The 144179-nt window shown below is 41.3% G+C and overlaps 1 protein-coding gene across 1 annotated transcript; it reads left to right on the plus strand.

Annotated features, from left to right (window-relative positions):
• Positions 1–15718: 15718 nt before the first annotated feature.
• mtss1lb (MTSS I-BAR domain containing 2b) lies at positions 15719–90508 on the plus strand. The gene is made up of 15 exons (XM_083999084.1): positions 15719–15911; positions 37793–37854; positions 38066–38139; positions 74572–74656; positions 75386–75477; positions 76493–76567; positions 80447–80604; positions 80964–81071; positions 81166–81263; positions 83586–83841; positions 83966–84040; positions 86754–86909; positions 87371–87553; positions 88411–88576; positions 89124–90508. Exons 1-15 carry the CDS (start codon positions 15825–15827, stop codon positions 90005–90007), a joined length of 2559 nt encoding a protein of 852 aa, XP_083855210.1. The 5' UTR covers positions 15719–15824; the 3' UTR covers positions 90008–90508.
• The last annotated feature ends 53671 nt before the right edge of the window (positions 90509–144179 follow it).

The raw sequence follows: 144179 nt of genomic DNA on the forward strand, positions 1-144179 counted from the left end.
TGATGGTCCGGGTGTCAGAGACATTCTTCCCCAGCCTCACAAACTACCGTCTGTCAGTCAGGAAGTCCGTAATCCACCTGCACATGGAGTCAGGCACATTAAGCTGGGAGAGCTTGTCACGGAGCAGAGCTGGGATGATCGTATTGAAGGCAGAGCTGAAGTCCACAAACTGTATCCTGGCGTAGGATCCTGGGAAGTCCAGGTGCTAGTGGAGGGCCATGTTTACAGCATCATCTACAAATCTGTTCTGCAGCTCTGTAGGTGAACTGTAATGTCCTTAAGGTGGGTCAAGACGAGGCACTCAAAAGTCTTCATGACCACAGAAGTCAGAGCAACGGGTCTGTAGTCATTAAGGCCTGTGAGCCTTGTCTTTTTGGGAACTGGAACAATGGCTGAGGCCTTGAAGCAAGCTGGCACATGACAGTTCTCCAGTGAGGTGTTAAAAATGTGTGTGAACACCGAAGACAGCTGATTGGCTCAGTGCTTCAGGGTGGAGGGGGAGACTTATACCCCTTTCCCACTGGCCAAAAAACCTGTTTAAACCCACAAACGCACCGACCCGCGTCAACCCGGGACGTCTGTCTGACTACCCATTTCTCCGACCATACATTTCTTTATTTTTGAGTCCATTAGTCCGACCTCCCATTTCTCCGACTTAAGTAGCCCTAACCCTCAACCTTACCCTAAACCTAACCTTAACACTGTAGAATGGGTAGTCGGAGAAATGAGCTGTCGGACTTTTCAGTCGGACTGATGTATGCCCCCCCGTCGACCTGCGTCAAATGACTCGGCAAGCGACGCGGGTTAAAATCGCCTTCAATCGGCTCGGTTCTGATCGGCTTGCAGTGGGAACACCAGACCCGCCTCAACCCGCTAATTTATGTGATGACATTGGGTGTTACGTGATGCCACATCATCGCACCAGTCGCGTCTCACGTAGGCTACCAAAACAAAGCTCTGCTTGCATTCAAGACTGGGATTTGAAGATCAAAGAACACTGACCAAAAAAGATTGAAAAAAAAAGAAGCGACAGTCTGTTTAACTGACATGTTGTGCCGCGGACGTCCATCATAAGGCGGCCGCGGCAGACTCGCTGTCCTCCGTGGCGGGTGGCTGGGGCATGACACGGTGTTTCTTGCACTGCGAATGAAAGCGGGGCGACTGGTTTATGCGGGGGTTAGACAGACAGACCCGGCTCATTTTGGTCAATGGGAAAGGAGCCAAATGCCGATTGTTAGCGGGTCGACCCGCATTTAAAAAACCTGCGTCGACCCGCTGATGTTAGTAGGAAAACGGCTAGAGTTTGGGCCTGCAGCTTTGCACGGGTTCAGCCGTTTAAACAGTCTCTTCACCTCCTTCTTTGATTTGATTTGATTTCTATGATGGAGAGAGGTGTGAGAGGTGTGGGGGAGGGTGACACTTGGGTGTAGGTGATCCAGGTTTGGAGGAGCTGTTGCTGATCGATGGCTGGTGGTTGGAGGTGTGGGGGCTATCAGGTCTGTTCCATTGTCTTTCTAAGCGGCAGTAGAACTCGTTCAGGCTGTTGGCCAGGCGTAGGTCATTGACAGAGGGACACTTGAAATACTGTAGTGGCAGTATGCTCCACATTATTTGTGACAGAAGGAGCAAGCTCTTTAGTTGATTTTAATTGTGTAAAAAAATATTTGTTTGTTCTTGTTATTGCATGAAAAGTAAAACACTCTAAAAACGTTGGCTATTTCATGTGTATGTTCTAATTTTTATCACATTTTCATTCACATATTCCTGAGGTGAGTCTATTATTATTACACTAGGGTCTTGATAAAAGGGAAAAACATCCTTGAAGTGATTTAGGCACTGAGTGGTCAACAAACAGCATAATACCGAACAAGCACTATACACAGTTTTCAAGTTTCCACTCTACCGGTCCACCTATTCAACACATGATAACCACCACTAAGCTACCTGTTTGCAATGGTTATCATGCCAAACTGTTCACTAGAGATGTCTACCAAGTCAAAAAAACAAACTAGAAATTGCCCACCCGTTCGATTGCGGGAGGCCAATTTTGGGGTCTTGGCTCATGGACTATAATGCCTACAATTTGAATTTAAAATATACTGTATCTAAAAACCTTAATATAAAAATATTTGCAATTTCAGTCAGATTAAAAATGATCCCACATGTTGTCAACAAAAAAACATTCTTCACATCTCAACAGTTATTAACAGCTGGTAAGAAAATACAGCTGTGCTACCAGACTGGTATGTGTTCGTGCAAGTGTGTACATCTGCATCAGAGATAAATACTGTACTAGTATTTTTTTAATTAGCATTAAGAATAGTAAAATGTCCTCTCCATGTTAATGTGTGAAACATGATCATCGTCAGATGTTTGCAGAAGTGTGTACAGGCATGTTGCAGATCTTGCCTCTGTCTGCCTGCGTGTGTGTTTGTTCTGAGGCTGTTCTGAGTGTGCGTGTTTCTGTTAGCATATTGTGCGTCAGTTTCTGTGTGCATATGTGTGTGTAGTTTTGCCTGTTGTGACGTATGTGTGTGTGTGTGTGTGTGTGTGTGTGTGTGTGTGTGTGTGTGTGTGTGTGTGTTTAGTCTGTGAGATGCGTCAGTAACTGGGGCAGAACTGATTGTTGCTGATGGCTGTAGGCAAGCACAGACCTACATTTTGCTCCGCCATACAGAGGAAGAGGAGGAAGGGGGTGTGGGGGTGCAGGGCACGGGAGAGTAATAAAAATTGGGGTTTCTCCTTTTCTCCTCTCCTCCTCTCTATGGCAACCTCCCACACTCAGCTGTCCAATCTTTGTTTCCTCTGCCTGTCCTTTATTATGTCTGATGTGATGCTTGACAGGCAAAGGGACTTACTCAGCACACAGACAGGAAGTGACTCTGGAAACAAGTGAGAGGGAAGAGAGAGAAAATCGTGACTGAATAAAGAAAGAAGAGGAGAGAACAAATGTGACAGGATAAATGAGTGACACTGATGGAGAGGCAAAGAAAGAAAAGAATTACACCAGTGTCAGTGTGTGCTTGCTAAGTCTGACGCCATATGCGACGTAATATCCATTTATGGGTCCACAACGCAAATCTGTGGCAGCGGAACCTGATCCCTTTGTTCTTTAGCAGGGCACCATTAAGAGTAAATTCTGTCAACTCCAATGAAGTGGATTGTGCCTCAGTGTAGATTAAGGCATACATGAAAGTAGTAGTAGTTACTGTAGCGGTAAACTGGCTGGATGAGGTCTGGGTGACATGCAGGATCTGGTATGCTAAAATTTAGGCCAGTTGACATGACCTGCTATCCCCTTATTGGATTCAGAAGTAGATTTTGTCCACTACCGCAGGATAATGGGGGGAGACTGCATGCTATATTTCTTGAAGTGTAGAGTTTGCTACATCATTTATTCGGCATCAGATCTAATGTTAAAACATACAAACTTTTAGGTGTAGAGGGGGAGGGGGGTTAAAGTTTCCTTTTCAGATATTTTTTGAATAGTGTAAAGATACCCTGCTATGATTTATTTATTTTAACTGGCAGCAGATGCACCAACAAGCTGTGCTGAGTGAGGGTAAAGGAAAGGGTAAGATAATAGTTACAGCGAATAAGAAATAATTTGAGAAACTGTTGTGAAAACAAAATCATGACTATTCAGTAATCAGTCAAAGTCATATACAAAAATCTAGACTCTATAACTATGGGAGATTAAATGTGTTTTTCACTGAAACAGTCTTATGTTCTATGACCATATCTAAAATCGACTTCCTGTATTTATTGCTGACAAATGCTGCAGTATCAAAAGGTCACTGCTGGTCGTAGTTCCTCTGTATGGCCAAAACAAAACCAAAAGTTAGCTCTCAAATCATTTTCTTGAAAGAGCAACTCACCAGACAACAAAAAACAAAAGTTCACACTTTGTGGGGCACTGCCGTGTTGAAAACAGCTGAAATCGGCTTTCAGTAGCCAACATCAGTTACTCAAGTTCTGCTGCTTCCTCTCAAAAGATCAGCTGATGTCTGACCCCTGACCCCACTGCAGGTTCTGTTTTTTCTGTGTGTGTGTGTGTGTGTGTGTGTGTGTGTGTGTGTGTGTGTGTGTGTGTGTGTGTGTGTGTGTGTGTGCGTGTGCGTGTGTGTGTGTGTGTGTGTGTGTGTGTGTGTGTGTGTGTGTGTGTGTGTGTGTGTGTGTGTGTCCACAACAACATACATATGAAACTTGATTACTTGCTTTCATGTCAATATAAATAAGAAATATTTGAAAAGTTGTAGTTATTATTTATATTTTCACAGTATAGAAAAATATTATATCTGACAGGAGCCTGTGATTCAAAATGGAAGCGAGAGGCACTGTAGACTGAAGCTTTCTCTTCACTGAATTTGACTCAGCCTCTTTTATTAGACGTTTTTTGACACAGAAAGATGTTCATTTCAAACAGCACTGCTTCCTACGTACACTGACTCCACACAGGCTCAGCTTTGTCACACTGTATGTGATTCACTGCAGCATGTGAATCATCTTATTATGCTAACTCTTTTTTTAGGGCATATAAAAAATATGATTTTAAACCCATCGACTAATCTACTGCTCAGCTGTTATTCCACATACAACACAAGAAATATTAAGGAATGACAAAAAATTAATCTAAAAATATTCCTGTTCCTCATTGTTTCATGTTTACTTCACTATTGTGCCTGTGGTCAGTCATCCAGTGTAATTATCAGCAGGTGCACATTGGCACCAGTCCCCCTGCTTATGTGAAAGAGTGGAAAAAACAGGTGAGAGCAGCAAGATATTGTGTGTTTATGCCAACCAATGAAATTGTAAAATAGAAACATGTTTAATGTCTGCACTCACTGACAATGGATGTGATTCTAAAATATATTTAAAGTTAAAGAAGAACTATGCAAGATTTGTACCTTAATTTGACAGCTTCAGAGTAATTGTGATGGTTAAATGACTTGGTATGAGGAGAATGGAGGCTCTTGGCCTTCCACCTAGGGACGCTTGGCACCACGACACCACGGTAATCTGGAATCTCTTGTTAGCGGTGAGATTTTATGACAGTGAAAATATGCACTCCGAAACTGTAGGGGGAGCTCCGTAGAGTAAAGGAGCCAAACAGTGAAAAAGCTACAGATTTGCTTGGACTTTGATAGTTCCCAAGAATGCAGGTGTATGAGTATTTTGTTTTCTTCTTTCAGCCATTGCAGAGAAACAAATATAGATGGAGTTGCATGATCGTGAATTGATATCTAAGGGAGGGATGTGGATCATTTAGATTTTGAATGATATACAGATTCAGAGCCTCTAACTTACTAAAAAATACTTGGTGATTGACAGAAAGACTGGCTAAATAAATGATAAATTGATTTGTATTTCACCGTATGCTGGAGCAGAGAGTAGAGACATGGAACAGGGCCTCAGTAGCCTAGTGTTGAATTCATAAAATGTTCAGCCTCCTTCAGGAAGTAACAAGAACTCCATCAAAGAGAAACTTAAAGATAAAGCTCCCTCTGAAACATCTGCAAAGAGCTGCCCCTAAAAGTGAAAACAGGCTATATGTGAACCAAACCCAGGATTCTTCAACTTTCCTGAGTAAATTGGCTTCTGTTAAGATATTATTCATTATCTCCCAGCATCACTACATCACAGAGCAGTGATCCAGGCAGTTTCATCAGCTGATACACAACTACTGTATAAGCCTCAATGATCTAGCATGTGCTAGTGCTTCAAAAGTTAAAAAAGAACTATGCAAGATTTTTTATACAGCTTTGGAGTAATTGTGATGGTTAAATTACTTGTTATGGTGAGAATTGATGCTTTCTGCCTTCCCACGAGGGTATCTTGACTGAAAACCAAACTTGCAAGATCACTGCCTCCGACCCGGTGTCCCAGAGCTCGTCTCTCGGGAAACATGGACTGCTTTACGGCACTAGAACACAAACATGGCCGGTAATCTGTAATCTCTTGTTGATGTTACCCACCTCGGTAGACATCGGTCCACGGATTGCCTTCTTGCCGGCTTTGTTGAAAACAAATGCACATGGCTAGCAACTCCTCTATTCATCTCATCATGTTCCCAGATTTCAGTGATTAACATCATTTAAGGTGTGCCAGTATGTAAATAGTAAGTCTGAAATCTATTTGAAAATGCGTAAACTATTAAACTACTTTTACAACTACTTTGCTGTATGTGCAACAGACACCTAGTCAAATTATCAACTTGTTATTTCCGCAGATCTATTTCCCATATCCCATTTTCAAGACGAAATGACAGGATGTAGATGTAAAATGTGCAGAAAAGGACATTCCTATTACAAATAGTGAAAATTGGTCACTGATGCCAGAGGGTGAAATCATACTGAGAATGTTTGGATACTTTCCCATGACAGTGACGACAACAAAATGTACAGTCGCTGTTAGGTTGTTGTTTTTTTTGCGTCCAAAACCAACAGGATGACAGATGAGGAAAACATAATCAGGGCTTTCATTTGTATGACAAATGAACAAGACTGTCTGCACCACTGGTAGCTTTGTTGAGACACCTATAAATAGAAAACCACAGATCCACGCTTAGGAATGCAGTAAAAGCTTGTCAAATTGATTTAACCTGGCTGGATTCTGTCACTTTACCATACACAGCTGTTAATACACCGACACCGTTTCCATGACTCTTTGAAGTATGTTTACTTTCGACACTGATCTGATCGTTTTCAGGAAAGGGCTTTGTGGGAGATAATGAGAACCAAAGATGAATTTTGCTGCGCCTGAACACGTGCTAAACGGTTTTCTGCCATGTCCATCTGAAGCAGTAAATTTTACTGGATAGAGACAGAGAGCATGTGGGAGAGCGCTACGCAGGAATGAGAAGACAACACATGACTTTCAGGACAAACATAAGCACAGACAAGAATGCACTGGCTGTGTGATATCTATTGCATCCTTACTTTTGTCAAGGTCACCATAGAGGTCTATTGTAACCATGTGAATGCACGAACATGTACACATAGAGAGGGCATGGGCATGCGCTCTCCTCTTCCCATCTGTCTCAGGATGCTGACAATTTGGCATGAGCTTAAGTGTGTGTGTATGTGTGTACATGAGCCTGTCCTTATACAGATAACAGTGTGTCACATGCTTGTTGTCACCTGCTCTCTGAAGCCTGAGGCATTCATTTGGAAGGAACTAAGGGCAAAAAATGTAATGTAGATCAGATCTTCAAGTTGGAATTTCATATTTGGAATTCATTTTGAGTTGAGGTTGTGACCTCTGTGCTACTTGACACAAAAGCTGTTTCAATAAAAATGTAATTTCCAGGCGCCATGTTCAGAGATGAGGTTATCATGTGACAATAACATCTTAATGCCTGAAACCGATACAAGAAAAAGATCCCGTACTGCTCCCTGTGCCTGTCCGGTTTCCAAGCGCTTCTCTCTTTCAAGATCCATCTGTGGTCACAAGAATATCCTGGGCACTGTGACCCTTTGACCTTTTAAACATCATTCTGGTTGTTCACCCTATCAAGTTACTTAAATACTATGACAGTACAGCAGTTTGTCCACAGACACTTGCTCTCTTTCCTTTCTGCAGAAATACAACTGTATAGTTCCTCTTTCACTCTGTTATTTACTTCTATATTACAATACAACAACAACTGAATATCAACCAAGGTACTGTATATTTTTAAGTGATACTGTCATGGACACCAACACAGATCCAAATTTAACAACAAACACAAACTAAAAGGAGTTTTACCCCTGCAAGAATAATCTTCAGTAGTTACGGAACGTGAAGGTAGAGAATTCAGCGAGCGTAAAGTGCATCCCAGGGGCCAGAGCGGGCGACGTTGAGGCTAATCTGAAGCTGCTGGCATGTAAACGTAAGGTTAAATACAGTAAGATTGTAATCCATGTCGGCGCTAATGACACCCGGCTTCGCCAGTCGGAGTTAACTAAGGTTAATATGGCTTCGGTGTGCAACTTTGCAAAGACAATGTCGGACTCCGTAATTTTCTCTGGCCCGCTGCCCAACTTAGTGAGTGACGATATGTTTAGTCGCATGCGTTCATTCCATCGCTGGATGTCTAGGTGGTGCTTAGATAACGACGTGGCTTACATAGATAACTGGACCTCCTTTTGGGGAAAGACTGGTCTGATTCGGAGAGATGGCGTCCATCCTACTCTGGATGGCGCATCCCTCCTATCTAGTAACATAGGGAACTTTATTAGCCGTGCTAATCCCTGACAAGCACCCAGAGTTCAGACCAGCAGGCAGAGCCGCAGTTTAACACGCCCCTCTGCTGGGTCCCTCTTGTTGTCACCCACCCAGCCTATAGAAACTGTGTCTGCCTCGAGGCTGTCTAAGCCTAAACCCCAATCTAGAGGAGTTGTTTATAGCAACTTAGTTAAAATCAAAAACACTGCTCCAGCAAGCCAACCTAATAGAACTATTAAATGTGGTTTGCTCAACATTCGTTCTCTCCCATCCAAGTCTCTCCTAGTGAATGACTTAATTACAAGTCACCATATTGACATATTAACACTCACTGAGACCTGGTTGCAGCAAGATGAATATGTTAGTTTGAATGAATCTACCCCTCCTAGTTACATTAACTGTCATGTGCCTCGTAACACAGGCCGAGGAGGAGGAGTGGCTGCTATTTATCAGTCAAATCTGATTATCAACCCTAGACATAATAGTTCATATAATAAATTTGAAAGCCTTACTGTCAGCCTCTCTCACCCAGACTGGAAAGCAGAAAAACCACTCTTACTTGCTGTAGTGTATCGTCCTCCTGCACCTTATTCTGAGTTTCTAGAAGAATTCCCTGACTTTCTGTCAAATTTAGCAATGAGCTCAGACAAAGTCATTATAGTAGGTGACTTTAACATTCATGTGGACGTCGATGATGATTGTCTGGCTACTGCGTTCAAGTCACTTTTGGATTCAGTCGGCTTCTCTCAGAGGGTAAACAAACCCACTCACACTTTTAATCATATCCTTGACTTAGTACTTACTTATGGAATAGAAGCTGACCATGTCACAGTTCTTCCTCAGAACCCCGTCTTGTCTGACCATTCTTTAATAACATTTGAATTTACTTTAACAAATTATATCCTACCTGGGAAAAAATCCCGCTACAGTAGATGTCTATCTGACACAGCTGTTTCTAGATTTAAAGAGCTTATTCCAGCAGAGCTTGGTGCCACATCCTGTAACCATATTATGGGCAGTTATGCTGGTTTCACCCCCACACAGGTGGACTATCTTGTGGATAGCACTGCAGCAGCACTCCTTGGGACACTTGATGCTGTAGCCCCCCTGAAAAAGAAAGTTATCAACCAGAAAAGAATAGCTCCCTGGTACAGCCCAAACCTGCGCGCTCTGAAACAGAAGACCAGACAGCTGGAAAGGAAAACACATTCCAGCCAACATGAGGAAGACCGTCAAGCCTGGAAGGATAGTTTATTAATATATAAAAAAGAACTCCGTAATACTAGAAGCAATTACTATTCATCTTTAATAGAAAAGAATAAGAACAACCCCAGGTTCCTTTTCAACACTGTGGCCAGGCTGACCAAGAACCATAGTGTCGTTGAGCCATCCATCCCTCCAACTCTCAGCAGTAACGACTTCCTAACTTTCTTTACCGAAAAGATAGTTAATATTAGAACAAAAATTGCTAGTAATGGACCACAGATTACAGTACCCATAGAAGCACCTCCCAGACTTGGTACACACTTGGACAGCTTCTCTCCCATCGACCTGTCAGACTTAACTTCTGCAATTACTTCTTCCAAGTCAGCCACATGTCTGCTGGATCCAGTCCCGACAAGACTACTTAAGGATGTCTTTCCCTTAATTAACATTTCTTTTCTGAACCAAATCAATCTTTCCTTAGCCACAGGCTACGTGCCACAGGCCTTCAAGGTGGCTGTCATTAACCCTTTACTTAAAAAACCTTCTCTTGACCCAGATGTCCTCGCCAACTATCGGCCTATATCCAACCTTCCTTACATCTCTAAGATCCTTGAGAAGATTGTCCTGGAGCAGCTACATGAACATCTGCACAGCAACGAGCTCTTTGAAGCTTTCCAATCTGGATTCAGAGAACACCATAGCACTGAAACAGCACTTGTCAAAGTCTCTAATGATCTTCTTATAGCTTCAGACAGAGGTCTTGTCTCTGTTCTTGTACTTTTGGACCTCAGTGCTGCATTCGACACCATCGACCACAGCATCCTGCTGCAGAGACTAGATCATGAAATAGGGATTAAAGGACCTGCCCTGAAATGGTTTAAGTCATACTTATCTGACAGGTTTCAATTTGTTAATGTTAATAACGACCATTCAGAGTATAGCAGAGTTACGTATGGTGTACCGCAGGGTTCAGTCTTAGGGCCAATCCTCTTCATTCTTTACATGCTCCCATTAGGTGGCATCATCCGGAAGCATTCAATCAATTTTCACTGTTATGCGGATGATACGCAACTCTACTTGTCCATGGAGCCAGATGACAGAAACCGGCTCATCAATCTGCAAGACTGTCTGAAAGACATTAGATCCTGGATGTCCTCTAACTTCTTGCTACTGAATTCAGATAAAACTGAGGTCATTGTGTTTGGACCTAAACATCTCAGGGACACTTTCTCTGATCAGATCGCTACTCTAGATGGCATCACCCTGACCCCGAGTACAACCGCGCGGAACCTTGGAGTCATTTTTGACCAGGACCTTTCCTTCAGCTCCCACATAAAACACGTGACTAGGACCGCCTTCTTCCATCTGCGCAGTATCACTAAGATTAGGAATATTCTCTCCCAGAGTGATGCTGAGAAACTAGTGCATGCATTTATCACTTCTAGGCTAGACTACTGCAACTCTCTCCTGTCAGGATGTCCGAAAAACTCTCTAAAGAGTCTCCAGCTAGTCCAGAATGCCGCAGCGAGAGTTTTGACAGGAGTTAGGAAGAGAGAGCACATCTCTCCCACTTTAGCTTCTCTCCACTGGCTTCCTGTAGGATTTAGAATAGACTTCAAAATCCTTCTGCTGACTTATAAGGCTCTTAATGATAAAGCTCCAACCTATCTGAAAGAACTAATCATTCCTTACTGTCCTACCAGAGCACTCCGCTCCCAGAATGCAGGTCTGTTAGTGACTCCCAGTATCTCTAAAAACAGACTGGGAGGTAGAGCCTTCAGTTACCGGGCTCCTTTACTGTGGAACCAGCTCTCTCCATGGGTCAAAGAGGCAGACACTCTAACTACATTTAAGTCCAGACTTAAGACCTTCCTTTATGACAGGGCTTTTAGTTAGGGCTGGTTCAGGTAGCTCTGAACCATTTCATAGCTACGCTGCTATAGGCTTAGACTGCTGGGAACACATCTGGATACACAGAGCCCTCTCCTCTCCTCCTCTCTCCTCCTCTCCCCTCCTCTCCCCTCCTCTCCTCTCCTCTCCTCTCCTCCCCTCTCCTCAGTATATTTTTGAACTGTCATTTTCTGTTGTACTTTGTAGTTTGGCCTTGGTGTCTCGCACTCTCTCTGTGTTTCCGCAGATCCACCGGAGCTCCATCTCTCTGCACCAGCCGCCGCCTGCATCGCCCCCCTCCCACCCCTTCCCCTGCTGTTAGACCGGCCTCCCCTCCCTTCCCATGGACCAGTCTGCCACCCAGTCCTCCCATCGAGCTGACCGGCTCTCCCTGCCCCCCCCCCCCCTAGAGACTGCCCTCATCAACCCCTGCTAACATTTCCATATTCCGCACATTCTGTGACAAACTGTAAACTGTTTTCTTGTCTGTAACAACATCTATTGCACGTCTGTCCGTCCTGGGTGAGGGATCCCTCCTCTGTTGCTCACCCTGAGGTTTCTCCTGTTTTTCCCTGTTAAAAGGGTTTCCATGGAGTTTTTCCTCAGTCGATGTGAGGGTCTAAGGACAGAGGATGTTGCTACGATGCCATGTAAAGCCCTTTGAGACAAACTGTTTGTAAAAACGGGCTATACAAATAAAATTGCCTTGCCTTGCCTTGCCTTGCCTTAATCGTATAAACAATTACCTAATCTGTATTGCAGATTTTGAAACACATGACCATCAAACTAGAAGATTGAAAATTATTGAAATGTAACACTTTCTGACACTGATCAGTGTTGTAACACCTGTTTAGTTTTAAATCACACATGATACAGATTGATACAATAGACAGTGAGCATTGTAAACTAGGCTGAAAGAAAGATAATCCAATTTTTGCAACAGCTGGGCCAAGCCCCATTAACAGTTCTGTCACTGACTGACTGAAGGTCAACAAGCAACATTGCTTAACTTACAGGGGGGGGGGACCAAAAGCAAAAGCAAAACATGGACAGGAACATGCAGGTACACAGGAACACTGACCTCAAAGACAGTGGGTAAGCACTGAGGTTAAAATGGCAAAACACAAGGTCCGCACACCAGAAGCAGCTCCAAAGTTTTTCTTTATTATCACCTTAATGTGACATTTCAGGGACATACAGTATCCCTTCTGCAGATATGAACCAGGTGAACAAACCCACCACACCCAAATGGGAGGTCACCTGACAAATCATGTGATACAATGTTTATCAGAACATAAGCACATACAGTGTTCAAAAAGATATATAAACAATACAAAAATATATACACGTCTATCAGTAATAAATTAGTTACACACACAAAAAGAAAGAAACATGTGCACTTGCATGCTCACATAAACATGCTGTAAAAATCACATGACAAACATCAGGAAAAACCTGTCATAGGATCATGTAATATAAGGCAAGCCTCTGGAAGAGACATAGGGTGATGAACAGCTATGTGAAAAAGGTCCAGACAAGTCACCGAAGTAACAGGAAGATACGAATGTAACCACTGAGGTTAAACACGAGGAAACAAGACACAGGTGATGCAATCAAACACAGGTGAGACACATGAGGTAATCACAGGAAGACAAGACAGGAACTTCAATATAAAACAGGAAATACACAGTGAACAGGACAAACAGTGGATTATGTATTGTGACTGACCCCTGAGCAGGGTCCATGCAGCTCTGAGCACCATGAAGGCCGAGAAAGGGCAGAGTGAATCAATGCGCTATACAGTACACACAGCTTTACAAAGGAGCAACAGCACTAGTTACTCTGTTTGACATCTTTTATGTCATGTTGTGAGAGAGCTTTTCTGCAGAGCCTCATTTCTGTCCAAGAGACTTATGATGCATGATAATCTGACACAACACACAACATTACACAAAGAAGCTCCAACCTTATGAGGCTGTTTTGTAATTTTCTACCTGACTTATCCCAACATCTGAAGCACATTTTCATCTTACTCTACTTGAGTAACAGGCAGAGTGTGAGTGAAGATGCACCTGCAGGAGAATATAACTAATGCACTCTTAAAATAACAGTGAAACACTGCACCATGGGCTAAGACCAGTTTTTGTTGGTCAGTCATACAATTGCTTTCCACTGCCTCAAGACGGAAATGCACCAACAATGCACCTAACACACTTCCTTGGAAGAAAACCTCAGATAGTGCAGGTGTTGCTTGATGTAATGCAGTGTATATTTATATTTTGATATGTAAATTACAACAGATTTACTTGGAATTTTACTGAATTATAATACACTGTGTCAGTGTGAGCACAGAGTGGGAGTGGGATCATTGTGATCAACAAATACCGGGCTGAAACAAATACAGAGTCCAGCCATATAGTTTTGACATTTGTAGTTATACAAACAAGCAATAAATCATGCAACCCATACTTTACCATGGCCTGCAACACATGCAGACTTTTACTGTAAGTCAAGTACACCACAACTTTAGTAAGAGATTTAAACTGAAAACAAAAAAACATCATCTCAGTATGTAAAGGTACTGTGGATACACTTCTGTGGGGCAATGCAGATACAGTCATGAAGATGCCAATTCATATAGACAAGTGAGGGTTAAAACTCAAGTTGAAACTCACAGATAGCACTACACCTTACATTACTTCTTATGGATTGTATAGCTGTGCAAACGGCTACTATCTAGATAACAATTTTACATTGCAAAAGCAGAAGTAAGCGATCCGGTCATTTTGGCTAACTTCTTGTCAGCCGATGGAGTTAGCAGTCCCCGCCCTCGTCCCTACGTCACCACATTCACGCGCATCCCTTGGCTGCACACACAGAGAGGACCGCCCCTTTATGCCGTTCTCTCTCCTCATTGGATAAAGGTTGTAGGATACAAGGAAAGTTTTCTCCTCGGCTTACAGCAGAGCAGAGTGACTGACAGACCCGTGTTTCGGACCAAATACTCTCAGTGATTGCCGTCAGAAGATATAACTATTTAAGACTTATATTAACACAAACATTCCGCTTACTTCTGCTTTAAGCAATCTGTTGAATTTACTGCACTGTGCGCCATACTGAGCCTCAGTCAGCGCGCCATTTGCATTTAAGACAAATAACATACAGTTAGCTCTCTGATGGCATGTTAATATGGGACAATTCTGTATTTAAAGAGGTTATATTATATTTATGCATTGGTTAAATTAAGTTGAGAGGTTTTGTTCCGTGCAAACTGATTCAGAGGATAAGAAGACACATCATGTTTGTATAATTTCAATATCAAAATACCCCTTGTAGAAATCAACAATTTTGCTTCTAGATTTTGTTATTGCATAAAGTTTTTAAAACTCTAAATATTCATAGGCTATTTAACGTGTGGAATTATTTTTAAAATAAATGATGCCCCTTTATACCGTGGGACCCCACACTACAAGGACCCCTGTTGTGAGCACTGTCACACAATTTATCTGTATCAAAATGTATAGCCTGCTCACAAGACATGTTTCCTGATCAAAGTAACGTAAAACTGATCGAAAGTCATCATGATAGATGTTTAGAGATTATCGCCAGTGAGCTTTATATATTCTTCAAATAGATCAGATAGGCTATATGAGTCATGTAAGAATCAATGCCAGGACATAGGCTACATGCCATGCAGTCGTTGCAGGTCACCAGACATATGAAAGCCATATTAAAAATATAATAGCTAAGTGATTAATAACAGTCATCGGGTGCAAATTCCTCTCGTCTCTGGTAGCTAAATCTATTTGACATCTACCCCCTGCTGATTTTGTTTGGTGGTCCACTGTGTGCCTGTGCGTGCGTGTGGCCATGTGACAGGCAGTCCAGAGTTGTCCAGCCTCCTTTTTTCACTCCCTTGCAGTTGCATGGATCGTGTTACTGGCTGCTCTCCCCGCACCGCTGAGCCCACCGCCTCTGCGCCAATCACAGTCTGCCTTTACCTCTGTGCACAAGCATGCACCAACGCACAGACACGGACCCTGACATACACACTCGCACGCATTGTGATCCATCACCGCTCAGCTTCTCCACAGCTTTCACATGCGTCCCCGCCGAGTCCGCGTAGCGCTGGCTGCGCCAAGGTGAGCATGGTCGTTCCGATACCTTGTGAACGTCTCACCGCCTGACTGACCCAGAGTCGGGAACAGAGAGAGAGAGAGAGAGAGAGAGAGAGAGAGAGAGAGAGACCATCGTTCCTTTCTCACAACCCATCTTCCCATCGCTTGGAGGAGACCGCAGCGCAAGCCGTCTGTTTCGGCATCATCTTTTTTTCCACCCCTCTCTCCTCCTCCTGCTGTTCTTTCTACACCCCCTCCCCGTTATTGCTGGTCCCTCGGTTTGAAGGAAGAACCGGGGAGTCCGGTCGTGATTTTGTGGAAATAGCGTACATTTCCCCCCTCCCCATTTTCCCTGCTGAGTGTTGGTAGCGCGCAGTTGGTGCGCGCTTCTGCAAATTCCGGTGAATGGTGGATTTGGCAAACATGGAGACCGTGGAGAAGGAATGCGGGGCCCTCGGGGGTCTATTCCAGGCGATTGTCAACGACATGAAGGTAAATAAAAGCCCCTTTCTTTTAACGTTTCCGTGATTGCGGTTAAACCCATGTGCTACTTCCCTCAGAATAATCCCACAGGCTATTCATAATGGATCCGGTGCCTCAGTGTCAAGTCTGCATTTAATTAAAATGTGTGGATTTCTGCCTTAACTGATGAAATGATGGTCATGTCTGTTGTATGTAACCGATAGCATCGTTTTACTGATAGTGATGCGGCGGCCAACTGGGGTTGTTGGTGCGAAACCCGCTCCGCCACCTCCACCCCCTCCCCAGAACACTGCCTGCGCATGTAGACGTGAATGCATCCATTATCGGGCACGTTTAACGCGAGGTTTAAATCCTCTCCCGTGGCACAAACAGGATCACCACACCCGCAAAACCCTTCAGTCCTCTGGTTTCACCAAGGCTCATCAAACGCGTCTGGCAAAAATTTTGCGACGGTGCGCACATAATATGAATTGCAGGTGTGAGTAACCCACGGGTTTCCTATAGAAATGCTGTGTGAGTGGTTGAACGGGGACTCCATTCATATCGATGCTTTTTATGGGGTCAAATTGAAATCTTAGAGAGGCCTCACAAAATCGGACCAAATTTGTGTCTATACGTCGGGAAAGCAACAATGGCTCTGACACATTCCGTTACATACACGTGTGAACCAGGGTGGATGGCTGCTTGGGATGTTGCATCCTCACCCCCACAACCATCACGGTTTTTCCCAGTTTAACAGAAAGTCTAGTACAGACCACTGCATTTTCACTCTGCCCGTGTCGTTCTCGCCTTTTTTCGAGGCTACTGTGCGTCTCCATGAGAGTGCAGCGTCATTGATTTTCTGTCAGGCTGATCTAGCAGCAAAACATGAAGGCGTGAGAACCCGCGCAGCCGTCAGACACCCAACCCTCTTGCATCCTTGCCGTTTCTGTCCTGTGTGTCTGTCTGTTTCCCTCCACCCGCCTGCCTGTCTGTCTGCCTGCCTGTCTGACTGGCCTGTCTGTCAGTGATTCTGCAGCTTGATGGCCACAGCATGGCACTAACAGCAGCTACTGCCAGGCTTCAGAGGGGGTTCAGTACCCACCCATGCTCACTAAAGATGCTGTGGATGAAAGCGTCCATCAAATGGGTTATGATCCAGTCTCTGTCAATATATCTGCCTGCTAGATGCCCATGCAGCTCTGCCTGGCTATCATGTCCTCCCTCACTCTTTGTCCCTACACTATTTATGCATTAAAACCCTAATAGGGGGTACTGCAACATAAGAGCCGTTTCTTTTGTCCTTTAGAGATGAAATGTAGACAGACATTTTTTTAAGGTGATGGTTTTTCCTGTCACCTTTTATTTCCACTTTGATTGACCCTACGGTAGAGGTCACAGCCAATGCTACACTCCTACTGTGCACTAAGGAGAGATTATTGACTTTCTGTTGTTGTAGTGAGACATGTGGGAGTAGGAGAAAGGGATTCACACAGATTTGATCCTGGATACTAACTCAGCACAGGTTACACAGAACAAAAGACTCTTACCAGTCGTAAATATCCAGTAGAATTTCACATTATGCAATTAATGATTACCTCGATAAAGAATATTTAAGGAGGTATTAACACTGTGCTGGGGCATTGTGGACAATTTGAACTGATATACCAGTGATTTACAAAAAAAATGTTTCTTTAATAAAGGTTGAAGCAGAACATGCAGAAATATCCAGGGTTCTTGACCCTGGGTCAAGCCCTAAAACCTCCTACATTTCCCATAATGCATGAGAGGGTATGGTCATTCATTTGTATTCAATAAAGATGGAGGAGAGTCTTCTGAGAGCTGTGTAATGCGATGCATCCCCCTATGCAGGTCATAAACCAAGGCAGTTCTGAGGATTTTGTGCAAATGGAAAATCATTATTCTGCCAAATTCAACCATTTTGAGATGATAAGAGACCTGTGAAAATGTTCGTCCCTCTGAAAAACCATTCAGGCTGGTTGCATAGCAACATCAGCACCTATGACACAGCATCTGTACTGCTGAGTTCATGATTGAGAGCAGGTGGTACACAGAGGTACTGCGGTACTGCAAGATCAAATCGGGTTGTTTTTGTTGTAGTTCATTTTGCAGAAAATTATATTTTAACAGTTTCTCGTCAAATGACCCCATGACCGATTGGCATTGTCTTTAATAGGAATGATTTTGCGTTGAAATACTGTTAAAGGCCTACAGGAGTCACATGGTGTCACATTAAAGGGGGGGCCATGTTGTCAATATTTTTGAATAAAATCACAATTCACAATTTGAATGTGAATTTGTGGAGAATGGAAGTGGTTGACTGAAAGTTGTGATACGTATCTTTTGACACCTTTGAATGTTTGTCTGCTCGCTGCTGTTCTATACACACAATGCTGACGTCTGATTACAAATCAAAGGTGTGACTTATCACAACCAATCGCAACTTATACATAGTTCATATGGGTTATTAATTTGGACAGTTCTGCTATTTATTGACGTCCTATATGTGAGTATTTTCATTTGAAACTTCAGTCATCACTAACCTGCTAGCCCCAGCCCATTTCGCCTTAGGTTGTCCAACAAGCAGGCAGATTTCTCATCTTACAGGCAGACCATAACTCTATCAGCTGGTGGTGACAGTAGTTACCTCAAACTCATCAAGGCTGCAGTACAGAACAAGGACTGCTTAACCGCCAACAACAGGCTGGTTAGTAACAATTAGCAAATAACATTAAACATCTCAACACAGATATTTTTAAAGACTTAATCTGTAAGATTGAGTTGGAAAGTAAAACTAAAAGTCCTAAATCCTAAAAAGTCCTTGCTCTAAGACAGTCAGATCACTCAGCTTTACGTCACATTGTAGTTTCAGCTCATACTGATATGTTCCATGAGCACAAATGTCAAGGATAATATCAAGCAAAGCCTCAAGACGTTCACGCTTTGTAATAAACATTTACCTCCATCTTACTTCTCTGAAGCTCCAACACAAACACACTGTACAGACCAAAACTGAGCGATCAGCGTTCAAAGCTACCACTTAAAAAGCGTCTCCCCGCTCACTGTTCTCTTACTCTGTCTCTGTTTTCATTTATTATTCATCCTGTTTCTAATGGTCCTCCTGTTTATGTTATCCAGCACACTGAAATATATGGGTCACCTCAATCCCCATGCAGTGATGAATGAATGTCAGTGAGTGGGTGAGAATCATTGTGTCGTCAGCCCTGAAACACTCTCTGATGGGAAACAATGTGGCTTTAATCAGTGTTTATGGCTCACCAAAGAAGAAGACATTTGTCAGAGGAAAGAAATGGATTAATACTTTTCCTTAATTGGTTCTTTGGAACAGGCTGGTTATGACAGCTGGGTTTATGAAGTGGATGCAATCAAACAGTCAGTGCAGAGCAGACATCTTAAAAATCCCATCATGTGCATGATTAGAGCGCTGCACACTGTCTGTACAGTTTGGCTGTCATGTATCAGAAGGAGGAAGAGAGTGCAGCGCAACGCACACTGCAGATTAACTTTTGGAAGTGCTGGTGATGGAGCTGGCAACTTAGAAAAAAGGGAGAAAAAAAACACCTATCAATAACAAAGTAGTGATGTGACTGATTAAATATTCAATGTTGTTTACGGTTTATACCTTTGTTGTATTTAAATGCAGGAAGTGACTTTGGGATTTGGGAAACTGTTTTATTAAATTATTTTTATAAATGAGCAGACAGAGAAAATAATCTACAAATTAACTGATGTGAAAACAATTGTTTCAGTCCTAAAATGAACAAAATGGCTTGATGTGAACCATAGGGCTGAATGGTATGCAGAAAAAGCGATTATTTTGGCAGTTATCGTGATATCTTGAGTCATGATTGCAGTGTGCATGGTCATTTAAACACGATGATAACCTGATTTTTGTTGGGTCTTTTACCAAACAATATCATTTATCAGAACTGCTGCCTCTGGGTTTGCATATTGCATTTGGCCATATTTTGATAATATTTCTGATGTTGTTTCGCCCCAGCTTTGCTGACCCCGCACTTGTTTTTTAAATGTTTTTTTGTTTTTTGAATGCACTTACTGTACATTTGACATTAAAGCAAGTCTACTCCATAGAACTAATGTTTTAGCACGGTAGTATAATAGCCTATGTCCTTATTTCACACAACTGACATACAAGTTCCATCAGGAATTATAAATGAACTCAAATAAAATGTATTTTTTCCTTTTCAAGAGATGGAAGTTCAGATACTTGCAGCATATAAAGGCAAAGCTTTGGTTATAGTTCCCCCAGTTTGTAAACTGTATCCTACCTCAGTTTCGTAAGTTTATTTTACGTGTTCATGTTTGCAAGTAGACGTGGTGATTGCATGACTTTGAGTTCACAACAGCTAAATGTTGCTGCCAGCAGATCCGTACTGTTTGGAAAGCACTTTTTCTTCCTCTTTCTCCATCATCTTCCTCTGCCTCATCCTGCCCCTCCTCAGGTCCTCCCTTCCTCTTTCTCTCCTCAGCAGATCCCCCACCCAAGGCCTTGTGTGTCTGTTCTGTGTCATCTGTGCTTGTATGATGTAGCTATGGTTGGCAATGGTCTACTGTGTGTTGCACAGAAATGTATAAAAATGAGGATGTCTGGTATTTGAAATATACGTATGAAACCTTTACATATGCTCACATGGTAAATTGTGTTTATGTCTGTATGTGCCTTTGTGTGTGTGGGTGCCATTATGTAGTTGTCTGCCAGTGTGTGTTTAGCCTGGAGGCTATGTCTCGTTACTTTCTAGTGAATTGCACATACAAAGCAACGGACACACACAGGTCACCAGGGGCTAATATGATGAGACACAGAGGTCATGTTCACGCTCAGCTGGCTGTGGACCAGTGGATACTGGTAATATCTTGTTGACAGCAGCAGCAGGATGGAATAAATAAGAATATGACTGAAATAGATAGGCTGAAGGAAATCAAAGGCATAGCATTGTATTGGTTACACAAACTTTCTTTAGGCATGGATAATACAGAGTCTGTTTTGAATCAATGCCCGTGTCTTGGCAATATTAAAACAAACAAACATACAAAACATTTTTAGCCACTGTCCAGGTAGAATTTCAGTAGAACATAAATGTATGTTCATAAACTGAATCTTATATTCAGTATGCTACTTCGTTTCATTATCCTAAAAAAGTCAAGTCTTCCCCCATTGGTTTGGCCCAACCTGGCATGTGCCACATGGCATCACCTGTCAATCAAACAATGCAGTGGTGGTTGAAGCGTAGCAGCAACAGTTTCATGAATTCATTTCGAGAACAGAAAGGTATTACAATTCCAAAAGAGGCTGTTTTAAGTTAATCTATATCTTTTTATTTCCAAATAGTTCAAAAGAGGCCACTACAAATTAACAATGTTTTGCACAGTTATAGTGTAAGTTTGTTGTGTTTATATCTTTTTTTTAAACCAAAAATGCTTTGCACTGTAGATATTTCACAGAGGGTACATCACTGATGTATTAACACTGTAGTGCAGACATGCTCAATAGCGATACAAAACTAGATGAGCAATTCTAAGCAGAAGAGTAAAATACAATAACAGTATAGCTTCTATATTCCTCACCTGCACAAATCATATCAGTGGATAAGCTATATCAATAATGGAAGAGTATGATTTCCTCACCCAGGAAGCCCCTGAAAAACCAGTCTGTTTTCAACACATAGTTCTCTTCCTTCTCTCCCTTCCTTCCATGAAATATCAATAGACAGAGTTTGATATAGACCACAGTTAATAGATGCACATTAAATATTCTGTGCTGTAGATATGTTAAAATACACCTTTCAGCGTCGCTATTTTTGATGTTTTTGTTGCCCCTTTAACACATTCAACAAAACACCAATAACTGAGATGCTTAGACTACAATAGTAGCATGTCTTTGACACAGAGATCATGACCTGTTTTGCTAACCACTATCCTCTGGTGCCACCCTCATTAACTGTGGAGTGAAATCATTTTTATAGTGTATCATTAAATATTATGGCTGTTATACAGAAGACCCAGTTTGATTTGAAATAGTTTAATTAGTCCTATGTTTTCCATTGGTAATAACCTTGTAATGTAACTTACTGAGGTCTTATGTCATGGAAATAATCTTCATATTTTCCATTTTCAGTTAGAATACACACAAGATAGTGAAAAACTCATCCTTGTCTAATGGACTCTGAGTCAAAATATCTTAGAGTACAAGGGAAAATATCAGCTGAAATCAGTGTAACAGTGACATACAGTACAGTACATGTGGAAACAGTGTCTTTCACTGATTGATTCACACTGTGCAATAAAACTATGGAAGATAAGCATTTAAATTGTTCCATGAACAAACATCAGACATAATTTAAGATCCTTTTTCTTTTCTTCTAAGATGCTTTTTCTTCATCTGAGTAGAGACAGCTTTCAGACGCTGGATAGCAGGAGGAGACTGTGGCTTTTGTTGGCCGTACATCTGCTTTACTTATGTTCTCTGGCTATGACCTACTAACCCACACACAAGCTCACATGTATGTGGGTTAGTAGGCTGTCCCTCAAGTTCCACTACGATTGTGAGAAAATTTGAGGCTTGCATTTTCATGTCTTAAAGATCCAAAAGGTTTGTAATCAGACAACAAAACCCATACAGGGATGCTTCTCAAAGCTTTATAGCTTTCTCAGTAGCTAGAGGAAGTCCTGCAGATGTGCAGTTAAGATTGTGGTTGGCGGATTTCTTGGTGCAGTCATGAGCCAATGATTAAATTTATGTTTACGTTAAGTGTTATCTGCACAAAAGTGAAGAGAACCTCGCACAGTGCAATTTAGTGATGACGTTTCGAGCTACCACTCTTCCTCAGGTCAAGATCTGATGATCTAGCTGCATTCACAGACTGTAAATAAAGATGGACCAGGTAGCCATAGGCTTTTGAGGAGTGCCTTTGAAATTGGCCACTTTGTCACCATCATCTTGGCAACACATAACGTTTGACTAATCAAAAACCGTGTAATTTGGTAGGGCATGTGTGGAGCAAGCTGTAAGTGCATTCCTCTCTGAAAACTGTAGCAAGGATATACAGTAGCCTGTGCTGTCTTTAGCATCATTAACACAGCTAAGAATTTTGGTTTTGCTCCAAGGCTAACTGAAGTGAAATATTTACTAACAAATTAGTCATTTAATGAGCTAAGCTAACAAACAATGACTGCTAAATATTGTACAAGCCACAATTCAAATGTCTACCTGGTTAGCAAACATCTGTGTTTGGGCAGTTTTGTTTCTTGCGCATTTTCTTAAACATTGTCAGACATAATTGCTGCATCTGTGCATTAGTTGTGATATAAATTATTATTTTAGTTTTTGATTACAGTACCTCTTGTTTCCCTTACTACACCATACTGCTACCAAGACAAGAGACAAGAACTTGGTGATGTGGATGTTTAGAGATTAACTAAAGCACTGGGAATGCAAGCCACAAGATCCATTTGTTTTCATTTGAGAAGATATTAAGCGTGACCCCCTCAGATACCTTCACACACAGTGAGTTATCCATGGCTGCAGAGTCACATTGGGTTTTCAAAGGAAATTGAGAGAGCTCAAGGGATGCTGTGCTCTGAGGCTGGTCTTCCACCTCATTAAAGTAGTACACTGGAAAAGCAACAACATCAGCAAACCATGAGAACTGGAAATAAACTGGTCAGTATCCTCACAGAGACAGCTCATTGTTAGGGTCCGGGCAGCGCAGCTGACAGGACACTATTGTATTCCTAGGAATTCTTCTTCTTCTTCTTCTTCTTCTTCTTCTTTCTTTCTTTCTTCTTCCAAGGAAGTCATACTTCCCATGGGCGAAAACTCACCAAACTTTGCACAAAGGTTCAGTCCCATGCCAGATTCACTCAACTCCAAGGATATGTGCCCCCCCCTCCTAGGGGGGGCACAATAAGCGTTTAAACTTAAAAACTTTAAAAATTCCTACCAAACCAACGGTAGATGCTACAGTGTTGAAACTTCACCACAATGTCGCCTCAATACTGCTGAAACTTTTGTCCACTTAAACTTATTACAAATTATTAAGTCCATCACTCTGTTTTTTTCAATAACTGTAAAACTTTTAAAATGTATCTCCTCCCACAATTTTTGCTCAATTGACACCAAACTTGCTACAGAGCATCTCCAGACTGTCCTCCACAAAACTTGTTTCTCGGATTTTTGATTAAGCAAAAATTGAGCCTACAGTACATGAAAACGTTTGACTGCAAACAGTACTGTAAACATATACCATCAAATTCTTGCTAAATACATTTTCAATCTTCCTGAAAAAAAATGACAATATTCTGGAGTCATGGTTGATGAAGTTTGGCAAATATCAGAATTTTAACTCAAAAACTGAATTTTTGAGAACATTTTGAATTCTGCTCTCATGGGAACAACTGCAGTCAATGTGAGTGTGGAATTTTTAAACATCATATTTTCTCTTATGAAGCAAAACACTTATCATTAAAAACAAATCACCAACATTTCCATGCTGTCAAGATGCAATTTATGTATTATCAGATTTTTGTTTAGATAACTGAATTATTGACATTTTGACCATTTCATCACAACAGCTGCCCGGGCACTGGCTCACCTGGGTGGATAAATGAAGCTACACAGCAGGTCTCACCACCAGCCAATTAGCTCAGTGAGTTAGGAGCTGGTTCTTAGTGTCAGAGATTGTGAGTTCGAGACCCAGCAAGGGTGATGATGATGATGATGACGGATCAAAATGTCACATGTCCTTAAGCTGTTTTGCTGTCTAAATGCAATTTATGTAGCCTATTAACAGATTTTTGTTTGGATAATAGAATTTCTGACTTTCTGAAATCTGCCTTGACAACAGCTGCCTGGGCACTGACTCCCTGAGTGGATAAATGAAGCTACACAGCAGGTCTCACTACCAGCCAATTAGCTCAGCGAGTTAGGAGCTGGTTCTTGGTGTCAGAGGTTGTGAGTTCGAGACCTAGCAAAGGTGATGGTGATGATGACAGATCAAAATGTCAGTTGACCTCAATATGAAACACAAGACAATTGTCCTAATGGTGGCATCACAGCAAGCCTCTAAATTAAAAAAAAAAACAAATAGCTTGGACTGGTCCATGCGCGAAGGCTCCTAACATCTTAGACTCATAGTAGATGTTTGACAAATATCATTATTTTACCTCAAAAACTGATTTTTCTTTTTACTGTGGTTTCAAATCTGCCTACACGACAGTGAATGGCTTACTCAATTTGTGAAGCCACTGTTGATCTGCCACTTGTCAAATAGCTCAGTGCGATAGACAACGGTCTTTGGTTCCCGAGGATGTGGGTTCAATCCTCAACTGATGCAAATTGAACATTACAAGGTCAACTGTCTTGTCTTCCTATTCTCCTGTTTGTTGCTCAGAATTGCCTAAATTTGCCCAAAAGTAGCCCGGACCCGACCCATCGCTGCGCAGCAGCTATAATTGTTGTTGTTGTTGTCCCCCCCCCCCATCAAAAAAAAAAAAAAGCCTGTGACAATTATGTCCTATGACTCTGGGCCATTCTGAACTGAAGATGCTCTGCAGAAGCTTATCATTAGTCCAATCTGTGGTGTGTTTGTGTCTGGGTGGTCCAGGGGACTTAGTTTCCACCACACCACTGTTGTTAAAAAACAGAGGCCTGGGATGCGTGTCAATAGAGAGAGGAGCAGAAAAAGAAACAGGGACAGCTCTCATCCTGAGCACACTGTATGTCCATGAAGCCTTGATTTCATCAACAGTGGCAGAAGCTTGGTGATTATATGACTTTTTACGTAGCCAGTTTGGTTACAGTATACAATGAGGTAACCTATAACATTGTGACTTGGCAATAAAAATGCACCTACTACGTAGCCACAATTACTCTGTCAAAGTGTGGTTGTGTGTTAGAGCCTAAATGATAGCTTTCCATATGATAACTTTTTAAAACAATAATTTAAGCCCATGACTGCAGATAATATTGCACCAGCATCCTCTGAAATAAATTGGTTTCAGTAAGACATTTGGTTGCTATCAATGCTGGGGTTTTCAGCTTTCGACTTTATATTCCTTAAAACAGTGGTGTTCAAAGAGGGGTCTGGGGATCCCCAGGGATCCTTGAGGGGGTTCCTGGAGGTCCCCAGCACAAAGGTCATCTCAAATCAAAAATATGATCAGATGAGGGACCCTAGAACAAAATCCCATCAAACGTCATCTTATCATAGGGGTCTGTGATCCATGATAAATGAGAATGTTTGAAAATTATAATTAAAAGGTGGAAGACGAGCGAGCTCAAGTTTCTTTACAGAGAGGGCAGTTTTTAAACAGAAGAAGAAAAAGTGAGTTAAAAGGCAACTTGTGTTTGTCTTGGATCTTAAGGTAAGAAACCTTCTTTGATGTGCATGGTTTTGACCTTGAAACCTGTAAACCATGTTGCTTCAGTTCTTAAGGTGCCAGTCAATGTGCCAGCAAAATGACAGAACATCTAAAGGAGCATCTTCCTCGTTAGAGCTCGTTAAAATCTCGGAGGTCGTTAGGGTCCTGGGCCTCGTTAGGACCGGTAGAGATGAATGAAAAGGACTGGTCGTGGGAGGCATGGAGGCAGCTGGGAGCCAGCCAAGTCAGCCTCCCTCACTGAACCCTTTGTCAGGCCTGTCAAAGCCTTCTCATCACACTCAGCTGTTCACTGTAAAACACACTGATCATTATGAGCAGGCTAGAGACACAGACAGAGAATAACAATGAATGTGGCAAATCAATATTCTCTTCTTCATTTCAAACACAAGATACTGAAAGGAAAGAAAGTTATCTTCATGCTCTATGTATTACATCTTCATTCAGAGGTGTTTGTAATTAATAAGTGCATGTGCATGTGTGTGTCAGCTTGTATGATTGATGATGAGACTGTAGGTTGTGCATAATTGAGATAAGTTATCACACTATGAAATTTGAAGTTTCTTTCCTCCTTCAGATTAGGAGCTGCCAATTTGAGTTGAATCGTTCAGCTGCAGAGACATTTAGAGTAGAAAAATTACAATCCAGCATCTGCCTTCAGACATAAAGAAACCCCACCCATCCTATCAATGAACACTGGCAGCTTCTACACCTAACGACATGCTGTTAGCGCTGTAGAGCCTCACCTTGCCTCCTGTCATTTCTTTGAATATCTTGGAATTTATTGTGCGGTAGCCAGGGACAACACGTGCATAAACAGACATTATGGTGAGTGGTGTACTCATATTGCACTGTTTAAGTTGTTATGGCTAACCTGTCAGCAAACATTAAAGGTCCCATGTACAAGTGTAAATGCCCATGCTTTCTTCTCCTCGTTCTGTATATAAAAGAGTTCTGTCCACAGAGAAATACGCACAGCCTGTATTCAGAAACTGTGCATCAGGACTCGTGTAACTTTGTGATGTCACAGCTAACTGCTCTCAGCCATGCCCCAAGCCTCTGATTGTTTACCTTGAAGCTACTGTATTTTTTTTATTTGAAAACAATCTTATGTGTTCAGTCCTATGGCTACAAAGTGCAAAATGCAGTCTCTCTCCGCTGTTTGATCTCTACCATCTCTCTACCAAGTAGCTAAATATTCCACTATGCTCATTATATACAGTAACCATAAACTTTGTCTGTTTTCCCTGGACAGGTAGTGTTTCACTAATCAGTTGTTTGTGACCAGGATTTTTAAAAATGCTGATTGAAACAACTAAACAAATATGCTAAAATGCTACAACCACAGTTAGGTGACATTTTCATGGCTTTGTCACTGTCATCAACTATTTCAACATCGCACACAGTCTTTTGATGCATGAGTAATATAAAATATATGAATCAGCGCTGCTTCAATTTAAAGGTCAACAACAACCCTACCAGAGCATACACTTACTATTAAATCAGGCTCAGATAATTCTGCAGTGAACATTTGTCAACAATCATGTTTTTATCTTAACAAATGTGCCCACAAGACTCATTCATTCTAATTTGCTTTGGTTTCATCAGACTCAGCCATCAAAGACAAGCCCCTTACCTCCTTATCTCTGCACACATATCTCTCTAAGTGCTGAGGGTCACAGTAACAGTTGCCGTCACTTAGACTAAGTGGTCTGGTGGACGCACCTCCAGCTTGCATCGACGGTCCTTTCACACGATTGGAGCGTTGCAGATAATAATGACTTTCAGCACAGCGAAGGAGAGGAAAGAAACAGTCTAAGTGGCATCTTCATAGCCGTAAGAGCCTGGGTGAGTGATGGCTGCTAGTGAATATACCATTCAAATTAAATATAATGATGGTGCCACCTCGTTCTTGCCTTCTATTGTTGTGCGGTCTGACAGTGTGTAAATCTCTCTACACTTTTTGGTCTGTGCTTGATTATTGACGTTTATGCGTGAAATGCTGCTTTGGCTTGAGAGCTTTGTAAAGCTAAAAGGGGAACCCCACATGGGCAATCAGGCAAAGTATTATATGCCAGTGTCTTTGCTAAATCACAATCCATAATCTGCGTCCTCTTTTGAACTGATTATATTGTGATTTTTAGCTTGCCTTGATGCTTGTGTTGGATGATATTTCTTCTTTCTACAGTTCCTCACCTACAATTCAACTGTGCTTATGCAGCATTTGTTTGGACAGCACTGCATTTATTATTTATGAGGTGCTACATGAAAGCGCTTTGATTTGAAAATTCAGTTGTTGTTAATCAGCCACCCGCGGCTTTTGCGGCCGCATTTTTCCCTTTAAGCAGCCAGATCCCTTGTCCTGCAGATGGACTGCAACTCCACCAGCTTTGGTTGTAGCTGGTAGCAGAGGCGGTCCTGGCTAGTTTTACGCCCTGGGCGAAACCATCCCTTGGTGCCCCCCCCCCCCCAAAAAAAAAAAAAAAAAAAAAACCCACCAACGAACAAACACAAGAATATATTATAATCAGTGTTGGGGGGGGGGGGGTTCTTTTAAAATGTATTCCCCTACAGATTACTGTTTACATGTCCCAAAATCTGTAATCTGTAATGCATTTCGATTATTCAAGTAAAGTAATACTAATAGTACTTTCTGGATTACTTTTAGCGTATTTCAAAATCACCTGCCTGAGCGCCTTTAACACTGAATTTGATCTTACACATGATCTTATAGGCTACCGTGGCTCCTTTAAATTAAATCATCAATAAATGTGTTGTCAAACCACAGTTTAATTTGTTATTGATCATCCAGACATATTGAAATGATTTTTTAAAATAGCCAATCACATAAAAGTATAGGCTTAGGCTATATTAAAACTGAGCAGCTTGACTACAGCCTCTGAACCTCTAAAAAAATACACAATTTAAAATAGTTTTTGTTTGTGAGTGTAGGGCCAGCAACATGATGATATTTTGAATATAAAGTAATGACAGGAACCACTGTTCCATCTGTAGGCTAAACTAAAAATGTGCTTAAACTCACTTCTCTGCTGAAGTCAGTGTGGTTTTGGAAACAGCGTGACGTTGCTGTTTAACCATCTTATTATAAACATCACGACAGTCCAGGATCCGTTTAACAACGTGATCCTGTCGCAGTTCATTCATGTTGTTGACCAGAGACCGGACACTGAAGAGGAAGAAGAGGAATATTGCTGGGCATCCCATAGCAACATTACCAAAATGTAGCCAACTTCAGGGCGAGGAGTTTAGCGCTTAACCCTCCTTTCTTTCCCCGCATGAGAGCCCTCTGGGCCGGCGGAGCATCCGACGTGAGACCTCAGCAGTCGCGAGTTGACCCCCCCCCCCCCGCCCCCCTCGCCTCTCCTGACACACACACAACCTGTAGTAGGCCTATGACTCTCAGCAGCAAGTTGACGTGACATAGGGGCGCCCCAGCGACCACTCCACTAACTTGACGGCGAGTTTTGTTTTGTCTTTTTTTTTTTTTTTTTTCTTTTTTTTTGGAGAGCGCTCGTGCGCCCTCACAAAGATTGCGCCCTGGGCGGTCGCCCATATTGCCCATAGCTAAAACCGGCCCTGGCTGGTAGTGATGGTTGCTGTTTTCCTGGAGAACTGGTTCATGTGCCGTTACACCAAGCTAGAAGCTGTAGAGCAGAACAAGGTCTGCCATTGGCAGCTGCAGTTAACAGGCTAGCTGCGATTAGTGATTGATAAATATAACATAATGATGCAGTCTGTACAATAACTATATGCCAAAGGAAGACCAGCCATATGTGTACTTTGTTATATTGTAGTTGTGAAACTTTTAATTGATGTTGAAATTATTATTATTTTTTATCAAGTATTATGGTAAAATATTGAAGCTGTAAAGTGCTATTTTCTCTCTTCCCTTCTCACCTCCCATCTTTCATTCCTGCTGTGATAAAGTAGTGTGAGATGTGATCATATATTCACTGCCACCTCTGTCTGGCATACAGTAGGCTATTATATGCAATTCAAGAGTGCAGTTTTAACCAAACCATGGGGCAGACACCCTGTTGTACAGATGTTTTAAGTATATGGTGTCTGTGATCTCTGGCCTTGCAGTGTCGAGACACAACAACATGCAGATGGTTTCCTATTTCCCCTCATCACTATGTTTAGATTGGAATTAGCTGCTGCACTTCATCAATTATGCAGCAAGGCAGCCTCTGTCTCCTCATCTGCATGCTAATCCCTCTCCCTTTGAAACAAAGTGCCAGCCTATGTGATTCACACTCAGCATGGTGGAGGAAATCATGACTCCACTTATCTTCCTTCTGTATAATGTTTTTTGTAAAACAAGAGAAATACGCTGAAAAGCTTCAGCTGAAGTCAAACAAATTTATGTTATGATTTCTCCCTTGTTTAAACTTCCTGTTAGGCAAGATCTCTCTAAACCATAAAACAGCATGATCATTGAAAATTATTCATATGATCTATGTTTTTAAACTCTCACCTTTATAGTTAATAAAATACATATCTTTTTTCTAAAATAATTTAAAATACTCAGGTAAAGTGAGGCATGGTCATAGTTGAAGTAAACTAACCTTCAGGATTTATGCCCTTAATGCCATTTATCAATAAAGGTCGCTATTACAGTAATTACGCTTCACTACAATTAAACTGACCACATATTGGGGATCTAAATGGTTACTTTCTCGCATGACAAAATATTAAAACTTAATAAAGTGGCATATATAACAGCACTACAGTGGGAATTAAAACAGCTTTTAGCCGTGCAGGATATTCCATGTACTTTATGCCGCACATTGATGACGCAATGGCACGGTGATGACTCTCAACCAATCAGTGGTCTGCAGTGTTTTCACATCACTTTTTTGTACCTCTTTTCCCGTTTTGCAACCTCGGCTGAGGTGTCACCAGAACATGTGTACCAGGTACCAGATTACAGGTACTTTTACCTCATGGAAAAGCAAAAAGGGATAACAAACCCCGAAAAGCTGTCTCACTGGCAAGCTGACATATCCTGGCTGTTTAAATCAGATTATTCCTCATCTTTACTGATTGTACTTGTTTTCTCACTCCACTCTCTTCTGTTCTTATCAGGCAGCCACTTTTATCAATGATGGGCTGATTAGGGAGGAAGCAGCCTCGTGCAATTGTAAAACGGATGCAGTTGCTATTCAATAGTTTTCATATTGCGATTGTCCATTTTCATTTTATTGCCTTGTGCAGCACTGGTGCTCATTTTAAGTTATTCTAATGTTATATGAAAAATATTACAAAATCGGGGGGGGGACAAGTGTGAATCTCTAGCAATTTTATTCCAAATCAGAAGAAAATGCAGGGTCAAGGAAAAGTCTCTTGAGTGTGAGAGCAAATTAACATTGTCCATTAGCCCTCTGGATAGTAGCTGTTAATAATTTTAGACTGGACACATGTGGATGTTCAATCCCTTTTGGTGTTTGATGGAAAACATAAAACTCCACCTGTGTAAGTACATAAATCTGAATCAGTAAGAGTGCTGTTGACTACAAAGGAGACAAAAGACCCTGCCATTCTTGCTGGTAGAAGTGGAGACAGATATTATGTAGCATTTTTCTCTGTGGCTTATACATCCATCCCCAACCTTGATAAAAATGAGTTTGATCCTCTTTTTGAAAACTCCTTGCCAGTCGATTATGCATATGACGCTCTGTGAAATTAGCCTCTTTTGTTTGGCTCTTGCATTGCTCTTTTAACGTGTGAATTGGCTCGATTATACAACAAAAAATCAGGATAATCCTTACATCCCTCTCTGCCTGCCTCCACCCGTTCTCTCTCTCCCTCTGTCTCTCTTGCTGGATTTCCTCTGTTTTTCTGTCTTGCTGTGGGGGAAACAAAGGGAACAAAAGAACGAGAGGAGACAGTAAGCTTCTCATCCACTGTAGTGAGTGGTGGAGTGGAGCTCTCAATAGAGCGCTGGGCAGACTGGGTGGACTGGTGGTGCTGTGAGAACTAGGCCAGAGGACTGTTGACTGAGCCCCAGAGTCCAGAGTCAGGACTAGATGAAATGGAGGATTACTGGCAGAAAGAATGTGAAGGGAAAAGGGAAAAGAAAATAGTCCGTATATTACCGGGTACCAGGGACGAGGGATTATTATTGGAGGAAAGGAGAATATTAGGGATAAATACAAGGGTCCTTACACACTGGTGGATTTAAAACAGGGAACAAGTGGAGGTTAGAGCACAGTTTACTGACTTTTTATCTGTATACACTCAGAAATGCTCAGTTTGACTCTGACTGACCCTTCGTTCTATTATGACTCAGTCAAATCAGAAATACACAGTAGCCTACACAGATTGATGGATGGATGTAGAAATAATTAAACAGTTTTATTGAATAAGAAAAGGCCCTATAACATACAGTATATCTACAAAAATACTACTTCAGTTTTCAATTCTAATTACTCAGCTCAGACAATGGGAACAACATTAGACCTTATATGAATCACTGAATAAATCTGAGAGATGGGACCAGATTCAAAGGACCCTGGAACCAGGTTAAAACAATTAGTTACAACCCATGAACAGTGTGAGGTTGCACACAACTAGCACATTAACCTAATAACTAAGTCTTTTGGGGTTTCATACATAAATACTTTTTTTTTCTATCATAATATAAAAAGGACAACATTTCGAGCCGCCTCCTCATAGAATTAAGTATATTTTTTATTGGGAGCAGCTACAGTGTTACAAGTCTTTTTCTTTCTTTTTGATCACGTTTTTTGGACTCGGCACCTGGTAACATGGATGTGCCTGTGTCTACCTCTCCTTAACTTACTGTATGTTCTACCACTGACGCTCTAACCAGAGCTCTTCCTGGATAACCTCAACAGTTTTTTTAACAAGTGAATGGCTTTAACACCCCTTGTCTCATTAATTTTGCTGTCTGCTGAGGGCTGACCTTGGAGGGTGTAGCATTTCAGACGTCTTGGAGGTTTTTATCACAGTTTACCCCTGCTATTATCTAGTGTATGCTGTGTCATGTGTAGTCTACTGTAATTAAGACCAAAAAAACAATCAAACTAAGTCATAAAATAAACTAATATCTAATTACTAGTATACAGCACTTTGGCATTAGTGCTTTTTAAAGAATGGTGGTGCTTTTGTGACCACATGGGTGAGGTGTGTGTGTCACACGATTGTAACCTCCACAGTTCAATTGTTGCTGTGGACCATTGCTGCATGTTGCATGTTCTTTCCTCTGTGGCATTTTACTGTAGTAAAGGCACAGTGCCGAAACAAGAAAAAATCCAATATGTGTCACCCCCTGCTGTTGTGACTGTGTTGTAAGTCTAGTTAGAAATGGAAGTGAAAACCAAGGATAAGCCTCTTTATTTAACACTGAAGTTGGAAAAGAGCAGGGATGGAGATATGAAAGAGTGAAAGATGGGTGAAGGAGTGACAGAGAAAAGGAAAATAAAATCCAAGTGCTGCAGAGCTGGAAGAAAGGAAGGATACAGGGAGGAGGAGGATGGGTTTTAGTAAACAGTGTCTGTGGGTTAGAGCTGAAGTTACAGCCAGACCAAAAGTGGCCATACTGCCAGAGACAGCTGTGTGCTGCTGGTCTCTGTTTTTTATTTTTTTATTTTACATGTTATAATCACCAGTGAATAAGAAGTCTCTTTTTTTGCAGTTTTGTTCTGATAAGAAAGTCAGGCCTGGTTATGACTGATTTCTCTCTCCCTGGTGTGCTAGTACATCCAAGTGAATTGTAGTTCTCCATAGAAAATTAATGGGAGGCGGCAGCTCTGCAGCATGCCACATACTGTACAGTGTGGTGATATCCTGACAGAGGCAGGGATCAAGGAAAGAGGAAGGAAGGGAGGGTATAAAGGAAGGAGGAGAGAAGTTAAAGTGTATAAAGGATAAAGCTGAGATATTGGAGTACAAAAACAGAGTACTGTATGTGTAACAGTGTATTGATACAGTCTCTAAAAGTATTTGGTAAAGCAGGGAGGGATGGAAGCTGTGGTCCGTTTTTAGTTTTGATATGTTTACACTGGTGTGTGTGTGTCTGTATTTGTGTATATGTGTGTGCATGTCTGTACAAGAGGTAATCATGCATGCCCTGCTGAATTTTTCTCTGACACAGGAAGTGGTGATGTAACAGCATCCAAAAGCTTTTTCACACTGTCTCCCTCTCTGTTTCTCTCACACTGTGTATCTGCCTCTTGGCCGCCCTGATATTTCAAGTTTTGCAATCACAGGAGAGCAGTGATTATGGCCATGGTCTTTGAGCTCTCTGGTTGAGACAAACACACACTCACAGATGCATTTATGGAGCAGGGAGCTCGCAGGCCGAGGCCGATTTTGAAAAGAAATTCACACAGTAGATCTTTCACTCTGGACAAAAAGCCTCTCTCTTTATGAGGTAACTCAGTTTCTCCCATTTCCACCAAAGACATCTTTAAAATTTCATCAAAGCAGTAGTCTCAAATGTATGAAAATTACAGCCTACTTAACTTTAAAACAATGCTTCCTATACCAGAATGTTAATTTGATTTTTTTTTTTTGTTTAATTTGCCACCATTTAAAAAAATTATAGCTGCCAGCTACAACTTCCTTTCTTTTTTAGTGCAGCACATCTTCATAATTGTTACTTCCTGCCTCAGAAACATGTGTGCTCTGGTTAGATCTGTGTTCTGTGATATATTTGCTTTGTTGATCAATGAATTTTAGTCACAGTAAGGCTAGCAATGCTAACCATGCTCGTGGGTTATTAGCATGTTTCACAAGAGTGAGAAAGATTTTAAATCATCATATAATACATTTCAGTTTGAATATACATCATGTTAAAAGGCAATGGTACCCCTGACTGGTCAAATCTGACTACAGCCCAAGTGCAGATAAAGGCACACAACTAGCTTACACTGATTGTTTATAGTGTTCAGTGACTATCTGGGGCGAGTAAACACAGACTGTACAACAGGCAAGAGCCAAAAAACTTTAAGGTCAAGTCATACACATGGCTGTGAGGGTCTGTGCAGATGCCCTCATGCAGCCATAATTTGTGCTAGGGTGTCAGCAGAGGGAATAGCATACTGTAGCCTACTCCACACATAAAAATAGATTATTGCTTTGATTAGAGGTTGTGTAAGGTGATCCAGCAATCCACATTTGTATGAATTGTCTTTGAAACAATCTACATTTCTATTTTTGTCTTCCGTCTATTTTCGTCCTCTACTTCCTGATATTTTATAACGGTATACAAACAATGTTGTGGTACATTAACACCACCAGCAGGAGAGGGGTGAGGATTAGGAAATACACATTTGTAGAATGTCAAACCAACGTGTAATCTGAGTTGTAGTATGAATGTACCTGTGTACACATCCTCAAGTCTTCAGCTGTCATGGAAACTGCCATCGACTTCATGATTTACTGCTGGACTTCTGTATCTCTGTGGGATATTTACCTCTGCCAGGGAGGTTACATATATGTTTTGACCGGTGACTGAGGGAGCAAAAAGCACTGAACCTACTTGCAGTAAACTTTGTGGAGGGATGGGGGGTGGGCCAGGGAAGAGGCAGTATAATTTTGGGGCAAGTCTGCATCATGCAATACAAACTTTAATGTTTACATATTCACAGCACTGCTGGATTTCTGGTTGGGCAGGTGACTGCTGGTTTGCTCTAAGTTAAATATGTTTCAGGTTGTTATCATCAAGCAGAATACTAACACGGTGTGTGTAGAGAAAGGCCTGCATATTAAGAAACAGGAAGAAATCACACACACACACACACACACTTACACAAACTCATTCATCACTTGGTCACTTGCCACCAGGCCCTTTTACTGGATTAAAATACTTGAAATATGATAATGAGATGGAGCGCAGTATATGCATGAATCTGAGTGTGTGTGTGTGTGTGTATGTGTGTGAGAGAGAGAGGAGGGGGCGTCACTTCACGTTATCTCTCATCCACACTACTTAAGCTCCATGGGGCACTTCAAACAGCCTGCGAGGGGAGGGATCAGGGTGTGTGTGTGCGTTGGATGGAGGATGGTGGAGGGGTTAGCTTTTGGTACCGAGGGGAAATATGACTGTGATTTCAGACCAAATTAAGCCACATCAAACAGGCCAGATCAAAGGGTATACAGCCCCGACTGTCTATGCCAGTCTGACATCATGACAGGATGCCCCACCCCTCAACACACACACACACACACACACACACACACACACACACACACACACACACACACACACACACACACACACACACACACACACACACACACACACACACACACACACACACACACACACCCTTAGTGTCCTCCTTTAAATTCATTTTTTTCACAATTTCCTGTTTCCTTGAAATTTTTTTCAACATGTTTCCATTGTTTCTCTTTGGATGCTCATCCCTCACTGTAGAAATATTATCTCATAGACTGACACACACAGAGACAATTTACAAGCATTTAACAGGGTTATGGGTTAACCTGGATCAAGTATAATGTAATATGTGCTGAGGCTGGGGGTGTGTGATAGAGCAGTCATTCAGTCTAAAGGAGGAGTGGGAGGATGGGGGAGCAGCATCCATTAGAGACACAGCTTTAGCTTTGAATTGTGTTAGCAATCCTGGCTGCTCCAGTCAAACCCTTTGATGCTGCTTGATGCCACTAGCTGTCAAGTGGTGTGTGTGTGTGTGTGTGTGTGTGTGTGTGTGTGTGTGTGTGTGTGTGTGTGTGTGTGTGTGTGTGTGTGTGTGTGTGTGTGTGTGTGTGTGTGTGTGTGTGTGTGTGTGTGTGTGTGTGTGTGTGTGTGTGTGTGTCTGTGTTTGGGTAGGTGGATTAGATGTCTGCATAGAGAGAAGACGGGAGAGGGGTGGCTGCTGTTATTGATGGAGAGATTGGGGTAAGGGTGTGTGTCTGTGTGGATGCTTTTGTGGAGAGAGAAAAGGGATTTGAAGATTTTGTCTTAAAAATGATTTAAAAGTGTAATCTAATCATCTAAATTAATTGGTTAACTATTTCAACTCCTCAAATAGTTAACAAGATTACGTCCCTTGTGTATTTTTACCTTGTTGTTTTCCCATCACTTTTTCATCTGCATTGGTTCTCTTCTTTTGTGTTTTCCCATGAGTCAATAAATTATTTCTTTGCACAACCTTGCTGAGCCTTGATCTGCATTTTGGGCCTTTCTGAAAACCAGCACTGTGACATTAGCAGCTAATGCAGAAACAGCAATGCTATCATTACTCATATTTTCAAAGAAGCAAATCAAGTTGGGTATTGTGCTTCTGCTCACAGCAACTACTGCACCCTCAGCTACATGCAATCCAAAACTGTCAGCTTATTGCGTTGGTGGAAAACTGCAAAATTGTAATACATTTGAAATACATGCATCTTTCTGTCTCAGCTGTAAGCTGTGCAATATCTGTCAATAGTAACATGTCTTTCTGTCTGTGTGTTAACAGTGCTCATATCCTGTGTGGGAGGACTTCAGTGCCAAGGCCACCAAGCTGCATTCCCAGCTCCGGTAAGTTACAGTAAAACAAAGACAATAGTCTTGCAAAAGAATATTACTCTCTTTACGAATGTTGAAGTTGTTTTACATTTTACATTGTTTTCCATGTTGTTGAAGTTGTTTTAAAATCCTAGGACACATGCCTACTCAAAAGCCAAAATGACAAATAGGCTGTGATGATCAATGAAGCTGAATCATTAATAAGTATTCCCTGCTCATCTAGAACCACTGTGCTGGCTGCTGTAGCCTTCCTGGATGCCTTTCAGAAAGTGGCAGATATGGCTACCAACACCAGAGGTATGTTTACATCCTTGTGTGTACTTTATGGATGGTGTATACAGTATGTGAACCAGCTCAGCCGTGTGCTGTTCAGTTCAGTATGTGTCCCTTTGCCAACACTGTGTTGTGCTCTGCTCTTCTGGAGTGCCCTCCACATGAGAGCACTATTAGGAATCTTATTACGTTTCAGAGATATTATCAACTAGCCTGCTAAATTGTCCTCGGACTGATGAAAGTGTTTCCAGCAGTGTGGTGGTATATTTTGTTTCAAACTTCAAAGCACTGCAAATGTTTAGGAGAGGCTGAAAATGGATTTGAGAAGCAGGATATATTTTTGTTAGATTTGCCAATGCATTTGTAAGGTCAGTTTCACATTATAGTGAGTTGTGGGTTTTGATTCCAGCTGCTGTTTGCAGTTGTTTGTGTCATTCGGTCATATCTTTTGAATCTAACAGTTTATGAAGTGTTGAAATTAGTGTTGTGTCTTTCATCGCTGTTTTATTATTGTCTGGGTGGAAGCTGCTGAGACATGGAAACCAGAAAAACAAAGATTATTAATATAACAATAACATGAATGTGTGTATTTAGAAATTGAACATTGAAATGCTGATTGAGAATTGATGTGCATTTACCCATGCATTTACTTCGAATTGACTTTGAAAACAACTCTGTCTAGTAACGAATTTGCCAAAATGTTCAAATATCCCTTTAAGCAAATTCTATCAGCTGAGTGACGAATGAGAGGGCAAGTTGCAGAGGGCTAAAAGCGAGGGTCCTACAGTATACTGTTTTAACAATGTTGCGAAAAGGCTCTGTTAACTCATTGAGTGCCAACCACGTAATTTCTCATTTTTCGTTCCCATGCGTTGAGTGCCAAAAACGAGATTTCTCGTTTTTTGCTCTTTTTTTAAATTATGAAACTAGACACTTTAACACACCTTATGTGTAAATTTGGGGACTCTACGACGAGCAGAACTGAAATAGATTACGATCAAAAACTCATGACAGCTCATGATCTGGAAGTTTTCATCATAACTCGGCTTTTGCAAACGGAGTTCTGCATGTGGATGCAGCGCAACCCGCAAGGCAGCTCGGAGCCGAACAGGAAGCTCTCAGCCGACAGTCCCGCCCGGTCTTCATCTGGAGCAACACCGTGTCCTCCCCAAGGTCCTCCCGCGGTAAAATGTGATGGTCTCTGGGCCAAAGCAGGCCGCCGGCACCGACCCGTACCACAGAAGGACCGTGACCACCGGTGGGGCCGGTGTTCCGGACCTGCTGTGGCCAAGAGACCATCACATTCCGCGGCGAGAGGCTGTGACACGGCACGGTGCGTCTGTGTTATTGTTGTTTAGTGGCGCCCCCCCCGCCCCCGATGGTGGATTTGTTAATAGAACAACAATTGTTGTATATATTTATCTTACACAGTGAGATAGTGAGTTAATATTGTATCCAGCTTAAGTTAGTCCCAAGATTGAGACTATGTAAAGTTGAACATAGCCCTCATTACTGTATATCACTCATGGGCTTCTGGAGAGTGGTTGAAGCTCAGAGTGAGCTAATCCAAAAATGAGAAAAGATCTGGACCGTTTGTGAAGCAGAGATGTTGGAGGATGCTGGTACTGTACGTGGCAGGCATACGCTCACCCACCTGTCATTTAAAGTGGTCACGCCCTCAATTATGTACAACCCAGCCTTTTAAAAATTTAAAAAGATAATTTCTATGAAAAGTCACCCCTGTTATATTAGTAATGAATGAGGAAATTAGCTGTATGAACAAAACTGTTATTTCACACCAAGGCTGCGAACATGTTGGTCATGTTGTTCCATTTTTTTAGAGGCCAGACTTCTCAGCTTGGTTAAGACAGGATTGTGGTAAAACACCCCTGAAAATGCAATAGCAACTCACAAACAAGAAGATTTACTGCTGTTTCTCCAATTGTAAACACTGAAAATGTCCATAATTAATCCATTGTTACACTGTGGCATTGTGTTTTTAACCCCCTTGTTACACACATGTTGTGGGTTGTTTATAAATCTCTTGAAAAGCCACTTGAGATTGTTTTGATATTTTGAATGCAAAGCTCAACATGGTGTTTTTCCTGTGCTGTATTTGGCCAAAAGAACTCACTGAACTTTATTGAATTCAGTGGATTAAAAAAAATGTTTTCTGGCTTTACACTCTTGATATTCTGTGTGTAGGCTTAAAATTTGGCACTGGATTTGATAGAGTGTGGACTGAGAGCTGAGAAGGTCAGACAAACACTCACCGCCCACTGTAGGCCATCTGACTACGATAATACCACTGAGGGAAACTAGGAATATGACCGAGGCTGTTGCAACTTATTAGGTGCAGCTGCCAGACACAGTATGTGATGGTGATGTGCGTGTGTGAGTGGCCCCAGGTGGGCTCCTGTAGAGGACGATGTAGGAAGAGGCTTGTGTTGCTTTTACAGGCCAGACAGGAAATCACAGAGCTCTGTCAGCTTATTACACAACCTCCTACCACTGCCACATATGCAGAGAGGCAAAAATATAACAAATGATGCTGGCACAGACGCATCAGAGCCTCTTTGTACTTTCTATACTGATGAGTCATTCCTGTTAGAGTCCATTTGTCAGATTGCTGTACAATTGCTGCTCTTTCAAAGTGTGTGATGTTCTCTAATAGATTTGTTAAATGGATGGAGGCGGGAGACGACACCAATAATGATGCTCTCTGTCTTCCTTCCCATTCGCTATCAATGTGCCACTTAGTACAGCGTGTGTGTGTGTGTGTGAATCGAGCTCAAAGGGTACTGATGATCCTGTGCTCTGCTCTTGTACCGACATTTCCATTTATGTGTCTGTATTGGCTGTTTCCATTCTGCTGTCCAAATTTTATGTAGTTGGAATCTATGTTTTCATCAGCTGGAGTAAATGAAAACTGGCTTCATGCCGGAGCAGACGGCGCTGTCACCTCAGAGTGAGGTGAAACTGCCAGCAGGCTGGGGCCTTCCTGTGTGCAGTTTTCCCGTTCTCCTCATACCTCCCAGGGTTTCCTCTCCTCCCACAGTCACAAGACATGCAGATTCGGTTAATTGACAAATTTAAATTGTGATTGAGAGAGTGAGTGGTGGGCTATCTCCATGTTAGCCCTGTGAGGGACTGGCAACCCTGTTCAAATCAGGCCTGACTCGGGCCACATCTGGTTGCAGCGTTGTCTGACAGATGTGATATTTTCTGTGTGTGCACCAGAGTTTGGGGTGGGGGTGGGGCAGGTTTTTACCTCCAAAAGCTCTTCACAACCACTAATGATAACCACCATGTTGAATCAGTAAGTCAAGTCTGTGTATTGTAACTTTTTCACTTGAATATATTTAAAAGACAGGAAGTTACCCATCTGGGTTACGCTTTAATGTTCCCCTCAAGATAAACAGTATGATCCTAACTTTCTGTTCTTATTTACGATGATCATCAGGTCCAGTTTCATTTGTTTCATTGACTTTAGCATCTACAGTAGCTTACTGAACTGCTGTGAGACGGTAGCATGGCTGTAGACTCAAGTCTCTTTCCTCTAGTCGCTGTAATTCATGCTCCCACATGTCAAATATGGAGCACAGGAATGAAATGGTATTTTAAAGACAAATTTGGAAGTACTGAGTACTGTGAGCACCAGCGACTTGCAGTGGAGTGTCTAGTGGAGTGTCTGGAGTGTGTAGGAAACAGGGGATATCAAATCCTCATTGATCCTCTTTATGGTATAATTTATATAGACTCTGTTTTGTAGAATTATTTGAAGGTCTATACACTGAAGTGGTGCAGTAGCACAAACCGAACAAAGCTGTTTACTGCATCACACTCTGTGGAAGGTGACCAGTGGGAAATAGTCCAGCAAAAGTGGGACTAGTGGCTTTGTCCTGCTTGGATCTTGGCCAGGCCTCATGTTCTGCAGAGTCCCTTGATGTACCAGATTTATTCAGCTAAAGATAAAGTTAAAGAAGGAAGCATAGCAGATAAGGGGAAGAGTTTCTGTTGGTGAGGATGTGGGTGTGTTTGAGTGTGTGCGAGAGAGAAAGAGAGAGTGTGTGAGAGTGAGAGAGAGAGAGTTTTAGCAAGTAGGTGAAATCCAGCACAAGGAAATGTGGAAGTGTTTGTGAATTCCCTGGTGAGGGGTGAATTTGAGTGCACTTTCAGATGTGCTCTCCTCTCCCCCCCCATTGCCCAAACTTTCTGTTCCCCTTGGGTATCCTGTCTGCGTGTATTTGTGTGTGTGTGTGTGTGTGTGTGTGTGTGTGTGTGTGTGTGTGTGTGTGTGTGTGTGTGTGTGTGTGTGTGTGTGTGTGTGTGTGTGTGTGTGTGTGTGTGTGTGTGTGTGTGTGTGTGTGTGTGTGTGTGTGTGTGTGTGCAAGAGAGTGAGAGAGAAATGGAAGCACATAAGCACATAAACACATAACACGACTGCTTCACTGATCTGGTCAGAGGGGGCCCTGTGTGTGTCTTTCCCATGTTTAATAACCTGTCTGTTTGGCACTGTTAAACCACCGCTCTTCATCATTACTTCATCATTAGTGATGAACACACACACACACACACACACACACACACTCAGCTTTCTTCCAGGCTTTCAAGTCATGCAAAGAGTCTGTGCTTCATTTTCGGTTTTTTAAACATTCGTTTATTTTCAGGTCACCTTTGTTTAATCTAGAAACTGATTAAAACATAAACAAATAAAAAAACATAAAAACTGCATGAAAGAAAGTAGCTACAAATTCAGCGGCTGCTCCACCACGTACTGTAGCTGTGGTTTCCCGGCCTCACTGGTTTTTTGATGGAGAGTTATACCACAGGCTCTGTAAAAAGCTCTGGCAATTTAGGAATAGAGGGATGGGGCAGGGAAAGACCCAATTGAGTGTAGATGTGGATAAAGGGTTAAGGATCCAAAAATGTATTTGATCACTTTCCATAACATTGCAAGATGGAGCATTTTCTACACTTTCCGTCCATAATATTTGGACCCTGATGTAAAAACTGGACCATCTTTAGGGTGTTGCCATCCATGATACTGTAGTTTGTTGGAGGAAAATGTTTGGCCTTGGTGGAGGTATGTGTCTACTGAGAGCCATTCCAGATATAAAATTGTTCATTTATGCCACACTAACCATCTGTTGTGGATTCTTGGGCTGATTAAATCTGGCCTTTTCTGTCACCACCCTCTTCCTTTTCAGCCCTGTTACGGTGCTATTGCCCAGATCTGAATGATATACAGCATACCTTCCCCTGTGGTAACCACATCTCATTTGCTAAAGTACTGTGCTAAATATAGTAGCAGTTGATATGAAACTGATTTCATTTTAATAGTGTTTTTTTTTTCCTGTTTGTAGCTGACACCCAGGAAAAAAAAACATATAGATAGATAGATAGATCAAAGTAAAATTTATTAGATTATCATAGGAACTAGTGCATTCAGTGGTTCTTACTGTTTTACTCATCAGCTCCTTTGTTTCTTTTGTGAAGATGATGATGATGATGAGACAGGTCTATTTCCACTCATCCCCTTTTGCTCTTGTTTCATCTCCACGCTCTCTGAAGTAGCTGCAGTAAAACCTGGTTCAGTCCCAGGACTCTCACTATGCACACTTGGCACAAGACACGGCAATAAAGGGCCACTGTGCATGTGTGTGCGTCTTGATGATAGGGATGCTGACCTGATGGTACAGAATGTGTGGTGGTTTTTATTGCCAGGCTGCTTCCCTGCATTTTAATACAAGGTTTCATAATGAATATCATAAATCCTATTCCCATACACACGTGTATGCACTCAGGCATGTAGATGCAATTGAATCCTCCTCAGACCCTTTAGAGATAATAAAATAGCAGCTGATAACAACATGAAGAAATGTGTTCTCGATGACAGGTTGGCTAACATGTTATTTCCAAGAACAAACATATACCTTGATCAGGATAGAGATTTTTTATTTTAATTTACTTTTACTTTTAAATAGCTTTTTATTTTTTTGTCCTTAATAATGACTGAAATCTTAGTTTAGTTTGATACATTCATTCTTTTAGAATTACATTTCACCCTTCTTCAGGGTGGATATGAAAAAAAAGTCCCTAAAAAGCCAAAACAAGGTCACAAGAAAATGAGATTCAGCTCTCGGTTTTCATCAGAGACCATGTTTAAATTTACAATATGATTGTGGCTCAGAGATTTTGAATACTAGTAAGATGCACAATATCGATGACATTTTACAAAGTAGGCATTTTCAAATTTGCACATGGCTGAAATGGAAAGAATAGAGTTTACATTTACAAATGTATCCAGAATATTGTGGATATACCATATAATGATTTTGGTAGAATCAATTAGATTAGCCTTTAGTTGCATTGTTGGATTTAATCATGTTGTTTAAACAAAAACAAAAAAAAAATCTTAGTTTTTCGGAAAGCCCAAATTAGAGGGTGTCAAAGTGTATTACATGCAGTCATATACACTTTGTTAGAAAATGGTCTGCAAATGTGCATACAAAAAAAATGACTGGTGATTGTTTTTGTACTGAACAAGAACGCAGCAGAGGCAATGTTCAATTCAACTGCAGATGGTAAAAAAGGAGCAAAGAGAAGCTGGAAAACTCATTTCCAACATGTTTATTGTCCTCAGCAAAGCCAGAGGAAGGGAGCCTAGGGGGCAGGAAGCAATGAAGTTTATGGGAAATGTGGTCTTGATTTGGAGAAACACTACCACTAATAATACCACTGGTGTGACATGTAGGCTGCCAATGATCCTGACCGTGGTCGCATGAGTTTACAGTCATTTTACCAAGGTAGGAATTTTAATTTGAGAACAGTTTATTGGTGTTCAAAACATGCTGCACAAAGCACATTTGAAACTTGACAAAAATAAAGAAGAGTGCATTGATTTGCTGTAAATAAAAGACCCTCAGATTTGAGGCACAGTGCTGTGTGGAGAAATTATAGTTAATGTGTTTAAATGGGAGTGAAATGATACAGACCAACAGTTGAGGATTGTTCCAGACCTCCGAGGACTGTATGAAAAGACAGAGGGGTCCGTGCTCGAGAGAACATTGAGTGTGGCTAAGCAATAAAGACAGAGAATGGACAGAGGACTGTTGTGTGGGATCGGGAGGAAGTCTTCAACGGCAAGCCTGTGCTGTCGCTGTGGATACGAGCATCAGCTAAGTCAGTAGCTGAATGTACCCCACCGCCCTGTCAGATGAGCTCAAGAATCCCTCCATCATGATTTTCAACTGGATGCTGTTCAAATGAATATGAATATTCTCACAGAGTGTGTTTGTGTGTGTGTATTTGTGTTTATTCACTCAGTATGATAAGACAAAATTCTTCACTCCCTCATTAACTTACTGGTTGCCTGGCAGGCCAATGCATGCTGGATGCACTGATGACTTCCTGGGTGAGTGGATGAGAGATAACACTAAGATGTGAGGCAATTTAAGCTAATACACAAATACACACACACACACTATACAGACACACATGCAACTCAGCAAAGAGTGTTTCCCTTATTCAGCCTGCAGCATGGCACCCCCCTGCAAAGACCACCTGCTAGTTAATAGCACTCACAGAGACGCTCCCCTTGCATACGCACACACGCAATTACAATCCTGACCTACACATGCAAATCTGACATGCACGCATATAAGCTCACAGGCATGTGTGTGTGGAGGCACTGTACAGCAAGCAAGCAATTGTGACCACAGACATGCACAGACACACATGCGTGTTGAATTGACATGCCATGGGAACAATGGGTGAAGGGCATTGCCTTGAGTTGCATGTGCAACTCTTTCGTTTTCAATTGAGTGATAATTGTTAAGTTTACAGCCCATGTCTGAGATACATGCACGTCTTCCTTTTTCCACTGTGACATGGATCTGTCATCCCTTCAGCCAATCGCAGACAAGTGGGATCACATCTACGTGCATGGTTGCCAGGCAACAAGGAAAGAGAAAGAGAGAGTGAGTGTGCAAGAAAGAAAGGGAAGTGGTGGCAGAGAAAAAATAGCCACGTTGTTGCCAAGAGCAGAGGAGAAATCTGAGCAAGATGGCTTAATTACATTTCACAGATTGCTTGCCAGTCAACTGGAGACGCATTTGATCTGATACGGTTGATCATGCAAACAAAGTGCTTGACCTCAGGTTTTATACTTTGCATAACTGGGTTAGCATGGGGACTATTCACCCACTGACTTTACCTTGACCCCACTGTGGGAGCTGAATACATATGCATGACCTATAATCAAACTTTTGGGCGCACTCACACTAGGGCCAGTTGATCCGTACCGTGCTGAAGCCTGAATGCCCCCCCTCCCCTGTCCCCCGCTGGCCCGCACTCACACTGCCTCGAACCCATACAGTCTATGCTCAAACCCAAGTGTGCTCAAGCACAGTTGCCTCTGACACATACGTCATCACGTTGATATACCAACACGGCGGCTGCGCTCTGACTGCAGAAAGCTCAGGCACGGAACACTTGCACTCACACCAGCAATAGAATCCGGACTTTAGGGGGCAAACGTGCTTGGGCACGGTACGATTGCCTAGTGTGAGTGCACCCTTAGACTGTCTTTCTATCAAAAGTAGAACATCTGGACCATTCTTAGGCAGCAAGGCTACATTCAGTGAAGCTGAAGAAAGCAATGTGAACATTTTGCCAAACTTCAAAATAAAACTTGACTACATAGAGCCTATTCTAAGGCCTGTTCTCCACATTTCTGCACAACAACATTGTAAAAGACCAGTACCAGAAATTTAGGTCTAACTTCTATCTCTCCTCTGTACACTCTGAACATCACCTGGGCCCAGTGTGCGACGTTTCTTGGACAGCCAAGAAAGGCTACACTGCCACTATGGTGGGTGGTGGTGGTATGCAGTAGTTCATTTGGGTTCTTATAATAAAATAACACACTTGGAGTCAATATTGACTTGATGGCTGCAGCTTAACTTTACTGTGAATGTCAATGGAGAGATAATGCAGACATGAGCAATCGAACATGTCAGCTCAGGTCTCTCAATTGATACCATATAATACCGGTATATCACAGTATGGAATGGTGAGTTTCATTTACATTGGAAGTCTGAACTCGGAGCTTGTCGCTTATCTAAAAACATACTTTTAAAAGTATTTCTATTTTTTTTTTTTTTTTAAGTCTTATTCAAGGTAGTGGGGAGTGGTGGGCCGGTGCCCTGGCACCCTCTATTGGCCAGCTGCCACATGCCTATTTTCTATTGGCTCACTATACGACCCAAATATGAATGATACAGTATGATTGTCACATCTGGACCAATTTGTCACACATACACAAACAAATTTGTGGCTGTCAGACAACACCAGAGGATATATAGCAGGAATCTGAGTAGTAATTGTGACTCTTGAAATAAATAATGATGCTAATAACTTATTCATCCAGTCAGGTATGGCTTCACTGCTCTGCCAAACCCTTTTAGTGATGTCACGATGTTCCATTCCGTATATTCTTTCTTTCTTTCTTTCTTTCTTTCTTTCTTTCTTTCTTTCTTTCTTTCTTTCTTTCTTTCTTTCTTTCTTTCTTTCCCAGCATCTTCCCTCTGAAAGTATGCCACGGTTGCAGCCTGTTGTTGTGGAGAGCTGCAAAAACAACATTATTGTCTTTAATTAAGCCTCAGCCACAGAGAGCACCCTCCCTGCACCCCCCTTTCTCTTCTTCTCTTCCTCCTCCATTGAGCTTTTCTCTCACTCATCTAACTCCTCAGTGCTTCCTCTACCATCATTACTCAGCCCAGACGCTGCTCTCCTCTTATTTCTTAACACGTCTCTCCCATCAACTCCAGCCTCCCATCATTGCCATTCCCTCCTTTGCCCTCCTCTTTCCCTCCATCCTTCTCTCTGTCTCTGGCAGCTCTCTAAGGACATTTCCTGATGTCACAGTGCAGTATTGTCCTGGAGGTCAACAACACAAGACATGCTCTATCGCACACACTCGTGCGCGCGCACACATGCAGTGCACTCGCTCAGTAAGCATGGGAAGCAGAGCTCAATGAGTCCTGCTGCTCCAAGGCCAAGTCCTGTTTAATGAGAGAAGAGGCAGTCTGAGGAGTGGTGTGCGTGTGTGTGCGTGAGAGAGCGAGAGAGAGAGAGAGTATGATCAGTCGCTAGTCTGTCAAAGTTTACTGCAGTGTTATGTTGTTGTTTTTTTTAAGAGTTTTGTTGTGTTTTTAGGGAGTTTTCTTGGGTTATCGCTAGATGCTGTGTGTGTGTGTGTGTGTGTGTGTGTGTGTGTGGGAGTGGGAGTTAGTGAGAGTTTGGTGTTAATCCGCAGCATTAACAACCATCAGCCAGGCGTGATAACTGGTGTAGCTGCTGCTGGCTCAGCTGTACACACACACACACACACACACACACACACACTGACACACTCACAATCTCTCACACACACATGAACCCTTGAACTACTAGCTTTCTGAGGACTCTCCATTGACTGCATCCAACTACAATACTTGGGAAACCCTGGCTGAACATCAGGTCTTACTGTATCTCGGCTTGTTCTCTAAGCCTAATTATTATAGATAGATAGATAGATAGATAGATAGATAGATAGATAGATAGATAGATAGATAGATAGATAGATAGATAGATAGATAGATAGATAGATAGATAGATAGATAGATACGTCATCAACACCATCAGCAGACATGGTGTGTGACATCACCTATGCGAACCTGTAGTCTTTCTGGTTACAGATTTTATAATTGTTCTACAACAAACTGCTGATTTCTTGGCATGAACTGCGATGTTTTAAATAGGTAGAGGTCATATATTTTTATCATGGCACAATTCAATCGGATCACGAAATAAAATTTTGACTCCCGTTCACTTACATGTTTTTTTCCGAAGTGAGGTTCCATGGCGAGTGTTACTTCCTGCTTTCGCTTAGGCTCTCTATTTGTATCCAGGTTGGTGTGTGTATTCATCATACTTGTCCACTCAGTTTTTTTTCCCTACCATTCATTCTTGTCTGTGCTCTGTGGGTCTCCCTCTGAGTACGTTGCCACGGCAACAGTGGCACATATATGCCACTGTATTATGCGTTTTGGGGGGTTTCTCTGTCTGGCCATTCATTCCCACCACCATCTTTTTTCTAATTACATAACAATTTTTTTTTTTCTGGACGTTCATTCTTCAGCTGTTAGTCGGTACGTGTGACATCATCGATCTCCACTCAAGGTCATCTTGTGAGATTTGAACACTGCTAAAGTGCAGGGTGTTTGTTGTGGTAGGCTATCTCAACAGCTCTTGAACATTGCACAGTGCTTGATGGAAGCATTGTCTGCAGTAACAGCAGAGCAGCGTTTCCCACAGCTACCTGACCTCCTGCCAGCCAGTCTGCTCTAAACCAAAGGGTTCCCAGAGACATGCCATCACCATTGACCGTGTGTGTGTCCCCGCATGTATGTGTGTCCCTGCATGTATGTATGTGTGTGTGTGTGTGTAAAAGAGAGAGAGAGGCTTTACTTTAGGCATATGTGTGTTTGTTGTCAGATTATCTTTTTGTAAAATCTTTGTTATCCATTGTAACTCATCATTCTCTTACTCTGCTGATGTTGCTCCAGTCTGTCTCTATTATGCTGTGTCTTTGGGGAGCAGGCGTGCTCAGTTATTTATTATTTGTTTATTTTTAAGGGACAGTGCATATTAATGAACGTCAGTATAAATACATTTGTAAGCATGACTGCTAATTTGCATCCGTATGCTGAGGAGCACACATGATGCCCAGACTACATTACCCACAATGCTATATTTAGACCACTGCAGTGTGTGACTCAGCACAGCCAAGCCTAACTCTGGTCTGACAGCACAGCTCTGTCTGATTCTCCTGCTATGTGCATATTTTATTTGTATATTATTTTTTGCCAGCATTTTCCCTTTTCAGAAAGACTGGGCCATAAAAACATGCAGCCTCGGGTCAAGTCATTTTAATTCAAAGCTGTTGCCTTATATGGCTTTACAATCTGTACTACATATAACTTCCTTGGTTACGAGACAGAAATATGCATGTACATTAATCAAAACAAAGGATTACTCTGCACGGTTGCTGTAATCAGTTTGTGTAAATCAAATGAGTGTAATGTGTAGGTATGTATTCGTCTGATATTATATAGTTATATTTACAGTATGGGTTAATATACCTACTTAAGTGTGTGTATGTAGTCTTGTGTGTGTGTGATCGTGACACACCCAGATGCAGGGACTACCTCTCATGCCCTTAAGCAGCGCATCTGATGCGTCCAGGCGGATGGCACACTGCATGTTTCACCATCTGTGTCATGCATGGCTATATGCTATATTGTGCATGTTAACATGTGAATGCTGGTACATTGTGTGAGTGTGTGTGTGTCTGTATCGTGCACGCATAAAAGCATATGTGCGGCTATGTTTCAGGGGGCGTGCCGTACAAGGAGAGGAGTGATGCAGTGTTTGCTCTGTGACATGGAAGTGTGGATGGGCAGGGAATTCTGAACACCCTTGCATGTGACAATGTATGTAAGTCATGCTCTCGAGCCTCTTTGCGTTGCTCTACATGCAAATCAGCGTGTGAAGGAGCGTTAATAAACACTCACCTCTAGGGCTTCATGTGATATGTGCGTGAGGCATGTTTCCTCCCTACTGCTCTTCTCTAAGAGAGCGTGTGAAGTTGACTTGGCCGTCGGATCCTCAGCATTTCTTCATCACTTTCAAACAAACGTACTGTAAATTCCTGTTGTTAGAATTGTTTATCAGTTTGACTGGCATTAGCCTTGCTAAAACAATCATGCACAGAACAGCGACTCCACACCACCTTGCTTCACTGGCTGACCTCATATGTCCCCTTGGAAAGGGATTTCTTGCTTTGCTCTGCTTCACCACCATGCACGATTGCAAGTCAGAATCCTGAACTTGTTTGTGATCCAGCAAAAACAGCAACATGTTTTAGTTACAGCTGCTGGCTCTGGCTAGGTGTTTACCTAACTCATTTAAGTCTATTCCCAAAATGTCAATACGTAAATATTCTTTTAAGTGACTTCCATAAAACAAATAAATAAATAAAAAAAGTGTGGTGGGCGTATAAAGGGAATTCATCTACACAAAAATAGAGTGAGCATCTCTCTTTTGAGACCATGTTTGGAAATCGTCTATACTAAAACTGTTGAGAGAAGCAGCCAGATTATCTCACTCTGCTGGCAAAAGTGTTTCAGTTATTTTAAGAGAGAAAAAACAAGAGTCAAGACTAGATTGCATGACTCATTTGGCAGATATTTCAACAGTGTGGACAAAGAAGATTTGACATTTTCTTCAAACCTCCAGTGTTAACCCTTTGTTGCTGACCATTCCAACGCATGGTGTAGTAGAAGTGGGGAATATGCAGCCACCAAACACAGCAGCAAAAATATGTTACGGAGATAAGCTTTCAGTTGAACCTAATACCGAGTGGCTTTCTAAGTATTTGCCAGTGCAGTGAGAGCTCTTTAAGATCATGTATCATGTAGCCTCATGAGGTTAGGAAGTGCAGACAGCTCAGCCACTCAACAGCCAGTACTGAGATAAGCAACAGTGCCAAAACTGGTATTAAACATCAGCTTTGTTTACTTTTCAGGATTCAACCAAGATTTCAGCATCTGGATGGAGAACTTCAGATCTTGCCCTGATATTAAAAGTATACATAAAAGGATGTACTCAAGCTTAAATCCTAACTCCAATGTTAATAGTGATGATAGGAAAGATCAATAGCAGGTTGCTAAGGTGCACAAATGTATTTTCAATTGATTTTCCTTTCTATTGATTGTAGTGCAGTGTCAGATTGCTGGATTACTGGTAGTTTACTGCACAATGATGCTTGGATATGGTTTTTCTATAATAAAGGACAGCACATGTTAAAATGCATTTACCACCAGAGATTCAGATTCCATACATCTTACTAGAGATTATGACAGATGCAATGGATTATAAAGAGCAAGATTGCATCAGGAAGGTGGATGGGTTGGTTGGTTCCCAATTGAAATCAGTAGTCAGTCCTCTTTGTTTTGAATCATGATCACTTTACGACTTCAACTCCAAAATCTTTTTGTAAGCAGGGTGATACAGGTCCTTAAACCCAGATAACACAAATCTTAATTGCTTTCTAAACCTAAACCTAACCAAGTTGTTTTTGTGTGCGTTTTAATGACACTGACTGTGAAAGTCTGACTCCTTATACATTTAGCCAAATTATTTATATAGTCCCTATTTTCTTCACTCAACATTTCCCCTTTTTACTATCACCTTATAGTAACGACACAGGGTTATAGTAATCTATACTTTGTGATAATAGTTAGTGGCTATAACAGGTAAAATAAGGTCAGAAATGTTTATCTAGAACTCAAAGTACCTGCATGGAGGACAAGAGAGGCCTCTTACTTTTTCTCTTGCATGTCCCCTTCTTCTTTACATTTTTCACAGTTGTCTGTGTAATAATAATTCAGCTTGGGCCTGGCTGGTTTCACTTTATGTGTTGCTATTTTTAGCAACAGAAACTATCCCTTGCCAACAACCCCCCATTTTAGTGTAAATATGCCCTGTCTTGAGGCCTGTACTCCAGTCCTGCTCCCTCCAGAGAGAGATTGTGTATGTGTGTGTCTGTGTTTATATTCGTGTGTGTCTTTCTGTGTGTATGCCTCAGTGAGCATGTGTGTAAGGGAGATTTAAAGCCTCTGTAATCAAAGCCAGAGAATGTGCATGCTTTCCCAGGCCCAGCTGACTCCACTCTAAACCATTACACCAGCACACACTCACTGTTCTACAGTATCCTGCATTTTAATGGGTCCAAGGCGCCGGGTTGTGGGGTTTAACGTGTGCGTTTTGCGGTTAAGGAAGTTGTCCAGCAGTGTACTTCCTCAATGATGCTGAGGCAAAGCTCTTTGATGTGGAGATGGTTTGCCAACTGCTCTCCTGGAGTTACAGCGTGTCTCACAGGAAGTGCTATATTCACTTTTGTTTTCCCTGTATTTCCGGTTGTAGGGCATAAAATAGGGTGCCTTGATTTGGAATAGAAATAAAATGAATATTATATTAATCACACAGGCCATGGTATCATTACTAAAATATATTTTCAGGAAACTAGCCTACTACTTTTATTTCTAGCTCACACTGACGATATTTGTGATTTTAAAAAACAGAACAAGTAGGGTATGTACATGGATGTGCGTTTAGATGTGTGTGAGAAAGAGAGAAAGATAACTACTGTGAATTCAGGGGAGAACTTCTTTTATGCTTTTATGCTTTCTGCACTTTGAAGAGCGCTGAGCAGTCAAAGTGTTTGGATGGTTATTCCCACATGATAGGAACACAGCACATTTCTCCCTCAGACATGAATCTGTGTGTTTTATAGAGGGACAGAGACTAGACAAGAAACTAACTCAGAGCTGGCATGGTTGTACTTGTTCTCATTCCTACAACAACAATGCACATGCACACATAGCCATGTGTCTCCCATTACTTTTGATCTGAGGCTTCTGGCTTTGACCTCTAACCTTGTGTGTGCTGAACTTTCCAACACACAAACATCTCTGTGATCAAGGTGACATTTTTCGTACCCTGTACTGGGTTTATGATAAACTGGGTTTATGATTCAGATTATCTTGTTTAAAAAATATCCATCAAAAATGGATGATAAATGTGATATCTTTCACAGGGTGTAATTATTTAAGGCAGCATCAATACATACAGGATAACTTTATATATTTTATGACCAGATAAGAATCCATATATTAACTAAATCCCTCTCTAAGTATATTAACATTATGAAACAAAGATATAAAGCAAAGGAATAATTTACTGCTTACTCAGTTATTATTTTGCATTAGTTTGTGTAAAATCTGTCGATCTGTCTCCATTTTCAAGCAGCAGCCTTGTGCCATGAAAAAGACTTCTTGCCGAGTCTGTCGCTACCGTTGATTACAACCCAGGTGAACTGGACATTTGTCATCATGGTAACAGGAATGAGCACACAGTTAAGGTTGTTGGTCAGTCTTAGATTGGTTGGATTAAAAAAGATCCTTGCTTGGGTTAAATAGGTGCCTCCGTGAGGTTAAAAGACATTTGTTTTCCAGGCACAGGTCGTGGAACAGTCATGGAGAGAAGAGACAACACCGCCATGTGGGAAATGAACAGTGGCTTCCTGTGTGACAGTCTTGTGATTTATCGACCTACTGTATCTACCCACCCATCCTCCATGACTGTCTCCTTGGCTGACTCTCCTGTGTTGTTGTAATCATTTCTCAATTACTTCAAGATCTCATAGCGTAAGCCCTCAGCACTACCATGAATGTACAATTTCTCATGTCATTTCTATAATATAACCCTTAAGAGAAGAGAATATCAAGTTCAATCAGTCAGAATCAAAGCTCTAGCTTTCCCTACTGTATATTATAAACTGCCCAATGTGATCACATCCTACAAGACAAGACATGCACCATGGGGTCACTGGTGTGAAAGGCCAGGATCAGCTGATGACGCGAGCAATGCTGAGAAAAGTGCTGCAACATGGCACAGAAATTTAGCATGTAATGCCAGGGGTTCATCAGGTAGATCAGTTTTTAAAAGACTTAGCAAATGTCAAATACACATTACAAGATGTCTTTTTTTTTATTTAAAAAGTGACATAAAAAGTAGAGTATTATAATTCGGAGAAGTACCTAATTACAGATTACATGAAGAAAAAGCTTCAATGGCTAATTACCGAAAGGGTAATTTAAGCACTACTTGGCACTAATAGTACCTAATCAGGGTTGAATAAACTATAATCACTGAACAGTTTATAGTAGCTCAGTTTAAACTGCTGTGCACAGATTGGCCAGACATTTTGGCTCAGCTCATACAAAACAAACGGACAGAGAATATTGGAAAAGCTTTGGTCAAGGCCAGGTTCCCAGTCTCAGGTATCCCATTATGCTAACATTTAAAATGTTTAGTTGTAATTTCATAGATGGATTAAATGCTGTTTTTTCAAAGAACCAAACATGTGACTAGATTTATTGTTGGATTATCTGTGAAAGAAGAAGTCAGACACCTTCGGTTCTGGTCTGCTCAGTAGGCTGCATGCTACATTTTCTTTTACAACTGTCAGTCTAGAGACTAGAGAAGAATAATGTGGGAAATGTCCAGCTCACATGTTCTGCTTCTTCTTCTGCATGAGTAAAATCAATTGGTTATGTGAAATCAGTAAGAGCTGGAGATCTGGCAGCCTACATTTGTGACCCATTTCATACCCACAGTCTACATATTCACCCAACAGAGCAGACAGATGAAGGTCCTCTTGTTCTTCTAGCTGTGGCCACAGCTCTACATACAGATTAACTACTGTGCACTGTTTCAGGGGATGGAACTGACTGGGCTGTTGAAATCAACCAGACTGGGCCAGGTCATTGATTGTTCAGGTTCATTGCAGAACGGTCAAACCTCACTGAGGACAGAGGCTGATAAAGAGCAGTATCACAGATTAGCAGCAAAATTTACTGCAAAGAAAAATATGACAGATATGAAGATATAGATACATTTTCCTGTGCTAATATCAGAAAGAGAGGAATGTTTTTGTTGAACTTAATTTGTTCCTCTGGGAAGAAGCGTGTCAGTTCAGCTGTCACTGTCAGTCTGATCCTTCTGTCACCATGGCAACAGCTGTCAGGGTTGGAGAGATGTGTTATGACAGGAAGTGACCTCACCATGACCTTCTCACTGATGTCATGGCTCCAAGGAGGAGGTTAGGGGTCAAAGCCGGCATGTCTGTGTGTGTGTGTGTGAGTGAGTGAGTGAATTTTGGTCAACTGGAGGGCTGACAGGACAGCTCTTGTTCTGTCGTAGATCGCTCAATTTTTTTTTTTTTTCTTTAGAATTGTTCTTACTACAGTAGTTGCTGATGGAACTCAGCAGATGTCACTCAGACCCTTTCAAGCTATAAAGTGTAACTTTTCCACATTAAAATGTATAAAACCAATAATATGACTTATATAGATTGAGTTTTATACTTCCGTTATTTCAAATGTTTCCTCCAGTAATTTTTAACCTGAGTGAAAGCTGTGATTTTAATTTTGGTGAACCTCCAATTCATTAATTCATCAAAAAGCAGTATATACATTTTTGGCAACTCAGAAGCCTCTCTGAGATGTCCTGCTGAACTGTATCTGTGAACTTCTGATTTCTGTTTAGTTTTTACCAGTTTGAATCCCTTGGTCCATTCATTATGGAGAGGAGGACACCTCTGCAGATGATTTGCTCCTCCTGAACAACAGTCTCAGCTCCTAACCCTTCCCTGATGTTCTGTGTCCTCTAGTCTAATACAGCATCAGTGAAACATTTCTAGTATGAAACTGCTTTGGTCAGTGTTTTCACCAGATATAATAAGTGTGTGTTTGTGTTGGAGGACACCACTGTGGATAATTAAGCCCCAGTAAAAAACTTCCTGGATGACTGATGCTGAAGGAATCCAAACTGGGAGAAACAGATGGTGGTGATGGTGGTGAGAACAACTCCATCCCATGCTATTTCATGACATGAGTAACACTCAGTACGTTTACATGATAATTGTAAAAAAAAAAAAAAAAACTAATTATTGCCTTAATCCGACTATAACTGGACAACTGAAGTGCATGTAAACTCATTAGTCTGACTCATACTGGACTTCTCCAAATTCTACTAAAACACAAGGTAATGTGATTGGAAACCGGTTTTCTTCTGCATGTATACGCCTTAATCAGACTGAAACTGGACAATGCATGTGCACATGCTTCACAATAGTAGACGGCACAATGTGTAGCATAAGCCAGCCCAAACCTGGCCAAAAAAAGAGAGTCAGCACCGCTTCATTTCATTTCACAACTGCAACCAGCGAGAAGATGTGTTTTGTAAAAAAAAAAAAAAAAAAGGAAGCCCGAGATCCAACCTGACATGAGTCATTTGTATATATTTTCAGTCCATACTGGCGTGTCCGGTCGGGAACTGTAGATGAGAACTCTAAGTCAGTGGTTCCCAAACGGTGTGCCGGGGCACACTGGTGTGCCGTGAGGCAAGCCCAGGTGTGCCGTGGGATTTTGTGACAACCATACATTATTATTGCATTATAAAACGGAAAGGTGAAATCCGGCGATCTGATTGGTTGTTAACCGTGGTATATTGAGCATATACCACGGCTACTATTCTAAAACCTTATCACAGCGCAGGCTATCACTCCGCGTCAGGCACGCATGACTGGTATGAATGGAAGTTGTTGTCATGTATCCATGACAACGGACTGTTGCCGTCCGTAGCAAAAGACAGCTGATGTTTTTACGATGTTAAAAAACGGACTAAAGTAGTTGAATTCACATGTTTAAGGTTGACTTTCACCTCCGGGGAGGGTTAACAATGGTAGAGGGGACTGAGCAGTGACTTTCACCTGAAAAAATGCGGAGGAAAAGACGAGCTGCAGAGCTAACTTGGAGCTAACGTCTGGAGAGCTGGGACTATTTTTTCACAGTGAGGCTATTTTATTGGATAATATGTATTTCTGGTTGAATAAAACTACATGAAATTGATTGCGTATCCCTCTTTTATATTGCCTTTATTCGTAACCGTTTTATAAAAGCAATATATCACTCCAGTCCGTGGTATATGCTCATTATACCACTCCAAGGGGGTTGTCGTCCCTCCGCTTCGCGTCGGGCCGAACAACGCCCCTTAGCCGTGGTATAATGAGCATATACCACGGCCTGTCGTGATATATTGCTTAAATATACAACTACACAAAAAATAATTATTTTTAATTTACTATCAGTACTTTGTATGCGCTCATTTCATATTACGGAGGCAAACTCTATACCTAAAAACAATTCTTAAAAAAAAAAATCCTCAAAGAGAACCCCATATTTCGCACAATATGTTTCAATGCTGATCAATTTGTAGGACCATGGACGGTGCAGCTTCCTTGCATTGACAGTTCTCTGTGATGACATTTTGCAAAGTTTCCTTTGCCTTATTGTGACCTGTCTGGTTTAAATGGTTGTATTCCTGCTTTGATGAAGCCTAATTTGATGAAGTTTCAAATTAATTTTTGAAATATTTTGTTAATAAATATGATTTCGTGAGTAATGTAGCCTAGTTGTCTTTGTCACATTTTATTTGGCATTATTAAATAATTATGCACATTTACAGATATTTTACATGATATAAGTGATAACACGTGTTATGAAGGCTATTTTGAACAATACGTAGGTGTGCCTTGAGATTTTTACTTGTCCTTTGGTGTGCCTTGGCCACAAAAAGTTTGGGAACCACTGCTCTAAGTTATTTATTTCCGTTATTTAGTACGTGACAGAAAAGTAAACTGGACAGGGTCTGTCCCCCTAAAATGACGCATATTGCCACCTATGTTGAGGAAGCGTCAATTATTCGAATCTGCATGTAAACTGGGACAAGGACCGAACTCCGACGACTTAGCTGTGCATGTAAACGTACTGACTGTCTTTCGTTTTTGCTTTGAATGAGGGACCCCTATCAGACGTTACATACCGGGCCTTTAAACACTGTATGTAAAACATCAATTTGGGTCCAGAAGTCAAGAAATACATGTTCTGTTTTGTTTTTAATACAAACACATACACTACACCTTCCAAAGAGATGGCGCAAACTAGTTTGCATATCCTGGCCTTGATACATAAGACCCTTTACTCCTCCTGCCTCTGATCTATGCAGAAAGCAGACAGGTAAACAAAAAATTGATGCATTGGCTGTAAAAACCCACAGATCAACAGTTCTACTCTTGTGAAGCTGTGATATGTTACAACAGGGCTCAGGTTAGCTGTGCAATCTGCATGGGACTGTATCTATTAGAAGACATTCTTATTGGCTGAGAGACATTCAAAGCTGCTTGTGTTACCTTGTGTTTCATCAGGTTATTAACCCCATTATACCAAATATTAAAACTTACAATACTTTTGAGTTGCTCACCACATTGTTAAGCTACATTATTGATTATTTCACCTAATGAGCCCTTTTGCTGTTACGACTAGTTTTCTCCTCAGTAAAAATCCTTCCAAACCACGGCCTCTTGTGGCTTATTGCTTAAGTATAATGTATCATGCTGTAATACATTCCTTTGGCGTGTGGTATTGGGGATTTTCTGCACAGGATTTACCCCGGAGTGCACTACGGTGTTCGCACTGTAGATACTGTTGTATCAGAGACTGATGGCTTGTTTTGGTCGGGTGACTGGCTGCCTGGTTGTCTGGGAAGCTCAATCTCAGACAGGTTTTACAGTGAGAGAGAGAGAGAGAGAATCTAGGTCTCATGAATAATTCTGCTTTTTCTGGCGCTGCTACTACTGCAGTCTCTCTTCTCGTGCCCGTCTTCCCCTCTTTAATCTGTCTCCTCATCACCTCCTCTCTTCTGCCTCTGCTTTGTCTCTCCCTGCCTGCCTGTTTTTCTTTTGCCCTGACTCTCTTTCCCTATTTCCACTTATTGTTGCTGTGTCACTGCAGAGATGCCAGTGACAGGGGAACAGATGGGCGGTTGCCGCAGACGTCTGTAACCTTGGAAACCGCAGCCTCACCTGCTCTGGCATTAACCTGCTCTCCTTGTAATGCCACCCGAATCAAAACCACTGTCATCCCTGATCCATGCCCTTCTATCCCTTCATATGACTGCTTCCATCCTTTCCCTCTGCCTCCTCTTCCTGATGTCGTCTTCTTCCTCCCCCAGTTATGATTGTTTTCTTCATCATCTGTGTGTAATGTAACTGACACCGTGCTCTATAGTACACAGCAGCCACTGTCACTCATAATGACTCTGATTATCAGCAGCATCTGCTATTGCATCGAGGCTCCAGGGGGATTTACATAATGGACAAGAGCACATAACTGGATTAAACAGGAAAACAGGCCTTTTGCTCCTCTTGGGATCATGTTGTGTTGCATGAGATGTTAAAGAAATCGGCTTGAACAAGGTTATAGGTGCTCCCACTCTCTCTTGTTTTGTAGCTCACATACAAAATCTCTGCATACAGGAATATGATATTTGCTAACTTGCTATACCTGCTATATAGACATAAGATCATACAGTACAGGTGAGCTGAGAGAATGCAAAATATCCCTGAGATGTATTTATTTACCATGTTTCAGCTAGCACACAGATGTTGTCTTACCTTCAATAGGTGTTGCCTTGGAAATGTGTTGTACTTGTGATCAAACTTTGGAGGGGGCATTCTTCTTTAAGGTTACACAGTACCAGCTTTGCCTCACTAAGGGTAGGTGGTACACCAGTGTCAAAGCATAGCATGCGCAACACCCTAACCAAGTCATAAGGGAAATTATACAGCCTCTTAAAGAATAAAGTTCCAGTTGTGATCTGAATGTGAGTCTTATATAGTACCAAAAAAAAAAAAAACATAACTTCATCAGCCGCTGTCTCCATGCAAGATGCATGATAACAGTCACCAAAACCCAACATGCCAGAAATAGTAATTTAACCTAAGTTTATGTTATAAGTTATGTGTGGTTATTAGTTAAGTTATTAGTGTGTACCACTGCTACACTACACAACATACAGTTTGGCTCGCAGTCACCATGTGATCACAAAAGTGTTCAGAACTGGTCATTTTAGTTTTGTTGTTGCACATGGCAACATCTTCCGGCTGTGTGCAAAATAAACGCTGGTATGAATTAAGCATATTCTTCCATGTAGACCATGTATGTATTCATTGTATTATAAATATTATCAGAATGTCTATTTCCGCAAAGGGACAGGATGCTGAAAAATACTGTGACTGTAACTTTAGGTCTTATAGCCTACTCAACTCACTTGTTTTCCATTGGTTTACTGTGTATATTCACTATTTAATTCGAGCAGAGGTGAACAGTGACCTGAGCGTTTCCTGAAGCTAGGAGGAAGATTGCACTGCAACGGGGAATGCATTCCTAGATTTGCCAGTCTTACAGGATTCATCAAAAGTAAATAGTAGACAGAGTGAATAGTCACAGAGTGATGAAAGGCAGTATATGGTTTGAAAGAATGAAAGCACTACAGCTGCAGACAGTGCTGCTGACTGAGGTGGAAGACAGTAACGTGGCATTACGTTTATGGTAATGTCAATAAATAGGTTTGTGTGTAGTCAGAAATTATAATAAAATGTGTGTGATTGCATGTATTAGCCTAAATATAACTAACGTAACATGTTCATTTTTGACTTTTTAACTATTTATTTTCCCATCACTTAAAAAAAAAAAAAAAAAAAAATATATATATATATATATATACTGTATAAGACATTTAGTGACTACATTCTTCACACACACAGAGACATGCACACACATGGTGTGTGCATCCAGATATGTCATGTACAAAGGTGTTTGGTCATGGAGTTGCATGTTCAGTTGCATTGCACAGCAAATGAAGAGACAGAGGCTGACGAATCCCTCTGCAAGATTATAGATAATTGTTGCCATGGAGATGCACCAGTGGGAAGGCCAAAGATGCCCCAGGCAAAGAAAAAGAGAGCGAGACAGAAAGGGGGAGAAAGAGAGAGATATGTTATCATTGGAGAGCAGACTGTTTAAAGAGACTCAGCGATATTCTCTGGGAGAGTAAGAGTACACGACAGCATCTGTTTCTAACTGTGACTTTACTCTCAAGTACCTGTAAACACTGGTGTGTGACTGGACGTCTGATCAGCCATGCCTGACGTTAAATGAAATGGGGGCAAGCCTGATGATTTTGTTATGTAATTATTTCCTGGATGGCGTGTGTGATATTACCTCTCTCTTTCTCTCCTTCTCATTTTCCCTTTCCATCTTGCGGTGTAGTTCAGACATTTGTTTCCATAGAAGCAGACAATTTGATCTTAGCAACAAACATTCTGATTCTCACCTTAGCAACAGGCCAAGATTTGTGCTGCCATGGAAACCGTAACAAACCTGTCAGTTAAATCAGTTGCTAGGTGACCAGGGGGAAAGACTGGTTGCTGTGCATTTAACTGGTCACACTGGGTTTACATGGACAGTTTTGAACGGTTTCAAATAGGTTTGGGAGACCAAACCGATTGAAAATACTTCATAAACACCTCAAACCGTCTCAGTTTAAGCCTTTTCTAAAGCGTTCTGTCTGTCATGTACAAAAAGGTTGATTTCTGGCTGTGTTCATTCTGCGCATGCTCAGGACTTGACGTACTCATGCACGCTTGGGCACGCAGGAGTTGTGCCTGGCTGCCACTCAAGCGAAAATGTCGAGTAAGAAATCCACCGCCCCAAGATGGACTTCAAGAGAAAACTACTGGACATACTAAAAGATCAAAATATTATGTCGGCAAGGCTGCTGATGGATTCTAAAAGTAGGCATATGTCACGCTGCTGTTTAATAAAGAGAAATATTATCACAGCAAATACTGCACTCATCAAACAATGTATGTTTCTGTTTTGTTTTTGGCACAGCTGTAGCACTTCCGTAATCAATATAACGCAATCACTGTGCACACGTTCAAATTATTTGTTTCCTCAGCGCATGTAAACACCCAACCAGTTTACTTTGTAACCCATTTACACGCTCAAGTTGAAATCTTCAAACAGATTGATTTAAACCAAACCTATTTGAAACCACTTAAAACTGTCCGTGTAAACCCTACTGACACATTGCCTGAGATTTAGTATGAAATAACTCACAACTACAACCACATACACTGTGTGACATTGTATATTGGTACAGAATTACTACAGTTTGTATTACTCTGCACACAGCTCTCAACAAGTCAGCAATGTTCTGTTTTTTGTCACATTTCTGTCCCATTTTATAATAAAATAGTGTTTTCTACATTTTTCATGAACACAGATACCCCCAACTGATACCCACACTGGGAGCTTTGCGACCAGGAAGCGGATAAAAAGCAGGAAAGGGAGAATGAGTGAGAGGTGTTAGAAGGAAAAGGAGTAAAGTCATATTTCCCAGTCGGGACTCTCCCTTTTCTGCAAGGAGGGCAATGGGTTTACAGTAGGGCTGTCACTTTTTATTCGACATTCGAATATTCGTTCGAATGTGGGGGGAAAAGTTCGTATTCGAGCAGTAATGACCTGCTCGATATGTAGGCTGCAGCAAAGATACTCTATTTACCGTCTTTGGCTGCAGTGCCCGGTGCCTGCATAGCGCCGCGGAACGTCCACCGGACGCGGAAGGGCCGCGAACAGCCGAGAAGCGGAGCCAGTTTACTTTCTGTGCCCATATTAACCGCTGGTGTGGTGTCGCGGCGTGCACCTCCGCGGCCGGCTCGCGCCGTGCAGCGTCTGGTCTATTTTGTGTGAGAGCCGCGAGCAATCGCGTCAAGCTGGGCAGGAAGTCAAACATGAAACAACGAGAGTATCCGGTCAATTTTCAAAATAAAACACCGCGACTGTGTGTGCTGCGGCGGCGCGGCGCGGGGAGCGGGGGGGGGGGGGGGGGGGGGGGGGGGGGTTATATTCGAATATATCCGAACGAATTACGGGTCATTCAATAATCGTTCGAACCTCATTTTTCTAAAAACTGACAGCCCTAGTTTACAGTATCTTTGTTCCTGGTATACATTTAGCATCCTGCAATATGCTTTGTCCCATTCTAAGTTGTAGCTGGTGGGTGGTACACCACTGTTAATGGAGACACTTGAACAAATTTAAACTCAGACTTCATGGTCATACCCCATGAGTTCACCATTAATCTCACCACATACAATCCTTTAATCTACTGGTTATATGAAGGTGCTGATTATGCAGTTATAGATAACAACATTAAAGGGATATTCCGGCGTAAGTTTAACCCATGGTCCAACGCACCGTAACACCGAGTTAGACCCCAGAGAGATGAAGTCTGCTAACCGCTAGCTTCTCTAGTTGTAGCAACGTTATGACCGCACCAACAAACAGCGCAGTATACGGATCCACTATCCACCGATCAAAAGGCCACTTACAGCCACAAATAATGCTCAAGACAGCACCAAAAATGTCATCAACAGTACAAACAGGGTCCCAGCACATAATACGAGGCATCAAACATCTATTAGCCTGGTTTCTATTGAAACGAGACGAAAACAACTCACCCACTCTCCTCCAGTCATACGCTATGCAGCAACTTTCCGTGTCCAGCATAGAGTCCAGGCACTGACTGATTCAAGGTTTATTCTGAAAAGGCAAGTTTATGTGAAAACATATGACTTAATTCTCCTAGTTTTATCAGTCTCCCGGTCGGAAGATGAGCCGTGGCACCGCACATGAAATAACAACGCTACGAGCAAAACAAGCCACTACATTGTACAGCCAGCATTTTAATAACAATAATAATCGATTTAACTTATAATGCACTTTTCATTCAAAGAAAGACTTGCTCACCAAAGGGCATAACGTCACCTAATCCATACAGCTGTTAGCAGTTAAAGGTCTTCAGGCCTGTTTGTAAAGAGTCCAGTCTTTGTGCTGTCCTCAGCTGGATGAGGAGGCAGCTCCAGAGGTGTGTGTCCCCGGTACAGAGCCTGGTGGTGGGGGTCCGAAGGAGCAGGCTGTCTGCGGGTGTTGGACTGTGGAGTGATGAGTTGTTGTAGAAGGAGACGTGTGTCTGTTGATGCACTTGTGGGTGAGTAGCAGGACTTTGTAGTGGAACCGGGATGAGACCGGGAGCCGGGACAGTGAAGTCCGGGGTTATGTGCTCATATTCACGGACTCTTCCCGGCAGTGCTGTGTCCTAGACTGAGGCATGGCTCAGCCTCTCACACCTTTGAACATGTAAAACAAACAAAATGTCAGGCGATTGTCATTGATTATTTTTGTCACGTAAATAAGCGTTTCCCTACGGAAGCCGAGAACGGCCACGTCCATAACATTTTTTTTATTATCGTTTTCTCGTGATAACGACTTATTATTTCGTTATCTCGAGATAACAAAGTCTGTTTTCTCGTGATAACGAATTAATTTATTTCGTTATCTCGAGATAACAAAGACCGTTTCTCGTGATAACGAAATAATCATAGAATGTGTCGTTGACATGGTTGCCTAGCAACATGTTTCCCCGGTGCAATCGCTTCTGCTTACGGGGTTAATAATACATCCATGGTAGCAGCTGGTTAACCGCTGTATGTTCGTAGCAGGAGGCTACTAAAGCGAGTCTGTTGGAAACACTGTATCTACTCAAATCAGTGAGCTGATTTTGTGATAACATCATCCTGATTTCAGCCTTCAAGAGCTGCCACTAACGTTAGTCTGCTCTGAGGAGCTGTCAACAATGAAGTACCGGTAAGTTACACTTATCGTTAGTTTGTTTACTGAGCTGGGTTTATTTAAGGGGCTACAGGTTAGCATAAACACATGAGAGTTGACTACGTTATGGCAGCTTCAGCTAAGGTAATGTTAGCTAATTGCTGCTCAGATAAAGCTCTTGAACACCATATGAACACTGCTGTCTTGCCAAATTAACTCATTGGCTGCCAGCCATTTTCAGATCAGAGAGCCCCATACTGCCAGCCGTTTTAGAGCATTTTGAACGATCTTATAAGACCCACAGAACATTGTGTTCTATGACTATATAAACACCGAAACTACCAAGAGAAAGAGTAGACTCTCTTTGTTCAATAGGAAAAAAAAGTTTGTTTCTACCCTTTTCCGTTCTTTTGTAAACAGCAGTAGAACGTAGGCTGGTTTCGCCAAAAACAGCAGTTTTTGACCAAAACACTGAGAAAACGAGCTTTTTGTGGAAAGAAACATGTCAAGCAGAACAGTGACTTTGACGTTGATATTTTTTGCTTTAGTGACACCTCACACATCTGAACAGTGTTTTCCTTCTATAAAACAACAAAAACAACACTGAGAAAGGACTTTTGATGGCAAAATAATAATTTATTTACAAATATATCAGTAAAAATGCATGAACTTTTTTGTCCGTTTGTAGCTGTCACATGACCTCTGCCCCATGGTCGACCACTGCTCGATCCACCACCTGTAAATTATAGAAATATATAGAATTACCATAAAAATACATCTCTTATAGATGTAGTCAAGTGTGATGTGGAGTTTTTTTTTTTTTTAACCTTTCCAATCAAAGCGATCCGCCCTTCTCTAAGCAGTAAAAGTTAGCTCGCTAGCAAGTTAGTTTATTTTATTATTTTTACCATTGATGTATTATATTATTACCTTCATGTCTTTCTGGAGCGTGGGGACGAGTCTCTGCTGCTCCTGGTTGATCCGGACGGAATCGCTCGGGTCACGTCCACCGAGCCGTCAGTTGAGCTGAGCTCTGGTCTGTGGTGACGCACCGTCAGCTGCTGCTCTCACCGGCCGCTCGGCCCGGCTTGATCGCTGGTGGCCAGCGTCGGTGTCGGTCGTCGGTGTCTTTTTCAATGATCTCCGTCATTTTCTCACGATCGCGACCCTCTTCCTCTCCGAACTACCGCGACACACACGGTACATAATGTGCCGACGTGCGGAACACATAGGCTCCGTGCATAAGTTTCTTTAGCATATCTCTTGTCGTCTCGCTTCTTCTTCTGATACCGTAATACATGCTGATCTCTCATCCAAAGAGGGCACTGCTGCCCCCTACAGGCCGCTACACATCTTTACACTAGTTTACAAGCCTGATATTGATGGACAAGCTCCGCCAGACCTTCCTACAGCCCTTCCCGTTGAAAAACGCAATTGACGTCTATCGACGTCAATGGCAGTGAACGGTTGTAATTAGATTGACGTCTATAGACGTCAATGGCAGCCAATGAGTTAACATAAGCCTACATGTCAGTAGGGGTGTAAGAAAATATCGATACGGCACAATATCGCGATATTTTGAACGGCGATACTGTATCGATACAAGGACGCCAAGTATCGATATTTTATTATATAAATTGAGATGGAAAAAAAAGGTGAATTTATTTTTTTTTGGTACTAAAGTAGTAGTTGCTTGTTCAGCCCAGTAGATGGCGTTGTTGGAGGCATCAGAGGAAGAGATCAGGAAAGCCCCATCATTGTTTGAATCAAACATAATGCACATGTTTTATAAAGTGTAGAATGTGCCACAGTGCGACCGACACCGACTGATACTCGTCCGTAGCAAAGCAAACCCCAGTGCAGTGTGCTGGATGAGCTCGGCTTTCTACGCCGTGGAGGACCAGGAGAGACCGGGGCTGCACCTGGTGCAACCCCACTGAGGCGTCACCTCAGGCGGCTTGTCAGATCACCTAAACGGGGCAAGCCAGGCTGCGTCTGTGCCGAGCTACATGCTAATCCACACACGCTAACAGCGCCTGCACTCATGCCACCAAGCGTCCGCTCCCTCGTCAACAACACGGATTACTGCAGACTGTTCACAGCTTCTCAGCGTAGCGGAGGAGCCGCTGTGTTCACGTTGTCACGGAAACCAGGTAGAACCGGAGCACCGCGAGGCTGCAGCCCAGCTGAAGGAGCTAATGCTACAGAGCTGACCATAGACTGTAGAGCCGACAGGCTCCGCTAGCCGCTAAGCTAACGGGAGCTGGTGTTGTTGTGGTGCGAGATGCCGCGGTAGGTTCCGCTCACTGCTCAGCACACGTGGAAATCCACAGCTGTTTGTTGTGTTTGTGTGACGGACGAGTGTCTCTCACTGCCAGTGTCTGTGTGTGACTGCAGTCTGTGTGACTGCAGCCTTTATTGCCAGACAGGACGTGGAAGCGCAGGAGTGTAAATATACAGCAGGTTATGTCAGTCTCAGATAATAAGGTTATTTCATTTTCAATTTAACATTTTTATTTAAATGTAAAACTACATATTTTATTTTATTTTTACTTGTAGGAGTGCAGCAATCTACATGTTTGTATTTAATTAATTTGAACTAGTATGAAATACAAACAATTTGTCAGATTTGCCCATTTTGCATCAATACAAAAGATTGAAGTGAGGTAAACAGACTGAGAAGTTTGTCTTATTAGAAAACACAGATGTTAACAAAGTTTTCATTTGGTGATGAATTACTACTATCATTTAATGTAAATATAGGCCTACAACTCGGATTTTAAGATGCATAATACATTCTTAGTTTTTCAGCGAACTATGTAATATCGCAATATATCGCACAATTTGGATATCGCAATATATCGCAATATATCGTATCGTGACCCAAGTATCGTGATACGTATCGTATCGTGAGGTCCTTGCCAATACACACCCCTACATGTCAGTGGTCGCAGGTGTCTGATGGTTCGAGATAAGGTTGTGATTTCTGACAGCAGCAGCCAGTAGCTAACGTTAGCTTAGCTGAAACAGGATAAATGGGACCACCGGCCGGTAGCCCCTTAAATAAACCCAGCACAGTGACGTTATACAAACTAACGTTAAGTGTAACTTACTGGTAAGTTATTGTTGACAGCTGGTGTGGACAATAATCGCACCAGTGAGTAGGCTAGAGTAGACTAAAGTTAACTGCCCCATGCTCGAGCTGAACAGTAGCCTCCTGTTGCTAGGCAACCATGTCAACACATTTTACCATAAATTAAAGGGATAGTTCACCCTAGAATGATATTTCGCTCATTATCTACTCACCCTCATGTTGACTAAGGGCTGGAAGAATTATCAGAGTCCACCGTCCCTTCTCTTAGTTACAGGGGGTCTCGGCGTAGCAGTGAATTTCAATGCAACGGTTGCAAAGGGACACCGGAGCGTAATTGTCCCGAAAAAAATTAAATAAGTCTATATTTTAAGCTTGTTTGTAGCGGAAGCTTCTCGTCTTCTTCTTCTTCTCCTCTTCCTGGTCCGTCCAAATATTGCGTGATTTGCGCCGGCGTCAGTGCGGTTACTGCGAATCACGCGATATTTGGACGGACCAGGAAGAGGAGAAGAAGAAGAAGACGAGAAGCTTCCGCTACAAACAAGCTAAAAATATAGACTTATTTAATTTTTTTCGGGACAATTACGCAATTTGGGGCTTCAGCACAAGACGGACATTACATACGAGCATCATGGAGGTATTTGGATGTTTTTTTGTGTGTGTTTTTTTACGAAGAGCTCCGGTGTCCCTTTGCAACCGTTGCATTGAAATTCACTGCTACGCCGAGACCCCCTGTAACTAACTGTGCGTTCAGACCGAAAGCGTCGAGAGCGTCGCGGTGGCCGGAAGTCATTCATTTTCAATGAGAACCAGCGTCGAGGAGCGTTGAAGAGCGTCAAAGGCGTTGGCGTCGCGTTTTGGCGGCGAGAGCGTCAGGAGAAAGTTGAAATCTCCTGAACTTTATGCTAATGAGCGATGATGCGGAGCAGCGGCAACCAATCAGAGTGTAGATGTCCCCCACTCAACCAACCACAACCGACGTCAACTTCTTTGCCGCGCGTCAAAAACGCCAGGGTGTTCAGACCACCAGCGTCGCGGAAAAGCGTCAAGAGCGTCAAGAGCGTCTTTTGAAGCTTTTGGTCTGAACGCCCCATAAGAGAAGGGACGGTGGACTCTGATAATTCTTCCAGCCCTTAGTCAACATGAGGGTGAGTAGATAATGAGCGAAATATCATTCTAGGGTGAACTATCCCTTTAATTAGTTATCACGAGAAAACGGTCTTTGTTATCTCGAGATAACGAAATAATAAGTCGTTATCACGAGAAAACGGACTTTGTTATCTCGAGATAACGAAATAATAAGTCGTTATCACGAGAAAACGGTAATAAAAAAAAATTATACGGACCTGGCCGTTCTCGGCTTCCGTATTTCTCCGACACAGGACCAGAGCGATAGATATAACACATAGACTGTAAAAAGAACATAATATACTTATTGATGTAATATAACATCGCTCTGCACAGGACGTCCAAGCTGCTGCTGAGACTCTCCGGCCGCCGGTAATTCAAACCGCCGGTGGAGCCTGCGCTCTGCTCCAGTCACAACACAGCAGCGGTAACGTTATGCCACTAAGTCTCACGCCGAAAACTAGTCTAAAAGCCTTTGGTGGATGTCGATTGCTATTTTAGACTCTTTATGTACCGTGTATTGTATTTAAGTTACTCTCACAGTTAAATTAACAGTTTTTATCATTCACCTGGACATCTAAACTGAAGCTGTATGCTTGAAAACGGCCAGCCAGTTAAAATACATCATGAACAAAATTGAATAAACTCCATTAAGCAAAAAAACACAGCTAATATCTTTATAATCAGTAAAATAAAATAAAAATATTTTTAACTTACTTTAACAGGAGCAGGGTCTGAGCGCTGTCAAACACATCCATGTGTCAAACAGGGGAGAGAAAAAAAAAGCCGACTGCTGCCGCCTGGCAGTTGGGATGTACCACCACTAGGTGTAAAGTGGAGCTTTGGACTGCTCCACTCCTTGCTCTCACTGTCTGAGAACAAATTGTAGACGTTTTTGTCATGAACTAGAAACAAGCCTTCAGAGGATTTTAACAGTAAAAAAAGAAAATTACGTCTACAGCATAAGGTGCTTAATTGAATATGTTTGACACCCCCTTCCTCTCGTTATGTGGTCTCACCCAGTTCAGTGCATTGAAACAGCATCAGAGAAACAATGTTGATTCAATGTCGGCATTTCAATTCACAATTTCAACCACTCTTCAATGTTGATTCAATGACATATTTTCAACGTTAAATTTTTAGAACGTTGATCAACCGTTGATTTTTCAACCATAACCAACACTCAACCTTTCTGACCATAATTCAACGTTGATTCAATGTCATTTTGCCATCTGCATTTCTCAGCCGCGTTGTCCCTTCTGTGATGTCTGCTTGTTACAGCCATGGTTACAGGTAGTCAGCTGGCGAGGAGGCGATTACCGAGTGAAGTAGAGTCCCGCGGCTCAAGGATGAATGCGTACGTGTATTACTCCATATAATGCAGCCAAGGTTCCTATATATTTTTTACAAGCGCGAGATTAGACGCGACGTCACACGCGCGATCAGGACGCCGTTCGTTGCAGGAAGAGACTGTGAAGGAGACATCACAGCAGGGACAACACGGCTGAGTTTATGGAGTTTGAGAACAACGACTGGTTTCATTTCGATGGGCGCCCTATCAGTTTGAGACTGAGTTTATTGAAGACAAGCTGAAGGAATGGAGGAGTAAAGTGAAAGAGGGGCAGCTGCGGTGGAGGCTATGTGCTGGAAATGGAGGCTAAAAGTGACAGAGGGAGAGAGCCCGGTAGAGGATATGTGCTGGACCTGGGGGAATCAAGTGGTCAGTGTGTTGGTCACTGCCTGTCGGTGGCCGCTGAAACCAGATGACTGTGCTGCCAGTCGGCCTCGGTGTGTTGTCAGTGCCTGGACTCTATGCTGGACACGGAAAGTTGCTGCATAGCGTATAACTGGAGGAGAGTGGGTGAGTTGCTTTCGTCTCGTTTCAATAGAAACCAGGCTAAGCTAACAGATGTTTGATGCCTCGTATTATGTGCTGCCTGGGACCCTGTTTGTACTGTTGATGGCGTTTGGTGCTGTTCTGAGCATTATTTGTGGCTGGAAGTGGCCTTTTGATTGGTGGATAGTGGATCCATATACTGCGCTGTTTGTTATGGTGCGGTCATTGCTAACGTTGCTACAACTAAGTTACAGAAGCTAGCGGTTAGCAGACTTCATCCATTATATTAAACCTTGCTTCATCTCCCGAGGGGGGGTCTAACTCGGTGTTACGGTGCGTTGGACCATGGGTTAAACTTTCGCCGGAATATCCCTTTAACATAATGTTGCCATGTTTTGTGTATGTTACAGTTTCATTTGATGTTTCTTAAAATATCTTGTAGCACTTCACAGTTCTACAGTGTACTGTATACTTACTGTAACTACTTGAAAGTAGCAGTAATGATAGACAAATGGACAAAATGGGAACAGTAGCTGTTGCAATGCTTGTTGTCCACAAGACTGCACACGACTGTTGATTAGTTTTAATGCAAACTTTTAGTAAAGGCAAATTGAAATTCCATTGAAAACACTTTACTACTAAAGCTCTTTCACTTACTAGTTAAAGCAGAAGTAAGCGATCCGGTCGTTTTGGCGAGATTTAAGCCATTCCTAGACCTCTATTTGTTCAAATAAGGTGCAAAACATCTTGATTTGCATTGGAAACAGATTAACACTGACTGCTAACACACACACACACACACACACACACACACACACACACACACACACACACACACACACACACACACACACACAGTAGCTGTCTTCCAGATGTGAGTATAGTTTGTGTTGTGAGCCACCTCTAGTCTTGCGGATCTCCTATGGAGTCTCAGATGGCTGATAATAACAAACAGGAAGAGGACAATCATAAATGTGAAGATCAAACACACACACACACACACAAACACACAAACACAAACACTTGGCTGCAACCCTGGTCCCATGGTTCTCTCTCCAGCAGTGAGCTCATTAAAATGTGCAAGGCAGCCCCTCTCGTCTTCATGCACTCTGATCTCTCCTCCATCTCTTCGCTCATTTCTTCCCAAATCTACCATTTTCTTCGATCCAAATAATCTCACACTCTCTCTTCACTGGTTCTGTGACTTAATGTCACCCTCTCTACACGCCAGTTTCAAGATCTAGTTATTGATGTGGGATTGGATCACAATGTCGACACAGTTCAAAATAATTCAGTTGTACAACTGATCAGCATGCATGGTGTATAGCACTGTGTGTGTGTGTGTGTGTGTGTGTGTGTGTGTGTGTGTGTGTGTGTGTGTGTGTGTGTGTGTGTGTGTGTGTGTGTGTGTGTGTGTGTGTGTGTGTGTGTGTGTGTGTGTGTGTATGGGGGAGGGTGGCTCTACTTTAATGAATGGTTGCCGGGTAGAACAGGAGGCGTGAGGGAGGAATTTGTTAATTATGAATGGAACACTTCTCCCTGGATGTAAACAACACACAGTGTAAGTGTGTGTATGTATGTGTGCGATTTGGCAGTTGTGAGTGTTTGTTTATATGGCTTTATTCATTATTTTATTTTGTCAATAATATAGGCTATGTATTTATTTAAAATGACCACTGAGATGCTCATGAGCATGGCATTCTGGGTTGATGACACCAGGTCATCACGGGGCCTTTCGCATTTCAAGTTGAACCAGAGGAAATCCCACACGAGAGTCCTCTTTCACGATAGCTAATGGTTTTGTTCATCATAACCGATATAGCATTTTACTCTTCATCAACGTAAACCACTTGATAATTATGAGTGATTCACATTAGGCTACATTGTTGTTCTGTTTAGTTCTGCCCATGTGACATCAACATTAAAAGACATGGTCAAAATGTGTAACATGCTAATGTAATTTGCAGTGTTCCCCATATTACCAAGTTTGATGTGATGATGGCACTACAGTAGAAGAAGTGTTGAGGAAATAAAGCTCTGTCACTTCCTGGTGAGACCAAAAATGTCTGCATTAAACGTTAAGGCCAACCATATGGTGGCACACATCTTCTGATAACCCAGTGTAGCCATCGCTGGCATGTTGCTAACATGGATATCTTCTGTTTGCCTCTTTTATGTGGTGAATGAAATTACATTTTTTCTTTCAGAATTGTCATGAGTTACTGAATATTCTGTCAGTGGTCACACTACAGTATATGTAGCTATTGTAGCTGAGTGTGGCTAAAAGTTATTTATTCCAACATTGTGTTTTCAATAATTTGGGGAAAGTTACCACCTCCCATTTCTTTTCTGAAACAGGATTTTTTGGTTGTGGGTGAAATATTAATCTGCTGGATAATATTGGAATAATGCCCTTCCTCTCACTGCACCCTCTGCATTTTTATGTGTAAACCTTTGTAAGCCCTGATGATAAATAGTGTCTCTCGGGGAAATCCCATTTGGCTCCTGTTTAATCTGAATTTTCCAGTGTGTACATTTCAGTGGCAGCTCTTGATTATGCTATTCTCTAGGCAGTATACTGTATGCTTACATCTGTGGTAAAGGTATTATGATTTTTTTTGTTGTTGTTGCTGGTTTTCCACCTGTGCAGTGACAGCAGCAGCTCTGAACACCTTGTTTGGAAATCAGTGCTCTCTGCCATCACTTGGAGTGACTTTCAGTCTGGGGTCAGCTTTTTCCACATGGATCTACTCTGCCTTAAAATAGACTGGTGTTTACAGTTGCAGGTTAGCCGCTCACGAAAGTTGGGCCCAGAGCGGCTGGCTCTCCCACATACACACACTCACGAGATACTACTTTATTTGGACGAAGCCGGGAGTGTGTGCAGTATCTATGAGAGGCAGATCTGTGCCTTGTGTAAATATTGGCTTCATGTAAAAGGAATTGTTCATCTGTTTGAAGAATACAATGCTTTCACCAGCATTCACTTTACACAGAACACTAATAGCTGTAATGTAAATACTGATCGCAGCAATAGAGCAAATAGGCCCTTTTGTGGTACAGTAACTGTGCAATGAAAAACTTTGGTAGCATCTGTATGTGTGTGACAGTGTGTGTTTTGTCATATGAATCTGGCTATTTTGTCTTTCCAGGGGCAACCAGAGACATTGGTTCAGCTCTGACCAGGATGTGCATGAGGCATCGCAGCATCGAGGCGAAACTTCGTCAGTTCACCAAGTAAGATGCATGTCCATTTATTCTTCTCTCTATTTGCTACTATTTGCACTGTAGCCCATCAGTATTTTTCAGAAACCATAAAAATATTTGCTTACATTGACATCTGAGCTGGTTTTTAGAGCCATGATGGGGTAGATGTCGGAGGTTTTCTTGTCATCTGTGTGGATCCCATTAGGATCGTTTCTCTGACTGTATTTAAATGACTGTAAATGAATACAACTATTGGCACGCAACACAGACCACTGTGGAAAAAAACCTCACCAAGAGTCCATTTTCAACCATTGTTTGCCTTTTCCTCCATTCTCCATACTTTCAAATGAACTTCCCACTGACAAAGCTATTACATTGATGGTGATAATAATGATGATCTATGGCCGTCTGAAGATGGAGTCAATCTTAAAGCTATTACACGTCTCTTGCAATAAACCTACATTTACTGTATGTTTGAACATTTGTGTATATAGGATGGGGGGCAGCGCTCCAGACAATAAAATCATGAAGTGGAACGACACATGGAACGAATTTATATAATGATCTCATTACAGAAATATACTGTAGCTTCTCCTTTTCAGTGGGGGCTTGGGGTTTGGAATATGGGGGTCTATGTTGTCTACACTTTGTCAGTCACTTGTCAAGATACCACACCATGGAAATATTTGCCCTAGAATTGATTAACTGGGAAACAGTGACACATGCATTTTCCTCTCAAATCTCTGTCTCTCCCTACAGTGCTTTGTTGGAGAGTCTGATCAATCCTCTCCAGGACAAGATTGAGGACTGGAAGAAGACAGCCAACCAGCTAGATAAAGATCATGCAAAAGGTACCTACACATCACAGATCAACCATGTCTCCTGGAAATCATACTGTTTTTCCAGACAATTGTAACAGCAGTAAAACAAATACAGTAGGAAACAATCTCTTGATGAATTATGTTCAGATTCTTTATAATTGAATTATCCAACTGAATGTGAGTTGGATAAGGTTAGTGAAACAAAAACACACAATGGTTGTAAAGTCACTATGAACTTTATTGGAATTAAAGGAGACCGTAATCTTCCTCCAACTTTAACCAAGTGTTATGAGTACCTACCTATTATAAAAACATGTAATGATGCAGGAGTAACTCCAGAGAGGACCAGTTCTGCTTCACATAGTCCACAGTCTAACTTACCTTTGGTTCTCTATCCCCTCTGTGGAGGCTCAGGAAAACCCTTCTGTAGAGAAATAGAGAGTAGTAGTGTGGTATGCTGTAATCCAATCAGATAAAGTGTGAAAGCACCATGTGCCTCATTTGTGTTATGGTAGACTTTCTGATGCTTTTATGTAAATCAGATTTCTACTTACTGATTTCACACTACAAACCAAAGATGTTTAATTCTGAACTGACTTATGAATTGTCACTGAGGCATCAGGCCAGGCACTTTTTTTTCCAGCTGGGTTGCTATTATGCTACACTATGTGTCTTCTCTACTGTTGTGAAGCATGCGCACATACATTGTCCAATTTCAGTCAGAAAAAGGTGTATACATGCAGAAGAAAATTGGCTTCCAATCACATTATCTGGGCGTTTTACTTAGTTCTGGAGAAGTCCTGTCTTAGTCGGACTAACACATTTACATGCACTTTAGCTGTCCAGTCATAGACCGATTAAGGCCATAATTCAAGCATCAAGTCAACTTACTGATTGTTTTCCTCCAAGCAATGCAAGGCCTTTATCTGTGAGCTCTTGGAAGCATTTCTATTTAAATCAATATTGGAAATGCAAGATAATCTGAGTTCACACAGAGGGCTTTACATTCCTGTCACTGAAGCATCTCTGTTCATCCTGTTTCAAGAGTACAAGAGGTCACGCCACGAGATCAAGAAGAAGTCATCTGACACCATGAAGCTACAGAAGAAGGCTCGCAAAGGTAATAGTCAGCAAGCCAACAGTCAAGCTCATGCTCCCCTCACATTTGACAGAACAGTCACAAGGTCGTGCTAAAGGTCAAATTATGTCAGATATATCAGACCCCAATCGGATCAAAGGTAAATACATTTTGACCAGTTATCTGTATGATCTTATCAATGTTGGGAAAAATGACATGAATAATACATTATTACTGACAAAAAACTTAATGTGTTGTATTAGAAAAGGGTCTATGATAAAGACATCACAAAATACAGTAATAACATTCACTGAGGTCAGGGACTGAGGCTTTACACAGACTGGGTCAAAAGAATTGTGGGTTTATGTTTCCATCTAGTGGTTTCCAACAGTATCGCAGGTCTTTTCTCATTCGTCCTGAAACACTTCAGTCTGTGATGTAGCAACCAATAAATAGTGCTTTCTTTCAGGAACAGCTTCATTCAGTTGCCAGGCAGAGGAATACATAGATGCAAGATGTCTGAAAAACTAAATTCCTAACATGCACATTTATATCCATATATAAATATTATTATGTAACATTACTTTAACTATGAGTGGCCTGTATGCTATGTACTGTGTTTCAAAGAAGAAGAAGAAGAAATATTATCAAATAAATAGATTGAATGAAATGTTACAACAATATAACATTATATTAACACAGAAATAACATTCAATAATCCAACAATGAGTAAAACTGGGGAAACAATGCAGTGTCCTTTGCTGTTATGCTTGCAGTTGTCTGATTAGCCCTGTGAGTGCTGATGCTTGATGGTATTATTATTTCTTGATTTAGCTTTTGGTTGCAGCAGTGTTATTTTTGCTCTAACATGTGGCACTGTGGCTGTCTTGTGATGGCTTCCTTACACTAACCTTAACAATGAGTTCTGCTATTTCTGCCCCCCACCCCTACCCCTTCTCTCTCTTCTCTCCCTATCTGTCTCTCTTTCACTGTCTCCCCCTTTCACTGCTGCCCTCTGTCTCTCCCTTCCTGTGGCATTTCTTCCCCTGTAATAGAGATCCAGGGTAAGTATCAGCCTCTCGCTCGCTACAGCTCTACTGCATCACCTCCATCCATACTCACATTCCCAACATTCTCCTTCAAATTAACATATTATGTGCATGAATGTAGTGGAGGCCAAACCCAGACAGGTTAATTTACTGCATTCCGGTTATTACGAAATTTGTGATACAATGGTCATGGAAAGGTTTCTGTGTACACAAGATTGGTGTGTATCTTGGAAAAGACCCATCAGGGCCCACCAAAGATGAGCTATGAGCCCCATATTTTCCCCACATTTAGTACATGCATTGAAATATTTAGTAGTTAATTATTGGCTTTTGGTAATTTGAGCTGTATAAACATATATTTGAAAAACCGCATAAGCATACTAGAAACTAAAATAACAAATTACTTACACTGTATATGATGTGGTCTCTGCTGTGCAGATGCCAATTTTTTCTTAAGTCTATTACCATTTAAGTCTGTTGCAATATAGCAGCTCAAAGGACATGAGCTTTGCTGCAGAAACAAGGGCAACAGTGCTCATCACAAACATTGTGTTGCATTGACCTCAAGACAGTGATTGTGATATAATCACTATGCTAGCTAATTCATTCTTGGATGAACAGTGCAGCACAGAACTCAACTCAAGAAACATCACGTGTACTTAAAAAAAAAAAGTTTGTCAAAAGTTAGCAATGTTGAAAGTAACATTTTTGGAATCTACAAAAGAATTAGGAAACTGACAGATTGAACTCTTACTTTGATACTGTTTACAAGATTTAAAGTAATAGAATGTGCTTTTGTGGTTGATACAATACTAAAATAAATCATTTAGATTGAGTTACATTACCACAAACCAACTGACCCGGCCACATGTTGAAACAGGAGCTTTCAGGCATCCTGAAAGTCTGGGGCCTTGGGGTAGCCAAGTAGGTAAACCCAAATTGCTTGTCATCATTGTGCTATAATATCAATTATAGATAGAGCTCCATTTAATGCATCAAATATTTGTGAGTGAATATAATTGTTGTTTGTTTTGTTTCATGATTACTGACAGGAGATCATTTAATAGCTATCAAAATGTCTGTCTTAACTTTTCTCAGTTGAAAAATGAATGAAACTATCTACCATACCTACCAAAACAAACAAACAAACCAAAACCACTACTACTTGCAACACTAAGGAAGCTTGATGTAACATTTGGCTCCTGGTGATAGATTAGAGCTTCTGTAGTTTTGTAGTTTGAGAAGTTGGAGTCATGCAGTTTCACTTGCATGATGTAATTTCTTGTTTGCTGACTCCTGTATGACTTCTCTGTTGTCACACCGCAGGCTTTCATTCTACTCTCATGCTACGACTCCTCTCTTGTTCTCTCTTTCTCACTCTCTGTCTCTGGTACTTGCTGACATCTCTGCTGACTTTTTTTTTTCTTTTTTGCATGCTGTAACACTACAAAGAGTTAGTTCATATTTTGCTTTTTCATTCATTTCAATATGTCTTACCAGTAGCTAGGATTGAGATTTTCTACACACCTATGTCTTACCTCTTGATATCACGTGATTGCTGTGCAATTACAGCAAGTAGTTTTAAGACAGTAACACATATTTATGTTTTGTCTCTGTACTTTCATGAGGTGCTGTACACCATGTAAGTAATTAAGATTCACCAAAGTTTAATGTGTGATGTGAAAAGGGTTCCTCATAGAGAGAAGCTCACGTTCAACAATCCACAATTCTACAGTTTTAGTTCTATAACAAAACTTAACACATGCAATAGCTGTATAGAGCCTAACATAACCAGGTCTAGGGTTAGGTTTAGAGAAAAATTAACCTACAAATAACCTCCTTTCAAGTTAGAAGATTAGAGCTAAACATTGAACCACAAAACCAACTGACTGTGCTATGAGTTTCCATTATGGCAGCATTAACCTGTGCATTCCCTAGTTTGGTCCAGATTGAAACAATTAATCAGCAATTAGCTCCATGAAACTTTGTGCAGACATTTATGGTCCCTAGATAACGTCTCTAAATTACTAGGGGATCATCTGGCTTTTTCTCTGTAGATCTAAGGACTCAGTGAAATGTTTTGTCAGCTATTGGATGGATTGCCATTCAATTTGGTAGAGATTTGCCTGATCCCCATAGCATAAATCTTAATTACTCGAGTGATTCATCACCTTCACTACCACCAACTGACCCGAGTTGCAGCATATAGTGAAAAAAACAGACACAAAATTTGATACAGACATTAATGATCCAGAGAATTAATCTCAATAACTTTGTGGACAGACTTACTTTTCCTCAAGTGCCATCATAAGGGCAATAGTTGTCTAGAACTTGCAACATCATCAAATTAAATCAATTTATTTGCCTTAAGTGGTAGTGCCTTGACAAATGATACTGACAAAATGACAAATGAGATCCCTCTGATATATACAATACAGGATGTTTTGACATTAGTGTGGCTGCCAGCTTTCTGACATTATATTTTATGTATAATAGATAATGATTCACCACAGTATAGATTCCACATAACAATCAAAACGGGTACAGAGCCAAAACATCAAACAAGGTGTTGCTACTTCTTATTCAGGATGAGTTTCATTGTGTATTCTAGTGGTTTGATGGAGCAGTGCATTATGGGAAGCAGAGACTTGTGAAGAGGCATCCATTAAGCTTACTTTAAATCAGTGAAATACCCACACACACTGTTTCTCTCATTCACTGATACTATCTACACCTCAATCTGTCTTCCCTACTTCCTCGACACCCGTCTTCTCTGATGACGTCCCCACTTCCTTCCATCTTTACTTCATACGATTCTACCATCATGTTCTCCCTGACCAGTCTGTCACTCTCTTCCATCCTCCCATCCCAGGCCGAGGGGACCTGCAGCCTCAGCTGGACAGTGCCATGCAGGATGTCACCGACATGTGCCTGTTGATGGAAGAGACAGAGAAGCAGGCAGTGCGCCGGGCACTGGTGGAGGAGAGGGGTCGCTTCTGTACCTTTATTGGCTTCCTCCAGCCAGTTGTGGTGAGGGGATGGTGGCAGTGTTGGACCTATGGTTTTCTATAGTTGCTGAGCTATTCCATTGATAAAGATGTGTGACTTCTGGCCTGTTGGTTGTATGATACTGAAATACAACAATGTGAAACTACCACTGTACTGTAAAATCACAGCATACTGCAAATTAAGTATGTGTTAGTCTCACTTGGTAACAACACTGTGACAGTATCATGTTTTCATGCTGAGATTATTGTGGCCAAAAATATAATTGTAATTCGTACCTGACTACCTGTCATGTCTCAGTTTCTGCACCTTGATGATGTTGTTTAGTGATAACATGACCAGGAATTCAACAGAATAGTAGGCTCATCTAGTTTTTCTTTTAGAATGGAGAGATCGCCATGCTGGGAGAGATCACTCACCTCCAGGCCATCATTGATGACCTCACTGTGCTGACAACCGATCCTCACAAACTGCCCCCTGCTAGTGAACAGGTTAAACACACACACGCGTGCATGATAAAGAGAGAAGGTGTGAATAAAGAAATAATAAACAAAATTTAACTAATTTTGATTGTTTCTGTTTCAGGTGATTAAGGATCTGAAGGGGTCAGATTACAGCTGGTCCTATCAGACCCCTCCTTCATCTCCAAGCAGCTCTGGCTCGCGCAAGAGCAGCATGTGCAGGTGCTCACACACAAATACACACTCATGCACACAGACATGATCAAAATTGTGTTCTTTGCAATGATGTATAAAATGATAATCAGAAAGAGGAGCCTGTTCCACTGTTATTGTCAGTCCTGTCTGTTTGTGAGCCCATCACAACTGTTTGACTGGATTTTTTTTTTTCATTGTTATTTTCTATGAGTTAAAGGTCCCATATTATAGGGGCAGGTGTCCTTTGATTATAGAGCAGATCTAGGTTCTGTGTTAATACTGTGCAAGTGTCAAAAGCCTAGAGCCACAGAACAATTACACACACCCTGTCTTCAGAAACTGAACTTGAAAAAGAGCTGTCAGGACTTCTGTCATATCACAACAAAGTAGTCACCATTCTTAGCCATGCCCAAACACTGCCCATCTGGACCCACTGTCCAACCATGCAGGTTTTGATTTCTTTTAGTGTTAACCTGAAATCTACATTATTTTTATTTAATTGCTATATTCAACCAATTAGAAGAGACGCTCAGAGACTCCTCTCTTCTGATTGGCTCACTGACCTATTTTTGCTAGAGCTCCAGATGCACAATATGTCTGAATTATTTTTTCTTCCCTCATTCCAAAAATGTTGACACGAGCAGAAAAGATTTGTTTGTTCTGTCGCCTTTCATTGTACCTACGCCTCCTCCTCACCTCAATAACCGCAGCCATTTATGCTCAAAGCTATGCCAGTTGAGACTTGACTTTCAAACGTGCTACATAAAGACGCAATAATACAGCCACCGCAATCAGTTTCAGGTTCGGTAAATCGCATTGCGTGCGCTAGGTTAATATATTTGCATCCACTCCTCTCAATATTTTGCGCATTCTGGCAGAAACATCCATATTGCTGCGCTGAACGGATTGCATGTGATATTTTGCCCATTTGAGAGAAGCAATCCTCGGTGCGCCCGGTTAGTAGATCAGCTTATATCTTCTCAACAACAGTCAACCATAGACTGTAAAAAGAATGGACGTAGCACCTGTGACGTCACCCATTGGTTTGGGGGAGTCTGTTTTGTGCCGCTACTACGGGGGTTTGAGCCGCGCCATGTTGGATTCTACTTGCCATATTTGGAGCGATGCGGCCGTTGGCCGGCCGAGGGCCCGCCCACTGGCCTCGAAGCAGCAGTCTCCGGACCTGTCACTCAACGGTTCTGCGCCCTAATTGGCCAGAACTTTAAACCTAATAATAGTAAAACGGTAGAGTTTTAAAAAAATTCACCCCCCTCAGAGTGTGTGCGGGGGTAGAAACCTTTGGTTGAGACCAAAAAATTAAAATGTACCAGGCTGTAAATATGTTTTTTTAAGCTGTAAAATCGGCTATTTTAACATGGGGCTCAATTGGAGTTGCTCCCTTCTGGAGCCAGCCCCCAGCGACAGCCGGGGGGATTGCAGTTTTTTGAACGCGGAAGTGAGCTTCACTTCTCAGACCGACAACTGCCCCCTTGCAGTCAACACTTAAGATAAAACACATGAAAAATAGTGAGCCTTTAAACATTGAAATATGGGATCTTTAACTCTCGATGTATGTATTATACAGTACTACAAGAACAATTAGACAGCAAAATTTAGGTATGTTTCTGGGGTTCTTTGCCTAAAAACAAAAATCATTTTGATGTCTTTGTGTATGAGCTGGTCTTTGTCAGTATATGGTAGTTATGTAGTAGCAGTTGCCCTCTAAAGCTGAGAGCATGCAAGTTCACTCAGTGTTCAGTGTGAGTATGCGTGTGCCCTGAACCCTCATAAGCTTACACACTCTATGTCCTCCCCCTCCCCTTTTCTCTTCCCCCTTTCCCTCAACCACAACCACATTCTCTGTACTTACCTCTCTTCTCTTTTGTCTCTCTTCTGTTTGTTTGTGTCTTTTTGTGTGTATTCGTGACCTGCCCTCTTTCTCTTGCGGTGTTTGGTTACTCGGTTTCCTCTCATTTTTTTATGACTGTGACTGGTGCGTCACTAACCTGTTCAACCAACAACTTGATGTGAAACTATTCCTGGACATCAATCCATCATGTGACCCAAACACAAACTCATCCAATCACTCCATCAATTTATCACAACCAAATCCTCATATCTTACAAACTGTGTTTCAACTTTCCTCTTCCTGAATCGAACTGTCACTTTGACACACTCCTGTAATCATGCTCTCTTTCCCTAAACACTGTCCTTGCTCCACATTTGGCAACCATCACCTTCATTCCACCCTCACTCTCCTCACCCATCCCAACAATCCCCACCCCACCCCTTGCTCCTTTTCACCCCCACCGACCCCCCCTGCAGCAGCGTCAACAGTGCCCACAGTAGTGCCTCCCGTTCGTCAGGAGGAGGCGGTAGTGGTGGTATTGGTGGTGGTGGAGGTTCCCAACCCCACTCACCCACTTCCTCCTCCTCCTCCTCCTATCGGTACCGCAGCAGCCTGCCACACCAGCCTCCGCCACCAGGGGGCATAGCCGCACACCGACTCAGCAGTGTCTCCTCCCACGATTCGGGCTTCGTGTCCCAAGATGCTAATATCTACTCCAAGCCACCCTCACCCATGCCCTCTGACATCACTAGCCAGGTATAAATTCCCACACACATACAACACACAAATACAGTATAAACACATGCAAATTCATTATTGATCAGAATGTCAAAATAAGCAAGCAAAATGTTGTGTTATTCTCTCTATGTTTCTGCTATAGAAGTCATCCAGCTCAGCATCATCAGAGGCCTCAGAAACATGCCAGTCAGTCAGTGAATGCAGCTCCCCTACCACTGTAAGTACTGTCCATACAAAGTTTCAACTCTCTTAGCTTGAGGACATATTTATCTCTCCTACAAGTTTGCTCATCTACAGTATGCAAAACTGTTCTTTTTAAACTAGGCTGTTATTAGCACAAAGAAAATCCATGTCTGTTAAAGGTGAACTTTTGTTTAAAGCTTTGAGTATACAAAGTCATTTTAGAGCTGAATTCTACAAGACTGTTTTAAAAACTCTAAATTGAATTTACCAAAGTGGCAGAAGTTTTATTTTTAAGAATCTATAAACTTCAGGAAACAGTGGCAAACTCTGACTCCTGGTGATGTAAAATATAATACACAGCAGTAGAGAACAAAAAGAGAGAAAAAAATGGCTTCAGAATGGGTAAATGAAATCTCCATATAAGATTTTTTATTGCGGGACCCAAGGGGCTCTATGTTTTGTAGGCACATGGTGTTAGTGAAAGGCAAAGTGTTACTGCCCTTCACCTTTGTGTTTTGCATTGTGGTGGTTCACTGGTAGGAAAGGGTGGCAGTGGACTGTCTCACAGTTTTGTTTATAAGATTTACATGGTTTTAAGATTGCCACTTGCCCTGCTTACCAACAAAGATCAGAGCAACTTCAAAATATGCATGGTATCCTCAGTGGCGGCCTTAGACATCTGGGGAACCGTTTCAATATTTCATATGAGGCCCTACCCTGTTAAACATAAAATTATTTGCCAGCTATGTGCCCATGTGTCGCTGATGCTTTAAACTCTGAAAGGACGCAGTAAACACACTATCCATGCATCCCAGGTACGCACAACACATTAAAATCACTATCAGGGCAAGAAACCAGGACTTAGCAGAAAAAACGAGGACTGAAGTTGGTTTTCATCAAAAAGCAAAATCATTACCGGTATGTACATTTTCAGACATGAACAGGAATCTTAACACAGTCAAAAACTACAGGCTTTAACAATATTCTGAATTTAAAGTAATGAGAGCAAAGTGCTCCGCGTTATTTCAGCACCACGACCACGGACAAGGAAAGGACGAGACATGCGGACAGACAGACGTCTACAGGCGCTGATCCTGTCGGTGCTGCGCTGCTGGAGCAGCCACCGGAGGCAGACCGACAGCTGTCTCCTCCATTACTAAAATCTGTAAATAAGCTGCCAATAATATCACATTTTAGTTGTGCTCTCGCTGTGTTTTATTTCTCTGTTAAGTTGGGACGTACTCATAGATTGCCTGTTTGGAGGCATTTTAACCCGAGGAAAAAAAGAAAAGAGGAGGAAAGTGATTGACAGACGTCAATCATCAGGTTACGCAACTGGGCGCACGTCAGGAGGAAAGCAGGAAAAACAAAAGGACATTAGAAACGCTAAGAGAAAAGGAATAATACTGGGAGAAGGAAAACGAGGGTCTATTGATAGTTTGCGGGCCGTTTTACGTTGTTATTGATATTTCCTGCCGTATTATTAATTAGGAGCGATTACCGTCGCAGTGTGGCATGATACGCGCATCAGTGGTTGTAGAGCGGATCAGGGGTCGAGTGTGTGACCACACGGTGGACAGAGCTGTTTGTGTGTGTGGTGGATGAAGGCCTGTGTGTGTGTGTATGTTAAGGTGAAACCTAGGTGACGAATTATTGTGCTGTCTTTTACTTGGTGGCTGGCAGCTGGGGGCCCCCCTGGTGGCTGGGGCCCGTTTCAATTGAAACGGTTGAAACATAGGTAAGGCCGCCTATGGGTATCCTCTCGAATTGATGCTAAATGAGCGTGTCGCTTTTGTTTTCACTTTACAGCCTTTTACCAGTATACAACGGCTTCCGTTTGCTTGGAAAAATATACAACGTCAGTAATGCTGTTTAGGCAAAGCAAATATGCATATCTTGATTTTAAAGAGCATCTGTCAAATCCTTGGGACACAATAGACACACTCTCTGATCTATGAAAAATTATGGCACAATTAAAACCCCTCTCCCCTTTACATCATTGTCATCACATCAGGCAGTGTTCACATTAAACTATGCTGGGTAACCATCACAACAGCTGCATCAGAGCTGCTAGCAACTGGAAACAACCTGGTGTGCAGCATTCCTGACTTCTTCCTGACAATGAAGCAGAATCTCACCTTCTTGTGGACAGACCATTTGTTCCTTAATGTTGAATTGGCTCTTTTCTGCTCCCTGTGGCTAATGGGGAATTAAACACTCACTGTAAATGCAGCTCTTGCCAACTGTCTGCTCTGCAGCTTCTGGGAGCAGTAAAGAACCTATTACGAGGTTATCAGAATAAAGCTGCCATTGGCTATAATGTGGTACAATGATGCAGAACTACTTCACTGAAGCAAATCAGATCCATCCAAATTTTAAATGCATGCTTTGGGCTGCTTAACAAATCCCATGACCTCTCTAATATAGACTGAAGCTGTGAAATTTAGGCTCTCTAGGAAGTAGTTGTTGAACTAACTTAGACTTCATTTGCATATATTAAAGTCATTTTGATGCATGAACAGCAGTGACTAACTCTGTTTTCTGTTGTCAAACCTCCTGCTGATCTGTTTCACACTGAGGATGTGTGTTTGTCCATTGTAGCTGTGTGCTTTTATTCCAGTGGTTTCCCACCACAGCTGGCTGTATCTCTCTCTTTCTCTCTATTTATCTATCTCTCTTAGTCCACATCCGTGTCTTTCTTCTTTTCTTCTTTCTCTGATGACATGACTATGTCTCTTGTCCCGCAGTTTGGCTCGTCCTTCGCTACCTTCCGCCCCGCTCTCTCTCACTCTGGCTCCACCAGGCCTCTCTCTGTCATTCTTCCTGTTCCTGCGTCCCCACCCTATACCCGCCCCCCCGGATCCAGCTCCTCCTCTCCCACATCAAAGGTTCCTATCTGGAAGGTTTGTTCTCCATTCGCTGCCATTTCCTCAGTTGCACCTTTTCTTCTGGTTTCTGTTTTAAACCTTTCCGTTGAAGCATATATGGTTTATTTTACATTTCCATCACCTGATTAACTCATTCATAACCACATTGCTTTGCTTCCTTAATGTATTCATACCCACCTGCGATGTGTGCATGCATATTGTTTTGGCCTCCCCCTGTCTTGATAGCTGGACCGGAGACTGGAGAGCTAAACGATCAAACTCATCAACATAAACACATTCAAAACGTTCAAAAAGGCCCCTGCCCACATACACCCACCCACTCACACACTCCTCTGAGCACCCAGACACAATCCACCCATAAAGGCTCTCTCTCTCTGCACTCAGATGAAGGGCTACAAACTGCTGGATAGTGGACAAGTCTCTAATGTTAACCCTACCTCCTACTTCCTGTTTAATAATTCCACCCACCTCTTCAGGATTGGTCCAAAGCAGGTCAGTATGAGCAGCCGGTGGCTGCAGCAGCAGTCCAGAGGAGAAAGGAACCACTTGATAGACTGAGGGAGAATGATGGTTCGCCGGGCTCCCACGGGTACGCCGGGCCATCACACCCTGATGATGGGCAGAGACCCAGGATGACACCATCTACTATTGCTGCCAAGGTAAATTGATGGTACTTATAAGCAGGTTGAAGATATAGAAGTTCAGTGAACCAAACCTAGGGAATTTCGAGTACAGTTAACATAACTGTTAACATAGTATAGAGTACAAGCTTTAATAAAGCTAGCAATTTCTGTGCTCTATCCACTGCAAAGACAATGGCTCTTCCAAATGCTGTTTCGTCTTTTCGATCAACTCAAGGCCATATTAATCTGATGTTAATAATACATAATAATGAAGTCAAAAAAGAAAATATAAACATGAGCAACTCTGGTATCCGCTATACTCTGTGGTGCTGTTGTGTTTAATGGTCTGACGAAGAAAACATCAAACCTTCAACAAATTGTCATCCACAGTGTGTCTTGATCCACAATGACTGAGAAATGCTTTTTGATTCATAGATAAACTTGTTATAATTTTGTGCTCAAAGGTCATAGTGACCTTGCAAGACACTAAATCTGTTAATCATGACAACATTTTATATTCAAATGATTGAAGGTCAACTTTCTGTGACATCATAATGTTCTGCAGAGGCAGTTCTAGCCATGATTTAATGTTATAACTCAGGAAGAGGAGATTGTGACCGTATTTCCTGCAGCTTGACCGGTTTGTGGAGGTAGTAATTTTTGTTGTGTTGCTGTGGATGTGTGTGTGTGTTGAATATTTTCAGGGACTGAATTACTAGCATATCCAGTGCTGCTGATTAACTCATCAGTGTGTGATGCTGGTAATGGGAGTTACTGGAACATGTCCCACTTGTAATCAACACAGTGTAAATGTCTTAATTTATTCAAATGTGGACATTAAACAAATGGCTGGTCAAACATAATTCCAATGCGGCCTCTCTGTACATCTCCAGCATGGGGAGGAGGTTTCACCAGCAGCCAGTGACCTTGCCATGGTGCTGACCAGAGGACTAAGTATGGAGCAGCAGAAAAGCAGCAGAGACTCCCTGCAGTACTCCAGTGGATACAGCACCGAGACTACAACCCCATCCTGCTCCGAGGACACAATCCCCTCACAAGGTGACGCTCTAATCCGCTCCACTCCACAGCCGATTTTAATCTTCTTCAGGCCACATTTATTAGATTTCCTTTGGCCACATTCATCATCTTATTTTATTGTAAAATTTCAGAAAAGCCGACCCGTGATGGGATGAAATTATTAAATTTTTTTAATTGAAATATCAATATTTACAAGCTCTGCAGAATCCATCATTTTCACTGGGACCACAGTCTTTAGAGGGTAGAATTAAAATCAAACAAAGTGAATTATCCTTTTAATCATCCACACAGCAGGTACATCAGATGGCAGGTGTAATTTGAAACTTTCCTTGATAGCAGCCAGGAAATGTCATTATAAAAATGAAACTCTATAATATTAAATGTCTTCCTGCATGAAATTGCTGCCCGTCCCCCAATAATGTGGTTACCACTGTGTTCATCACTTCCATCATAGTATATTGTTTCTCCTCTTTTCTTTTATGATGGCAACTTCCTCCTTCTAATTCACTTCTTTAAAAAAAACCCATCATCCTTTCCTTCTCTACCTTTACTTCCCCTCATGCATTAGGTTCAGATTATGACTGCTACTCAGTGAACGGTGATGCTGAAGGTCCAGACGGACAGACAGAGTTTGACAAGTCCTCCACCATTCCTCGCCACTCCAACATTGCGCAGAACTACCGGCGCATGATCCAGACCAAGCGGCCAGCCAGTACAGCTGGCCTACCTAGTGGTGTTCTCGGCCCCGGGGTTCATGGGATACCAGGACAACCTGGTGGAGCTGGGGGAGGTGGAGCTGGAACTCCAGGCACTGCCACCATCCGGCGAACCCCATCTACCAAACCGGGCGTGAGGCGCACACTATCCAATGCGGGTCCGATCCCCATCCGACCACCCATTGTGCCTGTGAAGACACCCACTGTTCCTGGAGACTCGCATTCACCTGGGGCAGGTGGTGGGTATGCCAGTGGAGGACATGCAGGCGGCGTGCCCGTGCGTGTTGGCAGTGAGGAGTGTGTGTTCTTCCCTGGAGTTGAGGACGCACAGGGTGCACTTGATTACGTCAAGGCATCACCCAAGCGCCTCAGCCTGCCTAACACTGCCTGGGGATCAGGGGCAGCATTAGAGGTCTATGCCCAGCAGCATGGGGGGCTTGCATTAGGAACAGGTTCAGGGGCCGGATCAGAGGAGGACCAGATGATCGCAGCTAATCGGCACAGCCTAGTGGAGAAGATTGGCGAGTTGGTAGCCAGTGCACATGCCCTTGGAGAGGGGCAGTTCCCTTTTCCTGCCCTCCCCGATGACCCAGCCCTGCTTGCGACTGGCCCCACCGATTCTCAGACAGGGACAGAGGAAGCAGAAGGGTCCGGTGACATGTTGACCACTATCAGAAGAGGGGTCCGCCTTCGTAAGACCGTCTCCAATGATCGCTCTGCGCCGCGTATCTTGTGATGGAGGATAAGCAGGAAGAAGATGATACTTGTCAGCCAATAGGGAGTCAGGTGTTGGTGTGGTGCAACCCAACCGCCTAGTACATACACAAAAACTTAACCATGTAGGTAAAGTTATACTCTAAAAGAAGATGAATGAAAACAAAAACATACACAAAAAATAAATTTAAAGACACCATTAGAGTAAATGATATATAATATTATGAAAATAATAACATTAACAATGTTAATCCATGCTGACAATTAAATACTGAATATTGACAGGCTCTTAGCAGGCCACTATAACTAGTGTGTGTTGGACGCATGTTTGTCTTCTCTACACCCTCACCCAGGGACGGAAAGACTTGCAGGAAAAAGAGATAGGGTTAAAAGGTGAAGAAAGAGTGAAATACTGGGTTATGTTCTGTTTGCCAATTTACACCCCCCCCCCCCCCCATCCTCTTCTCCAACTAACCCAACAATCTAATCCAAGATGAAAGACTGATGACTGAAGGAGGGGCCAGCGAGAGAGAGGACGGGGGTGGGGTGGGGTGGGGGGTTGGGGGGTGGAGGGGTGGAGGTGGGGTCACAGTGACCAGTGACCAGCTAGATTTAAAACTGTCTCAGTAACAGCACACTGTTCTTAGTAGCCCACTGAACAGAAGCTTTTGGTATTAGCACGGGGAGCTAACAAGCCAGAGGGCTCCTCTGGCTCATCCTAATGTAAAAGAGTCTTTAAAAAAATACTGTTGGCATTGAACCGTGCTAGTGCCCCCTTTCCCCCGCTCTCTCTCTCTTTCTCTCTCTCTCTCTATGTGTAGTGTGTGTGTATTCATTTGTATGCATGTATGCAAATGTGAAAATTGAGCGTGGGTGCACGTGTGATTGATTATGTGTGGATGCGTGTGTTTGTGTGTGTGTGTGTGGGGGGGGGGGGGGGTTATTAGAGCTCTGCTGCAGGACAGCTGGTTGCCCAGTGAGGGCAGGGCTTTTCTCCTGTGTGTTGTGCGTGTATTTTCTTGTTTATATCGTGACGTCATTTACCTTGTTGCCACTGTACGAGAAGTTACGATAAGTAATCCAGGCGTATAGATATATTCATATATATTTTCTAGAACCAGAGAGAAAATGTTAAATCAGAAATGGAGCAATAAATGTGTTTTATTTTCTTGTTTCGAAAAATGAATTGATGGGGTATTGTGAATTCTCCTTTGTCACATTCAGGCAATCATCAGGAATGCTAAATTACACATCGACTGTGAATTTATGCCTAGCCGATTTTGGCATCTCTCTCTCTCTCTCTCTCTCTGTCCCTGTCTCTGTCTGGGGGAGGAAACTGATTACAAAAATGTTCAAAAAAAAAAAAGGAAAACTGTAAGCACTTTTACAGGTGGTAGAGTATGTACTATAGCCACTAGGTGTTGCTCTATTCATACTGTCTGATAGGGAGAGTGAAAGCGAGAGAGGAGGTTGCCAAGATACTGTCCTGCGTCAATTATTTAATTTGCAGATGATGTAGAAGAAGGGCAAGAGGAAAAGGAAGACAGGGAGGGAAAAAGAGGAAGTGATACAGACTTGTGGAATTGGAGTGATTGGTCAAATGAGAGATGGGATAAGAAAGTAGTGCAAAATATTTATCTAAAAGTGGATCTGACGTTAGGGCCCTTCAGGGGTGTACAAGCCATCGCCTGCTGTGGAATATGAACAGTGCTGAAGGTTTTTATGATGTGGTTGCACTGGTATCTTAGAACAAAACAATGCAAAAGAAAGAAAAAAAAACACGGCACATATAGGTTATAGGACAGGCTGCTTTTGGAAATACGCTTTAAAGGGTCAGTTTAGCCAAATGACAAACAAACATTGTCATGCAACATAGTTCATGCAAATAGGTTTTGGTCTTAGGTCTTGTTTGTCCGGGTTAAGATGATGGATGGGTTAAGAAGTCTGTATTTCTGATTCCATCCCATAACAGTGGGGTTGAAGGTAAGACATTTAAAAAATAAAAATCTACAACTACTTGTAGAGTCAAAGATGCTTTTAGAAAATTCTATGGAAGTTGTAGCGCAAATAAATGTTGAAAGCACATGCTATGAATTACTTAGGGCAACAAGGACACCATCTCAGAGACTGTTGAATTTTTCGAATTGCCATTTTTTTTTAAATTCTGTTCACACAAATGAAGTTTACTTCAGCTGCGCTGCACTGAGGTGGAAGCTGAAATCTCCAAACCCAGACAAATAAATCCAAAACCAGTGACATACCGGCAGTCTAGAGAAGATGAATTAGAAAAAATATGTTGTTTTTGTAATTGGGGTTCACTGACACTAACATATACTGTATCAGCTATCGGACAGATTCATTCTCACGTGTAGATTATGTTCATGTACATTCGAGTGGCATGAATGTACCCTGGATTTTTTAAAACTCAAAATTCTTGGAATGTACCAGTATTTCCAGTTTCCAAAAATGCCCTATGTCGCAACGTGATTTCCACTCATGTTCTTGTGTAAATACATATCAACACCACAGATTTGCATTGTTGGAAAGTAAAGTTAAGCCTTGAACATATCTGGAAAACAAATATTTTGCCCCAGATTCACTCTAGTTTAACCCTGCTCCTTGTACAGTATAAACTTGTAGTTCTTATTGCAAAGGGAACAGGTTTTTGTTACAGTTAGGAGTACAGACAAGCCGCTGTTACACTAATGTATGAAAACAACACATACATTTGGTCAGTAGAAGTGTTTACTTAGTGAAATCAGCAGCGAACACTAAGGGATATAAAATTCAGACATCACGTTACTGTTACTATCAGCAATTGAAGAGTCAAATTGTTTGCTGTCCCCCCCAAAATTTAAATGGAGGATTGATATAGTATATGTAGGAAAGACTGTGCACAGCTGAAGGCATTAGTCTGATTCAGGGGCAGGAGGCATGGGGAGGTGGTTAGCCTCTGCCAGTTAAGAGACATAAATGTGTCTTCCGGTAGCTCCAGAGTTGTCTTACAGTATTTATATGTTGTGTTTTCCGAGTTGCCAGTTAGAAACTACTAGCTTTGCCTTTGCACAAGCCATCAAATGTGTAGGGGAGTTCTCTGTAGTGCTCCCAGTGGGGCAAAGCTAACGTTAGCCCCACATTGTTGCTCTTGTTTTTTGGAGGTCCACACATGCCGAGTAGCTTCAGTGTGACCTGTGTCTGCAGAGGCTTAGAAGCAGTTTTGAGAAACCTTTGATCAAACCTGGGCAGGTGCTGAAAGTGCAGTTACAAGTAATGACAACCATACTGCTGTTACATCATGATTAAGGAGGAGCTGATGGCATTTGTCATTACTGGTTGCTAAAGTGTAGTGACACCTCAAGTATAAGCACATTTATCTTAGCGTTTGCTCAGTCACAAAGATGGATGTAGTTTCAGTTATCAAATTCAACAATATTCACCAGGCGACCACAATACACTTCAGTTCAGTGCAAATAACCCAGTTTGGCTCAGGGCATGGCTGCATGAGAGGATTATGAAGAAGAGGTGAGGACTGTCTGATGCATTCACTGATGACAAAGAAGCAGAGTGGTTTAAATTACATGTTTGAAGCTGACAGAGAGGAAGAGATGTATGGAATGAGCATTTCACTGCCTGTTCATACAGTATGTGCTGTATGTGCTGTACCTGTAATTGAGAATCAGGCGTACAGATTTGGTATAAGGTTTGTTAGGAAATATTACATGGACTATTAAGTTCTATTATCTTTTTCCTTTTTTTTTTTATTCTGCAGTACGTTTGAATATTTAGTCTTACTTTTAATAAATGTAAAAAAGAAGAAAAAACTCCAGCTGTAACACAAACTACTACTGTGTAACCTATGGATGCAGGATGTGTGGCCCGAGAGTGAGTGTGTCTATGTTTGGCAGTTAAACTGTAGGCTAGTGAACTCTTCATCAACATGTCTGTACATGCTTCTAGCAGTGACCTGGACACAGCGGGTGACATCAGCGCTCTTTAATGCTCTTTTCATGGACTTATTTATTTCTTGCTGAATAGTGCACTGTTTTAGACATATATGTTTATGGCTGTTTAAAAAGAAAATTAGAAGGACTTAATTTAAAGAAACAGAGAGAAGAATGTTCTACATTTTTGTCACCCTCTCTGAGCACTTTCTTCTGCATTTTGAAACAGTGCTACAGCAAGGGATGTTTTTATTTCGTTTTAAAGTTTGTTTGTTTTGTGTTTTTGTCTGGGGTGAACTACTGTATGTGTGTTGTCACATGCGGATGCGACGTGTTGTATCAGGTGAATCTGACTGGGTGAGGGGGTGGAAGCGAAGAACAGCGGGCTTGGACTTCATCCCCCCAAAAAAATGGTTGGGTGAGAAAATGTTCATCTGAGGTGTTTAAGTATAAGACCTGTCGAGGTGAATATACGTATGTTTGCTGAATGTACTTCAAGCTGAAGGGTGATATCAAACTGTACATGTGTGACTTGATTGAAATGTTGCAATGTCCGAATTTTGTTATTGTACAATTGAATGAAGTATCCCATCTTAACAGCAGGAAAGCAATACAGGGGTAGTGTGCATGTACTTACATTCACAATGATGTTCCAGTGTGGGTGTGTTAAAGGGAAATACCACTGTTATATCCACTCAAGGATACTTGTGTTCCCCCTGTCTGGCTCTAATGGTATGATTAGAGTTTTGAAACTACATTCAAGGACACTGCTAGAGCCAGCTCCACTAGTCTGAATGTTGTGTTATGTGCTGTGTGTTAATGAATTCCAGTACAAATTGAACCAACTGAACTCACTGCCAGTGATCTACAGTAAGTTAATGCTTGAACGCAGGGTCCACAATGCCCTGCAGAACAGACACGCTGCTTAATTCCAAATGATGGATAATAACTCAGGACAATGGAGGGTCTTCACATTGACTGAGAGGTCAAGACAGTCAGATCTAACTGCACACTCCGTGTCATACAACAGGATGACTGGCTGTAGGTGTGTGAGGTGTGAGTGTAAGATACAACAGTGCTATTTTCCTTAAAACCACCCAAGTAACAGCACAAAGGTTATCTAACTAAATAATAATGTCTTTTTTTAACATGCTGAATTAACTGTGTACTGAACTAACTGTCTGAACAAGCTGAAATAACTACTCTGCTACAGATGTTTCAATATGCCCATTTTTATGAGTGTATGTATAAGTGGGTAGAAGTAGACCTACCGGCATGTGGCCAGAGCAGGAGCTACAGCAACAACAGGACATTCTGTAGGAACACACACAGATACAAAATCATGCGTGCAGGCATGCGTGCATACACACAAACACACATGTACACACACAAACAATCCCTTGTTCTGAGAACCACACAGTCTCAATTACAGCATTACTTAATGAACCAAGCACTGTAAAATGTAATCTTTTGACATTTATTTCATAATTTAATTGAGTTCAAGTGTTGGAAGTATGCTTTAATTTCTGTAGCTATTAGGTGTCTTGTTGCCAAGCAAGGCCAGAGTTTGAGCTCGACAACATCTAGATTAATACATGAAACCTAGATATATACATGTCATTTTACAGTGCATTGAATGCAAAACTTGGTAAGAGGCAGAAATAGTGACTACAGAAACCCTTGAATCCTGTCTACGCAGACGACCACTTCCTCAGACTGTAAAGCCCTTTTCACATAGGACACCGTGAGCGCAAGCTGTGCACAGCTTCTCATTCATTGTGTATGTGTTACGCGGCACAAAGGCGCGCTATGCTTGCACGTGCCGTTCTTGTGCTACTCAACTTGGGCACAGCGCTCAGTGTCACGACACTTAGGCATGTCCAGTAGGATGGACTCCCTCAGTTTCCTGGTAGAAACTTCAACCAGCGGTCATCATGAAAAAGGAAAGTGGAAACTCACAATTCTTGTCTTACCCTGAGGGTTTCGTGAACCCACTCCCTTCCCCTTTGTGTGTTTGCTACTCCTTCTTGGGAGACGTATGACAGGATTTTCTTCTGCTTATTTGTCAGATACAAATAAGCAGCATCGATATTTACTACACAGGCATGGGGGAAAGAAACACTTCCTAATGTTGTTTCGGTCACCCAGCAACACACATGATTTGCGCGCTGCGCTAGATGCGCTCTTGCGCTGTACCTACCCCACGGCGCACATGGAAAACACTGCGTCCTATGTGAAAAGGGCTTAATGCTGTTGAGTGCTGAGTGTGTGCATATAATTTATGTCAGCTTGTCAAATGTTAAAGGAATTGTTTTACATCTGGGGAACATTCTTCTTCTCTTGCTGGGAGTCCGATGTAAATATTGACGCCACCTGAGGCTACAGCCAGCAGATGGTTAGCGAAGCTTAGTATTGCATTAAAATTTAAACCAACCTAAAATATTGTCCAGGCCCTATATTTTATATTTTTCATGTGTTTAATTGAAGTTTGGAAGTTTCGAGAGAAATCAAGGAGCCAATCGGAGGAGAGGAGGCCCTGAGCCTCTCTGACGGACTGTTTTCTGAGTGATCAAATAAAAATGTTAGAATAGCAGATTTTAGTTCAGTGATACCAAATCCTTTACGGTTGGATGGTTCAGATGGTGGAGCTTGGACATGGCTGAGGGCATTGAGTGCTTGTTGTGACATCATAAATTTAGAGAAATCCAGATTTCTTGTTTTAAGGCTCTGTTTCTGAAGAGACAGACTGTGCAATACCAGCTGTTTGGACTGAGCTCCACCATCAGACCTGCATCATAAAAACAGAAGAAGAAAAAAATACATGGGAATCTTACCTTTTACTATATGAGACCTTTAAAGCATCCAACAGTGTCTCTAATTAGAACTCTATATCTTGTTCAATCTGCAAAACAAAACAAAATGCTGTAGTTTCGTGGGGGGTAATGTTTTGGACTATTTCTTGGCTGGGCACCATCACTCCCTGGACTCCCTGCTGTTGTTGTATAGCTTCCCCACAGTTAGAAGACTTTAGGAAGAAAGTAAACAAATCTGGGTGAAACAAAACAAAATTTCCAAAATGTCGATCTCTTCCTTTAACCTTTTAAAGACAACTTTTTTGGTTTGTGTTTTTGATATGGTAAACAATAACAGAATTGAAAAGAAAACACTCAACAGCAACACTGTCTGAAAAGCTTGGAGGTACTGTATGTTAAAACTGACAAGTAACCAAGTGTGGACTTTGCATTAGAAAACCTATGTCTGTAACTAACAAGTACAGAGAAAACACAAGAACACTGATTTTTCAAATCCCTCTGATCAGACTTGTTTTTACACTTGTGTATCCCTATCTTCTTTTTTGCTCTCTCTCATCTTCCACTTTCCTTTCTCACAACGCCCCTCAACCTCCATCCACTGATTGCTACACCCAAGGATGCCATCTAGCTGACAAGTTAGAAAACGATGCGTGTCACGATGAGAGTCTCAATGGCTGCACTCTGTGTCTCTGTGCCTCACAGCTCATCAACGCTAATGAAAAATAATTGTGATGAAGTCTTCATTTTCACCACAGACTACAGTTAATAAGAGCTCAGCTCTGCTCCTCCTTCCACCACTCTCCTCTCACCACTTCCTTCCTCTACCTTCTTCCCACGTGTGTCTTTGTATTGTATGTTGGTATGCATGTGTGCAACACTTCACATGTGGGCGTGTGTGGTAATGGTTGACCAGAGGAATCAATATGGGTCTGGAGTGTGCTGTTCAAGGAAGGGTTGGAAGCATAAGCTAGAGCAAAGCTTTCCCTTCTGAACGAGTAACATGAGCTGGTTTCAAAGCAAGTCTGGGCGGCTGATGCTCCATCTCAGTGCTAGATAACACTTTAATTAATTTTGATGGAGCTTTTTAAGGCATCTTTTTTGGCTTAATCTCACAGATGTGTGATATTTCTTTGATGGTTGCTTGGTGAGCTTCTGTCAAAGGAAACTACAAGATGCAAGTGTGAACAGTAATTCAACATGCACTGGGCCATTTTATCCACAGTGCCATCACAGAAAATCTGATGCTAAACAGGTTTAATTCCACTTTTCTTCTGCCTGCTTTTTTGAATGTGTTCTTAGAACTAAATTTTGGCACTGCTCTAGTGCTAATAAATCTATATGATTTACTTTGTGGACTAAGGGTTGCCTGGTGCTGGCACAATCCAGGATCCAGTTGCACAAAACACCCTAATTTTTCTATATGGCACTGCTGAGGGATCTTGAGAGTATTGCACAGAAATGTTTAATTTCTTTTTAATCACTTATTTATTGTTTTAATTTATTGCCATAAACATTATGCAGTTTCCTGACTTTGTTGGAAAGGTCTTTTGTGCAACGATTTAACTGACTTTAAGTGAATCCTCAATTATAAGACTAAGGTAAGGAGAAAAATGTACTGAAGTAGACATTTTCTAAGAAGCCTTAAAGAGAAGGCTTGAGAGTTTTCTGTGCGACTGGGTCTTAAGCCTCAGTAGAAACTATAAATGTAAGAGCCTGCATGTTTCCAGATCCATATCTTGCATAACTTTCTGGGGAAAAACTGAGTTTACTCTGTTCAGTAACCAGCTTTTTTTCATGACTGTAGACTTTAACATCAGTATTGTAGGGCTCAAGTAAGATCTGAATCACATCATTCAGCAACTGGTTGTTGTGACAAAATGGAATTAAAAGCAAGGTAAAACAGGAGGCCCGTTGGCCTGGCATTGGTCGATGATAATAAAACATTCAGCCACGGCCAACTCACCCAGTAATCTTGTTGACTGTTCGCACATTCAGATGAGTTTCTGTGGATACTCAGATTTATAGGAAATTGGCAGACCTCCACTGTGAGCATTTGCTCACAGCGTGAACACACCATCAGAAATCTATGTGGAAGTTTTGTGGACCACAGCCTTATTTGTATTATGTAACGATTCTCCTCACAACTTCAGTTCCTTTCACATACTTGTGGACAAGGATTTCATTGTATCTTCAAAATTAATGTATGAAAATATTATCTAATCTATTTGACATCATTAACATAAGACAGAAACTGTGAATTTGCTGTATGTAGAACCTGCTCCTTCAGCCATCACCCAAAGTTATATATAACGTGTGTCCATGATTGCATTTGTGTGTGTGTATGTGTGTGTGTGTGTTGCACAAGGACATGGTTAAGACCCCCACTGTTCTTCCCTCCCTCCTCCCACACACAATCTGTCAACCTTCCTGCTGTCTAATACTGAAGAAAGCCACAAAAACACACACACACACACACACACACACACACACACATCATCCTGAAGCAAACAAAACATGACTAAGGTAGATTCTCTGAAACTAAACAAGGGTCTGCATCTGTTTCTCCAAGGGGTCATGATTAAATGCATCGCAAATTCCTGTCCTACAGCCATGCAGGGCAGAGTGGCCTTCCGGTGCCACTGCCACTGTAACTAATCTGAATGTCTTACTGTCAATACTCAAGTTCTCGGTAGTGTCTCTCGCTCGCTCTTTTCCTCCTCCCCTACAGCCGCCATCTGAACTCCACAATGAAATGTCTCCACAACTCACCGCTGAGGCGTCAATAATAATGATTTGATATTTTCCATGGGGCTATTTTGTTCAATGGCAAAATCTTACTAGATTCAACATCTGCTTTATCTTTCTGTACAAACTGATCTTCTGTCCCCTGTCCCTCCCCCTCCCTCCAAGTAGGCCTGCAGGCACTGTGGTCTTGTCTTTCTCTCTTTTCCCTGTCCCCTCCTCTGCTCTTCTTCTTTCATTTATTGTGAATTCATTTCCAAGGTCATTTTGCCTCTGTCGCTGATGATAAGATTTTTCTTTTCGATCTTCCTTTATGTAAAATCTACCCTCTTTTTGTTAACTTTAGTCACTGCTAATGTAACAAAACGCACTGTGATGATTCCAGTATTAATAAAAGTTGTACTTAAACTGTGTGCTGCTGTCTGCTGTTGGTCTTATTATTCAACAAAGAAACGAGGTCAAGGTCCTGATCTTTGCTGTGCACTGAGATTAGCAAATTAACCTGTGACTCTAGAATTAATAACAGTGTCATGCTATAAAGTATGTGAGGTCAAATTAGAAAAAAAAACTTATTTACGAGGCACTAAGTTTAAAGATATGCTTTCTTGTTATTGATATAGCAGTAATAATTAGGCGCACTGTGATTCTGAGTCAGTGGTGACGACCAATACTAGAAGAAATTAATAAATATATTCATAAAGCCTTCTAGTTCCTTTATTGCCTTCTTTGGGGAAACTGAATTGTGCATGAAAACTAAGTTTTAATACTGAGACTTTGAATAAGGAGCAAGAAAAAAATCTGGAAATATTTTGTTCACTTGAACAATATGAAAATAACCTGGTACACAAAAACCAATAAGTCTGCCAAGAACAGAGAAACTAATCATTTGCAGCTTAGTGGACATTCCAGTTTCCAAAAGTGAATGCTAAAAGTGTGTGGTCTCCACTTCCATTCACATTGTCTATTTTCCATGTCATTACCCATGATAAAGAGTTGAAGATAACTGATGAAGGTGGAAATGAGGCAAGTGATGAGAAGTTAGATGTGATCTGTCCTGCGCTGGTAGGGGGAGCCCAAGACCTTTCACTTTCCCTTACAGCTGCAAGTAGAGGCTCAAGGAGCAGTGATGATACATAACAGGTGGGCCATCTTCATGTAGATTAGTCAGATACCTGTGCTGTGTAGGAGGGAGGTGGTCAGACAGCCATGGGTTTTGGTTGCTCAGAAATGAAAGAACTTTTAGTCATTTAGACAAAAAGAAGTTAAAGAAGATTGAAGTTGGAAGCACCATCTCTCCTTACATCTGATCTCAGAGCAGACTTCTGATTTTGCCTCTTCGCGTCCATCATGTAATTAAAGCAGATATCAGTGGAATGTTTTTGTTAATATAATTCCTAAATAGTCCTATTTTCCGTCAGCAATCACTTACATGAAGTATTTCAGCCTAAACACGAGTCTCTCCGTCACTCTGCTCTGCTGTAACCCGAGGAGAAAATTTTCCTTGTGGGATACAAGTGTTATCCAATGAGGAGAGAGAACGGCATGAAGGGCTGTGTGTGCAGCCAAGGGATGCGCGTGAATGTGGTGACGTAGCACGAGGACCAATTGATGCCTGACAAGGGCGGGGGCTGCTAACTCATGGTGCGTTCAAAGAAACTCGTACTTTGTGTTTTTCCTTCCTGTGAAGTCATACCAGTTCGATCTGGTACGAGTTCACGGGTCGGAAGTTACGAGTGGCCGTTATAGGGAACTTTCACAGACAACAGGATGGTAAAAACACGAGCTACGGGTTACCTGGAACGCTACCAAGTCGTAGTTGTGACTTGAAGCTGTAACTTACGGTTTCAAAAGCCTGCCTTGAACGCAGCATTAGCCGAAACGGCCGTGAAGCTGATATCTGCTTTAACTGGCCGATTGTGGCTGCGTTTGGCCTGTTGCCTCTGAATCTAGTTTCTGTCCATTTTTGGTTGTGATCAAGTCCCATTCACACAATGTTTTCCATTTTTCCACATCCTGGGATCTTTGACAGGTGATCAACTGATCAGCTATTGCCGACATCATTTATGATGCATTTATTATATGTTTGTAAGCTAAACTTGCTAATTAGAAACTTTTTTTAATTCATATTTTTTATTTTCATAAATTATAAATACACAACAACAGCCACCACAGCAACAACAATCACAATAAATCTACCAAAACAAATGACAACAACAACATAAGCAACAACTCCAGCAACTAACCACAATTAATTAGAAACTTATTTCCACAGTACATTCTTCTTGAGTATCAAGAGGCAACGAGTAGGCCTACAGATAGTTGGTTGTTGCTTGTCCGTCTGTGAAAGTCACCACACACTGCTGCTTCCTAGAGCCACGTTCAGTTTCCAACAAAAAGCAAACAAAAGCTGCTCCTTCAGGTCTTCATCTCCTGAGAATCAGTGAATAGTCTATTGGCTAACTGTACCAAATCTTGTCAGGCTGTCTTAATTAAACCACACTGACAGAACAAGGACAGACTTATTTTACTTAAAACTTACTCCCATGTCACCAGCGTGGAACCACACAACGAAATTTTTAATTAAAAATAAGTGGGCCACAATTAATCTAAGGGAGGCACGCTTTATTCAAAGTTGTAGCAGCCTGAGACCATAAGCCTGATGCACTGTCTTTGCACTGTGTGTATGTGCATGTGTGTAGAGAAGTGAGTGGGAGTGTATCTGCTGCTTTGTACTTCTCATGTTGGGACTCTAATTAAATTTTCAAATGGGGTGGTTCACTGTTAGCACCACTAATTGTGTGCTACAATATTACACTGAAAGGATCCACTTCCTGCTGAGTTTCAGTACAACAACAACAGCAACACACACACACACACACACACACACACACACACACACACACACACACACACACACACACACACACACACACACACACACACACACACACACACACACACACACACACACACACACACACTAGATACAGGTTATCTGACTGATTTTAAATGAAGTTGAATTGTCAACAGTTAATTTAATTTTTTTTCCCCTGCCGTATTATTGTCATTACCCTTTAAAACAGAACACATTCATGTTTCTCTTTACTCTTAGATTTTTTGGACCATTTGCAATTTATATCCACATAGACTAAAGCAGTACACAGGGCTCCCTAAAGTTTGAATCCCAACTCTTTACTTCTTTTGTCAGTACAAGAACAAGAAATAAAGAACAGGCTGAATGTGCAAAAAATCCCACCAAATTGTGTTTGGTGCTAATGACACCAGCACAAGCATAATGGTTACCTTAGGGCTCCAGCAGGGTGAGTGTACAGCTTTTCAGCTACATAATAGAACAATTCACTCCCTTCCATGGTAATTACAAACATGATGTGAGGAGAGCACGAGTTGTATTCCTTAAAGGGATAGCTCAGGTTAATAGATATGGGGCTGTGTGAGGTACTTGTAGTACCTGTTTGTGTAGATTGCACTCTCAGTTTTGGAAAGCAACAGCAGAAGCTAAGTGTTGTGCTGCTCTGGACAGGGTCAGCCATAAAAACGGTGAAAAAAGTCCATGTCAGTTGAAGTGTGCACTATATTTGAGAGGTGCATATTTCTGTCAAACAGACTTTTCTTTTGGAACTACATTTTCTCACCTTCCTACCCACGAGCAGACCTGTATGTGCACATGTGCGTCACTGATCAGATGTTTGGATCACGAAGATCCAAGCATGTAAGTGTACGTGTGTCTATGAATTAGGGTTGCACAATATGCAAAATATTACAGTTTCATGATGTGAAGATATTGCATTTGCAATACGCAAATGCAATTTCAGTTTGTTATTTGCAGTTATTTTCACAAAAAGAAATTTGTTGATAGGATTTTTGTTGGGTCTTGTACCAAACATGTCCCTGTACGTCTTGAGAATGTGATTATTTTTCCTGGCCATCTCTGTAGCAACACAACACTTATGGTGCTGCTGACTACACAAGTGCACTTATACTGTATTTCCAGTTGATCTGTGGCATAAGCCTGCGCTGTAGGTGTGTTGTGCTCAGACAACCACTGTTCAAAGGTTGATGAAATGTATTTCCAAAGTAAAAGGATGTTTGACTGCAAAATAAGGCAACTAAATAAAATATGCACTTGAACATATATTGACTCTTTTGTGTGGGGGCGTTTATAAAGCAGTCAAAACACTTTCTTTTTTTTCTGCTGTCTGACCCCATCCATGGCTGCACGTCACTCAAACTCTCTGCTACTGCTTTTGACTGTTTCTTCAAACAGAGAACATCTGCAGGCAATACAATGAGTACCTCACACAAACCCACATCAAATAACCTAAACTATCACTCTTACACAATGAATACTCATATAGCATTTGATTGTGTTTTGTATTGTGAAAATATAATGACATGGCTGGGCTAGCTAATATAATATAAAAACACCAGCTTAATCTTTAAGAAATGTAGAATGTGTAAAGACATGTAAGAAGTCATGTCAAGTCATAAAGTTGCCTTTATTCCCAGAAAGTTTTATTCCCTGTCAGTTCCTCCCAAAAAGCCTGTTAGACAAAACTGATGAAAACTTTTTGCTGCAGTTCTAACAAAGACCATGAAAGCTGAATACAACCCTCCAGTTGTGCTTCCACTGTCACTGAACTGATTTTTAAAATAGTGCTGCTCATTTACCCACTGGTTGAGGCACAAAATACATCCCATTGTTGCTTTTACTATGTGAACCCCCTCGGTAATCAGAAGCTGGCTTGTGACTTCTAACATAAAACATGGAAATTGAGTGTTGAGTTACACATTCACTTCACTGGCTGGTATACTTCTTTTAAATCTAGGCAGATTGACTGAATGCTATTGCTGCAACATTGTCTCAAAAATTAAGATAATATATTTATCATTTATTTGTTAATCTATTCACATTATTTCCTCTGTCTTGTTTGAGCACTATGAAAGGCACCATATGCAAAATGTTTTTGTATGAACACAGCCTGAACTTTGTCCATTTCCTTGGTTCTACTGTAATGTGCAATAATAGAACCTGCTGTGTTTACTACACAGTAGGATGAGTTATAGCTTTTATGTTTATGTTTTAGTGAATGGATAGAAAGCCAAACTTAATCCCTCGTAAATTTCTAATAGAAGCACTTTTTTCCCCAGATGTGGATCATCAGCATTTTTGCCAATGCTATGCCATAAAATGACCATGAATTACATGAAACAAACAAATATTGAAAAGCTGTTTCTGAGAATATTATTCAGATAGCACCTAATTACTGTTATGATAATGTTTTGAGTAGACGGTTTTGATTTCTTTGATTTCAAATATTATCTGTAGATCTCTTCCTGGATTTAATTAGTTTGTCTCACTGGGGAATGTAACAATATGGCCCCACCACCACAGCAGTGTTTTACTGTTTTCACACAAGGCTATGTCCAAACGCTCACTGTATTGAAGATGCTTCATAAAACTAAATTTTTAGTTATTTACTGCTATACTCTCTTTTTAGGTGTAAACTCTGGTTTGTTTACACCTAGCGCAGATGGTCAAACAAACAACTATCAATATCAATCTTAAAATTATGTCAAATTAATTTTCTCAATCAAATCAAAACCACAAAAAAGTGACCATCCAGTTCAGCATCAGCATCCCTCTTTTGCCCATTCACTTTCATTCGTTCATTTGACCGGGCGGTGACAGGATGCTCTGCACCAGTCAGGGCCACCTGTTACTTGAGTGTGGCTGCACTGAGCAAAAAGGTGGGAGAAGCTGGACCTATCGCGGTTTTGGATTGAAAATTTCAGTTTGGACTCTGGTAACATTCCATGTTGTTGTGATTATGAAGAGATGTTTTTTATATTGTAATTCATTTTAGTAAGAGCGTGAGTTTGACGGTCATGTCACTTTATTCATTTCATGATGTTGTGTATGTTAATTATTGATTTATTATCATGCAGTCAGGATGTCATTTGCCTTTGAGTGTAATGCGAGCTTTGATGCGCTAAGGGACCGTCATACACTTATTTGACGCACTGTCAGGTGTGCATTATGCTGCAACAATGTGTGTTTTTGAGCTACACTGTACTTTATTGATATTCTCTTAGGGATATTAGAGTTATGCTGATTATATACATTTGTGTTGCTTATCATTGGAGTAATACTGTATTATGTACCTTATTTCACGTTGTAATGTTTAATATTATTGCATATGACTTATTTTTGTTCACGTTAAAGCAGAAGTAAGCGATATTTTTGTGTTAATATAAGTCTTAAATAGTTATATCTTCCGACAGCAATCACTTACATAGAGTGTTTGGACCGAAACACGGGTCTCTCGGTCACTCTGCTCTGCTCTGAGCCGAGGAGAAAACATTTCTCGTATCCTACAAGTTTTATCCAATGAGGAGAGAGAACGGCATGAAGGGCTGTGTGTGCAGCTATGGTGTGCAGCCAAGGGATGCGCGTGAATGTGGTGACGTAGGGACGAGGACCAATAGATCCATGACGAGGGCGGGGGCTGCTAACTCCATCGGCTGACAAGAAGTTATGGTGCGTTCAAGGCAACTCATAACTCGTGTTTTTCCGACCTGTGAAGTCGTACCAGTTCGATCTGGTATGAGTTCACGGGTCGGAAGTCACGAGTGGCCGTTATAGTGCACATTCACAGGTAAAACAGGTCGGAAAAACACGAGTGGGTTACCTGGAACGCTACAAAGTCGTAAGTCGCGACTTGAAGCTGTAATTTACGGTTTCAAAAGCCTGCCTGGAACGCAGCATTAGCCAAAACGACCGGATCGCTTACTTCTGCTTTAATGTATTCTCTCTGTATAGAAACCACACACAAACAATATCTGAAAAGACATCATAATAACCATCAATGAATAACCATCCTGGGTCTTCCCCAGAGCCTCTTCCGGGTGGGGCATGTCTGGAATACCTTACAGATCAACTCTGTTTTGAAAGGTAACCCAAACCATCTTTGGCTGAGGAGCAACCTAAGTCCACCTATCTTTCACTAATTATTGCAACTCATTGTGCCTGGATATTAGCCAGTTTTTGTGTCTGGCCCAATTCCATTCAGCCCCCTACAGACTCAAGCCCTGAACCCTCACTGAATTAACTGATGTCAACTGTAAGTGATTGAGTGTAAAAATCTGAAAGGGCTCCAGATGCTATAAATAGGAATGGGACAGCACTTTTCCCCCTATCACGTTACCTTGACAACACAATGTTGTTGACACTGGCTGGTCTGGCACTGACAATTTACCATTTCCTTATTTCAGCACACAAGGCGTGTGAGGGTTAGACTCCCTCATGAGTCACTCTTCATGCAGGCACTTGCTCTGCGGGTAATTTAAAAAATAATGAATTTACTGTGTTTTTACCAGATGCTTTTTTTCCTTTTAAAACTAACATGAAATGTGCTATAAGTTATATTTATTTATTCTTTAACTAAGTGATAAGTTGTAAACTCTGTAAATTCTCATATGGAGTGTCTGTTCTGTATTGTCAGTCTCCATCTCTTTAGTAAAAAATATTCTTTATTAGAAAATCATGAATAAAATTTGATAAGATTATGGACTGTAATTCAAATAGAAATTGTTGAATAAAGGAAAGAGAGCATGTGAATATAGCCATTAGTAATTATCTGATTCCATGTGTTTTCATGTACCGTCTTTCTTCTAATGTAATGTGTCATTTGCCACGTTTACATGATGTTTTTTTTTAATTCGGAATAAATTATTCTGAATTAAATACTTCGGAATGAAAATATTCTCCTTCAAGTTTACATGGAAATAGTCATTTGAAATTGAGGTTTACATGGGAAACACGTTGAATCGCCTTTATTTAATGCTGCTTAACGTTACGTCTACCGGAAGAAAACAAACTCCATTCTCACGGGGAAAGTACAGTTGACACGGGCGCGACGCGAACAGTGCATTGCGCTACGCCTGCAGCAGGTCACGCCCATTATAGTCAATTGATGCTGCTCCACTGGCCACGTAAGCAGCGCGGGCATCGTGCAGCTTCTCTCTTGTTTTGCGTAGCTGGTCTATTTTATTTCCTCTACACGCGGCTACGCAACCCTCCAACCAAAGATGGTTTAGTATCTTTGCTCCGGTTACATGCTGTCATTCCAACATCCCACCATTCCGACGTCCCACCACTCTGACATCCCACCATTCCGACATACCGCTATACGAATGGCTAGTGGCTACGTCATTACATTCTAAAACATCACTTCCGTGTCCAATCGCAGGATATTCAGTATAGAAACAACAGGCAGAGCCGGGTCAAAAACACCGCGGGAGCTTTCATTTATGAATAAATAATCATATATATTCATGTATATGAATTCAATGCACAATATAGCATATATGTATATTTTTTTGCCGTAAAAAAAAAAAAGAGAGAGAGAGAAGATGAACGTAACGTGGGACTAAAGTAACAAAGCGATTTTCTCCGAGCACATATGTCTAACTTTGTCAGCATGTAGGCTACATCATGTATAACCTAACAGAAAAAAATCTCTCGGTGATTTATTTCGATTGATCAGCTGTGTTTACCGTTTCAGGTGTCATAGATGGTTAGACAGATTAATTAGTCCTCTAACACATTCTAAAGTTTGACTTGTCAGAGTTTTGCAGTATAGAAGCAGCAGGTTTAAGTGTCAGGAGTCACTGTGGGGACGAAGGAAACAGCTGTAAAGTTAACCACGTCCCTCTCTTTTATACAGTCTATGGTCCCTCTGCACATTAATGAGCCTGTCTGTCACCGTGCCGCACCGCAGTCACCATGATGTGTTAACGTTACAGGATTAATTAAAACACACAACGTAAACAATGCGACCGTATACATGTGTAAATACTACCGGAGGAGGCAGTGAACCAGTGGTCGCGGTGGTCCAGTCACGGAGGTAAACGTTAGTTAGCTAGTAGCTAGCGCTAAACGTTAGCTCATATAACGTCTCTATGTAACTTATAAATGATTGTGTGTGTGTGTGTGTGTGTGTTGTATACGTTAGCAGCAGGAGTTGGACACAGAAGTGACTCGTGACGTCACACTAGCCCCATTCCGACATGCGAACGTCCCACCATTCCGACAAGGCTTTCAATATAAGGAAATGTGCGGGGGGGGGGGGGGCGGCGACAACGACCGGAGGAGAACCGTAGTTTCGCTTTTACCCACCACGTCTCTCCCTCGACGCAGAGGGGAGGGGGGGAGGAGGGGGGGGGGGCAGTGTTTCGTACCCGTGCAGGGAAGTTACATAGTGCAGTTTCAGCCGACGCGACCCGGGCTCAGGCTGCGGCGGCAGCACCATTCATCCTATTAACCATTTTTCTACCATTGCAATGAGTCTGGAAACATTATTTTAAGGCCGAAAAACTCCGCAATGTTACTTTAACAAACTCCTTTCATCATTGCCTAAGTCCAACCAGTGCAAAATCTTTTGGGGAAAGAAAATACGTTATTAAAGGAATTGTCGGAAAGGCAGGATGTTTAAAAAAAAGAAAAAAATACCGTCATTCCGACCATAGGAGGCAAAAATAAATAAACTAAACTTCCCTGCCAGAGCAGCAGAGGCGGCGGGCAGGCACCGGGGTCTGTGGAACAGGTTCATACAGTGCATTTCATACCAAGGCAACTCAGTGTGCTTTACATAAAGACAAAACATTTAAAAAAGAACAACATAAAAACAAACAATTTTAGAGCAAAAGCAACAACTCACCCACTGTGTGGAATTGAAAAAGCTGAAAGCAACGGCTTTTCATTGCAATTTGAGAGGCTGGATATCGAAGTTAGGAGTGATACTGTAAAGCAGAAGCAGTCACTGGCAGAACGAATCAGTAAAAGGTTAAGGAAAAGAAAATGTTGCATCTGCAGGTAGCCATATCTGTTGGCAACACCAATAGGGTGTGAAGTTTGTTTGGCAAGGAGATTCTGTGTATCAGTCAGGGGCGGAGTGGCCATCGGGAGGACCGGGAGATTTCCCGGTCGGCCGGCGGCCAATAAACTCAAGTGAGCCGGCCCGCAAGCTGCCCTGCGTGGCCGTGTGTTGCTCACGAGTTAAAAGAAACATTTACTGCAAGCCCTCACGATAAACTCCAAGCTCTACCTCACCATTCATTTAGAAAGTCCAACCATTATTTGTACCCCTTCATGTCTCTCTACATTTCACTCATGGTTGCGATAGTGAATCAGACTCTCATCAATCCAGCCTACTAAATGATTTTTGTTTAGCCTCCTATCTTTATCTAATTATTTTTCTTCAATGTTACAGAACTTTCATGACCACAAAATATAAAATAACCAGCAATTTAATTTGTTTGTTTGTTCTTAAACTAATGTAGAATGGTGCAAAGCCTCATGGGAAATGCGTCACAGCCTGTCACTGTGAAAGTTATCATTAAACTAGCGGCTGCGGTTAAAAACAGATCGATTCACGGAAGCCAACCAGCAAACCTTATCAGTCCTGCCCGTGTGTTATGTTATCTATAAGTTATATTAATTTAACAAGACAACACAGTCCGTGCTTTACTGCTTTACTTTTAAGTGGGCCAGTGCGCGTCGGTACGCGGACCGCGGTACCATTACGAGCCGGAACCTCTCACATCACAGCAGCAGCTACTCTGTCTTCTCCATGGGCACCGAAGCATGTTGGTGAGTAGGACAAGACCCGAAACGAAACCGTGGCGTTTGCAGCGCGCTGTCAGTAAAATCAATTTGCAGAGTAGAGTAGTTGAGAGGGGGAAATAAAGGAGTAAACATGACTGGATGTAATGTTATGGTCAGCAGTGTTATGTAGGCTAAATCTGCTTGGGAGGCACTAGTTGCAGCTCTTTCACATTCTGTATTTCTGTCATTTCTTTCTTTCTTTTTTTTTTAGCTAGATAAAAGTAACAATGTGTTAAAATGCACCAGAATATGGGAAATGGTGTAGCCTTTATAAAAAAAATTCGGGGGGAGGACCCCCAGACCCCCAATTAAGTTGTTTCACCCACATTACCTTTTTGCTTCTGGCACTCATATATTTTGCCATATGGAATGACACATAGCGGGGGGGGGGGGGGGCGTTGGTCCGATGGTGGGCCGGTGCGGTCAGAATTTTCCCGGTAGATTTTGGTGCCCCACTCCGCCCCTGGTATCAGTGCACATCTGTGCCAGTTGTTTATCCGAACACGATACAAATTTCAGTCACACTCCTGGTGATGATGTGAATGTAAATCTTTCAGTGTATCTCTGCCAAACATGCAGGCAGTGAAGATCAACACATTATTGACAACAAGGAGTCATCAGATAGTTGGATGGTGCATGTAGCCTACCTGTGGTGGATTAGATGGCAGCATCCAAAAAAATGTTTTTAACCTTATCCAAGAATGAATTTGTCAATGCACATTTGATAGCAGAGTTTCACTGAAGGAGTTCTGATTTACAGAGTAATAAACAAATGAAAAAAGTTATCTGGAAGCTCACAAAAATGGCTGAGGGGACTTGCCAGTCCATAATCTTTACACTCCATGCAAACACATTAAACACCAGTGAGTGTTTTTTTATTAGCAGAGTTCATTGCTTATCATACTTCTGCTCGGGCTCCCTCTACAATTTTGTGTTGGGACACTCTCTGTAACTGACTCTGTGATCATACAGTTACATCACATCAATCGCACATTGTAGACGTATGACTATGAATCTGCCTTCTAGAAATTACATATTTTTTTATTGTTTGCTTCTCTTTATCCAGTTTTTACCTCTCTAGTCATTCTCCTTGCTCATCCCGCCCTCTCTTTCTTTCTTTTTGTCTCATTAAACACCTTCCCAATGTTAATTTTAGTGTTAGCTAATGTGATACATGTCAACCACCAGCCTCTTAAAGCATCAGCTCAAGATGATATATGGAAAAAGAAAAGGTCTTGGACACATTACGAGGACAAACTGATAACAGAGGTAGAAAACCAGAGAAGGATGAAGGAAGAAAAGAACAAGTGGTGGTTTTGTTTTGTGATGAAATAAAATTCTAATCATGGAGCAACAAGACCACAGAGTGACATGTTTTGATTATCACACTGATAGGTGGCCTACTGCGAGACCTCACCATGAATCAGGAAGATCTCATGTTTAAATGTATATATTATTGAAAATAGATATGGGCGTGGGGGGGAAGACAGAGAGAAGAATCAGGGGAGAGAATAACAAAGCGAGGTTGCTGAAGATGAAAAGGACGTCTGGAGTTTGGGTGTCTGAGAGGAAGACAGAAAAATGTCAATCTTCTCTGAGTTCTATGGCTCTTATCATATCCTAACATGGCTGTCAGGCTTCAGGGCGAACAGTGGCTCCTACGTCTGAAGCCACTGAAAGCCAAATCAAAAATCACAGAATACCTCAGCTTGCAGCAAAAAAAAAAAGTAAACCATCAAGAGTGTCTTGTCTGCATACCGAGTGGCCTTGAGAAGGAGTGAGGATTGGAGTGGAGGAAGAAAGGAGAAGAGAGAAAGGCTTGACGGAAGAAAGAAAGCCTGTCGCAGTAAATGACATGCTGTTATGCTCTCACAGCATGTCCACACCAGAGTGATTGACAAAGGAAAAACACAACTGAAAGTGCATCTGTGAAAAGTGACACAGAGATGAGAGAGATGACAACAAACACACAAGCATACACAACTTATAATAGAAAACGAAGTGTCTAGTGCTCGCTGATACACTGGAACTTGGATGTTTTGGAAAGTTGACAGGATCTTTCAAATTAAGAGTCCCATGTAGGCCTTGGTGGGACATCTGAGGGTCAGCTTGTCAGCTCCACTTTCATCAGTCTCAGCTGCACTTTGTCAGACTTTGTTCAACTTCCATGAGAAGCATGTCTGTCTTTTTCAGATGGGATTTAATCTCATTACAAACTACTCTATTAAAACTCTGACTGACCTGGAATTGGCCAGTAAACACGAGGAGGCAGATGATCAGACAACAATTGAGCTAAAAACCACAAGTATCCAGATATTTAAAACGTGAGCTTTCTTTTATTGCGAAGCTGTCAAAAGAAACACTATTATTTTCAGATGTTGCACATGACAGTGACTGTTCATTAAAATATTTTTGACAGCAGTCCAATTTTAATATTGCAGGGCATAATGGAGCAAGAGGTAGCCACTCCAGTAACTCTTGCATGAGAAGCTGCAGTTTCAGCCCCTCAGAAAGGTAACCAGCTGTTCTCTGTCAGAAGTTGAGTTGTTAGCTGTGTGATGGACAAGTGCTAATTATCAACTGACTGCATTAATAAAAACAAATTTGTTAGGATGTGTTTTCTTCTGTTGGCAAAACCACTCATCTGTGCAGGGTCGCAGGGGGGACTGCAGGAGCCAATCGTGGCTGACAGGTTGCCAATCTACCGTATCACTGGGCTGACACATAGTAATGCTCAAATTCACACCAATGCAGTTGAGGGTCACCAATCACCTTAATGTTGTTGCCTTTGGATGTCTTGGATGTCTACTGACTGCAGGAGGAAGCTGGAGAACCTGAAGAGAACCCCCATGCATTCATACACAGAGGACCCAGGCCAGGAATTGAACCTGGAACTGTCTTGCTGAGAGGCAACAGTGCTAACCACGATTACCATGCCACCCCTGATTTGGACAGGAAAAACAAAATGAGAATGTGGATTTAATTAAAACAAAGTAATAATGTAGTGTGTTTTAGCTTTTCTATCTGTGGCAGGGTTCCAGTGGCAGATTAGCCTCATAGCTGCTGTGAGGCCTGTGGTTGCATCCTGTCTATCAAGACCAGAGGTCCGTTTCACAAAACAGGTTCAACAAACTCTGAGTCTAATCCTGAACTCTGAGTTGATCTACTCTGAGATAGGAAACTCTTTGGGGTTTCAGAACAGGTGATAACAGTTAGTTCAATCAACTCGGAGGTAACTTGACCCTGAGTTACGGGGACGCAGATAACATGATTCACCATGGCAACCAGCAAAAAAAAAGCCTTGCCCCTCCCACTTCTCACGGTGGAGTGACGTATTGCTGACGCAGAATCATGTAACCCAGAGTTTGCCTCATTTCAGGGTTAACAGACTCAGAGTTTTCACTAAACCTGCTTTGTGAAACGGTTAGAAATAGATAGAAGTAAAGGCTGGTTGTCCTTTCTGGATCTTGTAAGGGATCACTTGACTCAATCTCTCCCTGGCAGCTTACTGCCACTGCTCCACCCTTCTAATCCAAAGTCATTCTTGCCTTTATCTTGAGGTTACTGTTGACGTGGGGTGTTGTGTAGTCGTGCATAGTTAGCGTGTTACCTGCGGTACATTCAGATCAGCATGCAACCAGTTAGAGGAGCAGTAGGTCACAGGGGACTACTAGTAAAAAGTGTTTTAGACATTTTGAAAAGACAGCCACAGAATTAACCCAATATAATTTTGCTATTCAAATGTTTTTAGCACTTTATCTTCCCATCAACACTGCACTTTCATTTTGTACATGTTTCTCAAAAGCTAAACTTGTACTCCTAATACACAAGTGCACCACAGCTGCAGGTCAGTAAAGTGTAAAGAGTTACAATTCGCTTTGTTTTTGTGGAGGAAAAGTTTTGAAAATATTCAATTTGAAGTGTACATTTAAACTGATATTGCATTAAGGTGGGAATATTTTTCAAATATGTTTTTTTTGTACATTTAAACTGATATTGCATTATAGTGGGAATATTTTTCAAATATGTTTTTTTTTTTTTTTGTGCTTGCCTTGTGCACAGGAACACATCGTTCTGCCCCACCAATGTTGCCAGACAAGTTTAGTCAATGGCAGGAAGCTGAACTGAATATACTGCAAGTGACACACTAACTATGCATGAACCCCATGTCAAATACCATTAGCTATCCCTTTGACAGTCCCTCAGTTCTGCTAGCCTATGCCCTGCTGACACTGTATTGGTTAGGGAGGACATCATTTTACATGTCTTGGACAATTTGACATGCCATAAACATACGGACTCCAGAGCAGTAACTTGTCTTCCTCTGCCCATCCACAACTTCTCATAGACTGTGAAAATAGAGGAGGAACAACCACTACCTCTACTTACCAGCCTCATCTGATGGATACAAACAAATCAGTAGGCTACTAACTATAGCACTATTGTAGCATTAGTTAGCATTTGTGTGATAAGTTCAAACTTGAACTTAAGTTTGTATCTCACCAACAAATGATGGAAAGTCAAATGAGGCAATCCTGGCAAAGTAGGTGACTGTGCTGGAGCTCAACCTCATTAAATCTTTACTGTATGTTTAATCAAATTACTATCAGCTAATTAGTATTAACTAACAAGGACTAAGTATGTCACATCAGATCACTGGCTGGTATGTGAGCTTTGGGCAAAATATAATGAAGCTGATCATGTTTTATCTGCCAATGGTATGTAGTAGCATATATGATTGACACTTCAAAATAATTGGGTCCCACACAACATGTACTGTAGAGGCAGGGTGAAATGTGTAGATCAGTGACCTGGTGTTCACTTTTACCCCAAGGCCACCAAAGGATATTATGAGTCTTAAATTAGCACCAGCTCCAAATCACCAACCCTTAAAAAAACATTTTGATTGGATGTGACATAATTTTAATTAATCACGATCAGTCTTGTTTTACTCTCATTGACAATTAATTATTGTTGGGATACTCTGATGTCTGATGGTTTAAAACTTAAGAGTTAGAATTACAGCAATGCTCAGCCTTTTATAGACGAATTTGGCGAGGGATTTGTCTATGCTGCCATCTTGCGGCGGCGCCATTGCTGCGGTGATGTGGATGTGTCAGTCATCAATTCATTATGCTGTCATTGTAAACTGACTCTCTACAATGACAGCATCATGAATACCTGGATTGATGATTTTAGACAGTGGCTTCCGGTAACTGAGGAATTTATCTTAAATGAATACCGATATTAATTTTGAAATTAATCATTTGTTTGAGTGATAAACAGGAAAGATTAGAGTAATAGGGAGATAAGAGACTGTATCATTAATAAACACTGTGTGATATAGCATACATTACGGGTGCTGACGTTAGCAAGCTAGCAGCTTGACATTTATCATTTTGGACAGGCTATGTGTCTAAAAAAACAACAACATGTGATTGTGTTTTATCCAAGAATATTACATTGAACACATGGCCTGTGATGACCAGAAAAACGGCAATTACAGGTCTCTGATTGAGGGTCAAAATTACCTGAGCTCTGGATGGGTTGGGCAAATTCTACACCACCTTTTAGACGACCATCACATCATATTGAAGGGATGAGTAAGACATTTGCAGATGATCCACTGTCACCACGATATGGAAGTAACCGTGAGAAGGGTTACAAGTCAGCTGTTTCTGCTGTTATTAGAACAGCCAAGGATGGCACATGTCCTCCAAGCCTTCCTAGACATATTCACAGAAGATAAAAGGTCCACTTCTTGGCGCTTGCATTCGAATGCCCGCTTCACACAAGGAGCCCATGGATGCCTGACAGGGAGCTGTCACCGCGGTAATGGTGGCTGCTCGACTTCCAGTTATTTTTGCCAAATTCGTCTAACTTGGATGGTCTATCTTGACTCACTTGTTTTTATTTTAACTTAAATAATTACTGGTTGTTGTGAATAAAAAGCCTAGCAGCCCTTAGCCCTCAATCTGTCTGGGGCCAAAAAGACAGAAAATGCACAAAGTTACAGCTCTCCTGGCCAACTTTCTGTCCTCATGTTTGCAGCACCTGGCACATTTTATCATTACTTTGCACTCATTTACATTTACAAACAGTGTTTGATCAGACTGGACAGGCCGTCAATAACTCAATAGAGTGTTAGAAAAGGTCATAAATCACAGCAAAATACAAAACTATGTTTGAAAGTGTAGTTTTAAACCTTGATGCCCACTGGACTGCAGGTTTTTATTTGCGGTCGAGATGATTTCCCAGTATGGTTATATGTCGGCTCATCAATCTTTTGATTGCATGTGTTTGAATGCTGAAGGTCTCTGAAATCAAATATTGTAGGCTAAGTTAATAGGGCAAAAATAATAGTTGCACTGCAACAGCTCAAAGTGAGCCAAGGTTGTGATTGGGTTTCCTGATTACAGATGTAGTCCATAATGTCATTCCCTTACTAAATGATTCACTTTAGCTTAGATCCCCTCCTCACTCCCTATAGTTTTCCAGCAATCATCTGTCCTCTTTTCCACATTTTTTTGCCCGCTTAGGCTCTTCATTAATATATTTTCATGATGGCACTCTCTCGCGCTCTGTGTCCAAAGCTGTTTGGGAGAGACATGTGTTCATAAGTGGTCTGGGGTTGGTGGCTTCAGTTAGCTAGAAGCATGTAGCAGCGCAGTCGCTAATTAAAGGCAGCTAATGAACGGCAGCATTAGCATATCAATAAAGGCTCTGTCTCACTGCCTGGCTGCTGATTTGTCCACGCTGCTGAGTCCACAGCCAACCCTGCAGAGCCAGGCTGCTCAGAGGAGGAAAAGGTCGACGCAGCCCAATGGCAAACATACAGGTTGTGTCAGACAGAAAGTTCACAACACTGATTAAAAATATTCTATTCCAACTAAGTATTAAATATTAATCTCTACAACCTACAATATACAATAACAAAAAACTGGTGGGATATTTGATCAGCAAACTGTGAAATTTATTTTAATTCTGTTATTATTGTGAGTGGGAGGTGACAGTATATCTGTATACGACGTTACCTAATCTCTCTTTTACTGCTTGATGCACATAAATAGAGTATGGAAATACCTCAATATCTTATCTGAGATTATAGCCATCTATCGTGACTATGGTAATTATATAGTTTAGCTCTTGGTGTTTTATTTGGATAATTAATTTCTGTTGGGCAGTGTCATGTAACACTTAGGTTGCCAACTAGAAAACAGGAAAGGAGATAATGAGCTAAAATTCTCATTTGTGCTTTCCTGTTTAAAGGTTAAGAAGACTTTAAACAAAAATAAAGCAGCAAACAACTAGCGGGTGTCTTGAGCAGAAAATGAAGACACTCTGAATGTGTTGTAATATTCAGGATGTATTGTCCAAAATGTCAATTTTGATGCCCTTGTAAAAAAATTACTTAAACAAAAGATAAAGTCTTTAAGCATCAATTTTATCTAATGGCATATAAAACTGTAGTGCCTATGAATCAATTTTGAACGTCTTAAGGGTTGGTAAACATATACAACCGAGCTCTGATGCTGATGCCACAGTGTCAAAGCTGTGTATGCTTTCGTTGCCGTTATGTAGTCTTATGGGGGTGGTTACATCTGGGCTATGTAATCTTTGGGGGTGAAATTCTTACTTTTTTCTCCTGAGGTTTACACAGGGTCAGCCGTTGAGAGGAAAGGGTGCTCTTCATATCTCTGAAAGGTAGAGCACACTACTCAACAACACTAAGCATTGTTCACATATTCAGCTATTTTTGTGGTTTGTAGTTGTAGTGACACCGTAGTTAAATTTGAAAAAAGGACTTTTTGGGGACTATTGGGGAGATATGAACACACACACATTGTGCCTGGAGTCACAGTGAACTGTATGGCAATAAACCAGATCACATAAAGCCATCAAAAGGTTTAATAATGCTTCAGATGGGTGTTGCACTGAAACTCATAGTTGGGTAGAAAATGCATGTGGCTGTTCAGTATTGCCAGTTAGCAAATCTATCAATTAACAACACAACCAAGTTATCTTGACAAAACATTTAAAGCAGTTCAAATATGTTTCCTGTAAAATACTGTATATTGCTGTTGCAGTCTACTTGTACAGTATGGTCATTTCCAGGAGACAGGATTCCTCAGCACTTGGAGTCTTGAGGGATTATTATTGTCAGGAACCAGTAATACATTATAATAGCAGGGAAGGTGTAACAATGAATAAAGAGGAAGCATTCATTTGTCTGTAGCACACTGCCCTTGCATTGTTGCTTGAAATGGAATAGTGCAAGCACTTGCATCACAGGGTAAATATATAGTCAATCTCTGATGTAAGAGAGATTCCTCACAATGCCGTTTCACAAAGCCATTGGAGACTCATTGACTCTCTTTGTGATTCACTTTTCTTTACAACCCAGTGTCAAGAGCACAGCTGACTCTCTCGGGACAGACACTTTGAACCTGCATTGTGCTGCACTGGTTGAGCCTCGGCCCGCTGTGAATTGTGTATCTGATGTGATGTAAGCCTATTCTCAGACATCTGTAGTAGCACACTGAGACTTGTATTCTGCTCAGGAATGTCTGGTTGTTATCTCACTTATATTCACTGCAGTTACTGTACAGTCCCATGCATCTCACGATCAGATGTTGAAACAAATCTAGTTTTGTTTAGTCAGATTTGTTATTAGATTGCAGACTTGAGAGGGTTGAAATACTCTTAAGGGATTCTGTTAGGATAAAGAGAACTCATCCAGCATGCATTGGCACCCAGGGCCATCTGTTGATAATTCAGTAGAGGATAAGCACAAGGTTGAGCTGCCATGGATGAGCTCAAAGCCAAAGAAAGGACATATGTAGTTTAAGGTTCTTCAAACCCAGTCGGTGGTAATATGTAGAGACAGGAGGCCCAAGAGAAGAAGTGTAAAATACATAGTTTTAAGATTTAACTCAAACAAAATGAAACTTAGTCAGATTTGTGTGGATTTATAGGCGCAGAGTGGTGCTGACTCCCTAAAGCTTGGTGGATCATAGGAGTCAAGTGTCTGGCCTGGTCAGGATAGAGAAATTCAGTGAGAGTTGCAATATTTTATTTTTCTTTGTTATGACTGGTCCCTTTTTCTTAAGCCCATAGAGGCTAAAGGCTGCCAGGACAGTCATCTACAAAGGCTGACCCAACATCCTGTGGAGAGGACGAATGGTTTATTAATCTTTCAGTTGCATGATTCTTGGCGTAAAGCAAAGATGCGGGTAAGAAAAAAAAACTTATGATAAAACACAGAATTAATTATCCACACTGATTGTGTGTTCTCCAACTCTTATTCTCTGCGGGCATAATTAAGATGTGTTTATTTGGACACAGTTTGCTCTTCAAGGAGGTAACACAGCTAATTGGTATTATGCTGAAGTCACGCGTACATTGCAATTATATCAACTAGCTGCTGCAGCAGAAGCCACTGTGTAGAGCTGGCATCTCCGATTACCAATTTAAAAGATAAAAATTAGGACATATTTAATGGATTTGTAAATGCAATAACATTTAAAGGGAGGGAGAGAGATTCTGGGGAATGAAAGTTGGAGCACAGCCTCTTGGGGAAAGGAAGGGGGAGGAAAATTCAATTGGCTCATTCACCCACAATGTATTCCCCAAATCAGTTCCACTGATTCTTTCAATGAGGAATCTTAGGTGGGTGGGATTAGAAACTGGTTCATTTTCTACCTGATGATGTTGCATAATTACACCCTTCATTACCAGATTAAACCCAGAATACCACAGCACTGTTTATTTTGTTTGTTTGTTTTTGTTTTTTTCTCAGATGCTCTGCCACATGATGATTACTGAAGCCCAGGATGGTACCCTATTCTGCAGATAACACGAGATGATCTTCTCAACTCCTTTCCATCTGAAATCATAAACATTACTTACCCTCACAGTTTGTTAAAATGCAGGGTCATTTTGGGCAGGAGATGTGTTCTTAGTAATATCCTGTCAGTCAAATTAAGAAGAAGATTTTGCTTAAATAGCAGAAAAAGAGCACGGTGTAGGACAGAGCATTCAGGGCTCATCTCTCCCCGCTATAATAGCAGTCGAGGGTCACCAGGCAGCTCACTGTTATGTAATTCAGATTCATTTTTAGATTTCATGGAATTGCTCAAAGGCGTGGCTTAGGAAAGGAACACAACATAGTCATGATATTCAGTGTAAAAAGGGCTTTTTCCTTGGAGCTTTTGCTAGGAGCAGGTTGTTTAAAAAAAAAACGTCTGGCCATTGTTGCATAAACATGCAAGCATTCAAAGAAAAGATGTGACAAGAGACAAGAGGTAGAAAGCCACTTTCTACTGCCTGGAAACAGCTCTTGGTGAGAAAAGTTTGATTCTGAACACACGATTTTTCTTCTAAACTTGTGAATAAACAGCTGTGAATGAAGACACTGGCAAAAACATTGTTTTTTCGTGCACAGATCAATTTTGAGATTTGGGGCTATTTATTTTGTTTCCTTTCAAACTAGAAGAAAGGAATGGTAGAAGATACACATTAAGTTGGTTATTTTACTGCATTTTGTCTTCTTTCGTAGATTTCTCCTAAGTCTACCAAAAGTTAGCATTCTACTGTGGCATACTGTGCCCTGCCTGTTGTCTGATCCATATCAGGTGTTGTAAAGCTCTCTCTCTCCTGCACAATGATGTGGGCTCCAAAAATTGTAATTTCCCATATATCACCAACAAATAATAAAAGTACGATTGACAATAACAATTTGAGGAATTTTACAACACAAATCTGTTTTCTCAAAATTTGTTTTTCACTTAAACTCTGAGCTAGGAATCTCCACTTCAGTAGCATTTACAGAGACCAACCTTTCAGTTTTATTCCTTTCTATTTTCTGAAGGTTCTTACAGAGGGTTTGGTTGATATATCATTCACAGCCTGATTTATACAACATGTTTTGACTCTATGTCAACTAAAATAAAATAAACGATTTTTAAAAGTAGCTTTATCCAATATTCATATTTCTGTTCTCAAAATGTAGGCAAATTAGCACATATAAGATATTGCCTTGTTTAACATAACATTTGACAAACTTTTAATACAAAAAATAACTGCCTTAATGTCAGTAATAAACTTGGGAAGTTTCATGGTGGTATATGTTAGTTACACGTTTTACCCTATTCACCTGTAGTTTCTTACCAGCTTTATTCAGTGTTAAAGGACTTTCTATAAGTTTTCCTTGGAGCTTTTGCTAGGAGCAGGTCATTAAAAAAACCTCTGGCCATTGTTGCATAAACATGCATACAGTCAAAGAAAATATGTGACAGAGACAAGAGACAGCTCTCTGTAACAGCTCTTGGTGAGAAAAGGAATTAAGTTTGATTCTGAACACACAAGAGTTTCCATCACATAGGGTATATATACCACTGCAAAAATTAAAAAATATACAGTATACATTGTTTTAAAGCATTTGACATAAGAGATAATTTAACACTGGGACACAAGATTAAAAGTTGATAATACACTTTTTATTTCCCTGTCTCTGTAACTCATTTGACCTCATGACTTTTATTGACAACAGCTGTGTATATACACTCTGCATACACACACACACTCATGTTTCTTTTTTCTCCTAATCTTTCACACTGCAAAATAGCACTTGTCATTTGATGTGCTTAGCTTGAAAACATTTTTTTTTTTTAATTTTATCTTTTTATTTCGGAGATGTTTTCATTCCCCTTTATTGCTTGGTACACCATCTTTATTCTCACAGCAGTTAAAAATACAGTTAGGAGGAGTGGGGCATTGGAAGCAGACGTTCTCAGGCAATGGGGAGATTTTATTTCAGAAGTGATTACCACTCGTGTGATTTGATCTTTGAGAGCCAGAAATTGCAGCACCTGGCAGCGTAATGATTGAGCCTTTGGTATTTAAAAACAATACTTTGAGCATATCTCCAATGATTTCATTATGTTAAAAAAAATCTCACGAATGACAGCATTAAGACGGGTTTTACGAGCTTCTGTAATTTGCTGTTTCACATAGTATCTGAGAGTGATGTGAGGGTTATAATTTGCTGAGTAGATGTCTTTTCTCTTGATGTTCTTAGACGACGGGTAATTTAGTCTTCTGAGACGATATTAAAAGAAGCAACACATTGATTCATTATGAGAATTGAGATATGAAAAGGGGGACCTCTCTGGAGTTTAGCTGTATTGACACAAATCACAAGGCTTCTTCTTGCAGAACAGATTTCTGTTTGCTTGATCTTTGCTTTCAAAAGAGTCGGCGCCTGACACATTTTCACACACTTTTCAGAAAGAAGGACTTGTAAAATAATGATTTTCAAATGCTTTCAAAACTAATTGCAAGTGCATAAATAAATATACTGTAATTAGCCCATAGAGGTCACTTCTTGAATCAGCAGTGAACTTGGAAGATGCATCGTCTGTGTGTTATAAACATGGCTGGGAGTTTGCGGCAGCAACATAGTGAACCAGTGTTTCTTTCACTTTAAAAATGGATCTAGTCCTCCTCTGGAGATTGTTTTAATATTTAATGCAAATTTAATATCACAGACTTTTTTTTTTTAACTTTCATACAGTTCCAAAAATGAAAATCCACAGAGCACATTGAAGAACTTGTTCATATTTTAACTCAATAAAATAACATCTGGATAGTGATAGCAACTGTTTAAAGCTTTGAATGCCCCAGTTGAGCATCACAGCTTCTCTCTTTTCTTATCTTCTACTTCATCTCTGCACAGCTTTTGTCTCGCCGTACATCCTCAGTTTCGTCGACCCTGCTCCCTCCCTCCCCGCTCAGCCGGCCCAATCATCATCACCACTGACCACTTTTGTGGAAACGAACAGATATCGCTTCCACCAATCTGTCTTCGTGATAACGACCAGACGTTACCGCAATGTTTATTACCATGGTAATAAGGAGCCACACTTAGAGAAGATAGGAAAGAATTTAATTAACTGTCATCATGGCAACTCATCTAATGGCTGTATAAGAGATAGAAACAGTTGTAAATAATGTTTTTGTAGGAAATTCATTTGAAAAACATAAAGCGATGAAAGACTAAGGCGCCTGCCTCGTATTATGATTTATTCAGTGGATTTTTCAAAATGCCCTTTTTTCCCACTTATTTTTGATTCTCTGAATGACAGTATGAGATTAATTGTACTTAACTGGGATAGCACAGTGAACTAGTGTGTGTGCAGAGGCAGTAATGTGGTTGAAGGCTGAGAGGACTTCCAAGTGAAGGACAATGAAGATCAGCATCAGTCTTTATGTCCGGCCCACTCCTCTCCTTAAGAAAGGAGCTCTGCAGCCCCATTTTATGTATCATTCCTTTCACATAATGCTCTTACTCCTCTTTACAGATAACACCTCTTCTCCGCTTTATCTCCTTTCGTCCTGGTTCAACTGCATTCACCCTTAGTCCTCATCCTTTCTCAGACACTTTGTCTGCTTTCCTCCGATCCCACCTTTCCTCCCAGTTCCTCATAATCTCTCTTCCTCCATCTCTTCTTTTTCTCTCCACATTCTTTTATCTCTCTCTCTCTCTGCTTTCATTTCCTCTCTTTTTTCCACCTCACTCTTTCTCTTCCTCTCCTCTCCCTATCATTGTAAATCCTTGCCATGCCACATATACACCCCTACTTTTTGCTGATCTTTTTAATCTTCTTAACCCATTTGCATATTCACGCTGTAATTTTCCTCCCAGGTTGCATTTAAATAATACAAATCCAGTCTATATTTGTCAACTGTGAGACGATCCTATATTTATGAATATAATTGAACACATTCCAGCCGTTAGAAGATGATGCCAAGGGGGGTGTAAGAACAAGGAGTCACATCTGGAGGCCCACTTTTCTCAACCTCGTTTATTCTTCTCTAAAACCAGAGCATCACAGCGAGAGCCAGAGTTCGATGCCTCACTGCTCAGGCCCCATTCATGTCTTTTCTTTCATTTTGTTGTTGTTTTTTATAGCTGTTTCTCTGAATAAGTTCACATTTCCATCACAGACAAAAATGCACCTTTCTTTCTCCGACATTTTTGCGTGTGTGCGATACTCTTCACCTCCACAAGGTTCATTAATTTGTTTTCAAGGATGATTCAACGCAGCGGCATCCTCTGTTTGTTTCTGTCTGTCTTCCTCTGTAAGTGGGTCAGATTCATAAGCTAATGAACCACTTTTAATTCTTCATCTTTAGCTACGAATGGCAGTATTCATCAGCCCGATTAATCAAGTCAAACAAGTACCTCTACTCTGATGACATTAGTGATATCAAATGCGAGGATGTAAAAATTAAATGTTTTCACACCTCATGCATATGTGTGTTTGTCTGTGTGTGTACTTCTCTGTGTACTCTCTCCCTCTGTGTATATGTGTTTGTGAAATCTGAGAGGAGGTGGAGAAAGCATAACCCTCTGAGATTGTGATCTGATATGTACCCTTTGAAGCTGTGTTCTTGTAGTAACTGTGGATAATTGATCCATGCCTTTGATTCCAGCACCATGTCTCTCCACGGGTGAGGACGTCATTTCATGAGCCGTATGTGAAATCCATGATTTGAAGTTAAAGGACCTTTTAGAAGCTTTGAAGCTGACATGATTATTGCCCTAAAAAAGGCTTATTTGAGATCAGGAATTACATCTCCAGCACTCCAGCACAGTCACTGGGCTCCTTGTCCACGTATGTTCACAGGCTATGACAGACACATGCCCACTTGTGAGTGATGAGGGGTGACACTAAGCCAGACTTGACAGCACTACAGCAAAGTGACACACAGAGCTGCACTGGTGTGGGTGCAAGATGAAACACAAACCAGAGAGTTCATGTTCAGGGCTTATAAAACACGCAGACACTTTGCGATGCATGATCGCCGCCCCTAAAATTATCACAGGGCGAAATGTTCTGCTCCACTAGTGAAAGCCAGTTTCACAAAATGTTAATGAAGACTTACACACTGCAGAGAGTCGGCAGAGTAAAAGATAACAAGTTTAGCAGTATCAGCAGCTGTTTTATGGGACCTGAAAAGAAAATATCAATATTAATTTTGCCTTAAGGTTGATTTAGTCAGGCTTCATATTTAATTATACTTAATTTCTCCAAATGTGCTCTAAATTCATTCAGATTAAGGCTTTATGATTCGTAAGTCAAATAAGTCTTCTGTCCCCTGTGGAGAAACAGAAACTATCTGTGCATCATCACAGTTCATACCAATAACTAGAATTACTTCCTTGCGGTTATATTCCTCTGCCAAACAGCAGGAAACATGGTCACAATTTCTTCTCACTGAGTTTAAGCATTGAATAATGTCCAGAGGTGTTTATTGCAGAACATAATGATGTCACAGTGAACTTGATATTAAGGATACAAAATGTAATTTCCTCCCCATTTATTGCATTTGTGTTAAATTGTGTTCTTTGAGGTCACTGCGATGTGTGATCTTTGATTACCAAATTCTAACTTGCTGATAAGTCATGGGAATCCCCATTGAACATTCCTGGTATACTGTATGGCATTGAGAAGAATATGAGGTCCCTGTGACCTTTGACCTCTGCCCAAATCTAGGTGGATATTTGTGATGTAATCTGAATGAGTTGTGTCACTGAGATATCACATTCACAAGTTTGAGACAAACAGACAGCATGAAAACAAAGTGTGTCCAGCTCCGACAGCCACATCACGTTTCACTTCACAATTAATCTGTTCATAAATTAGTGATTCTTTCATGAGACCATTTCGTACAAAGTGAATGAAAGGAGACAGGTTGACAAGGATTTGACTGCCTCAACTAAATTGAGAGAAACTTGAGTAAAATGAGACACAGTCAGTCACAGTCATCGACTGTTTATGGCAAATGAACTCAGAGTGCAAAACAAGTAATGCAAAAATCTGCTTTGACGTTTACGTTCGGTGTCCAGCGTAGTATGAAGTGCTGGCTGCTGCTGAAGTTAGGTCATAGCAACATTTGAAAACTTTTATAAACAAATCAGTGTAAATTCATACAGAAATAGAAATTTCTCAGTGGGTCGTAATAAACAGCCTCATCAGTGAAGAATCTGAAAAGACACATCAAGCAGAAGCATCCAGCGGGTCTTGAGACATATCTGCAAGAGAATGATGATCACAGGAAATCATTAAGAAGACCATCATCCTACAGCCACAAACTTGTTCAACCTCAGACAAATTCAGCACACACACATAAAAACATAAACTTGCACTGGTTTTTCTAAAAAGTACAAAGTAATTCATGTAATTTGATAGTCACAATCGGGGTAGAATGAGGTTCTACTTTGAAGAATCAAGAATTAAAAACAGGAGAAAATATGAAACTTGAAATAGTTTATTTCTTTGGGCTTTTTGGAGTTTAGATAAATTTCAAAATTGTGAAAAAGAACAGGAGCATGATTTCTGTGTGAACTTCCCCAATAACAGTGGTGTCAATGTGGCACCTGAGGTAAATGTGACTGCTACAAATGCAGGAGAGAAAAGCCACGCTCAGTGTGTGTGTGTGTGTGTGTGTGTGTGTGTGTGTGTGTGTGTGTGTGTGTGTGTGTGTGTGTGTGTGTGTGTGTGTGTGTGTGTGTGTGTGTGTGTGTGTGTGTTCTTGTACATGCTACGTTGTGAGGAACGGGTTTTTAACCAACAGAGTGAGGACATTTTTGGGAAGTAAGGACATTTTGGCCGGTCCTCACTTTTTCCAAGGGCGGTTTCAGGGTTAAGACTTAGGTTAAGACGTTAGGTTGTAATTAGGTTTAAATTAGGTTTAGAGTAATGGTTAAGTTTAGGCATTTGGATGCAATCATGCATCCAAACAAGAAGGTGCACACACATTCAGACACTATGCTCAAACATAGGCACAAACACTGATACATCTCTACCTAATACAGTCACCTACAATGCAGACTGGTGCAGTGGGGTCAGAGGGGTAGCCCCTTGGCACTGATCTATCGTCGACGATTCATTACTGCTTCTGTTTTTTCTCTACAGATGCACATGTGCTATCTGTTTCAAACCATAGCTACTTGCTACTGATCAATACTGGGGATTAATTTATTGGACAATTAAGCTGAGAATGGCCCTCAGAGAAGGTGACTGGTGATCTGCTTACTCTTTATCAGCCTGTGATCACTCACTGGGGAAATCAACAGATGAAGACACACAGGGGATAAAAAGTACATGGTAGTTTATTACACCTTCAAGGGTTAAGTGGACACACGCACGCACGTTAAGTAACTCTGAGCTCTCTTTAGCTCCACTTATACAGTGCAGCAGGTAAAATGTCTTAACACTTGTTCAAAGTAACAGATTGAAATCCAAATAAGACATTTATAATTTAATAAGTATGTGTGTTTATGTTTGTTGCTGGCTTAGGGTCTTAATATGCTAAATTCATTAATTCAGGCTGTCATGCTTCTGATTACATGCTACACCCCCATGTAAAACAATTGGATGATACACACCAACCACTGGCAGTAAATGGAGATTGCACAGCAGGAACATTGCACACGTACCAATCATGCATAGGTAATTACGTGTAAACAAGGTTTTGGCAGGAAGAAACTGGCAGTTATATTAATGACCTGTGGGTTCAGCTGAGAGAAGAAAGGAGTGGTGTGTGCACCGCTGACATTTGATTCAAATTTGATGCCAGCACAGCAGAAGTTCAATTTCTTTTAATGAGTATTGTTTTGTATTGCGCTTAAGTCGAGAGGCCTCATCTTACTGGCTTAATGTTTTTCCTCATGAGGTAGGCTGTACACTGTTAGACAGATAAGAAAAGAAAGACTATAGTTAATTGTGAAATATTAAGTTTAGATTGACTGGGGAGATGCTTTCATTGTCAAAAGAAAAATATGTCTGCATCACTTTGTGACATAATCCACTGTTGAATCCTCCAAACCCTGTCTGAATTATTGCACAAGACAGAAGCGATTTATTATTTTGTAACTATGCTGTAGGTGGATCTCTATTCGAACTGTACACACCCTTTTTGAGCTGCAACCACCCTTGAAACATTCACTGCAGTGACCTGCTTCACTTCAGAGCCCTGCCCTGTTGGCACTGCTGTTTGCACACACACAAGGCTTAGCACATTTTAATGCAGAAGACAGATTTCATATTAATGGAAGAGTGAGCAACCCGCTGTGGCAAACACACATTTCTCTGCGGGGGTTTCTTTCACACACGACCACTACCAGACATACAGTACACAAACCTTCCATACTGACTTTGTGACATTTGTTGGAGGCCAAATCTGCTGGATCCACTGACACCTTATGTTTTGGTGGAACTTGATGTTATGGCATTACTTAGGCTGTACACTGTTAGAAAGATAAGAGGATATGTGGATTCCACATAGACCTAAACAATGCCACTGCTGTACTGATTTCTGCAATTTAACATACAGAAACAACAACTCTTTAATCTGCATATTTCTTCTCCTAGCATAGGCCGTGTTGACTAAAATTGATATAGATATGGGACATGGGCCTATGTGAGAAATACCAATATTATCAATTAAGAAATATGGTGGCACAGCAAAGAGTGAAAATAAGATAGGGAAAGTGTGTCTGATAAATCCTTCAACTGCTAAAATGCATGTGAGTTACCAGCATATTTTTCCCCATTTCTGTGTGAGAGCTCAACATTAGGTCACGACTCCTCATTTAATGAAGCACCCTAAGGTTCTGTCTTTCAATGAGTCTATGTAGTAAAGCCTTGTGTTTCGGGTTTCATAGCTTAAGGTTAGAAATGTTCAAATTTACAAAACTGATTGAACTAAGATCACAAGAATAAAGAAGGGGGATCTGAATTTTTGCTTTTAAGTTCTTCCTAAGCTAGAGGGAGGGAAATTTCTTGAACAGTCATTTTTTTCTGACAAGATAAAAAGAGAGCTGAGAAAAAGGACTGTGTCATTTATTGAAATTAGTGGTGTTTTGAGATTTACGAGGCAGGGAAACATCCTGTTTTAACTGACTAATTAAATAATACATCTAGTTAAAATGATCCCTCACAGGAACTCTCTTTCGTTGCACCCTTTTCACTGAGGTCAAACAGTCAGCTACAGACATCTGTTAACTGTTGTCATCATGGAGGTGATTTTGTCAACAGTTGCGGCTGGCATTACATGTAACTATGGAAATTAATCTTATGGGAAAACTCAGGCAGGAATTGATCTACTGGCGTAATTTCAGGCTGTGTTTTTCAGAGGTTGAAAAAGAAATCCCATAGAGTCACGGCCGCATGAGAATTGGCTGTTCCATTTTCAGTCTCTGTAATGTGGCCTTCTGGGAAATAAGGCATCCAACCAATGGTCCAACCTATCCCAAAATTCATGAAAATATTGTAGCAAATAATGGCGAAAGACAGATGAAGACTGAATTTAAACCATTAGATGAGGTTGATTTGAGTAATGTTGCAGCACCTTCTCCTTATGGTGCGTTCACAATTGACCTTTTACTTAGTCAATGTAAACGGGTGACGAGAGATGGGAAATCCCAAGTCGACGTCATTTCTTTGGTCGACAGTCGCTTGCTACTCAACTCTGATTGGCTGTCATAATCCCGGTGGTGCCTGTGTATACAGAGAGACATGGCAGTGGGCATGATGCCATGAAAGCGAAAAGGCGAGTCTATGCCAAACTGACAAGCAATTGCAGCTGAGCGACAGAGCGATGACAAAGGAGCAATACGAGCGACGACAAAGGAGCAATACGAGCGACAGCAACAAAAATAAAAAGATTGGTGTGAACTCAACTTTAGCCATGTGTCAATTCTGCCTGAATTCAGTCACCGGCTCAGTTCATTCTTGTTTTTATCCACTTACAACCAGACACACTGGTCTGCAGTAACACGTCAAATCAACTCACCACCAACTTACCTGTGGACACCTGATCACCTCCAAACCCTTAAACCCTCTGATCAGAGGTTTACCTGTCACAAAAACAGTCCCAATCTTCCTTACCTCCACCACCAGTGCCAATGCTTTGGAGACAATCCTTCCATTGAAAGCATCTTCCTGCCAAAGTGCAAACATCAAAGTCTTTTACTCTTGTTCACAAAAATATATACTACTATTAATTCCTCATTGCCTTTCATTCCTCTTATTAGTCTCATCTGATGGAACCACTTTGTTCTCACTTGGTTCTCATCAATTAACACTGACAACATTGATGAAGTATTTTCGTCTGATTACATGTTCACTGTGTGTTATGAATACTGGTTCAATATTTAATACTTAACCCTTTCAGTGCTTATTTCATCCCACTGTATTGTATTTTGGAGCTAATTTTGTATAGCTAATCGACTGTAATCTGGATTTATGAGGTGTGTCTCTTCCTATCATTTAGTGACAGCATTTTAGAAAGAGGAAAAACTCTACAAGGATTATAATTGTTCTAGTGTGTTTGCATGTCAATACCTCTGTCAAGTGAAAGGGGAGAAGAAGCAATATGTCATTATAGGAGACAGAAAAATTGTGATCAACAAAAACATTCACTTTCTCTTTTGGTGTGTTGGTGCAGTGTAAATTTGTATTTCGGTAATTGCATGTTGTTTTGTTGTTCTATGTACAGTAGAGGCGAGGCATTACTGGTCTCATGCATTACAGAGCTGTGTGAGGACAACAACTTTATTTCTGTCAGGACCACTATGTCAAAATAATATTTATTTACTTGCACAAGTTTTATTTGGCGGTATGGTACTGTTCTGGGACCCCCTGCTCTTCCACGCGCTTGCATGGAAAGCCTGAGGCAGGAAGAGCACCTTCCTGCCCTTCACAAGCCATCATGAACGGCATAAGCAGGGAGCGCAGCAGCAAAGAAAACCCAAACAGAGCAGAGCAACCAACATGAATACAATGACAGGAGGAGCTGGGGTGGAGGTGGGTTGCAAAAAAGCCGGCAGAGGAAGCAGCAGCAGCAAGGGAGGTGACGTCGGGCTAGAGCAGTTTAAATAGTGCGCTCTGAATGCAATTCCCCAATAGGAAGCGGCCACGGGGAGTCAGCTGAGCCATCAGCTGATCTGCACCGGTGATGGCAGCTACGCTGTGCTGATTAAGAGCTTGACGTCATGGCCTGCCAGAACTAACGCTACGCTTGACTTATCTGCCCCCTTACATTGGCGCAACATCGTAATGACACAATGTCACAGGCTGACTGACTTTATATTAATTTATCACACAAAAGTATCGGATGTCCTCTTGTGGTATATAAAAACTTATTTTCATATCCACCTCACTGTATTAAAGTGTGTACTCTTCAAAAGGATGAGTTTAGTACATGGTGTGTTGTTTATACATCTAACCCCAGACCTTATCCTCTGTATCTTTCTCTCTTTAACAGTGAAACTGATACATGACTTGATATAACCTGCATTATAGCTCGATTTTCTTTCTTTTCTTTTTTTTATTTAATCTAAATCAACAGTTTCAGTGTTTGTCATGATAAATGAATGATTCAATTCTATATTTGGGACATCCATCTGTTTATTGTTTCATACACTTACATAATTTAGGTGTATGAGTGTGTGTGAAGATGCTTACAGAATGATGTGTGTTTTAGTACATATTTTGTAATTTAAAGAGCCAGCATCAGTATGAGGAGTGGGGACAGCACAGTTGCTGGGTGGGCGGTTGTTTACTTATGCGCAAATTACACTGTGAATTTGGCAGAGTAAAAACACTCCTATGTTGTTGTTTAAATAAACAATGATGCATTTTGTTGTTCAGGTATGCTGACTTAATTGGCTCAGTGAAATACTGTACATGTCAACGCCTGAAATACAAGACGTTAAACTGACAACTTGCTTGAGAATATTGGTAAAATGCAGCTTAAGAGGGACTGCTGACAGTTGCAACCCTTTTTTATTTCCCTCAAATTTGGAAATTTGGACGAGGCCAACCAAACTTTTATTGATCAAACTTATATCTTTCTATAAATTATCAATAGTGATTAGATATGAGTATTTGAGAAGATGTTGGTAAGCAGCACAATTTTTGGAATTTTTGGAATGTTTTCTATTGCTACTGATCAATACTGGGGATTCATTTATTGGACAGTTAAGTTGAGAATGGCCCTCAGAGAAGGTGACTGGTGATCTGTGTTTTCTTCTTACCCTTTGTTTTTTGGGGCCCTAACTAGAACTGGTGAATGCTCCTGGATAACATCTTACCTGCTTTTCTGTATTATAGACCTATCCATCCAACTCAGCCTCGTCTTTACACTGACTTTGGTGTTGTTTTTACTGCGTCATCACATTTCACCCTGTGTTAGGCTGCCTGGGCTGCTAGATGCTGCCTATTATACATAAAAAGCAACAGAAAAAAAATTCTAAGATACATATTTCAAACACACCAGCTCCAACAAAAATTTAGAAACAATCCATGACATTCCTCTCTCTCTCTCTCTCTCTCAATTCAATTCAATTCAAATTCAATTCAAATTCGCTTTATTGGCATGACAGTTAAAAGAACTATGTTGCCAAAGCATTAGTAATCAATGACACAGTACAACTCATGAATATATACAACAATATACAAATAAATAAAAATATACATAAAATGATTTACCCTATGCGTGTGTGAGAGCATGCCTGTGTGTGCTGATCAAGTTCTCTCTCTCTCTTATAGTCTACATCACATGAAACAAAAAATAAATATTGGGCATCATTAGACTGTTGCAAGTTGTTATATACTATATAAAACATACACATATTGTTCATAAGTGATGAGAGTAACAAATGATAATAAAAAAATAAAAAAATAAAAAAATGATAACAATATTAAGTGTCTATCTCTCTCTCTCTCTCTCTATCACACAAACACACACACACTGAACCTGGATAAACTTAAACAAACAGACAACAGAGCTGACATTTAAATACAGTCGGGCCTTGTGTGTTAAGATTGCGTCTCATCTTTTAAAACCCAAGAAGAAAAACAAAAAACAAACATTCATCAACTCTTTTTAGTTTATGGTTAGTAGTCTCGCTCGCCAGATCCTCCTCCAGAGAAGAAGGGTCTGGCAGGTCCGCCTATGATTCTGCGATCAGAGAAAAAAACGCTTGCAAAATATTGCCGGTTGGAAAATGGATTTGGGTCCGCGGTGTAACGACGGTCGGCAACCGTTGACGGATGTTTATTCTTTTGTTCGGTTTAACTGTGGTCGACAACCGCTGACGGACATTTCTTCCTCTGTTTGGTTCATGACACGGATGTATAATAGATCCATGGTTCGGTTCCTGTTGTTGTTTGTTGATGTTTCCCTTTGCCGGGCGGACTGTGAAAGCTGCAACACGGAGGCGGGACTTCTGCCGGGGTGGCTCGTTCCGACCAATCAGAGGCTAATCGCAGCAACGCACTTCCGTCAGGCCAGCAGCCAGACTAATGGTTTAGAGACCTCATACCCACATGTACATGACCATTGATGGTGTCATATTTTTCAGGCAATGACAAATATTACCAGAACAATGGAGCATGAGCCTGAAAGTGCAGGAGTTGTTTTTCGACATTTACTGTGTTCATGTCATGCTCTCTGCATCACTTGACAGTTCCAGACTCTGCCCTCAGTTGTCTCCACCTTGGCTGCATCTGCATCTCCCTGATTAGTTCCCAGCTTCTCAAGGCCTCACAATGTTACAAGCTGTGTCTCTGGCCACCCTCTGTCAGTTTTACAAGTTGTCTTGTTCTAACCTGTGCATCTGAAAGCCTCAAGATCTGATTTACAGTGCATTCTGGTTTTTCAGACTGGCTGCCTCTGTTCTTCTGGCTGTCAGCGTCCTACCTATTTGAAGCCTCATTTGGAGTAGATCTCTCTCTCTCTCTCTCTCTCTCTCTCTCTCTCTCTCTCTCTCTCTCTCTCTCTCTCTCTCTCTCTCTCTCTCTCTCTCTCTCTCTCTCTCTCTCTCGCAGGTTGGCTTACTTTAACATTTGCTTGCCCTTTCAGTGACTTTAATCTTTTTTGGAGCACACATATGCATTCCTGCCACCCAAATTATGCACTGTTTGCTGACACAGTCTTAGGCCCATTATTTGAGACCCATCCAGAGAGACAGCTTTCATTTTAAGTGTATCTCAGGAGTACTGCATACAAGTCTTTTTTGACTTCCTATAAGTAGCTTGAAGAGAAGCAAGAAAAAGGTATTTCTGCCAGCCTAATTAATGATTAATACTACAGTCTAGTCCTATCTAGAAATAAATTACACATATACTGTATAACATTCATAATTTTCAATTTAATAAACATTGCAATTAATCAATTCAGTTTGTGCTAAAATGAATCCTAACATGAGGAAGATCTACACCAGTATGTTTCTATTTTTATTGTGACATTATCCAAGGCTGTTTACTTTCATCACTAACATTTACTTGGATGAAAAGACTACATCACTCAAAGTTTGGCTTTGGATGAAAACTAACTTATCATGTTCAAATAATCAATGTTGTCTGTTGATGCATTTCAGCTTGTATTAAAGTTTCTAACTAGCCTAAGTCACTAAAAAGTAATGATATTTAATTAAACAAAAAATAAATTGAGACTAACTATATTTTCTAAAATACACTGGGCTACTAGCAAAAAGTTAAAGGAGAATTTTTTTAACCCCTAAATCGTTGTCCTGATGGTCACCCAGCGTTGGGGGGAGCAATAAACGTGACTAAAATTGATGCAGGCAAACCGGAGTTACACCATGGCGAAATGCGTCGCTAGGGATAGCGACAACGCTAACCTATGGGGGCAATTTTTTCAACCACAACAAACACTCAAAAAACAATCAAATATCTATGGCACATGACTCGAATCCTTACAAGACACCACTGAACTCATATAGTGTACAGTATAAACTTTGTGTTTTTGCATGTAATTACTCACCTCAGTGAGCAAATCGCGCAGAAATCTTGTGCAATTTGCACTGACACCGGCAGAGCAGTGAACTGAGACACTGGGAGCTTCCGCTACAAACAGGCTTAAAATAAAGACTTTTTTTTTTTTTCGTAGAATTTCTCATGTCGGGGCTTCAATACAAGAGGGACATTATAGACGAGCAGAATGGAGGTATTTGGGCAGTTTTTGGTGTGTCTTTTTGGACGAAGAAAAGTGAGCCCCGTTCGCCACCGTCATATGGACATGCAGTGCTGCGCCGAGCCCCCCTGTAACTCCAAAAAGGCACAGATTACTCTGAAACTGAGTGAAATTTGAATTTTGGGTGAACTATCCATGGATGGTTAACATGGATGTCATATTTAGGAAAGTATTCAGACCCTTTGCTATGGCACTAAATCGTAGTCAGGTACATCCTCTTTGCCTTTATTGCTCATGACATGTGTCTAGACTTTGATTGAACTCCATTAAGAAAGGCTGTGGCTTGACTTTTGTCTGGGAAACAGTGTGAAGTGTGATCTTACACACACAAAGTCCAAGGAACTGCAGTGATAAAACTTTGGCAATAGCATAGATCAAGGCAAAGGTGTGAAACCATTTGAAAAGGTTTGAGTATTCACAGGAGCACAGCAGCCTCAATTATTGTGAAATGGAAGCGGTATGGAGTCTCCTAGAATTGGACTGAGTAACCAGACCAGAGGGTCTTGGTCAGGGGGTGACCAAGAACCAGAGCATCAGAAGCTCTCTGCAGAGGTTGCAGAACCTGCTGGAAGGATGACCATATCACAGCAGCACTCCATCAATCAGGACATGATGGCATGATGGAGCAAGAGGAAAAAGATTTTCTCGTCTGATGAGACAAAGATTTCACCCTCTATAGGTGAAAGTTCCAGACATCCACTGTGATCTACTCAATATGTGGGCTTTTGTATCTCTTCATATTATCTCACGGACTCTCCTGACTTCCTATGCCTAATGGTAGGCACATTTTGGTGCTTAAAATACATTTCTCGCCAAAAGGAATGATATCCCAGTAGCAAATGGTACATGAGTTGCTAGGACAAACTGAACTACACTCTAAACTTTGTCTACAGTACATGGAGGAATGAATAATGGCATGATAAATTAAAATTATTTAAGCGAAAAGTCCTGATGAGCCAACATACTATCCCACTGTTTTTTTTCACAGCTGCCTTAAAATACCACTATGGCTACAGTGCAGAAACCAGGTGAAAGCATAAACCTTTCCTCCAGAATCCAAATGAAGGCAACCCAAGGGATCATGGGAAATGTCAAAAATCAATAATCCTTCAGCAGTCCGTCTTCCTTAAATCCGGTGGGAAGTTTTGTGTTTTTGTCAAGGTTTTCTGTATGATCATTTCTTTTCATCGGGGTGGCAGTGGCTCAGGAGGTAGAGCGGCCCGGGTCTTCCAATAATCATAGGGTTGGTGGTTCGAATCCTGCTCTCTCCCATGCTCTGCCGTAGTGTCCTTGGGCAAGACTCCTTACCCAACTTGCCTCGTGTGAATGCGTATGAATGGTCATGGTGGTGGCTAGAGGGGCTGTTTGGCGCACATTGGCAGCCACGCTTTCCGTGAGTCTGCCCCAGGGGGCAGTAGCTTACCACCACTGCTGTAAGTGTGGTATGAATGAATAATGGTTTCTGTATGTGCTTTGGGTATCGATAGAGAAGCGCTATATAAATGTAAACCATTATTATTATCAAACCCGATGCCAGCATATGAATTATGTATTGTAACAGCTGAGAATAGCCTTGGTTTTTTTTAACTAATAGCTGTAATTGGAGAAAAAAAATATATGAGAATTTTCCACTTAATATTGAATTTTTTTTTTCCACTATTAATTTTCAAAAGCCAATAGAACATTACATTGATTAATGCATATTGAACCCTCAAACAACTCTATCGCAAGATCTCCTTCACAGTCAAACAAGCTGCCTTGTCTCATGGAGACACAAAGGTGAGTGTGAGCATATGCACAACAGAACAAAAGGTTAAATACTAATTCAGCATATTGGAATTCAATTTAGGCTATTGCATGGTTGGACTGGAACACTGGGAATGCCAGGAAAAATCATGGCAGGACGCCACATCAATGGGCCATCAAAAACACCAAAAAAGATAAGAGTTTAATCTATGCAACTGATGTGGGATGTGGTAGCCTGTCAGTCTCTGCCTGATACTGCATCAGAGTTCTTGGATTGGACCCAAGTCCACTGAACTTCCACTGCTTTACACAATAGAATAATGGGTAACACTTGAAGGTATCGCCATAAGAGTGACATGTCAATGCCTGGACACTATGCTGGACGCAGAAAGTTGCTGCATAAGTGGGTGAGTTGTTTTCGTCTCTTTTCAATAGAAACCAGGCAAAGCTAACAGATGTTTGATGCCTCGTATTATGTACTGTTTGTTCTGAGCATTATTTGTGGGTATGAGTGGCTTTTTGATCACGGCTTGCGCGTGGAGAAATAGACTGCACTGTTTGTTATGGTGCGGTCTTTGCTAAAGTTGCTACAACTAAGCTAGCGGTTAGCAGACTTCATCTCTCAGGGGGGTAGAAGTAAAAGTAGGACAAAATTCCACAAGTTCTCAGCACTTAAGACTAAAATGGCACTCTAAGACGCTTGATAAATACTGCCCCTGATTTTTTTTTTTTTTTTTTGTGGGGGGAGGGGGGGTAAACCTATCAAGGTTGTGTCACCCAGAGTGACTATGAGGACACATGTGAAAGTACATTATTAGAGACATTGGTGAGAGCTTATGCAGGGGTAGAGAGATCAATTTTAATTTCTCACATACTGCAAGGATAGTGCATGAAATAACTAAATATGGTTGCTGAAAATTCTAGGTAAAAAGGATGATAGTCTGAGAATAACGAGCTGTATAGTTCAAGTGGGGAAAGAAGAATCAATCAATCAAACTTTATTTGTATGGCATCTTTCATACAGGTTAGCACAGTTCAAAGTGCTTCACAGATGACGGATGAGGTAAGAAGAAAACGGACGAATGGAATCAGAGCAAGATGTGATCAAGTAGATTAAAAGAGCTCCGAGTTTGCTTTGAACTTTATGTTGAAACATGGAATCCGAACTGTTGTAATGTCACACTTCTTCTGCTGCTGCTTATGATTTTGTCAATTAATTTGAATTCTGCTGGCAGAATGGGGTAAACACATGATAGCAGACATCTCTACAGTTCTCACACACATGAAAAATCCATTTAGGTCAGTGGCACGACTCTAGAAATGTTATTCTCTATTATCCAACACATGCACTCAAACTGCTTCTCATTCTCACACACGCTCTGTGATTTCTTCTTCATCATTTCCTAGTATCTTGCTATGTTGTCACAAAAGCATTATTCTGTTTGTTCAAGAATGTCCTTAAATATGAGAGACTGCAACACCCAAGACAAGTGCAATAACTGTTTTAATATCCTCTGTTGTGTCAGTGCTATTACATTTTATGAGTTCTGTTCCCCTACCAAATGTGTTGGAAGCAGCTCAGTTTCAAAATTTTGAAGCCTATTAAAAGGTGAGACCTGTATGATTTTTTTCGAGGCCACTTTGAGCTACGTTCTTGCAAGAGGCAATCAAACGTCTCCAGCATTAATGGATTTTGTGAGTATATTCAAGCTGAAAGTGAAGGTCTCTGTTTCTTCATTCAGTGTAAAACATAACCATCCATAAATACGTCATATCTAAAATAATGCAAGTGTAATTGACAGAAATGCTGAATTTTGAACGATCAAAAAGGAGCTCTTATTCTGGCTTTACAAAGTATTCACACCCCTTCACTCTGCACTTTATTAGGTTGTAGATTGATTTTTAATTGATTGGACTGGTATTGTTTTCCATTTATTAACAATGAATGCCTTTTTTGTTGTTACAGATTTTTTGAAAACTGAAATCTGTCATTTATTAAAAAACAAACAACAAAACATTCAGACTTTCCTGTGTCACTCTATATCGTATTCAGTTGACCGTTTTTGCTTTAATTATCCCTGCAATTTGTGCAGACCTTGATTGGAGTCCATATGGCAAATTGAATGGACTGCACACAATTTAGAGAAGCACACTAACACTACACAACGACTATTCAAACTGGAGGCTGCTGAGAGGATTTTTTCTTTTTCTTTTTTTTTTGCTTCACGTTTATTTTCTTTCATTTGAATATATTTTTCTTAATTGAGGTTGTATTTTCATATTCCATTTACGTGTCATTTCCTACTTTAGACAGAAGTTCAATTACTTTTTTTTTATTCTAGGCTATTCAGTTACTCAGTGAGACAGACATGTGACTGGTCATTAGGGGCAGGGGGGGCAGTGCCCCACCAGTCGTTACGAGAGGAAGAAAGTGCAAACACATTATGTTATTACTAATCTTCAATGGTAATTGTCTTGAATATAGCATTTTTATATCATTTGTGTTACGAGTTTAGTTGATGTTTATTTGTCCCTGTCTCGCTTCATCAGACCTCAGTTCTCCTGTCCGCATCTGTGGTAGCATAATGGTTACGAAGGAGCGTTGGTCTAAATGTAAAGTACTGTCAAAGATACTCTTTGGTACTGTGTACAAACTCAGAGCGTTTATGTATTAATGTAGAATGGGAGCCCGCGTACCGCAGTTTGAGAACCACTGATGTAGATGACAGGAATTTGATGGACAGTGGTCCGGGTCTGGTTCGCCAGGTCCACCAGTCCAGTATTGGTTAGTGGCAGCATATTCATCATCATACTGCCTTTTTGGTGCGGTCTTCACTGCAAAGCAGGTTCAACATACTAAAGGTATCTTTCAGTTACCTGGCTTCACTTATCCGAACAATAGCGATCGCGCTAAGCAGTCACACAGCGGTGGTTAACTCAGGATCACAGACATGGACACGTCTGACAGCAGCTACAGCAGGAGAGCGTTTCACTAACGAGAAGCAGACAATAATTCTGCAGCAACATGAAGACAGAAAGAAACACAGTCCCCGCAGCAAAGTGCAGGAAGTGCTACTGGCAGTGACAATGCTTAAATTCACAGATTAAAATTAAATAAAATCACTGTTCCATCATTATGGGATGGCTCTAACAGGAATTATATTCCTCTAAACTGGCCGTTGCTCACATGTAATTGTGTGGTGTGTACAGTATGTGATGCAGAGAGTAAGGTGTGTGTATATTGAATAGTGTGTGTGTGTGTGTGTGTGGGGGGGGGGGGTTGTGTGGATTGTTTATAAACCTTAAAGGGATAGTTCAACATTTTGGCAAATTGGCCCATTGCCATAATCCCTATAGTCATAGCAGTAGGTTTGTTACCTTTAATTGTCGGTGCAAGCTATTTTTAGAACGGCGGAGCCGAGCTGCAAGCTGTTCAGAGATACGCCACGGAGGCTAATGGGATTTCTTGGTTTCCCTCATCATACACACCTGCACATTCACCACGTTATGAGATAATAACGGAACGTCGTGAGACAGAGTTGTTTTCGAGGTAAATTCATGCAAAACCGCTGATGCGCGTTCCTGTTGAGGGCAGTTTTTCGGCAAGTAGTCTCTGCATTTGCCTCGAAAACAACTCCCATAGCGTGGTGAATGTGCAGTTCACAACTTGTCCACAAGAGCATTTTGGAGTTGTTGGAATGTGGATTTGATGAGTTTGATGAGGGAAACTATGAAATTCCATGAGCCTCCGCTGTTCTGAAAATAGTTTGCACCTACAATTAAAGGTAACCAACATACTCCCAAGACTATAGGGACTATGGCAATGGGCCAATTTGCCAAAATGTTGATCTATCCCTTTAATAGAAGTGACGTTGTCAAGCCACAATAATGTATAACAGATCCACTGGTTTTAAGTGTCTCAAAAATAACCACGATTTTGATTAATTATCCTACAGACAATGCAAATGAACATAGCACCCTGACATAGTGGAACCACACAGTTCCCATAGCATTATGAAATATCATGGATCAATTAAAAACTTCTCCCTGCTAACAAATCCCTCTGGACAGTCCACTCCTCCCCCTTCACACACAGTCTCCATCCAAAACACTGGGTAACAGGGGCAATGGTTAATCAAAGGCAATCATCTTTTTAACAAGCCACGGTGAAGTAAACACACCGAGCACTGAATTTTTAATTAAAATACAGGTTGACGTTGCTGTGATCACCAACGTGATGTGACAAACCCTGCCGGCATGCTTCCAAAAACAAAACTGTGATTTTAATAACCCTAATTTATTTGAGGATCATAACAGGTTCGCAATGAGAAGCAGGTAATGTTTGTTTGTTTTATTCATTTAACACATTGTCAGCAATTACTTTTCCATGTAAAACAAGAAAATCAAGACTAAATTAAACATTAAAAATGATTTCAGAAAATAGAGATAGCTTAACAGCAGATAGTTATGGATCATAGTATGATAGATGTCCAAAGTGAAATCAACTTAAAAGGGACATTGATCTGCTCGCGGCAGTATACTTGAGCTGCTGCATGCATATTGTGATGTTCCAGACCACACAAGGTTGCCTCTAAAGGGAAGCTCTCTATGGAATTCCCAAACAGTCAACAATTTGTTGATACAAAAAGTGTCCTGCATGTCAGGACATGAACCAGATCATGAAGTCCAAGGAACTTTCTGTAGAGAAAGCAATTTCATTCAGGCAATAAACCAGATTGAGGGCATGAAACCAAAAGTAAAGCTTTTAGTGTTTCCAGGAGAAGTGGCCTCATTTAATTTGAAATCATCTCAGGCAAGCGGGACTTTGGTTGGGAAGGGACCCAATAACCTACATGAGTTTTTGATCTGTTTAGCACCAATTATCCCTAGTCAGAGGAAAAGTCTGGCCCTGGATCCTGGTAGACACTGAGGTTTGGTCCAGATTATCTGGTTAATGTGAGGGGTTCACAGAACCAGTCTTTAACTATTTGATATTGAACAGGTTTGGTATAGTCAGGGCCAGTCCTAATCAGTATTATGATTGTAATTATGTCTTGGAGGAGTGTAACAGTAAACATTCTGGCCTTTGAAGCCATGTCCACAAACAAAACAGAGTTTTCTCAAAAGAGTCTTTTTCTTGTTAGTTTCAAGAAATGTCTGTGTACACATGAAACCAGTGAAAACATGTTTCAGATGCAGTAACTGGGTGGCCCTCAGACTAATGTTAGCTTGCATACTACTGTTGACACATACTGTATTTAATCCAAACTCATTCAGCTTTCTGCTTTGTTACCTACAGCAAATTATTGCAAAAATCATGTAATGCGGCAGTTTCTTTTTATGTTCTGCCAAAGAGTCCCCTTCCTTAACCAGAATTAACTAAAAGTCTTTAGTTTCCCCCAGGTCAGAACATTTTATGTGTGATACAACCCAGTTTCAAATAGAATTTTAGAACTGTATTATGTCCAATGTCTGATTATGCAAATATTTAAACCCCTTGAGAAGATACTATCTGCAAGGTGAAGCATCTCTGCAGCAGGTATAAGAGGACTGGTCGGAGGGCCAGAGAGGTGCGTGAAGAAAACGGGCAGGGTGGGGTGGGGTCATGTTCAGAACAAAAGCAACCTAAAGCAAGGCCAAACTTCACATTCACAGCTGGTTCTGCCATTGTGGTCCTGCCTCTGGAACCTTAACCCCAGAAACCTCCTCAGTTCAAGAAACTATTAAAAACTATGATGTGAGTTTTGTTCAAAGTTTCTGCTGGTGTCAAAATGTGTTTTGTTGTGATTGCAATGGCGTGTGTTTGTTTCCAGATTTTGCAGTGGGTAAGAACATAATCTACATATTTATAACTCTGTTTGATATCATTAATTTTATCTTTGATATATGCATTGGTGTGTGTGTGTTTCTGATTGATGTGCATTATGCTTCATCTCAGCATAAACTGCGAGCGAAGATTAAAGGAAAATGGGGATTCAGCAGAATGAGCTTAGAGTTGGTTCACACGTAAGCAAGATAAGTGAAAACAAAAATGCACATGCATACACACACAGCCACAGGCACACACACACACTCACAGTGACTGAATCTTTTTCACATTTGTTTCATCTGGCTGATCTGTTGATCTGTGTTTATTTAAAAATCAGACACTGCAGATGTCGGATAACCCTTGGCTTCTCTCCCTCTCTGTTTCTCAAATTTAAATGAGCTCCATCACCATGAAATACTTTTTTTTTAGCATCTGTTTGCCAAGCAACATGGTGACAGTCTTGAAGAATGACAAATCATTGAGCGAAACACCATCCCAAAATTACAATCAATTAATCCACAAGCAATTTATTATTATTTGTCTCTCCTGTCTCCGGTTAAGACAAGAGTTTATTTATCTTTCTGTTGTCTCTCCGTGTTTTTCTTTCTCAGTCACTTGTCACTTAATTGAAACCTGCTAGCAGCAGAATCCATCACATGTAATCATAAAATAAGATTCTGACTCTGGGGTCGTCGTATGAGCCTTATCTAGACAGAGACACAAAGACAAATTGCATTTTAAATCAAAACACTGATACATTGCGTTTCCTAAGAACAGGGTGTGATGCATTAGCAACACATTTAGCCAGCGGCCAACACATCTAACCCATGAAGCCACTGTTTTCATTGTGAATATGCTGCCTGTAATATGAGTCGATTTCCCCCTGCTTGGGGACTCTAAAATCCAGTTCGACACCAACAGCTGCAAATTTGCTTCGGAGTTCCTGTCTGCTGGGTTGTCTCAACTTTGTTCAGCATGTAAAGGGTCTGACCCACAGTAAAGGCCACACATTAGACTTGGTTTGTTCTACAACCTCACTGCCCTCCACCCTTCTCCTGACTCCTCTCCTGAATGTGGCAAGGTGAAGAGGGCCCCGGTGGGCTTCGAACCCCAGACTCCCAGATAATAGTCATGTGTGCTAACCATTCGGCCAAAGGGACATCCGTGTGGCCAAGTAGCCAGGGCACATGATCAATTGGAGGCATAGTGACAGGACCGTCAACTGTCACATTAAAGCCCCCTCCGTGACCCTTTTTGGTCATTTTAAAACCAGCTCATTAGCAATGCACATTAGCAATGCACCTCTGGAGGGTGGGCGGAGACTGCGCTGCTCTGCACCCGCCCAGCCACCTCCTCGCACCCCACCCCCCGCTTGCTGACAGCTG

The sequence above is a fragment of the Trachurus trachurus genome (genome assembly GCF_905171665.1).
Source record: "Trachurus trachurus genome assembly, chromosome: 3".
Lineage (NCBI taxonomy): Eukaryota > Metazoa > Chordata > Actinopteri > Carangiformes > Carangidae > Trachurus > Trachurus trachurus.

Coding starts and splice junctions, on each gene's coding strand:
- mtss1lb (XM_083999084.1), top strand. CDS start 15,825: ATGGTGGATTTGGCAAACATGGAGACCGTGGAGAAGGAATGCGGGGCC. Junction 15,912..37,792: donor CGATTGTCAACGACATGAAG/GTAAATAAAAGC, acceptor GTGTGTTAACAG/TGCTCATATCCTGTGTGGGA. Junction 37,855..38,065: donor AAGCTGCATTCCCAGCTCCG/GTAAGTTACAGT, acceptor CTGCTCATCTAG/AACCACTGTGCTGGCTGCTG.